Source organism: Silene latifolia, chromosome 9, assembly GCF_048544455.1.
Source record: "Silene latifolia isolate original U9 population chromosome 9, ASM4854445v1, whole genome shotgun sequence".
NCBI classification, from domain to species: Eukaryota; Viridiplantae; Streptophyta; class Magnoliopsida; order Caryophyllales; family Caryophyllaceae; genus Silene; species Silene latifolia.
The window spans coordinates 4,865,867-5,010,045 of record NC_133534.1 but is presented as its reverse complement, the minus strand read 5'-3'; the positions used below and the strand labels follow the sequence as shown (position 1 = coordinate 5,010,045).

Below are 144,179 nucleotides of genomic sequence, written 5' to 3'. Positions count from 1 at the left end.
TAACTTTAATTTCGGGAAAGAAAAATAAAATAATGGAGGAACACATTTAGCGTATATTTTTATTTTATGCGAATTGATGTCATTTTCCTTTACATAATAAGGCAATTTCTAAATGAAAAAGTCAAACAAATAACCAGAAACCCTCCGTAACTGATAATAACGAAAGCAGTACAGGATATATATTAGTAGACCGTAAATTTTAAATATGAGGCCTTAACATCAGTATAAAGCAATATGAGAAAAATTGGTTACCCATAAATTTTAGGTTTAGGTTCGCCCCTGTGTGCATATTGTTTTCGTCCCGGACTCTCCGCCAGGGTAATACTCTGTACATTTAGACCCTACATGGCTACATGCGAGATTTCGAAGTACTGTATTTGCTAAATTATTACACATTGCATGTCAAAACTGCAATTTAACAGGAAAACACTCGCAAGTTCAAAAGAAGAAAACACTACAACCGTATGTATTTGCATCCCCTGCATCAACGATGTAAAGCCAAGACCCTTTAATCCCCAAGACATATATCAAATATTCGAGTTTTCTGTTACCAAAACACCCGATAACACTACCATGTTCTTAGCTAAATCTGTTGCCAACGATGGACACTGTTAGGCCCAAAATATGGATATGGGCTGACTTGGGGCAGCAGGCCTGGGAGTGTTACGGGATGCAGGATATCAGGGAGCCAGGATGCCAGCGTCAGCAATCAGCGCAGGATATGGGCCAAAGGTCCACGCGGGAGAAGCTTATGAGGGTCCAACATCTTGCGAGATCTGAAGGAGGACAGTCCTACCTAATGTCAAATTAGGAATAACTTGGAGGAGAAGGAAGAAACCCTAGCTCCTCGACCTCCCCTATATAAGGAGCATCAATGCAAAGAAGAACGATCATCGAAAGATACAAGAATTACACTTTAGCATTCATAGCAAGCATAAGAACTGTATTTCCTCTCGAATTATAGTGAAAATATTGGTGGGATTCCGTCTCCCCCCGCGGTTGTTTCCCACATTGGGTTTTCCGCGTCACCAAAATTGCTTGTGTTCATTGCATTCATCGTTCAAACAGGACAACATACGACGTTCACATAAATCGCAGTATTGACCTAACGCTAAGACCACTTTAACCCTAATTTGGTAGAAATTTACCAAAACAGTTTGGCGCCCACCGTGGGGCATAGTGGTCGTCTCCGTTAGTCAATCCACTCAACAGTCAAAATATGTCCGGACATAAAGAAGCAACCTCAGGCAACCCCGTGCGGGTACCAAAGAACACAGCGCCGCCCCTTCCGCAAAGAACACGGGCACCATCTCCCTCGGCGGCGAGTGCGGCAGACGTACTTGCCGGTCCAGGACCACCGCTGCTACCCGGATACCAAGACCCAAGCGAGTCGAATTCCCGGTGCGCGGCAAAGTCCATCTTCGGGTAGGGCTCAGACTAGAGATCCAGGAGTCGCTCAGGGACAGCAGGGAGCCATACAGACAGAAAAAGCGCAGCCCCGGCAACAAATTCAGGCTCCTCCAAGTCCCACCAGCATCATGATAAGCGGGTTGGACACTTTAGCCAGAACCATTAAGACTATGCAAAACGAGAATAGAAGCATGAGATCCCAGATGGAGGAGGACAACAACCTCCTCCGAGCACAGATCAACGAATTAAGGAACCAGGCCGCTAGTCCAGCCCCTGGGAGGCAAGAAGACAGATTTGAAAGGCCATCAGCAGAAAGTAGGGATCGAAGGCAGACACGGGTATTACCACGCGAAGTAGCACTCAGGCTGGATATGGAAGGAACACCACAGCCACGAGGAGGCCTGGTCCCAACAGGACTAGGGGCACTAACACCAGATGAGGAACCAGTGCACCAGGAACCTACACCCACGTCAGGCGCGGCGGGACCGCAGAAAAGCAGGGCCACAACTGCAGTCCCAATAACCAGGATGCTAGCTACGAATCAAGGCGAATATACAGGGAAGACACTCCGTGGCGGCAACATCGCAGCACGTCAAACAGAAATCCTGGAACGACGGAACTTCGTACAAGGAGCGGACACCACCACAGGAGCATCGGCGACCCTCCGGAAGAGAGGCATACATAGAAAGCCAGATGCCGGGAACTACGAAGCCTCCTCGGGAGGGTCCCCGTATGCCTCGCCTATGGAGATAGGCTGCACCGAGAAAGCTACGCCGATTCACCGTTTCGACGATATAGCCACAAAGGGGCCTTACCAAAAGGATTTAGCGTCCCAACAATGACTCTCTTTGATGGAACCACGGACCCTGCGATCACATCAGGTCAATTCAAGTGAAGATGATGGTCACTACGACCACGGGAGCCTCAAAAGAGGCATGTATGTGTAAGGGATTTGGTTCAACCCTAACCGAAGCGAAAGATTACAATGGTTCGTCGGTCTACCTAATGGAACCATATCATCATTCGGCCGACTTGGTCAACGCTTTCAACCAACGTTCTCCGGCGGCGCAGAAACACCCAAGCGACCCAAGTGACTGTACAGGATCGTTCAGGAGATAGGGGAATCAATCAAGGACTACGTCACTAGGTTCAACGCAGAAAAAGTCTCAATATGAGGTGCGATATGTCCACCGCTATCAACGCCTTCGGGCGGGGCACTGGATAAGAGTCAAACCTCTACAAAGAATTAACTATGTATCCTTGTGAGAGATTCGAGGAAGTTCAACAGAGAGCTACTCTTGCGGCGTTAAGATTGGAAGAAGATATACGGGCTAGAAAGGGTACAAAGAGGCTTCGACAAGACAAGTAGGAAATTCGCACCGAAAAGAAGGATGATGAATTAAAGCCGTAAAGAGGCCCAATATAAGCGAGGGTAGCGAGAAAAGCTCGGCAAATTGACGATTCTCCGCACCCTCCTAAGCTTTATGAATACGGATTCAACACGGGAATGGAAGGGTTGTTGAAAGCACTCAGAAACCTGGGTGACCAGGTGAGATGGCCAAAGCCACCCACTCAGGATAGGCCAAACGACGACAGAGACAAAGAGAAGAGGTGTGAATGGCACCAAGACATAGGGCATAGGACCGATGATTGCTACAAATTGCGGAGGGAGGTGAAGTTCCCGTGCACGCAAAGGAAACTTGGACCACCTGTTATCACGTGGGGGCAAGCAGGACAGAAGAGAAGCAGCAAATCAGGTACTTCCTTCTGCTCCACCCGTATGCACGAAGATTATTAACGTGATAATAGGCGGATCCGAGCTAGCAGGATTGACATATTCCGCCGCAAAGAGGAAAGCCACCGGGAGTAAAGGGGGTCATCCAGAAACCTCGTACAGAGTAAGCGAGCAATTTACCCCCAAACTTTCGATGAAACCGACATGGAAAGCGGCGCGAAACGGCATGACGATGCCTTGACCATAACATTATCCATTGGCAATTGCACTGTACGGAAAGCATTGGTAGATACAGGGAGCTCTGTGAACCTTATCATGCTCGAAACCCTCAAAACCATGGGTTTCGATAAAGAGAACCTGGTAAAGAAATCTGTGCCACTGGTGGGATTTAGTGGAGAGACTGCGCATTCAGTAGGTGAGATAACCATCCCAACATATATTGAAGGAGTTAACAAATGAGTAAGATACCTAATCATCGAAGGTCCAACCACCTACAACGTGATACTGGGAAGACCGTGGTTGCATCAGATGAAGGCAGTACCTTCAACATATCATCGGTGTCTCAAGTTCCCAACCCCACGGGGCACGATTCACGGTAAAAGGAGATCAAGAGGAATCCGAACTGAACCTATACCCAAGCCCTCAAAGCCACAACCAAGCTCCCCTCATAGCAATTACGGACCGGGGCACCTCGACGAGAATCAAGAGCCTCCCTCGGAAGAGTTGGACCGAGATACACCGGACGAGGAGCACCGGATAGAAAAGTGTTGATTGGGGCCACTGCAGGTGAAGAACTGCGCAACCAACTGATTCAATTTCTCAAGAGCAACATGGATTGCTTCGCCTGGTCCCACAATGATATGGTGGGCATCGACCCATCCGTTATTTCACATAAATTAGCGTAAACCCAAGCCGCACCCCATGCAATGAGAAGAGAAAGAAAATTCGCGAGAAAAGAAATGAAGTCATCAATAAAGAAGTGGACGATCTCTTGGCAAAAAGATAAAATTAGAGAAGTCAGTTACCCTGAGTGGCTCTCTAACGTAGTAGTGGTACCCAAAAAGAACGGTAAGTGGAGGGTATGCGTAGACTTCACAGATCTAAACAAAGCTTGTCCCAAGGATCCCTTCCCACTACCGCATATCGACGCAATGGTGGACGCTATTGCGGGACATGAGGTACTCACTTTCCTCGATGCCTGGAGCGGTTACAATCAAATCAAGATGCATCCACAAGATCAGGAGAAGACAGCATTCATGTCGGAGAGGGGCATATATTGTTACAAGGTCATGCCCTTTGTAGACACCTCGTTTCTGCACCTCTCGCAAACCACCCGGTGATGATTGGGCCGCATGTTTGATTCGCGGAACGATTAGTGACAGTTCGTAAGATTATCGTCAAGTGATTGCTCAAATATTAATGTCAACCTCTTAGTTGTCATCTACGTGCCGATACGGTCGTTTTGGCAGTAATTAGAGTACATTCGGAGTCCGGGTCAAAAACCGTCTCCACTTTCGATAGTTGTTAAATCCCGAGTCGAATGTTCGAATGTTCCTTGGATATTTCTATTCCATATTTCTCAAATTTTATCTTTTGGCAAATAATATCCCGTAATATTCATCTAAAATATTTAAAGATAAATCGAATTATTTCCGTCCTACCATAACTTAAACACGGAAATCTTTCTTAAGCGAGGAAAACCTCACGGGAATAGACGCAAGAAGTCTGCGCCTCTTCCAAGAGACGCAGTGGCTGCTGCGCCTCTTCCCAGGCCCTTCTTTGCATGATTCACGTATCTTTTTTATATCTTTCCGAGATTCACTTCCAAAGAGTCTCCGAAACCCTATTCCGTCGCGTGATTAGTATAAATAGGAGCTTTCGTTCCTCATATTTCTCACGCGAGTGTCCGCCCTTCTCTTCTCCCTTTGCATTCTAGACTTTGTTCTTACTAATTGGCGCCTACGTGCTTGGACTTCCGACCACGTAAGCTCGGATCTTCCCAAGGTACCGGCCTCTCCGTTGCATGACCGACCAATTTGACCACTACACTCAATCAATCTAATTAATCAATCTGTTTAAATCGTTTTCCTCTTACGAGGGCACTCTTTCCTTGCATTCGCGTCGAGCATTCACTAATCGATCTTCTTAGTTCTTCTCGTTAAAATCACATGTAAGTCCGAGGGTGTATAATTCCTTTTATTTATTGTATTTTATTATTGTATAACAATTGTAAGGTTTATGTCGAATACACCATTAAAATCGATTTCTAAAACCGTCTTTAAAACCTGTTTTGCGAAATTCCGATGAAGCAGACGTCGAGAAAAGACGCAAAGAATCGCTGCGCCTCTTGAAGGAGCGCAGCGCTGCTGCGCCTCTTCGTGAGGGGCTGCCAGCTTCTGCTTCTTTTCTTCTTCCTCGTCCTCTGTAATTCGCTTCTTTTTTATTTGTTATTTGGTCGTCTGTTAATTCTTTGATATAATCGTCACTGATAATTCACATGTATATTGTATCATATTAATCATCATCATTAACTTGTTTTAATCATCATAAGTCCGACTTAAATCCCTTATAATCCAATATTTGCGGGTTTTCGTCATTAAATTCAATTCCGGGTTGTAGAGATCCAATTCATCAATATTGGGTTTCTGGAATTCGTCTTTGATATAGTTTTCATCCGTTTATTCACATGTTCATTGCATATTCGTCCTTAATCCATCATATCTAACCTAATCAATTGAATTAATTTGTTCATTCATTAATATTTTTCATTCATGTAAATTAATTCGTTTAATTCCGTCTCATCCGTGTTTTATCGCTTTTATGACCATCATTCACATGTAATTAACCTGTTAATCACTTTCATCCGAGTAAATATTATCAATCAATCATTAAAATAACCCACGAACATTAACGGTTTTGCGATTAAAACTACGGCCCGAAATTCACCCTTGGAACAGACGCAGCGTCTGCTGCGCCTCTTCCAGAGGGCGCAGTCCTGCTGCGCCTGTTCCAGGATGAGTTCTGTCCCTGAACTCCTTTTCTGCCTTGACGTAGTTTAATTAGTTTACGTATTAATTAACTAATATCCATATTATCACGCTAATTCCTGTTCGTTTATTTTCTTTTATTCTTTTATTTCTTTTTCTCAAATTATCCGTTTTAGCGGTATTTTCGACATAAATCGCCTATTCCATTGTAATTAATGTAATTTTCATTATTGTAATTTTATTATTATTATTTCATTGTTTGTATGTTTTCACATGTAAATCAACATTAAATCCAACTTCGACCCAATTGTATGCTAAATTATATGTCAACCGACTTAGTGTTAATTCTCATATGCTAGGATTAAAACTTGGATGTTGCATTGCATGCATATAGCCGACGATATATCGAGTATGAATAATTTCCCTAATCATTAGTAGAGGCCGCTATCGAGGCGGGCGGGATTAGGTGTTCGATCAAAAGAGCTTCCTAATACGTACCCTCACCCCTTACTCCAGATCTCCGTGAGCACCCGTGTTCATTAGCATCCACGAGAGTCATTCTAGACATAGAATGCTAAGGGTAACGATTGCTTAGTGTTCATGTCACTACTTTGTGTCTTGACATGACACGAGGTATTCGAACGGTTCCAATTTCCCATAAAAATTGGTGGCGACTCCATACAAAATGCAAACGCTTGTTCCCGTTTCTCACCAAAGCGCCCCGTGGGCGGCCCGCTGTCCACGATTTGGCGACTCATGGGGATAATACACTTACGTGTAGCAAGGGTGAAACTTGAACAAGGTTAGGGAATAGTTTGTACAAGACAATTGTCGGTTTTCATAACTCGGTCTTCCTAGACCGTTTTATTCGGCCTTCCTAGGCCCAACCCAACCCATTCGACCAATCGTCCCGTCTAAACGGTCCTAATTCTTATTTGGGCCTAAGGATGGATAGCGATTGACGTCATCCATACCATGATGCTTACTCTTGTTTGTATCAAGGGCCTTCACTACTTGAGGAAATGGACTAGGAATCGGCCTTACTCTTGTTTGGCACGAGCCTCTCCACAGACTTCGGGTTTGATGGTTCGGTATGGCAACCCACCCTTTAAACCAAAACCCTTTTAAATGCACTCAGCATCCCGTTATAATGCTTGTATATATGTTTGTACCTTACGTGATCACCATTTCTAAACCATGACGATATTTTTCAAAAATCAAAACCCCTTTTCTTAATCAAAATTTCGAAATAGCGCAAAATCCGGTCAAAACTCTGTCCGTTTGTCGTGTCAAACTTCGGGCCTAAAACCCATTTCAAAACCAAATAAAAAAAAACGTTTTTTTTAAAAAAAAAAAAAAAAAAAAAAAAACGAAAAAAACAAAAACGTAAAAACAAAAAAGAAACCAAAAAAAAACAAATCCGAAAAAAAAAAACAAAATATTTTCCAACATATAAATGTAAATGTGTAAATTCAATTGGGCCAAGTTAGAGTCAAAATTCAAAACGACTATGTCCTAGTCGGAACTCTGTCGAGTCATAAACTCGTCTTCCTTTACATTTTGGGTCTTTTCAACGTTCAAGTCAAGTCCTAAGGCGTCACGCCATTATTTTGGACCCCCTACCCCAATTCAGTTAGGATCTAAACACTCGAGTCACACGTTCCAAAGCTCAATACACGAGTCTCAATGGGCCTCATATTTGAGTCTAAACTACAACAGTCTTCTTAACACCTATAAGCAAACCTCGAATTAGAATCAACACGTGTCTTCAATCCCGTCAATAAGGTCAACTGTATAAATGTCACTCCGTCGAAATTATAGTCAAGCACCGTGAATTCAAGCACGAGAAGTCGCTCACGACATTTCACGAATCCACAAGTCAACTCTAGATTTGTCATCTTGTCCCTTCCTTTATTTGTTGCCTTAGTATGCGTAATCCCATGTCGAACCGAGTGTAATGCGCGTCATTTCTGTCGAGTAGGAATCCAAAGTTACTCAATCGAGCAAGGTAACGGCGGATCAAGCCACAATCACCATGTCTCTTCAAGACATTTATGCCATGGTCCTACGAGTTCAAGCTACAGTGGAAAATTTGAGCATTCGCGTCCTCACCCTTGAAAATGGGATGGTGGAAAAGAACATGCCAACTAGGGAAACCTCTAGTCTAGGTCATCCAAAACTTACCTCTTGCAATAACCATCGTCCTAGAAAGCCGAAAACAGTTGAAAGGAAACCTGGGAGGCATCAAAGGGTGCTTACCGATTTAGGCATGTCTTATGCCGATGCTTTGAAGAGACTTTCTGCCCAAGGCATGTTACATCCAATAGGGCCGACTCCGGATCCACCTTTGGAGAAACAGATGAACCTCTGGAAGGGCAACAAATATTGCCTATATCACCAAGGTAGAGGCCATGATATTGAAGAGTGTTTTCTCTTGAAACACACCATCGAAGATATGATCGAAGAGGGCAAGCTTCCTAAGCCACCTTCCGCCAAGAAATCCAAGAAGATCGACCCTCTTGGGTCTAATATCATCAAACATGATGAAGAATCATTCCTGGATTGCCATCATCTCCTCAATCATCATGATGACGAAGAGATCAATGTTCTTGAAGACGAAGATATCCAAAACGGAATGCTCATGCTTTCCATGGCCTTCAACAATAAATTCTCCAAAATAGAAGGAGCCATTGATATCCTAAACTCTCGACTTTCCAACATAGAGAACCAGTTTGCTGAAATGGGTAAGAAGCTTGATGCCCAACCTCTCAAGATGAAAAGTTTCCAGACAAACCCTCAACCTAATAATCCTAAAGCAAAAATTGAGCAATGTATCTTTAGTTCTTCTAGTCCAAGCATCAAAATCAACAAAGTCAACCTCATGGAGCCTTTGTCAAAGAACTCTCCCAGGTCGTTCACAAGTCTAGGCATACCGTATGCCCTAGCCTTAAACAAATTATCCTCTCTAGGTCTTCTTGAACCAATAGGGCCTACCCCAGATCCGGAAAGGAAGTCTAAGTTTTGGGATGGCAATTCGTACTGCAAATACCATAGAGGCAAAGGGCATGATACGGAGAAATGCTACAAATTAAAACATGTGATACAAGATATGATTGAAAGTGGGAAGTTGTCCCTCTCAACTTTTAACCTACAAGGTAGCTTAGGCAATCCTCATGGATATACCACTTATCAAGAAACTCTTCTTGACTGTTATCCTTCCAAAGTTCCCAATGATGAGGATAAGGTGCTCAAATGGGTGAATGCTCAAAGCCGGATGTCGAAGCCAGTTGCTGGAAGAGAAAATGTTCAAGCATGGGCCGATGATTACGAGTCTAGGTCTAAGATCGCGTCAAAGTCCGGGTCCGAGTCCGAGTCTTAGACTTTATATCTCATATTTGTTCTAGTATCTTTCTCCATTTTCATTCCTAGTGACAACCTGGGGGCTGTCCCATGAGTCACATGTCTTCTCGAGTCTATGTTAATACATTCATTATTCATTTCAATAAAAGCACACTTTTCAATCCATATATTCTATCCCGTCTCTTCCTTTATCCTTTTCCCGTGACAACAAGAATTGGTTTGAGACATTTTAAATAAATAACAACAACAACACGTTCCAAGTCGATGTGAGTACACTTAGATGATGTTCCATTCCAAGTTGTAGAGGACCTGAAACTCCGTGTTCTTTTCTTACCTATTCCATGTCTGGCAACAGAAACCACAATATGACCCTAGTCTAGGACGAGCATATCTCAAGAGATTCTAGGACGAATCCAGACCATATCCCTTGTTGACAATCCATGACGGAAGGCAAGCCCATTCCCCACAATAAACAACCCGTGTTACTAAAAAAAGACCAACCCGTTTCACACCAAAGGTGCTAGTCTGACCCAAATCCATTGTAACAAGCAAATCCAAGACGATACGAGCCATGATCAAAGACAAAAGGCTCAATCATGAGAAATACCCAAGATCGATATCCGAAGCCGTAGTTATGCCTATAGCCCAAGACAAAAGAGACAAAAGAAGAAGGCTCAATCAATCAGCCTATGTCTATATCTCCAGACGAAATTATCCTCAAAAAAACCCGAATAAAAAAATCTGAGCAAAAGCCAAGATAAGTTCTAGACCAAGAATCCAAATCTGAATCAAGAACAAGCCTGGAATCAAATGCTATATAGAATACTGCCGAAGTCTATATAGAATCAAGACACCAATCAAGATAGTCATCTAGCATCCTCACTTAGCCTTTCACACATTAACACACCCTAAGTCCTTCTCGAGACCGTTACCAGGGAGATAGTTAGGAATTTTGAGAATCCTCTCAAGCTCGTCAAATATACCCATCCTTTAGGGCCAAGACATGGAAACTTGAACCCACGTCATTTAACCTACCATTTATGTGCTCAGGCTACATCAAGCCAAGAGACTCCATTTCCAACCCACATTACAAGCCATAACCCCATTAAGCCTTAACTCCACAAAATCAAGCTTCAGAGATTTGTTTCATCGAAGCCTCTTATTTCCGAGCTCCACATTCCAAATATCCAATCCAGTTTCACCTTGACCCATACACGGAGTTTTCAAATACTTTGCTACCAGAACGGGACATACCCATATTCATCCTTAGGGTCCACTTTTAGGTGTGCTCACACGACAAGGAAATTTTTACAAAATTAGTTATACCTCTTTGGTCTATGATCAAAGGGAGTTATCTCAAATCGATTCTTCGAGTCACCAAAGGAATATTACCCTTGTGACCCATGCACTTTAAGCTCCTAACAACATAGCTTAGGCACACACCTGAACTACGATCTGGTTTGATTTCACCTATTCAGGTGGATACGTAGGCAGTCCTTTCTTACACAAGAAGGATACAACCACAACACCCAAACAAATTTAACCAAACCTCAGAACTACGATCTGGTTTGATTTCACCTCACGTGAATACGTAGGCAGTCCTCAAGGACACAACCATCCCCACTTCCAACTTTCAACCTCAAATCATCAACCATCCCAATTTTCAACTTCCAGGCCTCAATCAACATCCCTTCCACAACCAACATCTTTATACTGGGGGCTCCTTATTGTCGCCCAACCTCTTTTTTTCACCAAAGTCCAGAGTCATCTTCTCATCCTGGGGGCTTCTCTTCCGAGATGCCACCCTTCCTTTATTCCTCTCTTATTTTAAGTCTAGCTTTTACTCGGTCCGGACAATGATAAAGGTCTTAGATCGATTCTCCAAGTCATCGTGCCTCAGAGAGGGGTCTCTTTTACAGCAAACGGTGGTCAAACGATGTCCAAGTAGACAGTTGATCCATGGCTCATGCCTTGCCTTTATATGACTTCATCATTCTTGTAATTCTTATACCTTTGAAACTGATACGCATTGTCACCCACACTCGGCTAGGGGTTGCGCATACTTAAGAAAAGTCTGTCAAAGTCATCCCTGTGTCGCGTCAAATCTAAGTTAGTGTCGCGTCAGTCCGACCTAAGTCTACATTTCGCGTCGCGTCCTAGTAGATCTGTGTCATGACAAGTCCTATGTCTAAAGCCCATTTGAATATGCATATACGCATTACAAACGAAAATTTCTTTGAACAAGTTTTAAACGACTTTTAGAAAGAAACGACTTGTGCAAAACCTATGTGTCTCCTCATTCGATGTCCATGTGATAATTGCTTACGTGCATGTATTAGATTGCATTCTTGTGTGGCTACTAACCATGCATGTAAGTATCAGAAGCAGTATTTTGCAGTATTGCTCAAAATCCTTTTATCCAGCGCAGCAGTATTTTGCAGTATTGCTCACTCAAGATTTCTTCCATGACGATCAAGATGTTCCTAGTCGTCAGAATATTTGTCCCAGTAACAGTGATATTTTTGCGATTGCTCACTCAAGATTTCTTCCATGGCGATCAAGATGTTCCTAGTCGTCAATATATTCCCCAAAGAAGAGTTCGCTTGAGACCGACGCAAGCGATTCAACCTCAAGTTTTTGCCGAGTTCGTTCGCAGACCGACGCAAGCGATTCCCCAGCAGTTTCTACCGACGTCCTGCTACCCTCAATATTATTGTTTCCTCATAGAGTTCGGCAAAGGTGTCATTCTCCAGAAGTTCCCACACCAGAGCCTCCTTCCTTAGGTTCATAAACCCAAAGTTAGGATTCTTACCCCTAGATTCTTAGATCCCAAAATGGCTTCCTTTAGGTTCATAAACCTTTAAGCTCCCACACGAACGTCCTTAGGTTCATAAACCCATAAATCCTTTTGGAGTTCTCATACCTCAGAAAGCTTAAACGCACGCGTTTAAAACAAGAATTAGTAACCCAGTAGTTCCTAAACTTAACCCTAGGATCCCAATTCCTCTTAGGTTCATAAGCCTTTAAGTTCCCATACCAGCCGTCCTTTTAGGTTCGTATACCCAGGTTCGCACACCTAGCTTCTTTTAAGTTCCCAAACTCCCTAGAGTTCATACACTTCTACCCTTAGGATCATATTCCTTAGGATCACCTTATACCTTTTAGGATCATATTCCTTAGGATCACCTTATACCTTTTAGGATCATATTCCTTTAGGATCACCTTTTCCTTTTAGGATCATATTCCTTTAGGATCACCCTCCTTAGAGTTCCTACACCCAAACCTTGGTTACCTCTTAAGTTGAACTTATATTTGGCCTCCTTCCCGTCGATGCTTTCCTTTAGGGTCCCTATACCCTAGCACAATCCTTATATGTCCTTTAGGTCTTACCCTTAGCTCCTACGCTCAACCTTAGCTCCTACGCAACTCCGGAAGCATCTCGAGAAAGAAGTCTCAGGTATGGTCTCATCTTATGGCTGGCGAGCTTCCTTACGTAGTCTAATGGACTTTAAACGACCCTCCCCGATAGTCGACAGAATCTAAAATGTTCCCGACGACAGGTCCTTGGTTCAGACCCCTTGAACCACCTCGCGTCGCCATAGTCGTCAGGTTGTAATCTTCGATTGACCTGATGGCTATACTTTGACTTTCGCCTTGTCCAAGCCTCGGTCAAAGTGGGGGCTCTGTAGACACCTCGTTTACGCACCTCTCGCAAACCACCCGATGATGATTGGGCCGCATGTTTGATTCGCGGAACGATTAGTGACAATTCGTAAGATTATCGTCAAGTGATTGCTCAAATATTAATGTCAACCTCTTAGTTGTCATCTACGTGCCGATCTGATCGTTTTGGCGATAATTAGAGTACATTCGAGTCCCGGGTCAAAAACCGTCTCCACTTTTCGATAGTTTTGTTAAATCCCGAGTCGAATGTTCGGAAATGTTCCGGATATTTCTATTCCATATTTCTCAAATTTTATCTTTTGGCAAATAATATCCCGTAATATTCATCTAAAATATTTAAAGATAAATCGAATTATTTCCGTCCTACCATAACTTAAACACGGAAATCTTTCTTAAGCGGAGGAAACCTCCACGGGAATAGACGCAAGTCTTTGCGCCTCTTCCAAGAGACGCAGATGGGCGCTGCGCCTCTTCCCGAGCCCTTCTTTGCATGATTCACGTATCTTTTTTATATCTTTCCGAGATTCACTTCCAAAGAGTCTCCGAAACCCTATTCCGTCGCGTGATTAGTATAAATAGGAGCTTTCGTTCCTCATATTTCTCACGCGAGTGTCCGCCCTTCTCTTCTCCCTTTGCATTCTAGACTTTGTTCTTACTAATTGGCGCCTACGTGCTTGGACTTCCGACCACGTAAGCTCGGATCTTCCGGTACCAAACCTCTCCGTTGCATGACCGACCAATTTGACCACTACACTCAATCAATCTAATTAATCAATCTGTTTAAATCGTTTTCCTCTTACGAGGGCACTCTTTCCTTGCATTCGCGTCGAGCATTCACTAATCGATCTTCTTAGTTCTTCTCGTTAAAATCAACATGTAAGTCTGAGGGTGTATAATTCCTTTTATTTATTGTATTTTATTATTGTATAACAATTGTAAGGTTTATGTCGAATACACCATTAAAATCGATTTCTAAAACCGTCTTTAAAACCTGTTTTGCGAAATTCCAGTAGACAGACGTCGAGAAAAGACGCAAGAATCGCTGCGCCTCTTGAAGGAGCGCGGCGCTGCGCCTCTTCGTGAGGCCGCCGCAGCTTCCTCGCTTCTTTTCTTCTTCCTCGCCCTCTCGTAATTCGCTTCTTTTTTATTTGTTATTTGGTCGTCATTAATTCTTTGATATAATCGTCCGATAATTCACATGTATATTGTATCATATTAATCATCATCATTAACTTGTTTTAATCATCATAAGTCCGACTTAAATCCCTTATAATCCAATATTTGCGGGTTTTCGTCATTAAATTCAATTCCGGGTTGTAGAGATCCAATTCATCAATATTGGGTTTCTGGAATTCGTCTTTGATATAGTTTTCATCCGTTTATTCACATGTTCATTGCATATTCGTCCTTAATCCATCATATCTAACCTAATCAATTGAATTAATTTGTTCATTCATTAATATTTTTCATTCATGTAAATTAATTCGTTTAATTCCGTCTCATCCGTGTTTTATCGCTTTTATGACCATCATTCACATGTAATTAACCTGTTAATCACTTTCATCCGAGTAAATATTATCAATCAATCATTAAAATAACCCACGAACATTAACGGTTTGCAGTTCCGGCTTCACAGCCAGAATTCACCCTTGGAACAGACGCAGCGTCTGCTGCGCCTCTTCCAGAGGGCGCAGTCCTGCTGCGCCTGTTCCAGGATGAGTTCTGTCCCTGAACTCCTTTTCTGCCTTGACGTAGTTTAATTAGTTTACGTATTAATTAACTAATATCCATATTATCACGCTAATTCCTGTTCGTTTATTTTCTTTTATTCTTTTATTTCTTTTTCTCAAATTATCCGTTTTAGCGGTATTTTCGACATAAATCGCCTATTCCATTGTAATTAATGTAATTTTCATTATTGTAATTTTATTATTATTATTTCATTGTTTGTATGTTTTCACATGTAAATCAACATTAAATCCAACTTCGACCCAATTGTATGCTAAATTATATGTCAACCGACTTAGTGTTAATTCTCATATGCTAGGATTAAAACTTGGATGTTGCATTGCATGCATATAGCCGACGATATATCGAGTATGAATAATTTCCCTAATCATTAGTAGAGGCCGCTATCGAGGCGGGCGGGATTAGGTGTTCGATCAAAAGAGCTTCCTAATACGTACCCTCACCCCTTACTCCAGATCTCCGTGAGCACCCGTGTTCATTGGCATCCACGAGAGTCATTCTAGACATAGAATGCTAAGGGTAACGATTGCTTAGTGTTCATGTCACTACTTTGTGTCTTGACATGACACGAGGTATTCGAACGGTTCCAATTTCCCATAAAAATTGGTGGCGACTCCATACAAAATGAAAACGCTTGTTCCCCGTTTCTCACCAAGCGCCCCCGTGGGCTGCCCGCTGTCCACACCCTTCGGCCTAAAGAACGCCGGGTCCACCTATCAACGGTTGGTAAATAAAATGTTCAAGCAGCAAATAGGAAAGACCATGGAAGTATACATTGACGACATGGTGGTAAAATCTAAAAAAGCGGAAATGCACGTGGAGCACTTGGCGGATACCTTCCAGACATTGAGGGAATTTAAAATGAAACTTAATCCATCCAAATGCTCGTTTGGGGTATCCTCGGGAAAATTCCTAGGGTATATGGTAACACAGAGGGGAATTGAGGCAAGCAAGGAGCGATAAGAGCAATACTCCAACCGGAATCACCCTGAAGCCAAAAGATGTGCGAGGCTAGCGGCGGAAAGGTGGCGGCCCTAAATAGGTTCATATCAAGGGCCTCGGATAGGTGCAAACTATTCTATGATATATTGAGGAAGAGTCAAAAATTCGAATGGACTAAAGAGCATGAAAAAGCATTCGCCGAACTCAAAAGCTACCTAAGCACGCCACCATTACTCGCGAAGCCCGAGCAAGGGGAACCACTATTTTTGTATCTATCGATCACGGAAAGCGGTAGTAAGCGCGATTACGGTTAAAGAACAAGAAGGAGTGCAAAGATCCCATATATTATATCGAAGTCTCGCTCCCTGCAGACCAGGTACACTTCTTTTGAAAAATTAGCACGGCTTTGTTCGCCTCTTATAAACTACGGTCGTACTTTGAATCTCACACCATCCACGTCATAACCAATTACCCGCTAAAGACTATTATGAGGAAGCCTGAACTTTCGGGTAGAATGACTAAGTGGTCGGTGCATCTTAGTGGCTATGACTTACATTTGAACCCCGAACGGCGATAAAATCCCAAGCCCTAGCAGATTTCGTCTCGACTTCGCCCTACAACTCGTGGGAAGCGAGAAGAAGGAATGCGACGATGATGGGAAGCCGGGATGGTGAGGTGTGGACCTGTATATTGACGGAGCCTCAAATGCTAGAGGGGCTGTGTGGGTTTAATCTGCGATCTCCTAAAGGGGATATGATAGTGCAAGCCATTAGGTGCGAATTCAAGGCGACCAATAACGAGGCCGAGTATGAAGCTCTTATACTTGGGATGCAGATGGCGTCAGGGCTCAAGGTAAGGAACCTGAGGGTATATAGTGACTCCTTACTTGTGGTAAATCATGTGAACAACGAATATGTGGCACGAGATTCAAAGATGATAGCCTACCTAAAGATAGCCACAGAGAGAAATCAAAGTTTAGAACATTCAAGATAACTCGGGTGCCACGAGATCGAACGTGGAAGGCGATGCCCCGGCTACTGGGGGCAACCTTCCACCACGAGTCACAAACATACCGATTACTCACGTGTTGACCCCGACCATCCGGAAAAGAGCCGGACCGGGATTCCACAAAGAAAGGATGTACACATGCGGTGTGAACAGGGAACCGAATCTTTGGTTTCCCCGGTGGGACAAAGAGGGATGCAGATTGGAGGATTCCATACCTAAATTGGCTAAGGGATGGGACACTCCCGAAGACGAAAGGAAGCACAAAGTTTCGAAATAAAAGCTTCCGGGTATATCATGATCGATAACATTCTCTTCAGAAATCATTGGCGGGACCATGCCTCGGTGCTTAAGCAAGAAGGAAGCGAGAAACAATCTTTTGCAAGACATGCACAATGGAGAATGTGGGAACCACGCCGGAGGACGAAGCACAGTCAAACAAAATCTTAAGGCGGGGATATTTACGGCCCACGATGCGCGCAGACGCCATAAACCATGCCAAACGTTGTGAATCATGTCAAAAGGCGGCTCCAAATGATTCACCAACCAAATGAGAACCAATGCATCCAATTATCTCTCCATGGCCATTCATGATGTGGGGCATGGACATAATGGGAAAGCTGCCCGGGGCTCCGGGAAACAGTATACATGCTAGTTATGACCGACTACTTCTCAAAGTGGATTGAAGCGAAGCCATGACGAGGTAAAAGAACAACAGGTGATCTCTTTCATCAAGCGCAACATCATAAGCAGATTTGGGATACCATCCGAGATCATATGCGACAACGGGTCCCGATTCATATCGAGATAACATCAAGGCTTCGTGCACGATGGAACATAACACCGAGAAAGTCACTTTGGTATCCACAAACCAACGGCCAAGTCGAGTCCAAAGAATAAAATTATTGTGGAAAACCTCGGGAAGAGGTGGAAGAATTAGGGGAAAATGGGCGGATGAACTACCACCGGTACTGGTCGGACGAACAACGCCGAAGATGGCAACGGGGCAAACTCCGTTTAGCCTGGTATACGGAGCGGAGCGGTGATACCTCGAAGTCCTGGTACCCACACACAGAGATCTATCAAACGGCGGAGCGAACCAAGTCGAAATGACTAGAAGCCTGGATACGATTGATGAGTCATGCGAGAAAGTGCTTACATACGTATGGCATCATATAAGCAATCCGTAGCAAGGACGTATAACAAGAATGTCAGAATCAGGACCCTCGAAGTAGGGGACCTGGTACTAAGAAGGGTATTTGAAAATACCAAGAACCACAAGGCAGGCAAATTCGCCTATAAATGGGAAGGGCCATATCAGGTCGAAAGCATTATTAAGAATGGGGCATACAGGTTGATGACCATGCACGGTCAAATCCTGGATAAACCCTGGAACATCCGTCACTTGAAACGGTACTTTGTCTGACAAAGTACCAAGACTTTAGTGTACAAAGGACCTTTCGAAAGTCCGTGAAGCAAAAACAAAAAATTTCCAAAAAAAAAAAGGGGGGGTGGGGGTTAGTATGTCCTTTAGGTATTAGTGTGTTTCATAAAAGGTTTTTTCCTTTAGTTTTTCTTTTTTTTCAGAAAGAGTCGTTTTAAAACCGAGTGGTACCGGCTGTGGCTTCCTGGATCCAGGTGTTGCCCTGGAACACCATGAGACAAAGACACCGAGATGAGGCACACTTTGAGGTCCGGTCCCCCGCCATGTGAGGCCGCGAGACGTTTATCTAAAGTCAAGCCACATGGAGAGCATACGCCGAGGTAGCGCGCAGGGTTCGGCATATTAAGACCACCCATACCTTAACGTTAACTCGGAATTCCTTAGCTAGCTATGTCAGATCAATGGGTGCACGCACGGATTTCAAACGTCTGGAACCACAAGGAGCGCAACACTCCTTGTTAATCAGAAGTATTCAATGAAGGTGAGCTCTAAGTCAGCCAACCCTAGTGATAAGGTATTTCACGTCATGGGTGAAATACGTTATCAACAATCTGTCATGGGAAACAAAAATGCACCACGGGCCAGTCGGCTTCCGGGTATATCTATTTGGAATCAAAACTCCGAAAATTGGTGGAAAAAAACACAAGTATAACAAAAGTAGGGCTGGATTCACGGGCCCAAAGCTACTTTTAAAATAAGGCACCTGCTACCTTTAGCGAGCACCGTCAAAAGTTCAACGCTGCACACCGGGCCACAAAACGGACCAAAACAAGAAAGAAAATAGTTTTTTACAAAACTTACGCCACACAGGGCCAAGTCCCCAGATAAATTGAAATAAAATTTAAGAGAGGTCAATCCTCTCAATAGCTGCTTCCTGACTGTTGCTCTGCTCCCCATGCTCTATTTGCTTCTCCATTGCGAGTGGGACAGACGACCTCGGGAGTTGCGTAGCACCATTGCCCGACCTCCTCGGCCAGATCTCCTCTACGGTCCCGAGAGATGGCTCCTAAATATCCATAGTTGTGTATTCGGGCTCCTGGTTGCGGCCGACCGGGAGGGAACAGGGCACTCGGGTCCATGCCATTGGGAAATGCACGAGCAAACTCGGCCCGACTCCTCTTTCGGGTTCCGGGATGTGTGCCTCCCCTCGGTATAAGCACGGATGCGGTCAATCCGCCCCTCAAAAGCATATAGGCTCCCACATTCTTGGCGATTCACCCTCTCTTCAAGACGGGCCTCGCCTTTGTTAACCCGGAAGTAAGAACGCAGTTGGCCTCCCGGTCCTCGCCACCGATCTTGATTGGTCGCCTCCTTCTCCGGAAAGCCGTGTGGAGCGCTCCTCAACTTGGCACGGTGGTCGTGAGCTCCTTGTTCTTCCCCACGAAGCCGGACATTCAACCTTAGCCCTCTGCAAAGATCTTGCGAAGGTAGAGAGAAGATTGGAGCGCCTGAAGTAAAAGAAAAGAGCACGTTAGTCGTGGAATCACAAGGGCAAAGGGAGAGGAGAAGCGAGAAAGGAGGCTCACCGGGAAGCGATGCTCTGCGGCCAAGTCGGTCATCTCCTGGGGGCGATCGAGTCAAACGCCTTTGAGCAAGTCAGGGTCGAAGCCTTTCTAGTGCGGGCCGATGGTTGGCCCGATCGGCGTCCCAAACTCGGCGAGGAGGCGTAGAAGCGGTTCATCGAATGAATGGGGGACCCGGGAGCGCGCGATATTGGGGTAGCTTCACCGAGCTCGGAGCGTGCCTAGAAGAGGATCTTCTTCTTGAGGAGGCGGGAGTGTGAGGGAGTCGGCGATCCTCTTCTGGCATGGCGCATCAAGATCTCGGAGGCGAGATGGTTTGGCACTTCCTGCGGGGAGCACGGGGACGCAGGGGATCGAGTAAAGAATCAAAGGAGACGGGGAATTCCAAGGGATTGAGGGGTGTTTACCGAAGACATGGTTTCCTCGCAGCGATTCGTCTAAACCAAAGAAGGGGAGGGGAATGATCTACGATCTTCAGGGATGGAAAAGAGCTTGGCAACAGAAGTATCCTCGTCCTCGGATTTCTCAGGGTTCTTGAGTTCTGCGTCAAATCAAAGAGTAAGAATAGTAAGCGACGGGGGCAATTATAAATGAACATGCAAATACACTTACTCTTGGCGAAAACCCAGTGTTCAAACAGGTAGTCGGCACGAATGGGAAGAGACTCGAGCTTGACGTAGAAGAAATCCTCATACCACCCATCGTCCTTCCCTTTTGCCGCCGAGAGGAGGAAGTTCTCGGTCTTCTCCACAGACCTAAAAGTATATTGGCCGTGCCCCAGTGATCGGCACTCGAACCTATGGGCCAGATCTGATAAACCAATCTCGGCGCCCATGCTATTGTTCAGAGCAACGGTGGACAGGAGGATCCTCCACGCATAAGGAGCAATTTGGGCCATAGGGAGAGAGTTCAGGCGGATGAACTCTTGGATCATTGGGGGGAAGGGAAATTTGAGACCAAGGACAAAGGGGTAGGTGTACAAGCAGATCCACCCCGAACGAAAAGCGTCTGCTTTCTGGCCAGGTTTGGGGATGTGGATCACCACATCGTCACCTAGCCCCAGAGAGCTTTGATTACTCGGGTATATCCTCCTGGGTAAGGTGGGAGTCACCGGAATGTGGTCTTTTGAGGACTCCCTGTGTGGGGAAGTCGTCGTTTTCAAGGTCGATGGTGGTGGAGGAGGATGAAGTTAAGGGAGTCTTAGCCATAATAAACGAGGAGGGAGAAATGGAAGTACCGAGAGGACGGATGAAGGCGGGCGGTGAAAGGGTGTTGACAAAGAAGGAATTTGGGGAGACGGAAGTTTGAGAGGTTTGAGGAGATGAAATGATGATGAAAGAGAAAATGGTGGGCGGATGAGATTAAATAGAAAAGGGTAGTTGGGGTTTCGAAAATGTGAATTGAAATGGAGTATGCGAGAAGTCACTCAACGATACACTGCAATTTCCCGCTCAAGTAATTAGGGTTGCACTTTTCGCAGAAAATTGGGGGCAAACTGTTAGGCCCAAAATATGGATATGGGGCGACTTGGGGCGACAGGCACAGGGAGTGTTACGGGATGCGGGATATCGGGGAGCCAGGATGCCGCCGTCGAATCGGCGCGATATGGGCCAAAGGTCCACGCGGGAGAAGCTTATGAGGGTCCAACATCTTGCGAGATCTGAAGGAGGACAGTCCTACCTAATGTCAAATTAGGAATAACTTGGAGGAGAAGGAAGAAACCCTAGCTCCTCGACCTCCCCTATATAAGGAGCCTCAATGCAAAGAAGAACGATCATCGAAAGATACAAGAATTACACTTTAGCATTCATAGCAAGCATAAGAACTGTATTTCCTCTCGAATTATAGTGAAAATATTGGTGGGATTCCGTCTCCCCCCGCGGTTGTTTCCCACATTGGGTTTTCCGCGTCACCAAAATTGCTTGTGTTCATTGCATTCATCGTTCAAACAGGACAACATACGACGTTCACATAAATCGCAGTATTGACCTAACGCTAAGACCACTTTAACCCTAATTTGGTAGAAATTTACCAAAACAGACACCCTCCGAAACTCTTACGCAATAAGTATGGACGAAAGATTAACGGCAACACCACAAACAGTTTCACCCTTAAACACGTTTATGGTCTTAACCCGTTTCTTCGAGCTCAATTACCCGAGTTCAACTTTCCTATGCCCCAACAATATTCTACACCACCCTTGGTGGTTGGTACTTGGTATTGTCCCTTCATGTTCATCATGGAAGGGTCTGAAAAAGAAAGGGTTAAAAACTCGGTTTTCTATGAAATGACTCTTGAGCAAAGATGGGAGCGGGTTTATAGTGTCGACAATAATAATGGGTATGGTGATGAAAAGACGGTTACGGTCGATGTTGTTGTTCAAACTGAAGTTGTTAGAATTGGTGGAGAAGCGGCTGTCAGAGCATATGGGAGTTTGGATAAAGAGGTTGTGTGGTTTAAGAGTAGAGATAAAGAGGTGGGATTGAGTAAGTTAATTATGGATAGAATTATATGGGAAGAAGAAAGAGTTGGATGGGTTAGAGGTAATCAATCAAGAGAAGGAATTGAGAGTGGTTAAGGAAGAAGTGTATGAAGGAGTTAATGGTTGGAGGAGTTTTGGATGTTATGTTTTGGTTGAGAGTTTTGTTTTGAAGAGGAATGATGGAAGTGTTGTGATGACTTGTGATTTCATGCATACTCATCAACTAAGAAGCAAGTGGGAGTAGAGTGGTCATCTCATCTATTGAATCTGATTTATTCGACTTGTAAAAAAAATATGTTATCAGTAATGCATTTTTAGAAATGTTTATAAAGTTTTGTTACGCAGACAACTTATATTGTTACCAAGGTTAGTCTAGGCTGAAATATATTATAATTTTGAGCTTGTGTATATTCAACTTGTATCATTAATGCATTTTTAAAAATGTTTACGAAGTTTTGTTATGTAGATAATATATATTGTTACATATAAATCTTGTATGGGGTTAAAAAAAATTATACTCGGGGCGAGTTTGGGCTCAAATATATCCAGCTTTACCCGACCTGTATAGCCCATCGTCCAGCCAGATGGGCCGGTTAGGGCTGAGGAGCTTGGCCCGCCTCGTGTCCCGGTCTACTAGCTAAGTTGGTTATTGGAAGTAGAGCTGGCCATCAGCACGGGCTGATCCGGCCCGTCTTGAACCGTTATTTTATGCAACTTGGCCTGGTCCGGCCCGGCCTGGTCTTAGCCCGGCGTTAACCCTGGCCTGGCCGGGTCCTGAAATTCCAGCCTGGCCCGCCATTTTAGCAAAAATAAAAAATAAAAAAATTAAATGGTAAGGCCTGCCAGCCCAGCCCGCCACTGTCCCGGGTTAAGCATATCACAGCCCGGCCCGGGCCCGGCCAAGCCCGCCCCTTGACCTGGCCCGGGTATGATCAGGAGAGCCCGGCCCGCTCCCTGGTCAGCCCGGCCCGAGTACAGGTCTAATTGGAAGTTACGTTGTAATATTGCCAAATACGGAGTAACGTAGAAAGTGATGGGTTTAGTTCGATTATTTCGTATGAATATAGAGTTGGATTAAATAACGTCCAAAATACCTCAAAACTAGAGGTGATCAAATGGCCCAAGCCCATTGGCCCGACCCAGCCCGCTTTTTTGAAGGGCTTGGGCCATTTATTTTGGCCCAAAAAAGCCCATGAGCCGGCCCAAAAAAGCCTAATGTACTTTTAGGCCGGGTTTGGGCCAAGCGTTTGGCCCAAATTTTGGCCCGGCCCGGCCCATATTTATTAATTAAGGAATATTTTTCTTATAAAATTTGTTTAAGTAGCATAAATTTTATATATAATTCCTTATAAACTCATGTATATATTTATTGAGATTTAAAAGCGATGTTCACGTAACATAAATCATATCTACTAGATATGATTAAGCATTATAATGTGTCGATGATTGTCTTTTATTCTATTTTTGGAGATTAATTCATATGTATTTCATCATACTTTGTACGGTTTTTTATACTAAGTGCACATTTAAAGTACAAGTTGAAGGTATTATACTATTTATCTCGTTCGGTAAGTCGTAAATTTTAGGGCCCGAAAAGCCCATATAGGCCCAAAAGCCCGATTTAGGCCATAAGGGCCGGGCTTGGGCTCGCTAAATATGCCCTCTCATTTGGCCCGGTCCAGCCCAACCCGCACATGTGGGCCATTTTTATCATCCCGGCCCGGCCCAAGCCCGCATAGGCCCGACCCATGATCAATTCTACTCAAAACACGTTTCTCATAATGTGCCGCCTGGTCTTCGAAAGACGGCGTGGTGGGTTCAAATCCCACTTCTGACATAATGTTCTGCCATATCTCCGTCGAGAAGGTTATGAAAATAACAAATGTTGGTCAAGCACGCAAAGTTACTAATAAACAACGTTCGAGAAATCTAATGGATTAAGGAACCACGAATTTGATAAAACAGTTGACCATGATAAGCTTCTTATGACTCAAAATACTTGTCAAAGTCAAACCACCATCTTCTTGGAAATTTCGTCCAATTATTTCTGAAACGTATATATTGGACTTTTATTAATCCATTATCCATACACGTTCTCATAACACAACATAAGCAACCAAAAAAATAAAAATCTTGCATCTTGCTAAAAATGTATACAGCTAGGTCATTAACTTACTACCGGAACGCGCCGGGGACTTTGTCGCAACCACCGGAAGGTCCAAATTCCGGATATTTAGTGATCCAAGACGAGGAGTCGACGGGTACCCGTTTCTTTGGATTATTAAAGGACCCAGAGATTAAGGATCTACCATTTCCTCAAAACAAACTCCTGATTGTACTACACAGTTCAGGAACTGTTGAACATCGACATGTTAGCCATGATGAAGTCTATTTGATTCCTGTTATTAATCAACCATTGTCTTCTAATCTCTATTACGCCATTAAACCTGATGGAAAACATAAAGGGTATGAATTTTTAGTATCTTTGCTCTTTCACAAATTCTCATTATAGACGGACACTATCCGTCTATACGTATAGACGGATATCATTTCCCCTCACAAAATACCCATTTGCCATAAAATGGGAAGCACATAGGGGTACCCCACCTTGTCCCCCTACCCATTTTATTAGAGGTCTATACCCGTCTGTTCGTCCACCCGTCTATACCAAGACCTATTGTTACTCTTTATTGATAGTCCAACCAACTATTATATTTATTCTACTCTTATTCTTATTACGCCCCCTCACTCGAGTGTCCATTGGGCTCTTCGAGTGGTTAGTGCACAGGCCCCCTCACTTTCGTGAGTTATTGGAGACTTCCAGGATTTGAACCCGTGACTTCTTGGTCACACTGGCTCTGATACCATTATCAATGAACCATTTCAACTAAAACCTTATTGGAGGCTGCCAGAATTTGAACCCGTGACTTCTTGGTCATTCTGGCTCTGATACTATTATCGATGAACCATTTCAACTAAAACCTTAAGGTGATGGTTGAGGCCCAACAATTATATTTATTTTTATTATGTTCTTTTCGGCTGAGAAGAGTTGAGCTGAACTAAACTAAACTAAACTGAATGGAGTTAAGCTGCCGAAAGCTATGTTTGATGATTGTTTAAGTTAAGAGTTTAATTTAATGTAATCAATAACAGGGAAACATATGCAAGTTCAAAAGAAGAAGACGTGACTATACTCTGTTGTGGCATCCGAAGCATTAAAGATGCAAAACCAAGTTCATTTGATTCCCAAGACATCTATCAACAATTCCGTTTTTCTACACCTACACCAACATGGCGCGACCCGTCCACGCTCTTAGCCAAATCTTTTGCTCCAAATGGACACCCTCCACATTTCTTACGTCGGAAAGCTTGGACACTTTGTGGTAAAACCCCACGTAATTTCACTCTTCGTGAAGTTTCTGGCCTTAACCCGTCTCTTCGAGCTCATTTACCCGACTTCAACTTCCCATTTTCCCAACAATGTTGTACACCACCCTTGGTGGTTGGTTCTTGGTATTGTCCCTTCATGTTCATCATTGAGGGGACGGAAAAAGAGCGGGTTAAAAACTCGGTTTTTTATGAGATGACACTTGAGCAAAGATGGGAGCGAGTTTTTAGTGTCGATAATAATGATTATGGTCATGCAAATAAGGTTACAGTCGATATTGTTGTTCCGACTGAGGTGGCTAGAATTGGAGGACAAGAGGAAGCATTAGCCTATATGAACAATGATAATAAAGTGGTGTGGTTTAAGACTAGAGATAGAGAGGTGGGATTAAGCAAGTTAATTGTGGATAGAATTATGTGGGAAGAAGAAAGAGTTGGATGGGTTAAACTTATAGAGGATAAGCAAGTGAGGGTGGTTAAGGAAGAAGTGTATGAAGGATTAGTGAATAGTTGGAGGAGCTTTGGTTGTTATGTTTTGGTTGAGAGTTTTGTTTTGAAGAGGAATGATGGGAGTATTGTGATGACTTATGATTTCATGCATACTCATCAATTAAGAAGTAAATGGGAGTAACAATAATGTATACTAGATTGTCATGTAAATATTAAGTAGGGTGGTTATTCTCTTAGTTGTTTAAATTATGTCTTATAAATGTATTTAAGGATCATGCATGTATGTTGTATATGAAATCTTTTTTACTTTGTTTATTGATGTAAAATTAATGTACCTTTATTTAGATATAAGTAACTTATTATAATTTTGTTGAATTGGTAAATGTGATGGTTTAAGTTTATTTTATACAGAGTATAGTGATCGAGAATGATGATACTTACCATGATTCACGATTAGTAGGATAAGCGCCCGACCTAGTCCAGATAAAAAAAGAGAAAATATAGGCTCTTCCCTATGCAATATTGCTTTTTAGTTTGCAACAACCCAGCCATCTAGGAATTGATTGATTCGAGATCCCTGTTCCTCGGTAGTTATGAATCTCCTCGTTTAGGAAGCTTTCCTATTCAAGACATACTACCAATTTATTTGCGAGTTTGTCTTTCTTTACTTTTGTCTCTCTCCGTCTCCAAACTTGTTCCCCCTTTATTCCTTTTTACCATGACAAGTCTTTGTGAAATAACTTCTTTTTATGTAAGTGTGAGGTTTTATCCCACATATTAAATTTGAAAGTCCATGCCTTAGCATCGGTAGAATGCTACCTTCAATTCCCAATATGTTCAGAACGTAAACTTGACCAATTCTTTGTAAATCTGAAACTACCCTCTCCTTCGACCTAAACCTGACCCGACACTCCGACAGACTCGTTTACAAGTCTAGTTCAAAAACATTTTTTTTTTGAGGGGAAAAGCTCGAAGGCCTTACTTCATTAAGAGAGAATCAAACATTAGAGCATCATTCGCAATCGGTGGTAAAGCATCCGACCACACTACTCTACCAACTACCCTAGGCATAACGTGAGCTAACGCATGTACCACGCTATTGTTTACACGATTCGTATACGACCATAAAACCGAAATAAAAGAAGAACAAGAATGTAAAATCAATAGGTCTTGGTATAGACGGGTGGGGCGTATAAACGGGTAAAGACCTCTCATAAAATGGATAGGGGGGACATGGTGGGGCACCCCCATGTGCTTCCCACTTTATGGCAAATGGATATTTTGTGAAGGAAAATGGTATCCATCTATACGTATAGACGGATAATGTCCGTCTATAATGAGAATTTGTGATGTAAAATATCCTCTACCACTAATGAAAAAACACTAATGAAAAGACATTTATTGAAAAATGAGCAATCATGTGGCTGGTCAAAGTCTCCCAATGTCTATATGTCCCTTTCTCAAGATAAGCTCTCCATGACTCAACAAACCAACCTTGGACAACGCAACAAGAAGCTAAGCCTTAAGAAATTTCGTGCTATCATTTGTTAAACATATACTCCCTCCATTCAACTCCACTTTACAAGTATTCTATTTCCGTCCATTCAACTCCACTTTACAGGTTTCCTTATTTGGACATGTAAAAGACCTTTCTATCCTTATTGAAAATCTATATTTACAAAAAATGTCATTCATACCCCACACAAATCCACCATAAAACTCACCTTTATATTTTTTTAATATCTTTAACCCCACCATTCTCTTTCCCTATGTACTTTTAATAAATTTTTTAATCCGTTTTTTAATACCCGCGCAAAAAGCATAGTTGCAAAGTGGAGTTGAATGGAGGGAGTAACAAACAGCTAGACTAATCAATCTATCCATGTTCTTATATATCAAGAAATAGGAAATTAAAACAAAGACAAGAAAATATTATCTTTGAGCTAAAAATGTATACATCCAGATCATTGACTTATTACAAGAACTCCCCGGAGACCTTGTCGCAACCACCAGACGGTCCAAATTCCGGTTATTTAGTAATCCAAGACGATGAGTCAACGCCGACTTGTTGTTTTGGATTATGCAAGAATCCAGCGATCAAGGATCTACCATTTCCTCAGAATAAACTCCTGACTGTAGAATACCATGTTCAAAGTGGCGAAACACAGTATCATAGCTATGATGATGTCTATTTGATTCCTGTCATTAATCAGCCATTGTCTTCTAATCTATATTACGCCATTAAAGCTGATGGAAGGCGTAAAGGGTACGTAATTTCATTTTCTTATTAATAAGTTACCTCGTTGATTTTGAATAGTAAACTCGATTTGGTTGAGATGGTTCATCTATCCTGGTATCAGAGCCTTTTGGTTGAGATGATTCATCTATCAATAATAAGTACCCGATTTGAATTATGTGAAATAATAGTGATGAGAATTCGCAGTACCGTGATAATTGAGGCCTAATTATTATAATTATTTCTATTACGTTCCCTCACTCAGATATTGGCTTGAAGAGTGGTTAGTGCACAGGTTCCCCGTACCGTGTGTTGAGGTTGCCAAGATTCGAACCCGTGACCTTTGATCACGCTGACTCTGATACCCTGATAACCAAAAACACATGGTTTGGAGAAGTTTGTGCACTAACCACTCTTCAAGCCGTCCAATGGGCATTCGAGTGAGGGCGTAATAAGAATCTATATATATATATATAAAAGAGAGTTTTTTCGAGCGATCTGAGAGCGTCCACATCATCAAAAATCAATTTAGGAAAGTATAATTTTTGATGTAAAAAATAAAGTGGAAAATCTTTTAATTATTATAATATGTATATTTCCTAAATTATATTCAAGTGATATTTCCAATTTTTATATCAAACTTTTACATTTTTCTTTTGGCGAAAAAATATCGTTAAAAAAATTATGAAAATAATATAATTAGCTTTGTGTTAAAAAATGCTATCATTAGAGTATAAATTTCATATTATTTGCACATGTTAAAGATGTTATACTTCTTAATACGTAAAATTGTATAATTTTTAGTATGTTTTGTCCCACATTGGAAAATAAGTAGGTGTGGTGAATATACTACATATAAATAGTAGAATTGTCCCACATCGAAAGATTAGTATAAGGTGATGTGATCTTATGATTATAAATAGGATGCATATTTGGAACTTATGTATTCACCAAAAATTTTTGAGTCTCATAAATATTGTTTTAAAGAGCTCTTAAGATTTTCTATCATTAGCTACGATATGATATAAAAATAAAGTGGAAATCGTTGGGAATTACTCGGGAAAGAATTAAGAATATGAACAAGAAAATCAAAAAATAACTAAAGGTTGAACAAGAAAATCAAAAAATAAAAGGTTTTACTAATGGTAGTCTCCTGACACAATACAAAACTAAAGATTTTACTAATGGTTGTCTTCTGAATGCAGTAATAGAGCTTTAATGAGTCGTTATATGTACGATGTAGAGATCCATATCTAATGATCGAGACTAAGTGGTTTTTACCTTCAAAGAAAAATGATATGTATACAATAGTAGTTTTTTAAGAAGAGACATGTATTTCTTGGTATGTTATATCTTTCACATTGAAAAATAATGTAGGCATTATGAACATACTACGTCTAAATAATTAAATTATGTATCTCACATTGAAATAATAGTATACGGTAGGGTGATTCTATAAATATAAATAGGAGGCATCCTTGAAACTTAGGTATTAATCCAAAAATTTTTTGATATAAAAGATATAGACTTTTTAGTATGTTATATGTCTCACATTGAAAAATAATGTAGGTGTTGTGAATATATTATGTATAAATAATAGAAATGTCCCATATATATATATATACATTTTCTATATTATATTAAAGTGATGTTTATTATTTTGATATAAAACCTTTATATTTCATTTGAAAAAAAATATCGTATGAAAATTATATAATTAGATTGTGACAAAAAAATGCTATCATTAGAGTGTATATTGTATTTTATTGTATTTTCTCATTATTAAATCGGGTTGATCTCAAATTAGGTACAAAAAAATGGTGTACTTAGTAGTTAGTATGTTATTTGTCCTACATTGAAAAGTAACGTAAGTGTGGTGAATATACTATATATAAATATTAAAATTATCCCACATTGGAAGATTACCGTAAGGCATGGTGATCTTATGATTATAAATAGAAGTCATAACGCAAAATCTTTTGATTCCCTTAAGTATTGTCAGAGATAACTCTTAAAAGAGTTTATATTACTGTTTCTACAATAATGATTTCTAACCTAAGTTAATGTTTGGAAAATCTTTTAGTTATTATAATATATACTATGTATTTCTTATTTTATATTCAAGTGATGTTTCTGTTCCGGGTATGAATTCCGAAGTAGGTTTGTTTACCACGCTAGCTTTGTCGAATAATGCCTGTTCTAGCCTTGACTGCTCTCCTCGGCTTCTCCTGCAACAATGAGCAAACTGAGGGCTTGGCTTTGTGCCAAGCGTACTCACTCCGACGCTCAAGTCAGTGAACTTATTGTGATTAAGTAGAATGTTGCTTGATGACGTGTATTGTAGAGAGATGAGAGAGATAATACCAATTTAAGTGGTTCTTAGGTTAGATTTTTGGATCCCTTCCTCAATGAGGATTGAGGAGTATTTATAGACTTTCACCTTTTGTCACGTAGTGGCCAAGTGGGCCAAGTGGCGTAGCAGGTGGAAAGACTGATCTGCCCTCGGCCGAGGGACCTATGGCGGCGGCGAGCCTGTTGACTCCATGCCGAGGGTTCTTGGATATGAGTACGCGGGTATGTGCCCCGGTGGTAGGTTGCCATCCGAGACCAGTACGCGGGCCGAAAGGCTGCATCGGCTGGGATGTCTAAGTCATTGGCTTGCTGTGGATATCTTTGACCTCGTTCAATATGTTGACTTGGTCAGCGGGCACAGAATATGCCCCATCAGTTTCTAATTTTCATATAAAAACTTTTAAATTTCATTTGACAAAATAATGTCGGTAAAAAAATTATGAAAATAATATTATTAGATTCATGGTAAGAAATGTTATCATTAGAGTATATATAGATTTCATATAATTTGCATATATTAAAAATGGTGTATTTCATAGTATGTTATATCTCCCACATTGAAAAAGAATATAGGTGTGATAAATATACTACATATAAAAAATAGAATTTTCCCAGATCAAAATATAGCATAAGGTGTGTGATTCTATGAGCATCCTTGGAACTTAGGCATCAACCCAAAATCTTTTGAGTCGCTTAAGTATTGTCTTGGAGAGTTTTTAAAAGTTTATATCATTATATTTTCTACCTATAGAATTTATATGTTCCATATTGAAAAATAATGTAGGTGTGGTAAATCCGTAAATATACAATGTTTAAATAACATAATTAGAATTGTGTTAAAAAATATTCTATCATTAGAGTATAGGTTCTTATCATTTGCACATATTTTAATTATGATAAAAAAAATAGAAAACAAACGTCTATGGTAGCATGTGTAATCTATCAAAGTTCAAGGTTACCATGAGAAATTTCCAATATTATAATGATATAGTTAATTAAATTTGCATTTAAAAGATAGATATCCGTACCAATAAAACAATAAAGGGGGTATTATTGTTTAATTGTTATTTTATTGCCACGCCATCAAACTTAACGTCCATTTAACAGCCTTTACATTAGAGGGTACCATGGGCAAAAAATTGGAACCTCAAGGGTACCATGGACAGATTTTTAAAAGTAGGGGTAACATGGAAAATCTAACAAAACTAAGGGGTAATATGGGAAATTTCCGTATCTCAATTATTTTATTTTTTATTTTTTTGAAGAAAAACAACGTACACATATTAATGTAGAGTACTTGATCATATTATTAAATTTAAATATAACTATTAGATATAATGAGTAACAATTGTCTGTATTCGGTATTCGAGATCTGGTTGGATGTCGAACTAAGTGCAAAAAAGATGGTATAATTCTGAGTATGTTATTTGACCCACATTGAAAAATAATGCAAGTTTGATAAATATATACTCCCTCCAATTCGCTATAATGTTCCCTATTTCCCAAAACGGATTATTCAAGTAATGTTCCTCTTTCCTTTTTTGGTAACTTTTTCTCTTATTTTATTCATTTCTCTCTCCTATAATCAAACCCCACACAACTCTTTTACTCCTATTTTATTACTTTTCTTAATGTTTTGGCCCCACAACTCCTTATTTAACTCCTATTAATTCATCTCTCTCTCCTAACACCAACCCCACATTTGTCCTTTATTATTTTATAATCATCTTTCTTAAGTATTGTGCCATATTGATATGGGAACATTATGATGAATTGGAGGGAGTATATATATATTACGTATAAATATTACTTATATTAGAATTGTCCCACATCAGAAAAAAATCCATTTTTTGTGAATATATTACTTATAAATAGTAGAATTGTCCCAAATCGAAAGATTAATATAAGGTAGGGTGATTATATAATATAAATAAGAGTTAACCCACGTATATATTAATCTTTTTTTTTTTAAAAGAGATATTTTAATAATTTGTAAACAAATCATTAGACATATAATGTAAACATTAAACGCTTATAACGTTTTTTTTGCATTATAAATAAGTTAATTGCCCCGTTGCAACGCACGGGCATTCAAACTAGTAAGTATGATAGTTGGATCTCAACCATTACCTCAAAGTTTTGGTTTAAATAGTTCATATCTATTAAATATGATTATGGTAACGTTTTAACAATTTTCACCTAGATAAGACTGCGTACATTTAATCCCCATACCTATTTTCCTCTGCGATATCACGGTTGTTGTTTTCATGCTGGTAAAAATATATATACACTAGTTGGCTTGTTATTACTTACATTTCAGAATTCCATATTGTAATTAACAGGGAAGCATATGCAAGTTCAAAAGAAGAAGACAAGATTACATGTTGTTTTTGCATCCCCTGCATAAAAGATACAAAACCAAGACCCTTTGATCCCCAAGACATCTATCAACAATTCCAATTTTCGATTACCAAAACATGTTTTAACTCGAACATGCTCGTAGCCAAATCTGTTGCAGACGATGGACACCCTCCTTATTTCTTACGTAGGACGGGTTGGAAGATTAATGGCAAAACCCCACGTAATTTCACCCTTAATGAAGTTTCCGGCCTTAACCCGTCTCTACGAGCTCATTTACCCGACTTCAACTTCCCAATTTCACAACAATGGTCTAACCCTTTGGTAGTTGGTACTTGGTATTGTCCCTTCATGTTCATCATTGAAGGGACGGAAAAGGAGAGGATCAAAAACTCTGTTTTCTATGAAATGACTCTTGAGCAAAGATGGGAGCGGATTTTTGGTGTCGACAATAATGGTTATGGTCATGAAAAGAAGGTTACAGTCGATGCTGTTGTTCAGATTGAGGTGGTTAGAATTGGTGGAGAAGCGGCCGAGGAGGCGTATAGGAATAATGATAATGAGGTGGTGTGGTTTAAGAATAGAGATGGAGATGTGGGATTAAGTAAGTTGATTGTGGATAGAATGATGTGGGAAGAAGAAAGAGTTGGATGGGTTAAAGGTAAAGAAGGTAAACAAGTAAGAGTGGTTAAAGATGAAGAGTATGGAGGAGTAATTAGTTGGAGAAGCTTTGGATTGTATGTTTTGGTTGAAAGTTTTGTTTTGAAGAGGAATGATGGGAGTATTGTGATGACTTATGATTTCATGCATACTCATCAATTAAGAAGCAAATGGGAGTAATAACTACTATGTATCCAAACTATTGTGCCTTTGAATCAACATTGTAATGCCTTTGAACCAACATTGTGATAATATGCATCATTTCTATTTGTATAGGATATTGGATTATTTTAAATATGTAATTATTTAAAATTATTGTTATTTTGGATGGTAAACAATCAATAAAGTTCACTTTTGTTTTTATTGTAACAGCTTTATTTTGAGATGATACAAATGTTTTATTAGATTTAGGGACTTGCTAAATCCCGCACACCAATTCACTCAATACCGCACATTTTTTCCTTTATTCCGAATATACCCCTCTCATTTCCCACCCACCAAGAAAGAAACAAGAGAGAATGAAAAACTCAAAAATGAGAAACGCCAATTTAGTGAATCATTCATCGCCTCCCAATCACAACTTTTACTGATTATAATACAATCAAACAACGACAATCATGATTAGACCTTTCTCCTTCTCCTATGAAACTATCACACAACCTTCAACGAACAGCCAGGAAAAAAAATTAAAGGATGAATCCTCTAGATGTTCATTAATTAATTATCTTATCGAAAGATGGGTATCAATCGTCGCTGCTCCATTTACCGCAACCTCCAAAGGTCCAATTACACCTGCTGTAAAAGCCACCGAGAAAGTGATCGCCGTCGTCGGAAGAGGGAGGAGGAGATCGGCGGCGACGTTTGAGGAGGGCGACGACCGAAGGCAACGTAGCGGGATTAGATGTTACAGATACAGTGTTGAACTCATGATTTAGGGTTTTTTTGTGGGAGAAATGAGAGGGGCAAAGTTTGAAAATCTGGAAATTTTGTGTAGGATTAAGTAAAAATGTGTGTAGGAAATAGCAATTACGTAGATTGATGACGTTTTTTCAAAAGTGATTGATTATGATTTTAAGCCGTTTAGGATGTAGGTTGGTACACTACATTGCACATAATGGAAAATGACCATTGTCTATAATTACCTTAAATTATTATTACAATGTCATTCTTGCGAGGCACAATGTCTAAAAGCTCATATGATTTGTGATCCTAGTGTGAAATTAAACATTTCTATTGCGTTAAATACTTTACTCTTTAGCAAGAGTAGGTCTCCACGATTTAGAATAAATCATTGTAAAATTATTTACCATTTTACACTTCAATAAAATCGCATTTTACAATAACACTGTAAAATCGCATAATTTACACCAAATCTATCCTTTAACAAAACACAAAATTACTTCGGTTAAAACCAGATATCCCCGCGCCACCCATATTCTATGCAGTATATATATACTCTCTTCTACATTTGCTGTCGCCTAGAATATTTGCCGGGATATTGCCAGATTTCAAAAAGTACAGTCTTACAAAAACCCTAATTACCGTAAAAATCCCCAAATTTAATTGCTCTCTACTTCGTCACCGTCATCGGTAATCTCTCCTCATTTTTTAATCTCTTCACTATTATCGCATTTTCTTACTTATCAATCGTCTAATTCGCTCAATTTTTTTGCCTATTTAGCGCATCTTATGCTTTGATTTCATCATTTTCGTTGTTGATACACTATAATTATACTTAGTTTAGTGACTTTTTTTTGGATTTTAGTTGAGATTTGATCAAGAGCTTCCGAATTGCTTAAATGCGACACTTGCTGAAGTTTTTGTTAATTGAGTGTTTGATGTGTTTTGTTATTTTGTAGATTTACATTTTGTGTAGTTTTGCTGCCAAATTTTCTATGTTAGACGAGATTTGATATTATAATATGGCGAAAATCGTTGTCGATCACGAACAGCAACGGCTTCTTAGCTGCTTAAATGCTACACTCGCGGAGTTGCTGCCTCTATTTTATTGTTAATTGAGTGTATGACTTGCTGTGATTGTTGTAGTTTTGTTGTTGATTCGCTGTACATGTACTTAAATTCGTGTGGTTTTGATTCCAGTTTTCCGGTCTAAGCTGAGATTTGATGCTATATGATAACAAACATCGTTGCTGAACAGCAACAGCGCCTTTGCTGCTTTACTGAGTTGCTGGCTCTATTTTCTTGTTAACTGAGTTTATAATTTTGAGGTTGATATGCTGTACATAACTTAATTTGTTTAATTTTGCTATCTCCTATCTATTTTAGCGAGAATTTGATACTATATGATGGAGAACATCGGTGTTGATCAAGAACAGCAGTGGCTTGTTAACTGCTTAAATGCTACACTTGATACTAATCAACAAATCCGTTCATTTGCTGAAACTTCTCTTCATCAAGCCTCCCTTCAACATGGTATGGCTTTTGTCTTTCTCTATTTATCGAGTTTGTGTTGTTTTTGCTCTTCATTTGCTGCTTCTTCGTCGATTAGTGTTGCAAGTAGTTCAGTTACAATAAGTTCAGGTTGTGCGACTTAGATTATAAAGGTACATTGGTCCTCATTATGATTTAGGTACACAAAGACTGATTCAACATTTGATAACCAAATTGTTGTGGTTATACATGGGAAGATTACAAGTTTGTAGGCAATTTTTTGTAGACGGAAGGGGAGGTTGTCAAAATGACACTCTTTACATTGTTATAAAAACTCGCTACTTTGTCTTAATAATTGCGTTGATTTATCTTTTATGCGACACTTATTCACCATAACTTTATGATTAGATGCTCTTATCCGAGCTGGTCTATAAGGGTGATCATTTACTTTCACAGCGATTGAAGCTTCGTTTTAGATTGAGGTTGTGTTGGGACTTGAGAAGATTGAGGGTTTTCAATGACAAAAAGATTTTGATAAATTGGCTTCTATTTCCCTGCATAACATAGTGCGGATGTATGATATTATGCTGTATAAAATTAGCCATTGATGATTTTAAAAACTACAGGTTTTGGAACTGCTCTCGCCAAAGTTGCTGCAAATAAGGAGTATTCAGTGGGGTTACGCCAGATATCCTTTCAAACTGATGTTTTCTTTTCTTGATGCTTCTATAGTATTTCCAATGTATTTTATAAACCTATAATTTTTGAAGCTATTCTCATAATTTTGTCTCTTCATTTATAGTGGGGTGCCTGCTTCCTCACCTTCAAATATCAATATAAACATTAGCTCTACTTTTTCCCACATTTCTCAGGGGCCTTTTCTTTTTCCAATGATCTGTCTGCGACTCTTTGACTCGTTTTACCTAGCTGCAGTTCTCTTGAAGCAGTTTATCAAAAAACACTGGAGTGAGGATGATGATAATTTTGAGCAGCCTATTGTTGCATTTGATGAGAAGGTCTCTCAAGAGTAATTTTGACAGCTATTTACTTATAATCGTTATATTCTCCACTATTATGTTTGAATTGTCTTTAAACACTAAAAGTGGTGAGGCTAGTGGTCACTTGTTGTTGCATTCACAGATTTCTACTTCTGAATTGGCCAATTACAGAATGTGAGGATGTAGTATGTTATCCCACATTTATTCCTATGCATATCGTCAAAAAGTATGGTTATTTTTTTTTGCCCCCACTTGATCTGGGTAGTTTAATTGAGTGGTTCTCTCGTTAATTCTATCAATTTTATCTTGATAACCTCTGGATAGAGGCTCGACAGTTGGGAATGCAAATTTGCTTTCAGATCACATGTTTGGGCACTAGCGATTTTTTCGAACTTATCCGACAGAAAAAAATTACATGGTTCAGGTTTTCTGTATGGGAGACTTGAGATATTATTGGGTTGGCCAGTCGGTTCTAGTTCTAGATAGTAAACCTTCTAACCTAATGCATCCACCGGCAATTTTTACCAGCTTCATTTCTCGAACCTCTAGTGGCTGAAGCTGGAGCATTGGAATAAGTTAACGAATGGACTAGACTGTAAACTCCCTGTAAAAGGTCCAGATTATGGTTTTCGAAGATCTGAGTTAGCTTCAGTATAGATCTTTAATGTAAATTTGTATGCAAGATGTCAAGAGTATTCACAATAGTTTGAGAGCCTAATTATCCATCTTTTATTTTGTATATGGGAGTCACCTCAAGATGTCGTTTAATACAGGGATATCACCCCCCTGTCATCCTTCATCTAATATTCTATTGTCAGGAAAAAATTAATATAATGTTCTCCATGACAAATTTTCATGTTGTTTATGGATGCTTTTTGGTTTTCAATTTATATCTACAGGAGGTAATTCGCAGACTACTACTCCTATGCTTGGACGATTCAAACAGTAAAATCTGTACCGCAGTTAGCCTGGCTGTTGCTTCCATTGCTCTTTGTGATTGGCCCGAGGATTGGGCAGACCTATTACCCTTTCTGATGAAGTTGATCAACGATAGAACTAACATGAATGGAGGTAATCACTCTTAACTTATTCATAACACTTGGGATTCTCATTCTTTGATTCATGTATGTGTTTCACGAACTGTTGCATCTGTAGCTATACACCTATACTCATTTGGTGCATCAAAAGAAAATTCCAGATCAGAACCTTCTAGGTAGTGTGTTGTGTAGAGTTATAATGTTCAGTTTTATATAATTTTTTTTCTAGTTTTACTAGGGCTAAGGATTCCCAAGTATCATAATCAGGTCCTACTGAAGTCATCACTTATCACATGAACTGCCATACCTTGAAAAGTCTATTGCTTAAAGAGGCGTAATGATTCAGGAGCCAGAATTTCCTTCTATCTTTTTTCTGTCTTTTGCATATTATAACCCGGACCCTTTAAGGCATTGTGAAAAGTGTGTTTGTGCCTTGACATTCCAAGATTTCATTCACAAGTATTCGGTTTGAGTAAAACTGATTTTTTGCTGCTTGCCATTGTTTGGGAATCTGGCAAGGATATTTTTCTTATGTAAAGAAAATTACGTGACAAGTATTTTCTTGTAAGAGTTTAGTAGCATATGATCTTGTTGTAGGAAGTAGTCTTCATGGAGATTCTGTCTGTCTGATTGTTTTGCCCTGTTTGTGCCAAAGTTAATAGGATCTAGATGGACCCGTGTGAGTAATTTTCACCGCACCTTGAAACTTGAAACCCAAGCCTTCCTGACTTGAGATAACCTGGCTAACATTATCTAAATAAAAATAACAAAAACCAAAATAGTCACTACTTTATTAACTCAGCCCTTTAGCCATTGACTTGAAATTGACCCGCGTCTAAAATGATACAAGAAGCATTCCTGAAACTCACCTGACTTGAAATAACCTGGCTCAAACCTGTCCAAAATGACCCCTTTGTGCTCTCATTATTTGCTTACGCGGCTGTGTGACTCACGAATCATGATGCATTTTCTTACTGTATCTATGTTTTGTCCTGATTGAATTATTTTTAGTAGCGGTTGTAGAGAGCTTGAATGATAGGTTATTTTTGTACAGTGCATGGTGCTTTAAGGTGCTTGGCTCTTCTATCTGCCGATATTCACGACAAAGCAGTACCGTCTATGGTGTCTATTTTGTTCCCATCCTTGCTCTCTATTGTATCCTCTCCTCAGGTCAGGATAATTCATTTAAATTAACATTTTTTTCTCTGACATACCTGAACTGGAACTTTAATCGTCAACCGTACGAATATTCTGGGATTAGTTATGTCGTCGATGTTGAACAAAGACAGCTTTTGTGTACCGTATTTGTTATGAATAATGTTTAGAGTTTTAGACCTGGCACAATAAGCTTTGATTGTCACGTTGACACTGATTTCATAGGTGTATAGTTGAAAAGGTTATCAAGCATTTGTTTCTTACGTCCTATCTGTACTTTAATTGGTGGCGTAACTGGTTTGTGCTTTATTCATGGTGACTTCCTCAGATTTATGACAAATCTCTCCGTGCAAAAGCTCTGTCGATTGTCCACAATTGCACATCAATGCTGGGTACTATGAGTGGTGTATACAAGGTAATTTCTGAAATACATACGTTGATAAGTTCAATACAAATGTGAGTTGTTATTTATAGGCTCCTGGGAACTATAGCATTTAATCAGTATGATACATGTATTGACTAATATTAGTTTGATTCTTAGGCAGAGACAAGTCATCTGATCTCCCCAATGCTGCAACAGTGGATGATGCAGTTTTCTGCTATTCTAAGTCATCCAGTTGAATATGAAGATCCTGATGACTGGAGCATGAGGATGGAGGTAAAATCAATCGTTCATCCCTCTCGATTTTGTCTCGGGGTTGGGGTGGGTCATGAGGCTATGGGGGCTTTGGGCAGAAATACAATTACTAAGGAATTTGTAAAAAAAATACGAGTAGTAATTTTGAAATCTTGGTTTATTATGAAATTTCTAATAATAATTGTCTGACAGTTGTTTTTGTTTTTTTAATTTCAGGTTTTGAAGTGTTTAAATCAATTTGTTCAGCATTTCTCAGTTGCGACTGCTAAGGAATTTTTGGGTGAGTTCTTATAGAACTTCTCAACAACACACTCACCCCCCACCTCCACAACTCCTTTTGTTTCAAGGGAATAAGGAAATAATTCCCATTGGACTTTCATTATATTTTTTGTTCCGTATTTCAAGAGTGTTCGTATTATTTATCTTTGGTCTTTTTTGCTAGTCATTGTGGGGCCTCTATATCAAACATTTGTTACATCATTGAGAATTTACGAGCAAGCAATGATCGAAGGAGCTCTAGATTCTTTTGAAGTAACATATGACTCTAATGGAGAAGAGAAAAGTTTAGAATCCTTTGTCATTCAGGTATTATTACATACCTGCTCCTTTATCACTCTAATTAGTGTTTTGATGCGCTGAAACTAGGCTATAAATATCCTATATAAATAAATGGGATTATGGCTCATTTTACCCTTTTCTTTTATCTCATGTTCTCGCATAGTGTGTGGTTCTGTGCTTGTGACAATTCGTGTTACCTTGTGCAATACTTTTTAAAAAGAAATGTAAACTGCTCATTTTGTCTCATCTATATTACTCGTATATTTTGAGAAACTGTTTTGATAAAATGTCATGACATGATGACAACATTACCAAGGCTCTTGCCGGTTAGGTTTACGCAAACGTATCATCGTGTTTTGGGCCTGTTTCCAGATGTTAAGAATTTCTTCGTGAATCGTTGATTCACAATATAAGAGCAGTAGGGAGTCATTTTGCTTTATTCGGTCGTAATCGTATCCGAAGAATTGAGTATCTGGCTTCGTTGGAGATTGAAATAAGAATCGCATCCATAATTTTATCAAAATGCTCCCTCTAGAAAATTGGTACAGCTACCATGTTATTAGATAATTAAAGGCCGTTTCTTTATTCTTGAAATGTCAAGTGCTCTTTCTGAACATTATCACCAGATAAGAGGAAAGGCTGCTAAATAATCCAGTCTCTCTTTCGAAACTCCATTATGACTCTGGGATGCTTGAACAATGGCAACACAGGTTCATTGTCCACATTTCTATCTGCAATCCTAGTATTTCTTTTTGTTCTGATGCCAGAAGAAATGGACCGCATACTCGTATCTCATATTGATACCTAAAGGAAAAGTACTTTCAACTTTTCAAGTTACTTATTTTTCGTGCAAAATGGTTTACACTTTACAGTGACGTTTTGCTACAATGTATTAATGTGTTACATCTTAGGCCATGTATGTTATCTGGTTCAATTTACGATTTTCTTTTGTGCACTTTTGTGTGTTTTTACTAATACATGACTATTGTACAGTTACTTGAGTTCCTGCTAACCATTGTCGGCAGTGCAAGGTTTAGTAAGGTATGACAACAAACCTCGCTTGTACTTGGAATTGCAAGTTGCAAAGCTTGCAACTGACTTTATTTCCATGTCAATTACTTAACTCCCTGATGTTTATGCACCTGTGCATCATTTGTTCAGGTTGTTGCAAATAATCTGCAGGAGCTGGTTTACTATACCTTCGGCTTCTTGCAGATTACTGAACAGCAGGTATCTCCTTGTTGGTTATCTTGATTTCATTTCCCTTCCGGTTTCCCCTGGTTTTGGGGTATCATCTGTTGTTCTACTTGTCTTTTGAAAATTTATGTAATTTTATATTATAGCATTTTCCCCTTTAGTTTTTGTTTTCGATGGAGCCAAAGATAAATGGAGTGGTATTTTTTGGTGGTGGAATATGATAGAATAAAAACCTTCTTTAAACTGTTTGCGCTCTTTAGATTAAGCTAGGTTACATGATTCACTCAACCCCCCAATGGATTATGATTTGGGTTGGAGAACATTCTATCATGATTCATGGCACTTGGTTAAAATCTATCTCGATGTGGCGTATTCACATTGAAGTAGTAGCCAATCGGTATGATTCTTGACACAATTCTCACTATTGGTCATTTGGAAATAACCTTTGTGTTTTTCAGCATTTGTGTAAGAGTGCATTATTCGACTCTTATCCTGTTACAGACGACACTGATCTAATTTTCTATGGAAAATCAATTTTTTTTTTTTTTTCTCTTCCCTCGTGTCTTATTTTTTCATTTTCGGGAGTTTTTGGAAAGAGAGCAGCCTGTTAACTTGTTTTATGCTTAGAATCCAATCTAGTAACTGTGTTAAGCTTAGGAATGTGCGAGGCTGCAAGCAAACAGCATAATATTCCAACACAAACTTGGATCTGTATCTTTATTTTTCAACCTAAAATTTTCCGCCAGTTAGTTTGTATTTCTAAGTTTTGCCTACTATTCATTTTCTAACTTGGATTTATGTAATTTATGTAGATCCATTCCTGGTCGCTTGATTCAAATCAATATATCTCGGATGAGGAAGAGATTATGTATAACTGCCGTGTTTCTGGTAAGGTCTTAAATGGATATTTGTTTATGCATTCATTTTAGCTCATAGCCGACATAATGACTGGAGTTGGGAGTCAGCATTTGAAAGTTGAAACCATTGGTTAGATCTGAATGTGATGGCCATCTTACTCTCTTTTCTTTCTCTGAGAATAACTTATACTCTTTTTGAGCTTTTCTTCCTCTTTCTCTCAAGTGCAGCAATTTTAGGAAAGTTCGTTTTTGATATTACACTTTGATGTTTCCCTCTTTGATTACAATATATGCTTGGTTTTAAAAAGTGCGCCTTGGATGAGGCACTAGCTAAAACGCCTCGGTGCATTTTAGGTGCGCTTTTTAGATAGCACTTTCCATATTTTTTTTCATCTAGATCGTAAATTGTGTCATTTCTTTTCCCCTTCGTTCCTATTTTTTGTACACTTTACATCTTAGACAACATGAAAACTCCTAAAAGGGTATTTTTGTCCAAAATTTGATTTAGAAAATACAAATTTGTTGCTAAAAATAAGGCGCCTCGACCCTAAAAGGCGCACGCCTTTACCTTGTGCTTTGCGCCTTGTTGCCTTGGCTCCTTAGCGCCTCAGTGTGCCTTGCGCATCTTCAAACTAAGAATATATGTTGATGATGTCCAATTCCATGTGGCATTTTTTCGGTAGCATGATTGTCTCACTCTCAAACTTATTTGTGTTGGGAATATGTGATGCTTGCTTATGCCTGCAGGCGTGCTCCTATTAGAGGAGATCATAAATTCTTGTGGTGAAGAAGGAATCGCTGCCATAGTAGATGCTGCTAGGAGGCGATTTTTGGAGTCTCAACAACAAAAGGCAGTTGGTTCCAAGTTTTGGTGGAGAGTAAGTGTTGCAAAATTTGAAGTTCCATTGCTTGCTGACCTACATATTAACCTCATAGTTTTCTTGTTGCTTGCACATTTTTTTATGGGTCTTTAGCTTGTTATTTTGTCAATAATTGAGTTTCTCAATTGCTGTTCGAGGCCCTTCATAATCAGCTCAGAGGTCGGAAATAGCACAAGTTTCCACTTTTACACTCTTGCCATTCACACTTACAAACAACAACATTACCCAAGTGCCTCAATGGCTCCCTCAAATTGCAGGGTAAGGGGGTGTCGGATGTACGCAGCCTTACCCTTGTGTTAGCAACACAAAGAGGCTGTTTCCAAATCTTTCCATTCACACTTGTCTGTGCTATTTGATTGATCCTCATATGTAAGAATTTTTGGAGTTGTACATATGTTTGACTTGACACTGTACCAGGAGTATTCTGAAATTGTCGGTCATTGTTGAATCTTACACTCAGATACGTACCCTGACAAGCGTACCAGGAGTATTATAGTTTGTAAGCGAGCTGAACCAAGTCACCCATCATCTCACTTAGCCACTACCCATGATAAAAAGTACCTTACTTAAAAAAACTAAAATCTATTCCTAACTCCTTAAAGTGTTTGTATCTACAAAACCTTAGCGTGTAATTGCTTTCCATCGCAATTCAGTACTCTTGAGAAGTACAAACTGCATGCCTGCATGCTAGCCTTGAAACCAATGTGCTGCCACTTGGAGACCAACATAGCCATCTAATGGTTGCCCAAGTGGGCTATCCAACAGTTAAATTTTGAGAATTTGAAGTTCAGTCTGTTGATTTTTCTGTTCCTAGTACTGACTTAATTTGGCCTGTTGATAGTTCCACATGTACTAATTATCAAAGTTAACTAGCAAGTAGCAAGTCTCTTTTTAACTCTTACAAAACCTCTGAATGTTGCTGCATTGTAAATTAGCTCATCATAAGTTGGTAAGTCATGAATGTCTTAAAATTATGGATACAAAATGAACTTTTTGATACCATTGCGGAGCCAAGTTAAATTCCCTTACTATATATTAACAAAGGTAATTGCGTTTGGTATTTGAGTGTAATGCTTTGGCTGAAATTACATAGCTTGTGGGTTGATCGATGATATTGTAAAATAAATCAAATTATGTTTTTACATTCAATGGAGCAACACAACTATAATAGCTGGGCTATTATCAGTGATCTCAACCAGATGAGGGTTGGAGTCCTCGTAGTAGTCTGAGTGGTTATGAGTTGGCCAACGATGTCATTTGCCATTTCTGGATCTAGATAGGGCAACCCTTGATATAAAAAGTGGGAGAACAATAATGGTGTTTTGTTTGACGGCAAGTTAGCCTGGAGGGTTCCGTTATATTTTCAGCTTCATTATGAAAAAGTTTTCTGTCGGGTGCATTTGTCGGTCATAATAAGTTACAATTTTTTCCATTAATAATAAGCTTCGATTTTGAATTTTAACTACTACAGTGATTCTAACTACCATCTTCTTTCCTGCTTTCCTTATTGGGTTTACTGGAGCAATTATATGTTTAGTTACCCATCTATTTTATCATTTGTTTGTTCCATCTTGTTTCCCGTTCTTATGTATATACTTGGCAACTTTCCTGTTACCATCTCTTTGACTTAACAATTGAACTTGGATGATTTGCCATAATGTTTTCTATAAACTAGTTGTATAAAGTATTCACATCTTTCGTTAAACATTATGTCTTGACAGATGAGAGAGGCTATTATATATGCTATGGCTTCATTGTCAGATCAAGTGGAAGAAGCAGAGGTCAAACTGGCCTTCACCTTTCTCTCTCTATTGCTGTCAAATACTTTCTTTTTCGTATAACTGTATCACTTGTAGACTGTAGTATGTGTTCATTATCTGAAAGATGCAGTCCTTAGTCTTGAATATTTTTCCTTATCTTGGGTAGGTCTCTGGAGCGGATGGATTTGATATGAAGAGATTTTTAGAGCAATTAATCACAGAAGATATTGGGACAGGTGTTTAATGATTTTGTAGTTTGTCTTCTTATCACTTATGTTGTTTTGCTGAACATTTCATTTGAACAGGAGCGCATGAATATCCGTTTCTGTATGCTCGTGCGTTTTCATCTGTTCCAAAGTTCTCATCAATGGTAAAGGCAGACTGTAAGTTTCATCTGATTCATTTTTAGTGGACATTATTCTCGATTACAATGGAAAATTCTCATGCAGATAAGCTCCGAGGTGGTTGAGCAATTTCTTAATGCTGCCGTCGCAGCTCTAGGCATGGATGTGTAAGTATCTCTTCTCAACTTCTATTGCAGAGAAAGTTATGCAATGTGTGGTTTAGGTACTGAATGGGGAATGTGATACATTTGCTTCCAGGCCGCCACCTGTAAAAGTTGGTGCTTGTCAAGTTTTGTCGCAGATTTTAACTGAAGTAAACAAAGAAGTCATCCAACCCCATATAATGCAGTTGTTTTCATCACTGATTGATCTCCTTAATCAAGTAATAATTCTGACATTATAACTTAGGGTTCCCACTATTTTTCTTCGGTATCATCTTCAAGTGCTTTGCGTATGGCTCCTGATTCCCCTATTTTCTGCAGGCATCTGGAGAAAGTTTACACCTGGTGCTTGAAACTTTGCAAGCAGCTGTGAAATCAGGTACATCTTAGCATCTCATCTTCTTGTGATGTTATTGCATTGGAAATAAAAGAGAGATTCATTATTGTATAATAGCTTACCTCGCTATAGAGTTCGTTTGATTCATTATCACTATAATCACACAATCTGTTATTCCGCAGGTCATGAAGCGTCATTAACTGTGGAGCCTATTATCTCTCCTGTAATCCTTAACACATGGGTATCTAATGTGGCTGATCCTTTTATAAGTATAGATGCCATTGAAGTCTTAGAGGTAATAGTTCAGTGTCTCCCTGATGCTCTGACTCCTCTGTTGTTTTTTTGCTGATAACAAAATTTGAAAGAAACAAGAGAAGTGACCATAATTAGAGCAGACTATAGGTACCTTCATAAAAAAAATATCATCTATAAAAGCATGTGCCTGAATAAGAAGGTTTCAATTTCACTTATTAAGACTTTCATTGGTTCCTTGGGGTCTACTGATGCTTTTAATTGTACTCCCTCCTTTATGTTATGTTTCTTTTTGTTGAACACACACACACACACAAAAAAAAAAAAAAAAAAAAAAAAAAGAGGTGTGTGTGACTTATGAAAGTTGACTCATTTTTTTTTCAAGTCATGAAAGTTAACTCGATTATAGAACTCTGAATTTTTTCACCAAGGCTTTCAGTTTTCATGTTTAATCCTCAATGTACCAGCTATGAAACTGTGAATGGGGTTTTGATGATAACAACATACGGAGTATAAAGGAATTCAGTTTTTGATGTGCGGAGGTTTATAGAACTTTCTCTTTTCCATGATGGTGTTTATGGTGCAATGTGATCTTGTAAATCAAGTTCTTATAAAAGAAAAATCGAAAGGAGTCATTGGATTATTTTACAATTGCTTACCTAGAAGACATTGTTGGTAGGAGAAAAATGTTTAGAGAAGAAGTCGGGTAAACTAAAAAAAAGGCAGATACCTTTTGAAAAAGAAATATATTTCATTTGATTAGTTTATTGTTTTTTTGTGTGTGTAGAAACTCTAAGCTTGTATTTGTACCAGTAAAAGTCCTTTGTTTTTGGACAATATCATTTGACAGTAGAGTTACTTGAAACTCTGAAAGTCTGTGATTGTTTGCGAACTTGAACTACAATGGCCCTGCTAATGACTGTTACAGTAGGGGTGCTAACGAGCCGAGCCGAGCCCGAGCTTGGCCTTGATCGGCTTGTGCTCAAGAACCAAAACTCGAGCTCGAGCCGATCTCGAGCTTACCCGAGCTTGAAAAAAATGTGCTCGTTATAAAGCTTGCGAGCTTTAACGCGAGCTCGAGCCAAACTCGAGCCCAAATCGAGCCTATATAAAACTGTTTATTTTTCTTCTTTCGATATTTTCAATAACAAGGCTCAAGGGTTATATGTAAATTTATTTGGCAAATCAGCGAGACATTTGATATGTGTGATACAAAAATATAATTATGATAAAATATTTTTATAAAATATCAGTAATATCTTAGGTAATCACACAAATTCGAGCTGCTCGCGAGCTTTTCGAGTCGAGCCAGCCTTTGCTCGGCTTGACTCGTTAAGCTCTCGAGCCGAGTCCGAGCCCGAGCCGAGCTCGCACGAGCCGAGCTTTGACCGAGCCGAACTCGAGTAGCTCGCGAGCTGTCTCGTCTCATTAACACCCCTATGTTACACAATTTTTGATTCTTTGGGGGAGCTTTTATGCCGCTGAAGAATATTACCTAAACATCTGAGGTTGAATGTGGTTTACTAGTTTCTAGTTTTTTTTCTTAATTTCAATGCTTAACGTCTAGTGCAAATGCAGATGACACTTGAGTTATAATTTTTCTTCAACTAGTTTACAGGTTGTTGCTTCTTAAGATCACACTCATTTGTTTATTTATCCTCATCAGGCCATAAAACGTGCTCCAGGCTGCATTCAACCATTAGTTTCCCGGGTTCTACCCTACATTGGGCCCATTCTTAATCAGGTAGTTGTTAGGAACTTAAGCCTTTCTTAGTGAACTTTCAGCTGAGGAACGCATAGTGTATTGATGTAGAATATTTGTTGACATATTTGACATTTCAGCCCAAACAGCAGCCCGATGGATTAGTAGCGGGATCACTTGACTTGGTGACTATGCTGCTAAAGGTTAGTTTTGTTTTTGGCTGGGTGATTAAAAGAGCCTAAATACTCTTGTTTTACACTTTCACCAGTATTGGCTTACATATTTCACTAATTTGTTTTGACAGAATGCTCCAGTTGATGTTATCAAAGCACTATATTTTGTTTGTTTTGATCCAGTGATTAGGATAGTAATTCAAAGTGATGATCATAGTGAGATGCAGGTAGGATTTTGTGTGGTTGTTCTTATATTATAGGCCAATATTATGCATGAAGAAAATAACTAATATTTTTTTTTACACTTCAGAACGCTACAGAATGCTTAGCTACTTTTGTATGTGGAGGTAAAGATGAACTACTTGCATGGGGTGGGGATCCTGGATTTACAATGAGAAGTCTGCTAGATGCTCTTTCAAGGTAATAGTCCTGAATTAGCATTGGAAACATGGGATGAGTAGCCCTAGTGGCTAACTACTAACAACCCCAGTTGAACGTTTATTTAATATGCTCGGATTGGCCGTGGATAATTTTTTGTTAACCTCTTGTTTAGTGAGCTCATGAATAAGAATTGACATGGTCACCCCAAGCTAGAGTCCGTGTCTGTTTTGCCCACCTATCCAGTTGTCCTTATCGTTCTTACCCTTGATCTTCCAAAGAGGATCCCTGTGCAGGGTTGTGTGCTGTACTTGACCTGAAATACCAGAGAGGTTTATTAATTTGTCAAGTTATTGCGAATAATGTCTATTTTCCTGGCTAACATAAATGACAGATTTAGGCATCACTGTATGAAATGAAGCTCCTTAACTTCAAACTTTTGACCCTAGCTTAGAGTCTTAGACTGCAATGATCGGTTATTAAAAAGTGAAAAATGCCGCACTTCTTTTTAGTGGTCTGTAAGCTATGTGAAGTTCAACCTTTCGTTCTCTGTGATATAAGAATAACATATCAAAAGCAACGGAGTTGTTCTAGCTACTAGAGAAGTTAACTGCACAGATTTGTTTAAGTTCAATCTACACATAAGCTGCAATGGTGTATTGTGCTTGAATTCAAAGCGTTTCCGATACATTTTAAGGAACTATTGTCCATGGTTCTTGACTTCTGTCACATGTTCTTGTCCGTATTCCAGATACAGGGTTCTTGGTTTTCTGACTTCTGTATATTGTTCATGCAGGCTCCTAGACCCTGATCTTGAAAGCTCGGGATCCTTCTTTGTTGGAAATTACATCTTACAACTAATCTTGAATCTTCCTTCACAAATGGGGCAGCATATTCAAGACCTAGTTTCTGCTCTTGTGAGACGAATGCAATCATGTCAAATAGCTGGACTGAAGAACTCTTTGCTACTTGTTTTAGCTAGATTGGTATTTTTCCTGAATCCTATAGCATCTTGAATGAAAAATCGTATTACTATTAACTTAATGTGGAAACTCATGTCCAAGTGTAATGTTTTCTCACCTATGATGTTCTGTCATAATTGGGTGTTTTAGCTAGGCATATGAAATAGGAAGCCTTTAATATTAAGGTAATGTTCATGTTGGTAGTGTTTCACAACATAGGAGTATGAAGCTACCCGAGTTGTTAAAATTTCTATATGACGAGGTAGTTCACTACATAGGTCCAGCCTTGTATATTTATTCATCAATCTCACAGTGAATTATCTAATGATTATCCAAACTCACTTGATATATATGCATCATCATGTGTAATACCCCTGTTTGGTGGAGGCAAAGACACTGGAAAACATTATGCTCTTAACTTCTGATGCTTATGGGAGTGTCTATGTATGCATGGATGGGTGTATGTTGCAGTTGGGATGGTAGTAGCATTGTATTCGTGTATATGAAACTACGAATGGATTATTGATTTTGACCTAATTATTAAAGTATTCAGTTGCAACTACTATCTAAAATTTTTTACCTTAAAATTTTCTCAGCAGCAGTGAATATTGTTGTCTGGAGGTCAATATTTTGAGTGATGATTTCATATCTTTATTCTGCCATCTTGACAGGTTCACATGAGTTCCCCAAATGTAAACCAGTTCATTGACTTGTTGGTCAGTATACCTGCTGAGGGAAACCCCAACTCATTTGCTTATCTGACATCTGAATGGGTTAAACAGCAAGGTGAGGAATAACACTAGCATGATATTTTTGAATGGCATCATTCATGGATGTTCAATCAAACTTCAGCATTTATTTCAAAAGTTCGTTGTAACTTTGTGGTTCTCTGTTTTGTTGACAACAATATGAGCTACTACTTGTTACTGCAGTTTTTGTTCTAATTGTAACATTCTGATGACTAACCATCCATACGGGAACTGTGCAGTCATGAAGTATAACATATCATTCTGAACTGTTACATTTAGGGCACTTCTTTTTCTTAACAATATAGCTTACGGATTTATATGATTGATGTTTACCATTTCTCTTGCATTGAATGTAATTTCCTGTAGGTGAAATTCATGGCTCATATCAAATTAAAGTTACTACTACTGCGTTGGCTCTGTTGCTTTCTACGAAGCATTTTGCATTAGCCAATAACTATGTTCAAGGACAACAAATTCAGGTGTGAATCTTTGTTGAAGATCTATAATAGTTGTTATTTAAGGTCCCTTTTTCCTCACCCGAAAACAGTATGCTGTGTTCCGAAACAAAGAATTTTGTTCATTTAGTTCCCCTTTAGTTAATTTGGTTCAGTTTAGCTCAGTTAAAAATAGTATGTCCATATATAATTCACTTCCAATAAAATGAACTCAAGTCAAAGATCAGTTGTTTAGAAGTTTAGAACTGGAATTAAGTTATGACTCCTTCATGTGCAGACTACTGCTGGAATAACAACTCGTTCAAAAGCAAAATCAGCTCCCGAGCAATGGACCATGATACCTCTTAATGCAAAAGTAATGCTTCTCTTCCATGGAATTCAGCAGATGCAGTGTAGCTAATACTATAATGTTCTCCAATGTAACACATATGTCCTGCACTTATACCCAACTCTGTTGTCAAGTGCGTTTGGTCAACTAATGTGGGTTGTTTTGCTTTGGGAAACATATTTTTCGTTGTTTGCTATCGCCTATCATCACTTAAGTTGCTATTAACTCTTAAGAACCTATCTCATATGAGATTTTCTGTAAACTTCGTAGCTCAATCCATTGCATATGCCGAACCAAGCATGTATTAAAAATGTTGTTCACTTACACTAAGGAGGAGGAAGTAATCGTGTCTTTTTTTGTTAAGCAGATACTTTCCTTGCTGGCTGATACACTGCAAGAGATACAGGAACAAGTGATAGGTCATGAGGAGGAGGTATTAGCTATCTACTTATCCTGTCGTTATATGCAGGAAATTAAGAATGACTATATTTGAAGTTGTATTGTTGTCAGGATAGCGACTGGGAGGAAGTTGATGCAGAAGATGCAGACATAGATCAAGATCTAATACAGGCTTCTACTGCTAAATCATCAGCCAAACCAGCATATGACCATCTTGCTGCTATGGCAAAAATATTTGAGGTGTTTATTTCCCTTTTCTATCTCTGGCGACTTGCTCAGTACTTTTTTTTACGCGAGTTTAGTTACTCCTTATGTTTGGCTTTGGAATACATGGATTAAAGCAAAAAAAGGCTGAGCTGCTTAATTTTTGGCGCTAGTTTAGTTACGGGTCATCCTTAACAGCCTTTGTGTGAGAGGTATGGCTGCGCCCATTACTTGCCATGGGCGGGAGTCTTACGGCATTGGAAATGTTGTTTCCTTTTTATTTCTCACTAACACACTTGTCGTCACGCGTGAAGAATGACAAGGATGGAGATGATTTTGTCGACGATGATTTATTGAGCAGCAATGATCCCCTGAATGAGGTTCTTACTTTTCTTCCATTTATGAGGCTTTGCGCATTTCATTGTTTTCAGTTTATATGCAATCGTAAATTTGTTTTAAATATGCTTGCAGATCAATATGGCAAGTTATCTCGTGGACTTCTTGACGAAGTTTTATCAGAGTGACGGCCCATATTTTGACCAGCTTTGTCAGGTTGATTCCACTTGATATTTTGTGCGCCTATGTAGAATGATATTAAATGAGTTGCACAATCCAACTCAGTTATATAGATCTTGAAGGTCACTGCAACCATGGTATTAAATCTGCACCGTGACACCGAATTATAACAATCCAACCAAGAATCCAAGATATGAAGAGTTTGAAGCTTACTGTGACCACATTCTAACAATACGTAATACTGTTACTGCCACCACATTTGAGTTGGTATTGACTGTATTTATAATGCGCCAATAAGATCAGGCGTTGACGACCTTGCCTAGATCGAGACTGAAATTGAGATGTAATACCATGCATAGGAAAATATTTCACAAGATATTGTTTTCTTTAGATTCAATTTGACGTTGTTGCACCTTGGTTTTGCAGAGTTTAACACCATCTCAACGACGTGCAATCCAAATGGTCTTGAATCAATGAGAATTGGAGAGTTTCAATATATTGCTACCAAGTCTTTCACTGCAGTGCACCTAAGCTTTCAGCACATACACATTGAATATATCAACCGTCGAAAGATTTGCATTCTGTGTTAGAGGTATGCGCTTCATTTCTCTCATCAAAACTTTTCTCAGTTACCCTGAAAATTGAATACTACTTGTAGTTTCTAATATTTGATACCTTCAGATCAGTTTTGTTCGTGTTCAGTCATAGAGGCGCTTCGTCTGCATCATGCAAGTCAGAGTGCTGTTGTGTGAAATTGTCCAATGTAAGAACTCCGCAACTATGTCAATTGCTGTACATTTTTACTTTGATCGGTTTACTTAAGCTGTGTATGTCCCCCGGTTAGTTCTTGTTGCTTCATATTATGGATTTTATTTATTGTTAATTTTTGGCTTGTAAATTGATTGTGTTTTCTTCCCTTTGTTCCATTGCTGTCTTAACCCATCCTGCCTTGCTTATTAATTCGGTATATTTCTGAAGGTATTTTCTTTGATTAATGGGAGATTATAAAATGAATTCTTTTTTGACATTTCAATTTATTGTCCGTGTTAGCTTTACCACGTTACAAGACTCCGAACCCGAAACCTAATGAACAAACCACATACTAACGGAGAACATACACAAGTGTCTTTAAGTCGCGTACACTGATACAAACATAGATCTAACATAGTCACAAACATTATTATTCGTTATGAACTGGATTACCCGAGTCATTCAGGTTACGAAAAACTAGATCAATTTCGAAAGAGCCAGCTGGTGGATCCGATTTATTATACAAGTCGTTGACTCGACTTCATCATGAATCTCAAAAAACGAGTATACTGGCTTATCCGGTATCTACGTATAAGCCAATTTGATCATTTCCGCATTTGTAATACTTAGGCGGATTATTGACCGATACCAACTCTTTGATTGGGCCAAATTCCCTAACGCATGTAATACGACCTGCGAAAAACATGGTAACGGAGATTCTTGGGCCGAGTGTGTTCGCCTTTGCTCGGTGCCATAGCCTAGCCCTCATATGTATGTATCATATATGTTAACATCTGTGTCCAACGATGACCAACAAAACAAAATTTTAGATGGTTCCTCGATCCTCAAATAGACAAACACAATAACTCAATAATACGACAAAATCTATGAATTATTTACATTTTAAGGGTAACCAAACGATTAGAATAGAGGGCGTATTTGATACATTAAATGAAAAGAATAAGAATTATTGATCGGGACGGAGGGAGTAGTGCTTATCAATGTGGATGTATGTATCCTTTGACCGCTTAAGATGGAGGACCTGCAAGGCTGCAAACAATTTTTTTTTTTTTGACAGGTGGACAAAGAAAGAAGATAACTATTGGAATGCATGACACAGAAAAAGAACGAAATACCCTTGACGAGACGAAAGCAGGAGTAAAAGGGTTGGCCGACTCCGGAGTTAAAAACGTACCAAAAATGCTCATTCGTCCCCCCAACAAATGTCCAATGATTTCAAAGTTAGCGATGAAGAATTACAAATTCTAGTCATAGATATTGGAAATGTTGATAAAACAGACGGTTAAGAAACGATCAAAGAACAAATATCTCATTGCTTCAGATTAAAATTACGCGTCTGAAACAAGAACAACTGATAAAGTTCTCGACCATCAATCCCACAATTCCATCATTTATCCAATTATTGCAACCCAAAAATACAAAATGAACCTGACATAAAGTTCGCGGATAGGATTAAGTTTGTGACCCATTCATGTAATTGGATTTATACAAACACGACACCAAAATTATACAAATTGGGTTAGGGTAGAGGTCCTTCGACATGAACTGCAATAACCCATTTTTTAAACTCACAATCTCATTGAGTTAACTCAATAATCTAGCCACCTGCTTTAAAAAAAAATTATGATTCAATCTTTTGGGTTAATGAGTTATAAAGCTTTGTCGGGTTAAAACACAATACCACCTAGGCCTGCTTCTTTTTTGGATCAAAACTTATCTCGATCCGAATCGAATCGAACTTATAGGATCTCGAATCGAATCGAATCAACTTATAGGATCTAAACGAACTTATAGGATCTCAATCGAATCAACTTAACTTATAGGACTGAAGTGAATCGAATCGAATCGAACTTATAGGACCAAGTGAACTTAAATTAAGTGAGGTATAGGATCTCGAATCAACTTATAGGATCTCGAATCGAATCGAATCAACTTATAGGATCTCGAATCGAACTTATAGGATCGAATCGAATCGAATCGACTTATAGGATCTGAACTGAACTTATAAGATCTGAACTGAACTGAACTTATAGGATCTGGACTGAACTGAACTTATAGAATATGAACTGAACTTATAGGATCTGAAGTGAACTTACATTAAGTGACTTTAAATCCAAAAGAACAGGGCCTAAGTAGATGAATTCTAGCTATGGAAAGTATTCATTTGGCAGTGTGTCTTGCTTCAGACGGGCCTTTTTAGTCTGAAATAATAAGACGAAATTTTGTAACTATTTTACAGTTAAATGTAACCACTATTAAAAAATCAGTTACCATAAGCTGTAACACTGCCTATACCATTGTGGTTACATTTAACTACAAAAGGGTCACATGTGCCCGTCTGAAAAATAAACAAAAAGTGTCTGTCTGAAACAAGTATTTGTGTTCATTTGGTGATTACCTTGGCCAGTTGGATTCCAAACTTGTGTTCAATTATGAATGATCACAAAAAATGCGCAATTTCTTATTTCAGACGGGCTGTTTTCCCGTCTGAAATAAGACCGATAAAATGTTGTCATTTTTTCAGAAAATGTAACCATTTAATCTACAAAATGTTATCGCTAGAGGTGTCACTTTTTACCTTGAAAATGATGTGAAAAATAATGGTAACATGTTATAAGAAAATAACAATATTTTATTGTAAAATGACAACATGTTGCTCGTCTTATTTCAGACGAGATGCAGCTGTCTGAAGCAAGACGCGCTGCAAAAAATGGTATTGGAATTGATATCCCAATCTTATCACACTAAGACCATCCCCAAGCAAAAGGTCGACTTAATCGGGTCAATCGAAATTTTACTCTTAATCACCTCTTATTAACTTGACTCATTTTCACCCTCCCAAGCAGAAGGTCACGACCTGGGTCAATTAATCCAATCATTTTCCACTTTCCAACATTTTTAATCATTTCCAATCATTTCCCACATTCTCTACCCCACTAAAACCTCTCTCTTACTTTTTCAATTATCCCCTATTTACTAAATGAATAGGCGAAACTCCAACTTTTCCCGCCTAAAAATATTTCCTAGAATAGTGCTTGGTATTTTTAGCATATACTATGTGTGGACATGATAAGTTATAAATGTATATAATCTTTTATATTTAAATATTTATAACATTTAATATTTCATATTCTGCACAAATTTATCTCCGATTTTTTTAGGATAAGGAAATTCTTTTTTTTAAAGAGCTTATTGATAAAAATTTATTGACTTTTTATGATAAGAAATTGCGGCTAAAAAATATGGTATTAGTAAATATTTGTTAAAATTCATTGAATTTTTATGATAAAAATTTGCAACTAAAAAATATGTTATGTTAGTAAATATTTGTAAATTAACATCATTAATTTCTTGGTAAAAAAACAAAAAACAAATTCAAAAAAAATACTCATTTTATTACTTCTTACGATTTAAACTTTTATTATTTCTCTAATCAAAATACATTGAGGAGAAACATGAAAAATAAGTGATAAATAATACACTAAAAAGTAACACTCTATAAATACCGTGTATATATTGCACGAGGTCTATATTAGTAACTTTATAAATACCGCGCATTCATTGCGCGGGATCTAAACTAGTTATTTACTAACTAATTATACACAAGTTTTTATTGTAATTTTTAAAAAATAAAAGTACTCCAATATATTAAACATTAATTTAATGACGTACACTTCGGAAAAAAATTATTAAATAACAAAGTTAAAATTTAATAATCGAAAAGACGATTTCATTGACAATAAAAAAAACCGCATACATAATTAAAAAAGCCGCATACATAATTTGAGCAATTAAAAAAAGCCGCATACATTAAAAAAAAAATCATACATAACTAAAAAAACCGCATACATAATTAAAAAAGCCGCATACATTAAAAAAACCGCATGCTCTTTGTACTTTTAATGTTAATATATGATTTTTTTTATTGGATTTTAAATATTGTAACCAATTACAATTTGACACATGTAAGGTCAATTCTTGGGTCAATTTGAGCAAGTGAAGGTCATCAATTGACCTCTTCTCACCTTTTCAACCCTTGGGTCACCCTAATCTTTTACTTAAATGTGGATTAAGGTGACCTTTCACAAATTGACACCACCCCCCCCCCCCCCCCAATTGACCTTGCTTGGGGGTGATCTAAGGCCCTCTTCTTTTGAAGTTTTAAGAGCCGAATTGAATTTATTGAACTGAACTTAAGGGAGCTAAATTGAACTGAACTTATAAAAGTTAAACCGAACTTATATGAGTTGAAATAAACTTATAAGAGTTAAACTTAACTTATAAAAGCTGAACTAAATTGACTTATAAAAGCTTAATTTTTCTGAACTGAATTTTTAAAAGCTTAATTTTTCTGAACTAGCCAAGTGACTAGTGCACAATCAAACTGAAAAGGGAATGTGAGAATGTCTCATTTATAATGGTAAGTACGGAGTAAAGTAGATGAACTCTAGCTATGGAAATTATTCATTTGGTGATTACCTTGGCCAGCTGGATTCCAAACTTTTGTTCATTTCTGAATGATCGGGGGAAGATGGTAGACTTACACCTAGTGTACAAGGGTCTCATATACCGCCAATCATAGCGCGACATGTGGCGAAAGTAAAGAATCTGATTTTTGTCTTAATTAACTAGATTCCTTCAGTAATTGCTACTCTAATTATTGTTACTCGATAATTACACCTGTCTATTAATTAAAATAACTTCTCTCCTAATTTTTTATTTAACTCTAATATATTATTAATTAATTTATTATTTCCAATATTTATGTATACATTGTATATACTATATTTTGTACGCAGTCATTATACGAATACAGCTTGTATTTCGTACATATGTACATTTCTAGCTTAACCCTTGTATTTCGTATATATATACTTTTATATATAATACATTTATAATTATACGTATAATTATACGCTATGCTTTAATATACGTATACAACTCTAATTCCTATATTTATGTATTATGCGACAGTATTGTGTTTGCGTTTTTTTTAAATAATTTTTTTTAAAAATACAAATTTTCACCTTTAAAAATAATTTAAAATTTGTAATAAATTTAAGTAAATTATTTTCGATGTACTTTAATAATATTTTTTAAATAATTTTATTTTTCATATAATAACTTATGTTTTATTTTAAACACTTTAATTTTAAATGTTCCGGAATTTAAATTTCATTTATTAATTTTATTTTTCATACAATAACTTATGTAATTTTTTTGCCAATTTACAGTAGAGTGTGTCATGTGTTCGATTCTCATTGAGTGTAATTTTTTGCCAATATTTTTTTTGGTATTAATTTGCAGGAGTTAACTATATGCCATCTTAATACTTGAAAACATTGACCATTATTATAGAAAAAGTGTATTAGCCATATTCAGATGAAAATGCATATATGTATACTTATTAGGCTTCCATGATTTACATAACAAAAAAATGTATTACTTCATATTTTAAATCTACAATCTATGACTATGACTATAATGAGTGTGTTGATAATTTGAGTATTGTGTACCACTATAGCCACTCATGAAGGATGAAGCATCACCGTTTGCATGTTGGTACTGGGGTTGGCTCGTATTTGGGGGCAGCGTATTTGTCGTCGGATTATCATCATCATTTGTCTTTTTCCTCCTCCTTTCCTCGTCTTACGATACGTCTTACGCCATTCCCTCGCTTGTCGGGAGGGTCTCTAATGTCACCATCTTCTAGAGATCTTTGCTGCTTTATCGTAGCATTTCTAGGTCGTAGTCTCCTCCGACCCCACATTTTATTAGAACCCCCCCCCCCCCCCCCAAGCTGCAAATGAATCAACATCAGTATCCCAAATGTGAGCCTCCAACTCTTTTATCATTTCGTCGATTAAAGGTATTGTAGATGGCGTTAGACCCTTGACATTGCATAGCCAACCTCTTAACGTAATTGTTTTTCACCGTTATTTCAAGAGATCGTTTAACACGTTCGACTCGTGCAGGTTGTAATAACCAACCCGGATGTTTTCGTACCCTCTAACCAAATCCTTGCGCCCGTCCAAGATGTATTTGTTCGGGATACCTTGTACGTCCAATACGTCAAGGCACTTCATGATATGGCGACATAGGATCCCCCTAAATTCAAACATCTTACAACCACATTTGTACTCACCAGCCATTGTGTCGATGATCACACCGAAACTTCTTCGGTCTTTCTTCCAATATGCTTCCGTCACCTTAGAAGTGGCCGTAAACCTCTTGATGAAACCCAAACTGTTTGGAAGCATTATGACGTTGGTGCTTATACAACCGCATACCTCTGTCTTCACCTCTTCGAACTTACTGTTTGTGTAGACCTTACTGAAGATCTCCTCGAATAGTATCATAGGATCCCATTTAAGTGGTTTCTTAATGTCTCTCGCGTTATTGATTTTCTCGTCCTCCACCTTTTTCTCTATGGCATCCTCGTACTGCTTCATGAACTGCATCAGCCCAGCCTTGGGCCTGGCTCTGCCCCTGCTGTATGACATTATTAATCATTAGCTTAAGGATCTCCTACACCCAGTTCACACAATGCAAACGAAGATGTATAAAAGACGATGAACGAATACGTTTGTCTAGCAATGACATGGTTAACTACGTAAGTCAAGCTTGAAATGAGTATGTAAAGCGGGTTTATTTCGGGAGAAAAAACTATAAACGTAAATAGATAACGATAAAATTAAATTAATCTACTCACAAGTCACATTATTATAACATTATTTTTAAAAGTAACAACTAATTATTTTATAAGTTAATAAAATATATTGTAAAAGACAAATATAAGATTATTATTTAAAAAATTAGTATTTAAGGTAATTATTTTAAACCTCCGAAAAACCAGAAAAATGGAGGAGGGAGATGACTTTTGCAGCCCCAAAAGTTTTGAGATATAATAAAGGTTAGGATAATGACAGCATTGTGTTGGAGTCTCAGTGGTTAAGTTGTTTACTTGTACGGGCTTCTTCCTGCTACGCGAGTTCGAACTGCGCTGGAAGCGTTTTTGTTTTTATGCTGACGTATCCCTTAATTCAATTATGAATGTTTGGCTTCCCTATACGCATTTAATGATTTCACTCTACTTGGTAAAGGTTAATTTTAAAAAAAATTGTTCACGAAGGTTATTTTAGAAATTAAAAATAATGATAAATTTGATTTCATTTTTTACACGTTTAAAAAAAATTAAATCAAAAGTTGAAATAAAATTTAAAAAATATGTAATATATATTGTATCATAATATTAGAATAAGAAATAATGGTTTTGTAAATTTCGTCTTAAAATGTAAGCTTAATTTTTGTCAATTTAATACAAAAGTTATATTTAAATTACATACAATATAAAAATAAAGGATATGCAATGAATATTATAGATAAGTTTAATATTTTAAAAATAAAGGATATTAAAATTTTATGGTTTATGGTTTAGGGTTTCTAGGGTTTAGGGTTTAAAATTTTATGGTTTGTGGTTTAGGGTTTAGGGTTTAGGATTTAGGGTATCATATACTAAACCCTGTAAAGACCGTTCGTCGTTAGTATTATCTATCGAACCTCGTGGATCGGGTCAGTTGCCAAATTATATCATCCTATGATCTGTCGAACCAATTCACTAGGACATATCGAACCTCGTGGATCGGGTCAGTTGCCAAATTATATCATCCTATGATCTGTCGAACCAATTCACTAGGACATATCGAACCTCGTGGATCGGGTCAATTGCCAAATTACATCATCTGTCATTGTAACCTAGAAACCCTAAGACCTAAGGTTAAGATGTCGTCTAGTTGTTTGCGAAGTTGATATCAATCATACGTTGCTATTATATGAAAGTTGTCACGAGGTTAAACGATGATATCAACGGACGACCTTTATATGATCATACATTGCTATAACATTGCTATAAGATAATGTGATTGCAGTAGTTCGGGAAGTTGCTATCGATCATACATTGCTATAACATCACATTTGTCCCGATCAACGAGGTTTTGTTTATGGTCGGAACGTACATTTACATTTAACATCTCTTGTTTTAATTGTCGCTATCGATCGTGCGTTGCTATGATATGTCAATTATGCCGATCAACTAGGTTCGACAAATCTATAAATAATATTAAAAGGCATGTTGATGGCCTAATTAACAAGAATTCCACAATTTCTAGCCAATTATGAAGCCACCTCATCACCAAGTAAAATTACCAAACTAACCTTCCACATTATATATAAATTAATTAAAATTACTTACATAAATGTCATTATATCTATATTAAATTATTTGTGTATATTAAATATTTCATGAGTTAAAAAATCCATGTAAACTCTACAAATCACACCTAGATTTCATATTTTATAATTAACATTGACATTTTAACAAAATTTTTTGTAACTGAACGTGTTAATGAACCAATTAAGGATTTTCATACTAATTTTTACACTATTGCATATGATAAAATTTCAGTTAAAAACGTTATATATTTTTTCATTGATAATTGTTAAACTTAATTTATCAAAATTCGTGCTACTTAAAAATTACACATTCATCTATTTATTTAAAATTTATACAAATAAGTACAAAATATTTAAAAATATTAGTTGTAAACACAAAAAAAAAACTAAATAAATACAAACTCTTTATTTTCCTCTCATAACCTTGGTTATCAATATAATATACCCTATTTATTTACCCCTTAATTTATTTTATTTAATGGGATGGCCTTTTTGTTTTCTCTCAACATTATTATTATAGTTTGTATTTATGTTACCATAATTTATTGATCAAATTAATCATACAAAAATTATCCGACATAGAAAGGTAAACAAATGAATGAGACACTGTAAAATAGAATGAATAAAAAAATGTTCGGGGCGGAGGGAGTAAGGAATAGAATTAGATGTTCACCCTTTAGTTTATTTGCCTTGCTTATAAAATAAGACCAAGATTTTTATAACGCACCAAAACAACAATAAAACATAATATATTAATACTAAAATACCAAAACTAGCCCGTGCATTGCACGGGCACAAAAACTAGTGTGACATAATATGTCAATTGATCAAGTAGATTCGACCGATCATATTGACGAACCGATCACAAATGGCAAAATTCAATCTTGGCCTTTCATCCTATAAGTGACCAATCACTAAGAAGTCCATGGATCACTACTACTTGCTCTCATAAGATTGAATCATAGCCATTCATTTATAAATAAAATATACGAGTAGATATTTTAGAACATTTAAACTTGGGTTAATTTATTTTATTTGTGTGTAATTTAATTAATTGCTCTAATAAATTTAATGTTATGGTACACCAAAGGTCAACAAAACTAATTATAAGTACAACCTAACCATTGGATCTAATCAGTCATTGTCAATTGCTTCTAGTCATCTTCCCTCTAAAAATCTTAAGCATGTCGAGCATTAATAAAGAGAGTCTAATGGCGAGGATCGTCTACCTCGAACAATTTATTCAAGACATGGTTGAACAAGAGTTGAAAGTGATGAGGATTATTGTCCTAGGCGATCGAAACTCGCACCATTTCTTGCGATACGGGTGCTATGGAGATCAAAAAAAGTGGATGATATCATCCTATCCTTGTTAAGTTCTTATGGAAAATGCGTAGATCTTAAAAACGAAGTGAAGGAGGACCTTAAGGACACTAAAGAAGTTCTTAATAATATTAGTTAAGTTTTATTTTGTAATATTATCCAAGTTCTAATTTAAGTTTTGATTTTATGTAATACCCATACACTAAAGAAGTTGCTCTCAAGTAAGTGATGATAAGACCATCCATATTTGCTTGCACATTCGGCATTCCTCTTGCAATACCCAACGCCTAGGGATGGCAATCTCACCCTAACCCGACCAAAACCCGATCCACCCGAAAAATTTAAAAGTATGAAAACCCGAAGTTAACGGGTGAAAGGCGGGTGACGGGTGAGTCGGGTGATGGATCGGGTCGGGTTCGGGTGAGAGAATTATCATCCGTCACCCGACCCATCACCCGATTGAAATAGAAAATCTGGAAATTTCCTTTAATGTTTGGGGGTATATAAAGCAAGTTGTACATACCAAACCTAACATTATCATCATTTTCCGCCGCTTACTCCTCTCTCACATCTCGAATTCTCCTTTTTTATACTTCCTATCATATTTCTTCATCCTTCCCCATTGGCATTCAATGTAAAAGTTCTGCACTAGCTACATCTCAAGTTTAATTTTATAATAATCAATGTTTATCATAGTGCAACTCAGTTTTATCAAATTAACCACAAATTTCGAAGGAACAGCGATTTATTCTGGGATGATGGAGCAATTTCATGAGAAGCTATTAAAGATAAATACTAGATCGTGATTGAGGTTGCTATAGTCTATATTATCTGTTAAAATATTATAGTATGATATAAAGATTATATTCTACAAGTAGTATTTAAATTTCAGATCTATATATATTCCAATGTTTTGTAAATTTTCATAGTATTATTCATATGATTTTTTTGGTTCCATAAACTGTATATACAGCAATTAAGTCAAATTTTTAATCAAAAATAATCTTTGAGTTAATCATCCATTAATCACCCGAACCATCCGATTCACCCGTGGATGACGGGTGGATCGGATTCGGGTGAAAGGTTTCTCGGGTGACGGGTGGAGGCAATGAAGTCGGGTGATGGATTCGGGTGATGCTCCATCCGACCCGAAACCGATCCGTTGCCATTCCTACCAACGCCCTAATATTATATGAAAAATAAATTTATTTAAGAAATATTATTAAAGTACATCGAAAATAATTTACTTAAATTTATTAAAAATTTTAAATTATTTTTAAAGGTGAAAATTTGTACGTACATATATATACGAAATACGTATATATACGAAATTAGTATATACAAGGGGTAATTAGTATACGTATGAAATATGTATATATACGAAATACAAGTCGTATCGTATAATGATCACGTACAAAATATAGTATATACAATGTATACATAAATATTGGAAATAATAAGTGTATTAATAATATATTAGAGTTAAATAAAAAATTAGGATAGAAGTTATTTTAATTAATAGGCTAGGTGTCATTACCGAGTAACAATAATTAGGGGAGCAATTAATGAAGGAATCTAGTTAATTAAGACAAAAATCAGATTCTTTACTTTCGCCACGTGTCGCGCTATGATTGGCGGTGTATGAGACCCCTTGTACACCAGGTGTAAGTCTACCCTTTTCGCGTACAAATCACAAATAGTATTGGAATCACAATGGATATTCCAATCTTATCACACTAATGTGAGTTCACATACAACCACCATATCATTATGTAAATTAAATCAATAATTATATATCCGTTTAAAGTGAAGACGGATTAAATATGCTAAGTGGTGATATTTTTGGGTTTCACCACGCAATTTTTGCTTGTTTATGCTTAAAGTGAGTGAATATTTGGTCCGTCTATAACTATAAACGGATATCTCCCGTCTATAATGAGAATTTCTGTTAAATCAAATGTTCCCCAGAAGAATTTCGTAAAAAACCATTCTATATAATTGAACCCACTGGCGAAGCTAGGAATTGATCTCGTATTGAATTTAGTGGGGGCAAAAAAATTCCACCAAGGGCAAATTATTAGAGCTGGCAAACAATGACACGACACGAATCGGACACAAAATTAACGGGTTTGGGTCGAGGCTTAATGACCCATTTATGTAAGTGGGTCGAGACGAACACGACACGATATTTAATTGGGTTGGGTTGGGTTGCGCTCTCTTAAGACGAACCCGACGCGAATAACTTGTAATCATATTTTTTCTTGATCCTCAATCACATAAATATACTTAAACTTTCTAAATATGCACATGACACGAAAACACGACACGAAATTAATGGGTTAGGGTTGAGGTTTGATGGCCCATTTATGTAAGTGGATCGACACGACACGATATTTAATTGGGCCGGGTTTGGGTTGGAGAGTTTATGACACGTTTACATGTGACATGAATATGAACACGAACCCGACACGACCCGATCTGTTTGTCAGATCTACAAATTAATATGGTAAGGGAAATTCGAAAAAGTTGAAAAAAAATTTAACTAAAAAGGTTCAAATTTCCCTCCACCAGAAAAAGCGAACATCCCTACTAATCCTCCCCTAATTTCACCACTGATTTGGGAAGATGCTACGGTTACACTCGGTGTATAGAATCTTCTATACACCACCAATTAAAAACTAACATGTGGAGGAATCTATTAATAGTTATGGAGGGAATTGTGTAGAAGTTTGGTGGGGAAAATTTTCATCTTTGGAGGGAAAGATGAAAAAAAATGGAGGGAAAATGGTTGAAGCTTTATTAATTTTGGAAACATAAATAATAATTACATTTATTATGGTTAAATATAATATGATATCTTAACAAAATATTTATCAATATCTTTTAAAATTTCTACCCTAAACTTTGAATCATACGTTACTAATTATTAAAAAAAATAAAAAAATAAAATTAAATGACGGTATCATAAAAAAAAATCAGAATCATACGTATCTACCCTAATTTTATAACCTTGTTTTTCCCTCCAATTTTATATTTCACTCAAAAATTTCCCTCCATTTTTTTCATTTTCCCTCCAAAATAGTATAATAAGAGTAAAAAAATGAAAACATAACACTTTAATATCGAATAATTTAGTTACATAATTGTGTAGATCATATAATGTTTTTTTTTTAATCAAGAAACGCAATTGGAAAAAAAATGATGGTCAATGACTCATAGAGGAATCGAACTCAGGTATTAAGGAGAACAATATCAATATTTGTGGCAAGCATTGTAACCAAGTGAGCAAGGGTATCAACACATTCACTAAACTAAATTATAATCTATTTAGCTGTCTTAAACAATTACGTAAATTTTAGTAACGTTGAAATGATTATTCGAATATACGTTCATACGAGCACGATAACTCTTAATTCCCACATACCCGATAATTCTATTATAATTAAATTAAATGCTTGCGTTGCTCATTTAATCTCATAATATAATTACGCTTAATCGATCGCATTTAGTATTAACTTTCATAAAGCGATCATTCTATTAATGTTCCCGTTAAATCTATCACGTTTATCATTAAATCACATAAAATGATTACATTAATATTGTAACGTTCAATCAAGCACATTATCTTTGTACCCCCATAAACCGATAATTTTATTATTAACACGTTATATCGATCCCATTTAGGATTAAATTGCATATAGTGATCATTTTATTACAATTACGTTCAAACTAGTACACTATCCCTTTTAGAATAACATAAAGCGATCATTTCAAACGTTCGCATTTGTCATTACGTTCATTTTCCTATCATAATTACGTTACGTCTTATTTTGCGTAACCCTAAACCCTATTAAACCTAAACCCTGAAACTTTATAAATCCTTATACCCCGAAACCCTAAACCTTAAAAACCCATAACCCTAAGCCTTCGAAACCAATAACCTCTAAAACTCTATAATAATTTTTGAACGCGCCAAATTTTAATGTGAAGTTGAAAACTAACATGAAAATCGTACGAGTAAGATCACAAATGTTCGTATGGTTCGATTAATCATGTCATTGTATGTTTTACTAGCGTCAATTTTTAATTAATAAGATTATATTTGTATAATTCAATTAGTAACACTATTTTATCTTTATTAATTAGCGTCGGTGTTTTTACTAATAATAACGTAAGAATTGTATTGCAGCACAATGATTTGTATGATTCGATTTGGAGCAAGAATGTCCATATGATTCGATCAAAATTGTCAATATTTTTGCTAACGTCAATTTTTAATTAATAACGTAAATATTGTACATTTCGATTAGTAACATTATTTTTTCTCTACTAGGGGTGTTATGAATCCGACCCGAGCCCGAGCTTGGCCTTACTCGGATTGTTCTCATAAAGTAAAACTCGAGCTCGAGCCGATCTCGAACTTACCCGAGCTTGAAAAAAGTGTGCTCGTTATCAAGCTTGCGAGCTCGAGCAAAATTCGAGCTCAACTCGAGCCTATATATAGTTGTTGAATGTTCGTTTTTTTTTCTCTCAAAATTTTCAATAACAAGGCTCAAAAATTTTATATACAAATATTGAAAAATCAACGAGACATTTTTTATATGTGTGATAAAAATATATAATCATGACAAAATATTTTTATAAAATATGAGTAATGTCTTATCTAATTATACAAGTTCGAGCCTGCTCACGAGCTTTTCGAGCCGAGCCAACGTTTGCCCGGCTTGACTCGTTAAGCTCTCAAGTCGAGCCCGACCCGAGTCTGAGCCGAGCTCACACGAGCCGAGTTTTGACCGAGCTGAGCTCGAGTTGCTCGCGAGCTGTCTCGTCTCATTAACAGCCATATTCTCTATTAATGTCAACTTTTTACTAATAATTACGCAAACTTGTATGATTCGATTAATAATGTAAAACTTCGAGCACGGAGATTTGTATGATACGATTTCGAGCACAAATATTTGTTGATTAGATTAATATTGTAAATTTTTTATCAATGACATTACGGAGTATATTTCTAGCATTTGCTTAATAACGCTAATTTTTGAATAATGACGTAAAATTAATAATCGTAGTTTATTTTCGTAGTACGAATTTTACCGATTAAGTACATTACATTTTACCAATTTTGTTCCATTTAATACCCTTACGCCTTAACCTTGCTCACGAACAAGGACCAAAATGAAAGAGTCAACCCCATCTCCGTTCAATTTCGATTTCGATTTCTTAAATTTGTAAACCTAATTACTCAATAACACACAACTTTCTCAACTCAATTAAATTGTTAGATTTCTTAAACTCAATGTTTTATTTCAATTTCTTCATATTTAATCTGATTATCGATCAGATTACTCCTTATTTAAATTTCTTTAGATTTTAATTAGGGGTTGGGTTCTTGGAGGCTGTTTCGTGGTGGCAAAACCGCCGATTCGGCAGAGTTCTTGGCGGCTGACCGGAGGGCGACGTGATCATCGTGTCCAGGCTAGGGTCTTCGGCGTCATAGGTAGCCGGCGCCGGAGATGTTGACGGCAAAGAGGTGTCACGGCAAGCACGGAGATCTTCACGGCAGTGGTTGTACGGAACAAACCCTTTGATGAAACATGACAATGGTGGCCAGAGGGTTCGCCGGCGTGATAATCACCGACGTCGGTAAGTATTTGACGGCGAAGTGGACGGAGTTCAGGCTTGACATAGACGATATTATGAAGTACAATTTTTGTTCTACTGTTACTAATGAACATGAGATAAAGAAAATAAAAAAAGGAAGGAAATAATAAGCAAATAAAAATAATAATATTTACCAAATTTGTTAAAAAATCTCATAATAAATTTTGAAAGTTCAAATTTAAATTGACTCCCAAAATGTATAAAGTTGAAAATGATTCTATCTCAATTTCATGATTCTTGCGTGTCGTCACATGTTATACGCAGTGTATAGAAGATTCTATACACTGAGTGTAACCGTAGCCTTTTCGACTGATTTGGACCTAACACCACACATGTGAAGCAGTGAAGGTCTAACATCAAATTATGCACAATTACAACTATTTTGACTTCTTTAACGGGCCATATTGATTAGAAGAGTTTTTGAGTAATTGGCCGGTGTGACCCATGTATGATTCGATCACAAATTCTCATTTTAAGACGGAGATATCCGTTTTGAAATTAAAACAGGTCAAATATATCTACGTGATATAAATAAGACAAATGCATAATGAATAGAGAAAAACAAAATATTTGTCTCATCTATACAAGTGAATGAATTGATGTATCACTTGACCCGTTTTATACCGATATTTAAACCATGGTCCATGCCATATTTATTAGAAGATTTTTAAAGGTATTGGCCAATAGACACGTACAGGCCAATGTCTAAACCATGGTCCTTGACAAATCGGTCCGGATTCTCTCCATTTCCTCAAAAGAAATGGACATCCATTTTTTATCAACGGTCCGGATCAAATATTGTGATGATCCAACGCTTGTAATCGTTTCATAAAAATAAAGGTTTAATGGATGTAAGAGAAAATATATTAAAATATAGTTGTATTAGAGAGAAAATGGAGAGAAGGTAATGGAAAGGATCTAAATTCCTTGACAAATACCGAACCAAGTGAAGGGAGCCCAAGGGTAATTTGATGCCGACAAAACTTAAATTCAGGTCACAAGTAAAAACTTTTATGACTTTATTTATACATTAAGTTGGCCGACATCTATAGAACGTAGTCAAACCTATATCGTGCCTAGTAGCAGTAACAAAGATCAACACCTATCAAACTTTACAGTTAGTCTTGCTGAAGACGGGTCGGAGCAAGTGACGGGTAATGTCACTCACAAAACGGAAGGGGGGACAAGGTGGGGCACTCCATGTGCTTCCCTCTCTCCTCTATTTGGGTCATTTGTGAGAGGAAATGGTATCCGTCACTCCAAAGTGACGGATACGTGCCGTCACAAATGAGATTTTGTGCAAACTTTATCAAACTTTATCAGCTTAGCTAGCCGACATCTACCAAGGGAATACTTTGCTTGCATCGAAGCCCAAAGACTTTTACGAACCATATAATTATCTATTTGACATTAATTAATTTATGCCTCGCTAATCGCTACTTGTCATATACGAGTAATAATACAATTAAAGTTAAACAAGTCGCTAGTTTTTTTTTTTTTTTTTTTTTTTTTTTGGCAACAGTAATGATCCACAATAATAGAAGGAAAAGGGGTAATAGAACACTTCGTATGACAAATACTCCCTCTGTCCCGGTCATTTCTTATCCTTTTCCATTTTTGGGTGTCTCAGTAATTTGTTGTCCTTTCTATTTTAAGAATGAACTTGATGAGTAATTTGACCATTCTCATTCATTTTGTTCCACTTATCATTTAGTTATTGGTCATCTCCTCTTTCCTTGGTCTTTGTGCCAAAACCAACGGACAACAATTGACCGGGACGGAGGGAATATAAAATGGACATTTGACAATACCAGACTAGCAGCCCTACTGATCAATAATCTCAAAACAGTATGTTTCTCTTATTATGCTTCATCCTTATAACCACCTGTCTAATATTTCTTCTTTCTAAACGCCGGAGGAAGACGTCACCACAATTTCGTCTTCCTCCAGGTCTGAAAGGGCTTCCTCTTATCGGAAACCTACACCAATATGACCCATTAAAACCTCATATATGCTTAGCCAAGCTAGGCAAGATTTACGGACCAATCTTGAGTTTGCGACTGGGAAATGTACCTTGTATTGCGGTTCAGTCAGCAAAGATAGCCAAAGAGATTCTTCAAACACAAGACCTTAACTTTTGTAGTAGACCGTCCATGGTTGGTACTCGGAAACTAAGCTATAACGGCTTGGACATGGCTTGCAACCCATATAATGAGTATTCTAAGGAAATAAGAAAGTTATGTGTTGTTCATCTCTTTAGCTCCAAGAAAGTTGGCTCTTTCTCGCCAATTCGAGAAGATGAAGTGTCGAAGATAATCCGCAAAATCTCCTCGCTTTCTCATGCTTCACAGGTCATTAACTTGAGTGAATTGATGATGAGCTATACCTGCTCTAACATAAGCAGGATCGCTTTCGGCAAGAGGTAAGTGCCGTAAGTCGTCTTATTCAACAGATTCTTTACACTTGCTTTTGGTGCGGATTTTTAGGACCATACATGCATGTGAAAGGTCCTTGTGGTGTTTTAACCATACATATAGACCCAAAAAAGAAAACGTAAACAATCTGTTGAACATGCAGAAAAAGGAAAATGTAAAGAATCTGATGAACGAACGGGAGAGAGTAAATCATATATACCTCTTGCTTGGCTAGTTCAATAGTCAACTAGTAAAAATCCTAGGAGTATATTAGACTAAGGATCACTACAAGAATTAAGGACACGGGCGACTGCAAATGGCGCGCCTATTTTGTTAGTAAATTCCAAGGGTAGATTGCAACCCAAATGATCCAACCCAAACAGAACAAAATCAGAATCCTCAATCTGATCGCCAAATGACACGATTCAAAATGACAATAAAAAGATTAATTTCAAACAGAAACTATAACAGTTATCGATTTGATTAACCCGACCTGAAACCGCTGACCTGAGAACGAACAGACGAATACCAAAAAAAATAAAAAATGGTGCAATCATAATGACCCGAACCCTTAATGACCTGTAGTTAGTTCTACCCTCAATAATGTAAATTCTTGACCCTTCATTTTACAGCTATAAAGACGATGAAGAGTCGGAAAGGAGGAAATTTAATCGGCTCTTAAATGAAGCTCAAGCCTTGTCCATAGCTTTCTTTTTTTCCGATTATTTTCCGTCTATTGGCTGGCTAGACAAGGTAACTGGACAAGCCTCTAGGCTTGAGAAGACATTCAAGGAGTTGGACGGATTTTATGAAGAAATCATACAAGACCATCTTCACCCGAGCAGACCTAAATCTCAGGAAGAGGACCTTGTTGATATTCTACTCCGTCTGATGAAAGAGCGTTCCTTCACATTTGATCTCACACTAGACAACATCAAAGCGGTGCTTATGGTAATCTCAAAAATATCCAACTTATTCTAGGATCGAATTTATCTTACTCTGTAATAGTTAAGAAAACTATTAAGGGGTTGTTCTAGCTTAACTAGAAGTCTCAGGTTCGGGAACCTAGGAATGCAAAGCAGTGTCAAAACTCATGAGGGAGAGCTTTATCGCCCTAATTCCGGAATAAACCGGATGGTATACACCATACACAAAAAGTAAAAAAATACTTGAATGATTATAGTAGCATATACTAAAACTATTCTCTACTTTCCGTAGGACGTTATTGTAGCAGGGACAGACACAAGTGCAGCTTTGGTAGTTTGGGCGATGACAGAGCTTATAAAGAACCCAAATGTTATGAAGAAAGTACAAGAAGAGATAAGGAATGCAGCAAGAAACAAAGGTTATATCACAGAAGACGATCTGATGAACCTCGAGTATTTCAAGGCAGTGGTGAAGGAAACCTTCAGAATCCACCCAGGAGCTCCACTCCTAATTGTCCGAGAAACACAGCAAAAATGTAGTATAGAAGGGTATGATATTCTACCTGGAACGCAGGTATTTGTCAATGTGTGGGCTATTGGACGAGACCCTGAGAGCTGGAGCGATCCAGATACGTTTAAGCCAGAGAGGTTTTTGGGGAGTTCAATCGACTTCAAAGGCCAGGACTTTGAGCTTATTCCTTTCGGGGCTGGTAGAAGAATCTGCCCCGGCATGCTTCTTGGTTTGGCCAATTCTGAGCTTGCTTTAGCTAATATGTTGTTTTCTTTCGACTGGGAATTACCTAATGGGGTTACGAAGGAAGACATTGACACGGATACGCTCCCTGGTGTCACTATGCATAAGAAAAATCCACTCTGCCTAGAAGCACACAAATTCTCCGGAAGTGTTTAAGCTAATCGTTGTTTGGTTTGAGTTTTTTTATGCATGAAAATTACTGCTGAAATAAAAATGTCTAATACAGATGCTTATCAGATAATAGTCATGAACTCTCAAGCATAGTCGTACAAATATAAATCCATGCAGAGCTTAAAAGATCGGAATTTTAGGCTAATAAGTTTGAACTGAAGCTAAAGTACTCGATTCCAGATTATAAACAGGATAGATACACTACTACTACTCAAAAGACGAAGGATACATATGTGCAAAAAGCCAAAAACTATCTTAACACGTGTTAGAGTCATACCTCCATGAGTAGAGAACCCTTTCGTCTGGTACAAAATGTTCCATCAGTAACGAACCAGCGTCATTCAGTCATCGTCAATAACAACAGGGTTATTGCGGGTGCCCACTTGTTTGTCCAGTAACACAGATGGAAAGTCGCCGCGAAGAACCTGAACCTTGAACTTGAGTAATGTATCTTCACATTCCATGAGCTCAAAAACACAAATATCTCCAACCTTAAGTTTGTTATCCACAACAAATACTCTTGATGTGGGGTTTGTCGCACTCCCCCAATCAAATAATTAACTCAACTAGTGTAGTAGGGTAGTCGAGGTCGAACCACAAGGAGCAAAGGTGATTACTAATTGTCTAAATTCTTATGTTTAGCTAAGTCAAGCAATGATTGAAAGATTGATTACATTACCCCTTTTTGGTCGTGTGCCGACTTGGGTTGAGCCCGGGAGGGAGAACCCAAGTGGGGTGCCTTTGTTTTTCGGTTTGAAGTTCACCTTCGGGAGAAGGGTAGGGATGACCGGGAGTTTATCGCGGGCTTAAGCCCTTGATCTTGATGAGAGGTGAGCAGAGTGGGCCCACTTTGGTGAGCCTTGAGTCTTGAGTTGGGGGAAATCGAGTCATGAGCCCGGGAGGGAGTTGATTCGGTATCACTAGTGTTGGTGGGCGAATTAGAGGCGTCTCCACCCAATACACTTTCCCCTTAACAATTAGTTGAAGGAACTCATGATTTATTACGAATGTCGGTGGTTGAGTCGTGCCCTAGGTCCTTAATTTATTGAGTAGAACCGCATTAAATTAGCTTGCTTTTATTCTTTAGCATTTGCATTAGTTATTTCAATTCACTTGTTATTTAGTTTAGTTTAATTAGATAATCAATCTTTCAATCATTGCTTGACTTAGCTAAACATAAGAATTTAGACAATTAGTAATCACCTTTGCTCCTTGTGGTTCGACCTCGACTACCCTACTACATTAGTTGAGTTAATTATTTGATTGGGGGAGTGCGACAAACCCCACATCAAAATGGCGCCGTTGCCGGGGAGCAAAGGCTAGATATTAATTGTTTTGTTCTAGTTTAGACTAAGTCATTGTTGTTTTTGCACACTTGGTGTGCCGTTTGTCTTTTTAAATCTCTCCTTTAAGTGTATAAGCTTTTTGCATGAGAAAATTGAGTTTGAAATCAACAAGTCCATGAAGTTTCCCTCTATGAGTGACTCTTGTTATAGAGTGGATGTGTTGGAGCCTTGGAGGTTGATATGAAAGAAGATTTGAATGAATATGGTTTGAGGGAAAGTGAGTTTGAACCTCAAATTATGAAGGAAATTGAATTGCATTTGAACTCCCCAAAATCATTACTTGATGTTGGGTCTTGGTTAGATGACTCTTCAAATGATTCTTGGGAAGCTCAAGTTGATGCCTTAGAGGTGGCTCTTAATGGAGGTGGAATGGAGTATACCAAGAGTTGTGAGGAAGATGAATTTGGCCCTCCCATATGGGACACTTATGAAGACTCCTTGCAAAATGATAAGTGTGGGGAGGGAAGTTATGAAGGGCTTGATGCCCCTATTTGGGATGTCTATGATAATGAGGAAGACTCCCCAACACTACCTCCTTTCGAAATCTTTGAAGAAGAAGTGCTTGTCAATGACAAGTGTGGAAAAAAAGTTAAGAGTTGGGAAATGGAGGTTGATGAATTCGAACTTGCCATATTGGGAGAGTTGAGGAGCCATGAGAAAAACTACGACCCTTGTAGTTTTGACTCTAACTTGGAAGAAATTGAAGCTCTCATCTTTGGTAGTGATTCGGTTCAATTGAAGAGTCAAGAGAATTTGGATAAAAATGATGATATCATGAACCTCAATGTTGAGAAGTTGACTCCTTCACCTCTTATTGCCCACCCTTCTCCCTACCTTGATTTGCAAGAGGAGGTTTCCTCATTCTATGAGGTCTATGAGATTGCGTCTCTCTCTCTCCTTCTAGCCACTACATTGAAATTGAGGATCCTATACACCAAGAGGATCCTAGAAACAATACCGAGAGGAGCAAGAGGAAGAATGGGAGGAAGCGTTGGAAGAGAGGTCGGGTGCGGTTTGCTATAGCTTGGCACTCCTTGTTTCTAGTTGAAGGTTTTGATAGAGCATTTGACCGTCTTCTCCGTGCCTTGAGTGACATGGATCATGCTAAGTGGAGATTCAAGCAAGACAATTTTGCATGAGAGGTTTGGTGGAGTCCCTCAAGAACCACCAAATTGTATATATTCTCTTCCCTTACTTACTTATACTTTACTTGCATTTTATTTCATTAACCAAAAACCACTAAAAATTTGAAAAAATCAAAAAATCTTCAAAAACATGTATTTTATTTTGAAATTTCCTCCACACATTTATTTCCATTGAAAATATGTAAATAAATAAGTGTGGGGAGGAAATTCCATCATTTAAAAATGAAAAAAATACCAAAAAACATGTTATTTATTTTCAAATATTCAAAAAAAAATCAAAAACATGTTCTTTAATTTTTGAAAATTCAAAAACTAACAACAATATGTTATTTCATTTCAAAAACAAATTTCAAAATCCAAAAATATGTTATTTATTTTCTTATTCTCTCCCTATACTTTGTTCCATTGAGGACAATGTAAATTTCAAGTGTGGGGAGGGAAATATCCACTTTGTGCATATTGTTTATATTTGTATATATTTGCTTGTTAATTTGAGAAAATACAAAATGCCTAAAAATTCAAAAATTCAAAAATTTTAAAAATATTGCATTGTTTATATTATATATATTGCATTTGTCCTAACCATTTTGATAGGCAACACATGAATCATCGGAGAAGACGCTTGGTAAAATTCTTCCAATCATTTCTCCTTTATCCTTCCTTTTCTTTTTTGTATATATAAGCATGGAGGAGGACGGGATATTTGATGTGGGTGTTTCCTTTGGGAACCGTTTTGGATATGCTTGTGTTGTTGGTGTGTTGTTAGGACTAGAAAATGTGTGCATTTAGACTAGAAATGTATATATGTGTTCACTCTTGCATTCACGTAGCTTGTTCATATGTGTAGTTTGCATTCATACACGTTGTATTTCGTGTTTGTAAATATTTGCATAGAGGGTCTTAATGTGGAGGGCATATGTTGCCAATGATGATAATTTGTTTTGCCCGTGCCATTTCCCTCTTGATAACTCGTGCCTTTTGATGACACATGTTAGGGTTTTTGCTTGCAAAAACCCGGAAGTCTAGCTTAACAACCAAGTTGCGACCACCTTGTGAGACTGTATTGGACCCGAGACTTGACCTAGGACCGACATAGCTACTAAAATGTGAGGATAGAGCCTCCATATGGCCGGTCCATCAAACCGGTCCCGTTTAGGTAATGAGAGTAGTCCTCCTTACGTGGTATGTCATGTCAAAACGCATAAGTATGGTGCTCACTCCTTACCGTAGAAGTGTCGGTGTGCATATTGAGACAATTTTGTTCAAATAAAGTAACCTCACAATCCTTGAGTCAATTGTTTCCTTTTGTTAACCCATTTTGAGCCTAAGCCTTATCGTTTTTATTGCCAACAAAATAACTACATCCCATAAACAACTCACCTTGGTTGAGTAGTTCGTCATTGTAGTCCATTTGTGGAAGAGTATTTGGTTTGGAAATTTTGACTTTCCTTGAGGTGTATGATCTCAATGCCACATGAGTGAAATTGTGCTTCAACTTTGGCTACTTTTGTCTAATAAGAGGTGAACAGGTCGTGAAAAATGCAAGAAAGAAAATCAAATAGAAAAGAAAAAAAAATGAAGAAGAAAAACAAATAGAAAAAGAGAAAAATGAAATGAAAAACAAAAAGAAAAGAATGTATATTTCGTGCCAAATAAAGGGTTGATAATTTGCAAATTGAGTTTGTTTTGAAGAAGTATTGAATGATTTTTGGAGATGGCGATCTTGCCATATTTTGTGGAGGAATTCATTTGCATAGGTAGAGTTTAGTGGATTGGTTAGATGTGGCGACTACTCGATCTGATAGCCTCACATGTCATAAAACGGTGCTTGCACCGATCCCTTTTTACCGAACCCAAGCCCCATTACAACCCGGTTGTCTCTCTTGTATGTGCATCATTTAACATTTCTCTTGCGGAAATTGGATATAGTACCATATTAGATTGCGGGCATGCTTCGCAAGTCGAGTTAGGAGAGTGATTTTGGCTACTTTTTGTCACAAAAATCACCCCGTTCTTTCATTTGAGTGACTAGTGAAACCCGTGAGAGTCGGTCTTTGGTCTCCTTTTGTTCAAAGGTTTGATATGGAGTCGAATCTTGCGTGTGTCGTGTCATTCTTGGGAGTATAGCGAAATACTTCCCCTTTCCCGCCTAGAATTTGTTTCTTAATTAGGCACCCGTGTTGTCAACTTTGGTTGCTTGAGCTAGAATTAGGGATTTGACACCTTGGTAAGACCCGGAGATGACCTCCTCCACTATAGATTCTCTTTGTTCGACTTTGAAAACCCCGCTTGATTGAGGCAAGTGTATGCATTTTGATCGGTTCATTTCTATGCATAATTTGGTAGTTAAGTGGCCATTTGAACCAAAATTTTGTAGCAAGACCTTACTTGCCTTGCAATAGGGCACTTCACCTCATAAGTGTCAAATTGTGAGTTGAAAGGGCTACGGGTGTAGCTAAACCCGATTCGGATTTTATAATAAAGCACTTGCTATTTGCTCATTTTATATTACGGGTCTTAATTAATCTAATGAGCTTACTCGAGGACGAGTAAGGTTTAAGTGTGGGGAGGTTTGATAAATAGCATTTTAGTCACTTTTTACCCCGCATTTATATCTTATTACGACTCAATTTTGCGTGCTTAATTGTTTAAATAGCTCATTTATTTACTAATTTATAATAATTAGTCGTCATAGTCATATTTATTAATTAGTCGGATATTTATTTATTATTATTATTAATAATATTACTTTATTATAATAATTTGTAGGTAAGGCGAAATAATAAAGAGGAGATTCGAGTTAGAGCAAATCAAGGCGGAATTGCGATGAGTCAAGACGGAGTCAAAGGATGAAAATGGGAAGTACACAAAGCAAAAGTCCAAGTTGACCCAACACTTGACGAAAACCAAATATTCATACATTCTTCCTGCTCCTTTGCTTCTCTGCAACTTCAAAGACAATGGCATTTATCAACTAATTCACCATGTTTCACCATTGCCAAACTACCAATTGAACAAGCCAAGCTTCATTCATTCATCAAATTCATCACCCGACATCACCATTTTACCATTTCAGTCTCACCATTAACAACCCCCTTCACCTGCTTCCCCATTACACTACCTCAACCAACAACAGCCGCATCAACAATCAACACGGCTGCTCCTTCGTCATCCTCACACCTCCATTTCTCCACCAGTAAACTTCCACCATTTCCATCCCCATCTTCGACCTCCATTCGTCCCACAATCAACACGCAACAAACATGACCACCAACACCTGCAATTCACCATCAACCACGACAACCCCACATTCACCAATCAAACTCCGTCACCACAACAATCAGTCACCAGCGAATTCATCAATTTCGAACTCGGAGTCGAAACTGAGTTATTTGGAAATGGATGCTACTCTCTGCCGGCCAACCGGCAGTCGACTACTCTAACCGGCTGGGAATACGCAAAGAATTGGCTCCATTTTCCAGAGAACTCTGTAAAGAGGATGTCCACAAATGCAAGAAAGAAATCAGAGGAAATCAAAGTGTGCAGAAAAGTACACTACCTCACAATTAATCAAACAATCTAGGACTATCTAGGAAAAGGACTAGTGATGGTAGTTGTCTCAAATGGAATGTTTTTATCCAGTTTAGGCTTTTGTCCAAGGGTCTTTGCCTTTGTTAATTACTACGTATACAACTACCTTGTACTTCTTTTGTGATTTATTCACTCAGAATATCACAATACAATCAATACAACTACATTCATATGCTCTCAAATCTCTTTAATATCTTCTACTTCCTGCTATGGTTATTAATTCAACGTGGTATCAGAGCCTCAGGAATGAGGAGGAGACTGATAACCACATAAGGCGAGCATTGACTCACCTTCACCAACCAGCATTCACTGTTGTTCAACTACCAGGCAAGGATTCCATGCCTATATAAAGAGCCTTGCTCACTGCATCCATACTCAGGAAACAACCAATACTCCTGTCATCACAAAATCAAACACAAACAATCCTCACAAAAAATGACAAATCCAAACAACACTATCTTAACCGACACTACCACAAATACTCCAACTCCCAACACCGCTGTGTTCACCTTAGATCCCACTGATCCTCTCTATCTGCATCCTGCAGAGAGCACCCACCCAGTAGCTGTTGATACCAAACTCACTGGTATTGAGAACTACCTGGAATGGAAAAGGCAAATGGAGATAACCATTTGTTCCAAAAGGAAACTGGGATTCCTTACTGGTGTGGTAACAAGGCCCACAAATGATCACAACAGGGAGGCAGCTTGGGACACTTGCAACTGTCTCCTTATCACATGGATCATGCACAATGTTGATCTGCCAATAAGGAGATCCGTCATGTATACCAGGACAGCAAAAGAGATATGGGATTATCTCCAAGCTCAATTCTCTGTGAGCAATGGTGCAAGGAAGTTCAGGCTCAACAAAGAGCTTGATGACCTTACACAAGGTGACAGATCCATATGTGCGTATTTCACTGAGCTCAGGATCTTGTGGCAGAGCCTTGAAATCATGTCTGATTGGCCACCTGTCACTCAGGTCACCTCTGAGACCAATGCCTGGCTAGATGCTCAACTGAAAGAGCAAGAGGAAAGGAAGTTATTTCAGTTCTTAAATGCCTGGACTCATCCTATGGCAGCATGAGGAGTCATGTGCTCATGATGAGTCCTCTCCCATCTGTGGAGGAAGCTGCAGCAATCTTCCAACAAGAAGAGGCTCAGAGGAAGAACTACAAGAGCTTAGGTGCTGAAAAACTTGAGTCTGATAATTCTGCTTTTTATGCTGCTGATCAACAAGTTCAGGAACCTGTGAATGCCCCAACCTGTCAGGCCTGCAATAAGAAGGGTCACTTCAAAAATCAATGTTGGAGAATTATTGGCTACCCTGCAGATCACCCAGTGTCCATACGATTCCTTGAAAAATCTCAGGCATACAAACAGAAAGCTGGTCATCTTGGCTCTAGCTCAAGAGGGTTTAGGTCAGGAATGAACAAGGGAAAATACAACAACAAATCTGGAAGGATGGCTGCTCATGCTCAGATGGGAGAAGGGCAAACTGATCTTGGTGGTACCATCACTCTAACAACTCAGCAGTTTGAGCAGTTAATGAGCAAGGGAAAGGGACCCAGTCACTACCCAGCAACTACCCAGCAACTGAAGATGAAATGGAAGCTAACTTTGCAGGTATGACTCACTTACACTGCAACTTTGCCTCTGACACACCACATGAGTGGATTATAGACTCTGGGCCTCCAACCATATTATATCTGATCTCAAAGGTTTGGATCAAGTTGAAAAATTGAAGCACTCACCAAAAATTAATCTCCCAAATGGAGAAACTTCCATAGTTTCTCACAGTGGCACATACAAATTCGACAATGGAATAATTTTAAAGAATGTTTTATTTGTTCCAGCATTTAAACACAACCTCTTGTCTGTTCATAAACTAACCAGAGATGAGAAATGTCTTGTGGTGTTTTATGCTAACATGTGTGTGATACAGGACTCTCAAACCAAGGAGATTAAGGGGCTTGGAAGAGAAATTAGGGGTGTTTATTATTTATTAAATAAGGACAGAGAATCCCACCCCCGCACAACTACTGTATCCACTAGGTTAGAAAAACCTAGTTTATGTAATGTAGAATTAGATGGCACTTTTGCTTGTCATGGACAAAAATCAGGTAGCACAGTTTTCAATTCTTGTACTGCTCCTGACGGATTATGTAATGGTTCTCATATCATCAATGACAAAATTAATGATGTGTGGCATCTAAGACTGGGGCATGCTTCTGACAGCAAGTTGAAGTTCATACCAACTATCACTTCCTCATCATTAAATGGTCACAGAATCTGTATTACCTGTTCAATGGCTAAACAAACCAAATTACCATTTCCAAATAGAACTGAGACAGCTGCTAACACCTTTGATCTGGTCCACATAGATGTTTGGGGACCCTATAGAAAGGAAACAAGAGGAAAACATAGGTTCTTCCTGACTCTTGTTGATGATCATTCCAGGGCAACTTGGGTTTACCTTATGACACACAAATCTGAAGTTGCATCTTTACTTATGCAATTTTACAAGTTCATCAAGAAACAATTTGGTAAACCTATCAAAATGCTTAGATCTGACAATGACTTGGAACTCACAGAAGGGGACAGTAAGAAATTCATACTGTCCAAAGGGATATGGCTGGCAACAGACCAGTTGCATTGATAGGGCCTCAACAAAATGGGGTAGTTGAAAGGAAACATAGACATTTGCTTGAAATTAGCAGGGCTATCAGGTTTAGCTCTGGGTTACCATTGTCCTTTTGGGGGGATTGTGTCCTTACAGCTGCTTATATCATCAATAGGCTTCCCACCCCATTGCTAAAGAACAGCACACCATTTGAGGTATTGCTCCACAAGGCACCAGACTACAGCATCATGAAAGTCTTTGGATGTCTGGCCATGGTATATAATCCTAGTAGGGACAAGGATAAATTTCAACCAAGAGGCATTCCATGCATTTTTATTGGCTACCCTCTCTCTCAGAAAGGCTACAGGGTGTATGATATCACCACCAAGACTGTATTTGTATCCAGAGATGTCAAGTTTTATGAAACTGTCTTCCCTTGCAGGGTTCCATAGTTCAGTCAGCATATCTCCTCTCTACAGTTAGGGCATCATCCTCCTTTCTCTGATGTACCTGCTACACCACCAGATACCATACCCTATGAGGAAGCTGACCCCCTGAGGAACATCAACACTGAGGAGACCACTTTTCCTCCAACAGATGACCAAGTCCAAACTCCTGTTCCTGACATTGCAGTCCCTGAGACTTCCACCAGACCTGTGAGAGACAGACGTGCTCCTGCATGGACACAGGATTTTGTTGTCAATAACCCTGTCATGGCACCAGCTACTATTGCCAATGTTGTTCAATTACATCTCAACAAACCCTTTGCTGGCCATGTCAGTGTCACTGGTGTCCCAGATCCTCTCACTTTCCAAGAGGCAGTTCAGGATCCCAAGTGGATAACCGCCATGAATCTGGAACTTCAAGCCTTACATGATAATGGCACTTGGATTCTCACTGACCTTCCCAAGGGCAGACAACCTATAGGGTGTAAATGGATCTATAAAACAAAATATAACTCAGATGGCTCAGTGGACAAATATAAAGCTCGATTGGTGGTTCAGGGCTTTAGGCAAATGCAAGGCATAGACTATGATGAAACTTTTGCCCCAGTGGCCAAGATGTCCACAGTAAGAGCCTTGTTTGCTCTCATAGCCATGAATAATTGGGAAACCTGTCAGATGGATGTGGCCAATGCTTTCTTGCATGGAGAGTTGGTTGAAGATGTCTATATGAAGCTACCCCAAGGCTACTGTGATGGGGTCCTTCAATTCTCTGGCCAGGGGAAGACTCATACTATGGTCAAGGGCAAGGTTTGCAAACTGCTGAAATCACTCTATGGCCTCAAACAAGCCCCCAGGCAATGGTTCACTAAACTGTCAGAGGTCCTCCTCACATGTGGTTTCAAGCAGTCTCATGCTGATCACTCACTTTTTGTCAAACAACAAGATGGGTACACCACTGCTGTTCTTGTCTATGTGGATGACATGGTCATCACAGGTGACAGTCCCTCTGAAATCCAAGCATTGAAACATTGTCTTAATTCCTCTTTTCACATGAAAGACTTGGGAGAACTATCCTACTTTCTTGGTTTGGAGGTTCAGAGAAATAAAGCAGGAGTCTTCATCTCTCAGAAGAAATATACTCTTGACATGCTTCAGACTTTTGGGGTGGACAAGTCCAGGGCAATTCAACTCCCAGTCAGTCCTCTGCTCAAACTTGAACCAGGGAAGGGCACCCCTCTTCCTCATCCTGATATCTACAGAAAATTGGTTGGGAAGTTGATCTACCTCACCATCACTAGACCTGATATTGCGTTTTCAGTTCAACTGTTAAGTCAGTTTCTACAATGTTCCACGTCTGATCACATGCAAGCAGCAAGAAGAGTCTTAAAATATCTCAAGTCAGCTCCTAGCCAAGGGATTCTTTTTGCCAGCAACTCAGCAGCACGTCTCACTGCATATTGTGATTCAGATTGGGCCTCTTGTGCTTACAGTCGCAGGTCAACCACTGGATTCTGCATTCTACTTGGCAATTCGCCCATCTCCTGGAAATCCAAGAAGCAAACAGTGGTGTCCCGCTCTTCTGCTGAGGCTGAGTACAGGGCAATGGCCATGACCACCTGTGAAGTCACTTGGCTTTTTCAACTTTTGCAGGATCTTGGCCTCAAACACTTGGGTCCTGCCCACCTTAAGTGTGACAATCAAGCAGCTTTGGCCATTGCGGCTAACCCAGTCTACCACGAACGCACCAAGCATATTGAAGTAGACTGTCACTTCATCAGGGAGAAAATTCAACAGGGTCTCATGACCACCTCCTATGTCAATACCAAAGAACAGGTCGCTGATATATTCACCAAATCTTGTCCAGTTTACCAGCACAGGTATTTACTCTCCAAGATGGGAGTTTCGTCAGGACTACACTCACATCTTGAGGGGGAGTGTAAAGAGGATGTCCACAAATGCAAGAAAGAAATCAGAGGAAATCAAAGTGTGCAGAAAAGTACACTACCTCACAATTAATCAAACAATCTAGGACTATCTAGGAAAAGGACTAGTGATGGTAGTTGTCTCAAATGGAATGTTTTTATCCAGTTTAGGCTTTTGTCCAAGGGTCTTTGCCTTTGTTAATTACTACGTATACAACTACCTTGTACTTCTTTTGTGATTTATTCACTCAGAATATCACAATACAATCAATACAACTACATTCATATGCTCTCAAATCTCTTTAATGTCTTCTACTTCCTGCTATGGCTATTAATTCAACAAACTCCCTGCCGGCAATCTCACCGACGGCCGGCCAACCGGCTCGCAGCACAAATCGTATCGAAATTGATCTCCTAGCCGGGGAACCGTCTGCCGCCCCATCATCCCGGCTGGGAATACCATCAAAAATCCTCAAGTTTCCAGAGAACTCCCAGCCGGTGCCAGCACCGACGGCCGGTCAACCGGCTGGGCACCCTTTTGGCGTGTTTCAGATTCCGTTTCTTCTTTTTGTTTTGTTTAAACCCGTTTCCCCTTTCTTATTTTGTTTAAGCGTGGATGTATGTTAGGTGGGCATTAGGAAGATTATTATCATTATTATTATTAGATTATTAAGATTATTATTAGTAGTATTATTAGTATTAATAAATAGTCTAGTATAAAAGACTCACCACACCACCCTACATTAGACCACCTTAGAATTAGACTCTCAATTAGATTAGAAATTAGTCCCTCCATTATTTTTCTCTCTTATTATTGTAAGACAAAAACATCTCCAATTAATTTTCCTTTTAATCAAATTTGTAATCTTTACTAAATATTAGTGTAATTGTTCTCTAGCCAATCCAAGTTCTTCTCTTTTCATTAGTTTACAATTAGTAATTTTGGGTTGTATTTGGAGAATTGAAGAATCCTTCCATATTTCAATCCAAGTTTCTTTCTTTGCTATTGAGTTGGTATAATTTCTCTTCCTAATTTCATTTGTTTACATTTGCTTTTCTTTCAAGTTTTATCTTAATTGTTTATGTTAGAATTCCTACCTTTGTTGTTAGATTGTTGTTATTTTCTCTCTTGTTCATCTTTTCTCTACTCACCATTGTTGTTTACAAGATTGAATCTTTGAATTTCTCATGTTAAAGATTGAGTCTTTGAGTTTATTGAGTTAAAGTTTGTGCCTTTAGTTTAATCTTCATTGTCTCTTGAATTAAATTGTCTTTCCTTATAATTTAAGTTGGATTGTTGCATGATTAGTAATAGAATTTGTACTTCCATCATGATTATGCATAAAGACTCCACCTTTATTCATTGTCTTGCCTTAAAAACCATGATTAGTGAGTAGTATCCTTACTAGGGTGCGATTAGACCCTAACATGAGTAATTTATCTAATTGAGTTTCATTAAATTAATTGTTGTGTCTATTTGGGAGTAATTGTCGGTTTTGACCCTTGTCCACCAACGGGAGTTGGTTAGGTTGGGATTGATTACATTACCCCTTTTTGGTCGTGTGCCGACTTGGGTTGAGCCCGGGAGGGAGAACCCAAGTGAGGTGCCTTTGTTTTTCGGTTTGAAGTTCACCTTCGGGAGAAGGGTAGGGATGACCGGGAGTTTATCGCGGGCTTAAGCCCTTGATCTTGATGAGAGGTGAGCGGAGTGGACCCACTTTGGTGAGCCTTGAGTCTTGAGTCAGGGGAAATCGAGTCATGAGCCCGGGAGGGAGTTGATTTGGTATCACTAGTGTCCCACCATGAGCCCGGGAGGGAGTTGGTGGGCGAATTAGAGGCGTCTCCACCCAATACACTTCCCCCTTGACAACTAGTTGAAGGAACTCATGATTTATTACGAATGTCGGTGGTTTAGTCGTTCCCTAGGCTTTAATTAACTTGAGTAAATCGTATTTGATAGCTTGCTTTCTCATTCTATAGTTTAATTAGTTTAATTTATTTCTTGTTATTTAGTTTAATCCTTTATATAATAATTCATCCTTATTTTCTCCGACTTAGCTAAGCATAAGAATTTAGACAATTAATAATCACCCTTGCTCCTTGTGGTTCGACCTCGACTACCCTACTACATTAGTTGAGCAAATTGTTTGATTGGGGGATTGCGACAAATCCTCACTATCAACTCTCCACTTAGTGTCGAATCGTCTGTTGCTGGGATGGTTTCCGTGATAACTCGTTTCCCAACTCCTGCCGCCACGAAGGAGAATCACGGGGATTGTCTTATAAGGAAGCGTCCTCGTGAATTTTGCAGAATCACTCAAGCGTCACCATTAAGTGACAGAAAAGTCAATCAGAACACAATCTTGCTACAAATTTCTCGACTTTGAGAGCTTCTAATCGGAAGAATTCTCTAATAGAAATGGCCAAAAAGTTCACTAGTTCAGTTTCTATAAGAAGTTTCGCTGTATTCCGAGGAGAGAGTAAAAAAGTGTGTGAGTCAATTGTTGTCCTTTCTATTTTAGGATTGCATTTGATGAGCAATTTGATCATCACACTCAATTTGGTCCACTTGTCATCTTATAATTGGCCCTCTTCCCTTTCCTTGGTTTTTGTGCCAAAACCAAAGGACAACAATTGACCAGGACGAAGGGGGTAGCAATTATGAAAAACTTGCTTTCCATAATGCATTGCAATTTTTCAGGAATGCATAGACGATCTTGAAGATAAGGGCACAAGTTTAGACTATTATATAGTGTACCGTGAAGACCTAAACCGATTAAACACAAGAATGGAAAAGTAGAAATTCGTAGAATGCAATACCAGTTGATATTTGACGACTAACGTGTGATTTCAGCATAAGGACATGAAAGAAGGGTTTTCCTGAAAGTGGCTCAATTTCAACATTGTCCATGGATGTCGATACTTGATCTGCTAGTGGCTTCAGTTCACCACTCATATCTGCAACAAGCGGAAGTGTATGAGATCAAAAATGTAGAAATGTATACGTATACTGGAACGTCAAATAAAAGCACCAAAGAAAAAATCATTAAACAAAGTTCAGAGCGATACAAAGAGGCAAAAAAATGAGAATCAACATAGCAGCAAAACAAAATTCTCGTCCGTGAGGATGTTATAGGTTGATGTCATTCAACCTAGTTTCTTTTTCTTATCAAAAAAAAAAACCATAGCTGCAAGTTTGAAGATTGATAATATTATTGAGCATGCTAAAATATAACAACATTCCATGTTTAACATCAATGAAGTTCGTACGATGAATATAACACGGCAGTTTATAGATACATAAAAAAAAGGGCAGCCTGGTGCACGATGGCGTCCCCGCTAGGCGAGGGTCCTACCACAAGGGTGTAATTGGGGCAAGCATTCCCTTGCCATTTTGGCAAGAGGCCGCTCCAAGGACTTGAACCCGTGACCTCCCGTCACAAAGCAACATCTTAACCGGTGCGCCAAGGCAATCAACATATAGAAGAGAGTCAAAGAGCAATCAACATCAGCAGTTGAGCATTCAGAACTATTGTCCAACTCTTTACAGCACAAAACACCAAAGCGCTTAGATTTCTCCAAGTACAAGCCTCGACAACACACATACAATACAAAGGCAATGCAACTACGACAAATGTAGAATGATATGCAGTCGTAATTGTATAATCTACAAATGAATTATGTGTACACAATGTGAAGACGAATCACGGCACAACAGGTATTTTCTTACCGCCATTCAGTGGTTCAGACTTTCAGTTACCCTCACAGCAGTACAGCACAACACAGCACAACAGGTATTTTCCTACCTTACAATCTTACATTGAGAGGCCTTTCACATAAAAGCGAAATTGTAGCCCCTAAGAAAGGGAACACAGTTTATCTAGCAAGGAATTAGAAATTCAAACTCAAGAGCAAGTTACCGGATTCACTCCTATTCCTAGCAATTCAGAAATCGGTTCAAGCATTTTCTATCAGGACTTTTTCTTAAAAATGAAAAAATTATACCACATAATCCCATATCAGATAGTATTGCTGATCAGATGTTTCATATTCATATCGGATCCGGAAACCTTGCTGAAGGGTACAGTTGTAAATTCAAGTCCCCACAAATGAATCTCAATTCTCGATGCAATTTTCATCTTAGGTTATTCGGAAACAAACTCTTTTGCATTGCCAACACAGGGCCACAAGGGTAAAACATTCGACCCCCTTACCTCGCAATTTGTGGAAGTCTGTCATCTACTAGATTGAAATAAGATCAAAACACAAGGACAAGAAACCCTTTTAATACCCAGTTGCTTAAGACGGGTCAAATAATATCACACTACAGTAATAAAGACAAATATTTTTGGCAATTCCTAGGCAACTTGCCATGCGATATATATTTTGACCCGTGTTAAACTCGAATCTGATAGTGTCTGCCTTAAATGCTGTTTCTGTTTACTACCACATGCATAGTACTATTCAAATCAATTTCATCCTAAATTGATCATTTTATCAAATTTGGGTAATTTCTTCATTAATTACCTCAATCAAGAACATCACATAACTTTCGATCAAAAGGGGAAAATAATCTAGATCATAATAATGACAAATGTACACATCTCAATCAAAAACTACAAAAAACTATATGAAAACTGACACTAATCCCGAAAAAAAATGAAAATTTTGAAACTTTTAGAGAAAAATGTCTCATGCATTGGTAATCCGTCCTCTAATTTCTACTCCCGGCTTTACCAATGCAATAATTATTGCGTGAGAGGGTCACACTGCGGTAAAAAAAACTCATTTATTACTAACAAATAATAACAATAAATGTAGTTTTTTTTTTTACCAACATGGACCGTCTCATAGTATAAAACTCACTTCTTCTATAATCTGTATTACCAACATCAAATACTTGTGAATTTTGGGCGGGAATCACAAAATATAATAAGTCTCGTTTGTGATTGTCTTTTAAAAAAGACCTCTCACAATCCATGTCCCACTTGCAGATTGTGAGAGGTCTTTTTGAATGACGAAAAGTGTCCGGCTTCACGGAAATTTTGTGCATGTAAAAAAGTCTAGAGAAGTTGAGAGGGTACCTGAATGAATGTTGAAAAGCAAATTTTGGAGTTTGGACAAAAATATGCAGCAAAAATTGGTACAAGGAAATGTGAGAAACCAATATTTATGGTATGGCTGTATAACTAGGAGTCTAGGATTGAGCAACTGAGCATGCAACTGACTGAAAGGTGGACAATCATGACAAAATCTATAAGAAGTGGTGTGACAAATGACAATATACTTTGCGTGAGGTGTTAGTGTTCAGCATCCGTCTTAATATTAAAATGGAGTCTTTCAGACGGTCTTATGTGACCAGGTTTAAGGTAAATTGTGACCATTTACGAAAAAATGTTGTAACTAGAGTTTTAAGGTAAAATGTTGTTCATGTAACTTTTTGTCAAAAAAATGGTCACATTTGACCGTAAATGGCTCACATATGACCCGTTTGAAGCCTTTAGACAAAAATGAGCGTTTGAAGGAAAACCTTCTTAAACGGGTTAAAGTCATGTTTCTTTTGATCAAACAGATCTGATCTCAATCAACTTATAGGATCCGAATCAACTTATAGATTCGAATCAATCAACTTATAAGATCTCGAATCGAATCAACTTATAGGTTCTCAATCGAACTTGTAAGATCTGAATCAATCAATCAACTTATAGGATCCAAGTGAACTTAAATTAAGGCCTCGTTTTTTGAACTTAATTTCGATTCTAATCGATTCGATTCGATTCGATTACTCATTCGATTCGATTGATTGATTGATTGGGCTCAATTGATTGATTGATTCGATTCGATTGATTCGATTGATTGATTGATTGATTCATTGATTCACTTGATTTTTAGTTTATTTCAACATTACTATTATTATTCTTATTGATATTCTTATAATTATTTTTATATTAATGTATTTACTATTGTTATTATTATTATTATTATTATTATTATTATTATTATTATTATATTATTTTTATATTTATTATATTACTATTATATTTATTAATAATTAATTCGTATTGTTTATATTATTATATTTATATTTAATACATTTATTATTATTATTATATTATATTTATTATTTTATTAATATATTTATTATTATTAATATTATTCATAACATATTTATTATTATTATTATATTTAATATTATTATATTAATAAGTTATTATTTATTATTTATTATTTTATTAATATAATCATTATTAATATTATTAATCACATATTTATTATTATTATTATTATGTTAATAAGTTATTATATTAGACCTATTATTATTATTATTATATTATTTATTTTTTAGTTATTATTATTATTAATATATTATATTATTATTAATAATGTTATCATTTATATTACTAATATATTATTATTATTACTTTATTTATTATTATATTAATATTTTATTTTTTATATATCTTATTAGATTATTATTATTAGATTATATTAATATATTATTATTATTAATGAATAATATTATAATAATATTTATTATTATTATTGGTATTATTTTTATTACAATATTTATTATTATTATTATTATTATTATTATTATTATTATTAATATAATCTTTTTATTATTATTTCGATTTGATTGATTCGATTCGATTCGATTTATTCGATTCGATTCGATTCTCCATTAAGTTCTCGTCGATTCGATTCACTCCATTAAGTTCGATTCGATTCGGGGCTTCGATACAATTTCACCCAAAAGAACAGGGCCTAAGTGAAGAATAGGATCTGAACTGAACTTATGAGATCTGAACTGAACTGAACTTATATGATCTGAAATGATCTTAAATTAAGTGACTTTAAGTTCAAAAGAACAGGGCCCTAATCTGTTTGTGAGGTCTATTTTAAAAAAAAAAAACACGAGGTACAAAAGTTTCGTATCTCCTTCACGTATTTTCGTAGCTGCTTTGTAGAATTTCCCTGCTTTCACCGTTTGTACGATAATATAATTCTTCTTACGCAACTATCAAAACTAGTTTCGGACTGTCTCAATCTTGTTCTCCAGGTGGTTGGTGCGGAAGCTCATGATGTGTCAATTAGTTTCCTCTTAGAGGATATCAAGTCGCAAGTGTCTTTTTTTCATTGTTGCTCTCTTAGCTATCGCCTTAGGGAGTTAGGCCTTTTTTTTGGATCAAACTTATAGGATTCGAATCAAATCAACTTATAAGATCTCGAATCGAATCAACTTAAATTAAGTGACGTATAGGATCCGAATCGAACTTATAGGATTCGAATCGAATCGAACTTATAGGATCTGAAGTTAACTTAAATTAAGTGACTTTAAGTCCAAAAGAACATGGCCTTAATAGGATAGCCCACTCTCTTGCTCAGCGAGCAATGTTGTAGGTTATTCTATGTCCAGCTGTCAAAACACAAAAAAAAAAAAAAAAAAAAAAAAAAAAAAAAAAAAACTAGTTTCGGACAATTATGCCCAGAACATCACCAGAGCCAGACACTAGGCCACAACCTTCAGGGAGTCGACGGATACAACTTCCATAATCCCAATTAGAACCGACATTAATGAAACGATATACTCATTTACTCCATATAAATAAGATGAAGGGAATGTTAAATGTAACACAACAATGAATCCGAAACCTTGTGTTTTACCAGTCGATTACAACTCCTAAATTCTAATTCCAAAACAAAACCCTAATAAGCGAGTACAAAATTGTAAATGGCGAGTCAATGACATTTTAAAGAAGACTACAATCGTCTCACCAAAACAAAACAGAGTACAAAATTTGTTAGAAACCATAAATGTTGTCCAAGCCTTAATGATGGTGTTATTGGGAGTCTCCTTCACCTCCCCAAATCTTCGTTCCACAAAGGACATAACCACCAAATGCACTCATCTGCATGCGTGGATGCGTTCTCGATGGGAGTACCTTCAACATTTTTTGTTACGTTGATTCAGAATTACACGAAAGTACAAAACTTTATAATTACACGTAATAAAATGGCAGAAGTTCCTTCAAGTATTACGGCTCAAACCTGATATTCCCGAAGCCAAGGCTCAGAGATTTGCATCCCGATTGCCATTTTTTCTTTCTGTAGATTGTGCATGCACGTTGCAAGAGGCTGCATCAAGACAGGAGCCAATTCAATTATCATTCAGCAGATAATAGAAACAAAAGTCGTACCAAAACAGCATACAAGGCATATGCTTGAAAAGTGGAAACATCGTACACAACTTAAAAAGCAACAATATATAACTGAGAACGCAAGAGACCTGAAGATATTGGTGATAAATTGCAAAAGAGGCCGAGCATGATAGAAGAGGCATTAGCTTTTGCATTATTGTCCACACATCAATCTCTGGCGCAGCAACTATAAGGCTGCATGATTCCAAAAACATATCCAAGTCATATCATCATTTCAAATCATGGTATCGCTCACGACACCAGATCGTGACAGAGTTAATAAGGTTTCGAAAGCTGCATTTTGAGGCGATATAGGCTTATAGTGTGCCAAGCAATATCAGGGCATTATGACTTATTTCAAGATTAAGTCTCAAACCGAGACTTAATACCATACTTACTCCGTACAATTTAACCAAAAAAAGACATAATATTAGTACCTTGGAAAGCCCTTTTCTTTCCAGGAGTTGATAAGCTCCTCCGACGCTTTCTCTCCTGCTTGAATGGATTTACATGTTCTGTTACTATCAGCAGTCTTATTCTCAGACGTGTTCAATGATATTTCTTTTTCCTCTGAAGCATTGTCTGCCTCCATGCTTTCTTGCTGGTTCACCTCACTTACCTGCAGCTCAAGAGTTAGATGTGTAGCAGTCATACAAATAACAAAAATTACAGGTACAATTGTACAAAGAAGCAAAATTTACCTGTTCTTGAACTTGTTCAGAACTGTCATTTCTATCAGTGCATAAGTTGTTGAGACGACAACGAACAATCCTGAGGAAAAAAAGGTATATAGTGATACGGCTACATATCTTAAGGCTACTAATTCCTTGATGAAACCCTGAACAAATGTGAACAATAGTTGATAAAATTTCAAACGATAGAGATACAATCTGTTTTTCTTATAAATACGGAATAACTTTTAATGACAGCCAATGAGATAATACAGGACAAATTAAAAAAAAAAGCATAGATATACCTTCGAAAGTGAGCAAAAAAAAAAATTCCTCAAATGTTATAAAAAGATGGACCCTTAATCTAAGATGGGAAACTTAACTTTCTAATCCATTTATGTGAGCTAGAACACAATTCCAATGCCACCGAGCAAACAATAAAACTAAAGAAACTCAACCATCATCTAAGACGTGTCTAGTAGATCAAGTCAAACTGTTATAAAACGATTTTAGGATTTGGATATTGGGGGTGTGAAAAATCAACAAATCATAAGTGATAAGTCAATGGCGTATAACAAGCCTATCATGCTAGACAGTTAGAGACGTGTAGTGCTGATTCTTGACTGTAAAACAAAATTTGCTAGTGTTAAGCGTTGAACCCGAGTCTCTTTTTGGAAATTTGAATTGCCAACCACTGAACCAAGACATAGAAGCTGATTCATTGCTCCACTATAATTCTCTTTATTATCTAACTACAGGGGTGCAGATATGCACCGCACCCTCTAAAATCGGGAATAAATTACTGTGATAGAAAATAAAAATCCCAGACTATGGAACACAAATGTTCAAACAAGGGGAAAACAGAACTAATAAAATTACCGTTTGCATATGTCATCATTGAAATTGAAGATCCTTACTATATCCATTGGATGTTGTTTGTCACCCAATATCAAATTGCAAACATTTCCTGTACCTGCCAAAACATTACCCTGGCATGAAAAATATGGACAGAAAGGGTAGGGCTAAAAAAAAAAATTTATCGTAAATATGTGACTTCTTTTCTTCATACAACTTCACATGCAGTGTGTTGATGTCAAAAGAAGTGACTTACGGTCGTCCAGCATGCAAGTCATAATAAGAAGACAAGATAGAAAAAAGCGTCACATAATCTATCATTTATGCAGATGCAACTTACTGGTTAAGTCATGGGGGTATTTATGACCAAGACTTAAGTTTCATTAGCATCAAAACTGGCCTTGTGGTTGTGGGCTTGTAGCTCCTCTCACAACATATAAAAATTACAGGAAAAAAAAGTACACACATCATCTCTACTACTTCAAAAGGCTTATAGGGTATTCAAAAAGACCCTGTAATAACATTTTTAAGCTATGTCAAGCTTCCGAAACATCCCTCTCCCAAACCAAGTCTGATCATTTTTGACTTTTTGACAAATATGAATTACATTGAAGGAAGCTAGTGGCTGACGTGTATCAACACAGGTCATCCACGTTTGAACGTCTTTTAAAATTCACAGCTTTTTAATTTGTTTAAGGAGAACACTAATATATTATTGGACGGACACGCAGTTGATATGCAAAAATGCTCATCCAATAGAGATTTTCAAGAACAAGGAGAAGTGTGTGTCAAATACTCGAATCCAAAAATACCTCCCAAGCGTTCTGCCACAGCACCAGTAACAAGACCACCAACCATATCGACCAGCAGGACATCTGAGTGAGCTGTAATGTTGGCCATTGAAAGTAGCAGGGACAGAGAGTCGGATCGCAGGTAACTGTCAAATTCACAGCAAGTTAATAAAAAAAGACACAAATTTTACATTGCATTACCATACAATAGCAAACAATTGCATAAGAAGACAAGGGAAGTAGGTCACGGGAGCAAAGCAACTACACCAAAGCCTTTGTCATAAACTTTTTAGGTTGGCTAACATAAACCTTTTACAAAAAAACTGTCACTGGGATGAACTTAATGATGCAAAATGGCTCACTAAATTGATCGAGCTTCGTTTTATTGTGAGGTAACAGTCCTTGCAATTCCTCACGTGGTTAAGTAAGTAGTAATAAATAAGGATGAAAAGTTCCAAGTTCACATGCTAAGATGTTTTATAATAATTATGTGGATGTTTCTACTAACAACTAACAAGCAAAACCTTTATTTAAATAATGTCAAACAAAAAGACATGTTCTTAGCTTTTACAATCCTCATTCCTCGAGCAATAATAAGATATCAAAACAAATGGAAGAGGGAAAAAAACAGGACAATTCCAGTAAGTTAAAAGTCTATCAATACAAGTAAAAACGAATAAATATGACAGCTGAGCAGTTTTCAGACCGTTAAAATTCCCATTCTTATGATATATTATAGAGCTTCTTACGCGGTTTCGAGTTTTTTTTTAAGCAAAAAAAAAACAAAGAGAAAAAAAAACTGGATTCACTACAAAATGGGAACAGATATGGTAGCCACATTAGGTCAGAAACAAATGTTTGTTAGATCATCGCTAGTAGAGGAAACTGAAGAGCAACTACACATATATGGGAATATGGCATATGGCAACCTTTATTTAAATAATATCAAGATTAGAATACATTACCCAATTTTTGTAGGATTTTTCTTGAAATATGTGTTGCTTATACTGAAAGCATGAATGGGAACAGAATCAGATCTTGTTAGACTAACAGTAACATACATCATGTATAGCAAAGACAACAAACAAAACTTTGAATTCCAACCTTCGAACAAAAGGGCGCCTGACGAGTACCTTTGGCGCATATTTCTTTTGCTTACGGAGCCTATATTTTTCCTGCAATGACCATATGATTGGCATACATTCCTTGGTAAAGTAAAAGCATTTTGTTTCATAAATGACAAGTGGGAAAAACCTGTGAGAAAGAGGTCTTGTTTGCAAATGTCGCACTATTAGCAATTAACGCTTCAACTATTTGATCACCTGTTGCACCCTGTCTGCAACAAATAATTATGTTATAATCATTCCAGCAAAATCGTTCTTCATTGACCGGACTCTTAGAAATCAAAAGCCACAAATTTTTAGATCAATATGATGTTTTCCCGTACTAAATCTGAAATTTGAACTTAACTAAAAGTGAGTCCTCATGATACTAATGGCTTGCTTGGATAGACACAAATATTTTAAGTGAGGGTGCTTGGTGAAAAAAGAACTATACTCCCATTTGAGGTAGCGCACTAACGCATTACCGTAGAGAATGGTAGGTAATATGACCCTCACTAAAGAGAACTATTACCATCCCTTCCTCACTACAGTCCACCATCACAATACCTATTGTACCCTTTTTATTTACTCCACTAAGTCAACTCCATTACCCCCTTTATGGAATACCCTCACCCCAAGCAAGCCGTAAGAAGTAATAGCCGTCCAATAATCACCCTTTTTCAGACAGATAACAGACAAGGAACTTTGAATTCAAGAAAAACGAGAAGCTGCCTTACCCTCGCAATTCATCTATATCTTCCCCGGTTAGGCTTTGAGCGGTATTGTTGTCAACTAATGCTCTGTTATCTCTTAGTTCCTCACTGGCCGCTTTTTCGGCCTCCTGTACAGTATTGCCTGAAAGCAAACCAAAAAATTATCTTTATCAAGTGAACATAAAAATCGTCAAGCTCAGACTATTGGAGTCTTGAACGAAATTCTCGTGACGTTAAAGCAAACTTCATTACTGGGACTTAGGTAAAACCAAATCAGTACTCAAGCTCAAAGACTTCAAAACATGTGAATTTTAAAAAGGTAATGCAATAGGCAGCCAATAGCTTCGAAAAATAGTGATGAGTAAAGCATCTTAGGAAAAGTCATACATATATCTTTTAATTCCAAATTTGTCGGTGCTGCTACAATAAGTCAAGAATTTTCAATGCAAACATCAATTCAATTCCCATTGATCAGTATAATTCCTTTATTTTACTACCTCATACCAACGCAGCCGTAAGAGGTAACATAGACTCTTAGTATGCAATGGAAAGATCATTTTCACCAAGGATTGTGTGACTTCAGCTTTAGCATATATTCAAATGTTACAGAAACAATGATTCATAATCAAGCCATTCGAATTTACAAGTAACAAAAAGTGATTTTTGTAAATAACCCCCTTTTATGTACAATTTTTTACAAATAACCCCCTTATATGTCCCTTTTTACTAATAACCACCTTAAATCCAACATAATTCAAAATTTTACCCCCTAATATTAGTTACGCAGACGATTTCTGTTAAACCCGTCTATTTACGACATTTCGACTTAAACTTAACTAAGATACCTAAATTACCCTTACTTATTACTTATCCCCACCCTTGTTTTATTTCATAACCCACAAAAAAAAACCCCAAAATCAATTACAATCCTAAAACCCCAAATCAATTATTCTTCTTCAATCAATGCTCCCTCCTTCCTCTACTAACTCCAACTTCCTCAGTCAACTTATATCCATCCAATTTAGCCAAATCACCTGTAACAAATCAGGTGGGTCTTCTTTTTGTGACTTCATGTTCAATGCTCCGGGTATTTCATGTTTTGCTGTCTGTCTCACGGAAAGCTCAATCAAAGGGCTCCCCAGCTAACACCATTCCATACTTTTTGGTCTATGCCGCATTCTTCTTACCAGTTTTTAATGTAACGAGCTTACATGTTGATTAATAGCGGCTGAATACTTGCAGTACAAGTGTATCATAATTGAGTTGCTAGATACTATTTGGTCTGTATAACTAACTTTTGAATCATATCAACCATTCCCAGAAAAACTCTTTACAAGGCAAATAACTCTAGTGTCCGCTTCTCTTCTTAAATCCTCCTGATTGGTAATACCGTGTTGGCCATAATGGAGGAAGGAGGGAGTGAAGAACAACGGATTTGGATTTCAATTGATCTGGGTTTTTTTGTGGGTTATGAATTAAAATAGGGGTAGTTTAGGTATCTTACTTAAGTTTAAGTCGGAATGTTGTAAATAGACGGGTTTAATAGAAATCGTCTCCATAACTAATATTAGGGGGTAAAATTTTGAATTAAGTTGAATTTAAGGGGGTTATTAGTAAAAAAAGACATATAAGGGGGTTATTTGTAAAAATTTGTACATAAAAGGGGGTTATTTACAAATTTCTCTAACAAAAACCAACAAAATGAAGAAAAAAAACTTACTTTCATCATCTGTTGGAAGAACAGGAGACAAAAACATGCCATCTTTGCCGCTTTCGACACTAAACAAGGAACCAAAAGGGCAGCCGATAATGGGTTGAAGAGAACAGTTCTTCTTTCCAACCTTCAATGTCCTACAAATTCAATTAAAATTAAAGCCTAGCATAGAATACGAACTATACACCCACTAAAACTAATGTCCTATGTCCTACACGTTCATATAAATCAAAGCTTAGCATACAATAAAATTATACACAAACCAAATAAAACCCATTAAACTTACATCCTACAAAATGCATATAAATTTAAAGCCTTCCATAGAATAAGAACTATGCACCAACATCAACATCACCCAAGTGCCTCAATGATTCCCAAAAATTTGGGGGGGGGAGTAAGCTGGGGTGTTTGATACTTGGATGTACAAAGTCGAATCACTGTGTTAGCAAGTTAGCAACAGAAAGAAGTTGTTTCTAATAAGAAGTTAAGAACAGCACCCACTAAAATTGACTTTTCTACAAGTTCATATATAAGATTAAACCCTAGCATAAAAAGAAAATTAAGTTGATCATATACTTCAATGGACTGTACAAGCACGTCCTCTGTCATCCCCACCGCGCTTACAGCTCTACACCCCAACCCAACTTCCTCTAGCCCAGATTTTACCCCAAGCTTCCTCTCCCGATGGTCGGGACGTAAACAACCTCGGTAAGCAGACCATGAAAGCATGGGGGACGGTATCCCCTTTTAACTGATAGAAAGAATCTCTCTTTTATCCCTCCTGACCAAACCGGAAGTAAAATTAAGTGAACTACTGAAGCTACCAGTGTGATTAATCAGACAAGTACCGAGGGCTTCTAGTCATATATACAACCAAAATAATATCCCATTCAAATAATCTCCTAAGTTCACATAAATCTAAACCCTACCCCTCAATTAAGAACTATACACCCAGTTGAATCAATGTCCTACAAGCTCGTACGATATTTATATTACTCCGACACTTCACTTTGGTTGTGTGCCACCCAACACCTCCATACTTCACATTAGACCAAAAAGTTCAAAACTTGGCACAAATAACCATACCCAACACCGTATATACAACCAAAATAATATCCCATTAAAATTAATCTCCTATTAGTTCACATAAATCTAAACCCTACCCATCAATTAAGAACTATACACCCAGTTGAATCAATATCCTACAAGCTCGTACGATATTTATATTACTCCGACACTTCACTTTGGTTGGGTGTCACCCAACACCGCCATACTTCACATTAGACCAAAAAGTTGAAAACTTGGCACAAATAACCGTACCCAACATCGTATACACAACCCAAATAATATCCCATTTAAATTAATCTCCTACAAGCTCATATAAAATTCAACCCTACCCATAGATTAAGAACTATACACCCATTAAAATCAAATCAATGTCCTACAAGTTCATATACGATACCTATGCTACTCCGACACTTCACTTCACTTTTGATTGTGTGCCACCCACCAGACACTTCCATACTTCACATTAGACCAAAAAGTTCAAAACTTGACACAAACTAACCATACCCGACACTCCCAACACCGTGTCGTGTCCGACATTATACTAATCAAACAATTAATCCCTATCATCATAGAGTAATAACATTATACTAATCAAACAATTATACAATTAAAATCAATAAGAAAATATAAATTGAAAATAAATAAAAAGACATACGCAGCAGGTGAAAGGCGAGCAAAAACAAGTCTTTCGCCATCATTAATGTCAAGCAAAACACTGCAACCTTCCCATGTTATTCTGCTGCTTTGATTTATACCCTTTGACATTTCTTATACCTATAATTAATAAAAAAAATCAAATATTAGATAAAGTAATTTGCATAGATGAATTAGATAAAGTGCAATAATTGATGAGATTAGGGAAGATAACCTTAATTAATTAAGTTGATTGTACTGAAGTGAAGTGAAGTGAAGCGCAACTTTTTTTTTTTTTACAGCAGTTTGGTTTGCAGAAAGATGAAGTGTAAAGGTTTGAACTTTGAAGTGGTTTATGTTGGGTTTGTGTTTATGGGGTTGGGGACTTGGGGTGTATGATCTCTACCATTTAATTCTTTGATCACGCAAGTCTTCTATAAAACGGTTTCACAACCTCAGTATCATAAAGATGTTGAATTGTTGATGGGTTATTTATTTTGATAAAAAGACCTCGGGAAAGTGTGTGCACACATTCTTGTTTAAGATGGATACACCTAAGCCTGGTAAATGGGTCGGGTTCGGGTCGGTATTTCGGATTTTGGGTTTGATAGTCAGGTCTGTTTAGGTCGGATTATTTCTGGCCAAGTCATTTTTCGGGTCAATGAATAAAAGAGAAAAACTCATTTCAAGTCTTTTCGGTTCAGTTAGAGTTATGTTTTGTCGGGCCATTTTCGAGTTGTGTGGTTTCAAATCGGGTAATTTTCGGGTCGGGTCGGGTTAGTTATGGGTCAAGAAAGCTCAGGTTATGTTCAGGTCGGGTCGAGTCAATTTGGGTTTTGGGTCACATTCGGGTGATATAGTTCGGGTCAACTTTAGGTCTCAGGTTAACCTTTTCGGGTCGGGTTATTTTTGGCGGGTCTATATACACCCATCTTAAACTTATGACAAGTAAAGTATTATGAAAATGACAAAGTAAAACGCATGGAAAAAGGCAATATCTTGTTTGTTCAAGTAATATGATATATTTGACCCGTATATGTACTTTATACTTTTCAGTTAAAAGTAAGAATTCAAAGATATCGTTAATAAACACAGAATCAATGAAAAAAATCTTAAATATAAATTTATTTCGGATTTTAATTGGGATCAATCGATTCAGTTCTTATGAATTCAGATACTTTCAGCTTTAGGTATCATTCGGTTATTATTGAATTCAATTCAATTTCGGTTCAATTTAATTGAGTCTAGTTCCAGGTACTATTCAGTTTACTTATATGTCGTGTTCAACCGATTATCAATTCAGATAATTTTCGAACGATTTTTCAGGTTCAGCTTAAATTTGTCAGGTTTATTTAGACTTATCTAAATTGAACCAACTAAAATTGGTTGGTGTGAGGATAACTCATAAGGGTTTTCATCTTTTAAACATGTAATCACCAGGCATGAGTTCGATCCATGACTCTTGTGGGAACATAAAATTAAAAAAAAAAAAAGATGGGATCTATGGTTTACCTATTAAACTAGTTTTACTCCCGTGCAAAAAAAAAATGCACGGGTCGGTTTTAAATTATAATATACTGACCTTATATGAATATTAATTAGATATAATATTTATTTTATCAACAATCAAATAAAAAAGTTATGAATTGAAATTAAATTAGAGAATTGACATTGAATTAAATTAAAATGTAGTAAAAATAAATTATTCAAACACTTATAGAGAATTTGTTTGAAATTTTAATTAATTGGGTAAAGATCATGGGTAGGCCCCATATTAGAAAATTACTTTTTTACCCCTAAAATTAACGGCCAATCACAATTCTCCAAAAAACCTGGCTTTTATACTATGTAGATTCCCTCCAGTACATCGAAACAGATATCATTTTAAAAAAAATTACCGCGAATAAATCACCTCAACCAACCAATAATCAATACTCTAACATAACTTGAACCAACAATGACCGGATCCAAGATAACCCAATTGGAACCTTCATAACTCATAAGGGAGACTTATTGCTTGTAATAATAGTTGTAATTTGTAGACCACAAGATAGAAGTCACAAGCAACAAGCAACCAGCTACGAGCAACAAGCAACAAGCAACAAGCAACAAACAACAAATCTCTGAGTCTCTGAATGCTCTCATTCTCCATTTTCATTAGCTAGCAGTAAGCTTTCCTTTCCTCTTCTTCATTCTTCACAATTTTACTTTTTCTTTTTTACTTTTCCTGCAAAAATAATGTGGGATAATTTACCTACTGAAATTTGGAGTGACATCTTACACAGATTAGGGGTAAAACCTCTAATTAGATGCACAATTTTGTCCAAATCATTCCTCTCTTTAATCACTAGTCATCATTTTATCTCGACCCACATTGCAAAACACGCCAATCCTCATCTATTACTTCGTTATTTTACCGTTGACAGTAAAAAAAAGAAAAAAAAGTACCATGAAATGTACCATTTTGAACCTGATAATGACACTTTTTCCGGCTTCCAATCTAAAGGACTGCTGCTCCCTTTCCTTAATTATCCTGCTGATAAATGCTTTACTGTCGCGGGTTGCGTAAACGGTGTTCTTTGCTTGGTTAATGATTTTCGCATTGAGGGTACTCTTATTATACTTTGGAATCCGTCTATAAGGAAATTTGTTCATGTTCCGCAGCCTAATATAGTATATGATGAATCTTATGGTTCGTATGAATCTGTTTGTGGATTCGGGTTTGATTCTATTTCGAATGATTACAAAGTGGTTCGAATCGTAAAACTTGATGAGACGACCTTACCGACACAAGTTGAGGTTTTTAGTTTGAAATCTCGGTGTTGGAGGGTTATCGGTGATGGTCCTAGTTACTTAATTAAACGGCACCATTGCGGATATACTCCGTGTTTCAGTAATGGGTCTGTTTATTGGATTGGATATCGTCTTGTGGGTCCAAATAAAAATGTGATCCTCAAATTTGATCTGTCTACGGAAAGTTTTGAGATCATACAATTACCGCGAATTTTAATAGAGAATGAGTCCGCTGGGGTCATGGATTTGTATGTCCAGGAGTATAAGGGAAATCTGAGTTTGATTAAGCGGAACTATGATGATGAGATTACGAGTTGTACTGCCTGGATTATGATGGAAGACGGGGTTGTTAAATCTTGGTCGAAAATGTTTGATTTCGATATTGGTAAGAGTGGCATGCCAAGGGCTTTTGGTTTTAGAAAGAATGGAGAAATTATGATGGTCAAGGGTGGTCAAAATATTTATTCCGGAAATAGAAATGATCAGAATGTAGTCGTTTCAACTGATCTAGTATCACACGGTGTGACAGCATTAAGAGGGATAAAAGGGATAAGCGTAGATCGTTTCTCATTTTACTTGTCTACTTATGTGGAGAGTATGGTATTGTTCAAAGAAGGAATAGGAATCAAAAAACAAACCACGCAGTTGGCTTTGTTCTAAGAAAACAGGATGATTTTATTGTGGTGTTAGGTTCAGTGTTGCGTAGGTCTTCCTCGTCTGGTCAGCTTTTGGCGAGCTAACTTTCTCGAAATATTTTACTACAGTGTTATGGGTCCTAATAGCACTAGATGTTTAATCAAACTATTAAACTTATGCTTTTACTCTACTTTTAATAACTAGGTAAATGTTTGCTTGGAAGTGCATCGAATTCCTGTTACTTCACAATAGAATGAGTGCACTCAGTTAGTTAGCTATTTTATTTCACAAATTCTTATTTCGAACGGGCTGTTTTTCTATCTGAAATAAGACCGACAAAATGTTGTCATTTTTGAAGAGAATGTAATTATTTAATTCACAAAATGTTATCACTAGAGGTGTCATTTTGTACTCTGAAAATGATTGTGAAAAGTAATGGTAACATGTTACCAGAAAATAACAACATTTTATTGTAAAATGACAACATATTACCGATCTTATTTCAGACGAGAAACAGTCGTCTGAAGCAAGACGCGCTGAGTGGGTCGTGGGGGTAGGGTGCTGGGCGCACAACATATCCGAGATAACCCAACTCATAACCGACTCAACAGATTCGATCGACTGCTTGACACAACACTTGTAAATTGTATTAATAGTTGTAAATAATTCTGGCAAAATTGCCCCGACTTGAATAACCCCGCCCCTAATCGACGACACCCAAACTCAATACTCAAGTTTGACCCGAGCCCAAATTGACCCAATCGAATATTTATTTTTGCAAACTGATTAACCCAAATCCAAAATAACCTTGCCAACCCAAATCTTTGCAAACCTGAAATAACCCGACCCGATTAACCCATTTGCGAGGTCTAGTTTTGTAAAACATAAAAATTTCTAGGGATATTCTACGATGTGCCCCTGAGTTTTTCGGTTTTCTATGTTGTACCTCTCCTTTTTTTTAATTCTACAGTGTACCCCTAACCTTCTTACTTATTTCTCCATCATCACCTCCTTTAACTATCCATTAACTTTATCACTATCAAACGACCTTACTTTGACTTTATTCTAACTTTTTTTTTTTTGTGTAAATCATCCGGTTTAATCCGGATTCGAGTTGGGTAGGACCACTAGGGCGGTAAAGCTCTCCCTCATGAGTTTTAACACTGCTGCGTTTCTAGGGCTCGAACACGAGACCTCTGGTTAAGTTAGAACAATCCCTTGCCAGTTGATCTAAGTGCTCATGGGTTCTAACTTATTAATATTGTATCACCATTCTATATGAGAAACACCACAAATCACTTTTAATAAGCACCAACTACTATTAAAAACACCTGTTATTATTCATGACATAATAATGGAGATTTTTTTAACTTTTACTTAGTTTCGTATACTATTTCTTGGGCTATTGAGTAATTCGGCGAATTAATAAGTAAATGAGTAGGTTATCGAGTAATTGGAATGATAAATAAACCATTTAATAGATCATTTAAGAAACTAAGTTAGCAATGATAATAAATAAGGTCATGATATAAATTGATTTATATAGTTTAGAGGTACCCCATAGAATATAAAAAAAAAAAGAGTACAACTTAAAAAATCGAAAACCAGAAAGGTACCCAGTAGAATATCCCAAATTTCTATTTTGCTCGGAAAAAAGACAGAAATTGTTCTCTCTCACCTCACCAGTCACAACTCACAAGCAACAAGGCTCTGAATGCTCTCATTGTCCATTTTCATCAGCTAGCAGTAAGCCAGTAACTCAGTAAGGTCTCATCTTCTTTGTTCTACCCAATTACTTTGTTTATTTTTTCCTGCAAAAATGTTGGATAATTTACCTATTGAAATCAGCACAAACATATTACACAGATTGGGGGTAAAAACCCTAATAAAGTGCACAACTTTGTCCAAATCATTCCTCTCATTAATTACTAGTCAGGATTTTATCTCGACCCACATCGCACAACACACCAATTCCCATTTGTTACTTCGTTATTTTACCCTCGACAGTGAAGAAAAGTACCATTTTGAACCTGATGATGATACTTTTTCCGGCTTCCAAACTCAAGGATTGCTTGTCCCTTTCCTTAATTATCCTGATGACTGTTTTACTGTGGCGGGTTGCGTAAACGGTGTTCTTTGCTTGGTTAATGATTTTCGTATTGACGGTACTCTTATTATACTTTGGAACCCATCTATAAGGAAGTTTGTTCACGTTCCGCAGCCTATAATGGTATTTCAAACTCATGGTGCGTATGAGTCTGTTTGTGGGTTTGGGTTTGATTCTATTTCGGATGATTACAAGGTGGTTCGAGTCGTAGACCTGGATGCTCCACATTGGACGAACCCAGAACTACCAACACAAGTTGAGGTTTTTAGTTTAAAAACTGGGTGTTGGAGGGTTATCGGTGATGGTCCTAACTACATCATTAAATGGCGGAAGTATGGGTATATCACGCGTTTTATTAATGGCTCCGTTTATTGGATTGGTTCTTATATTCAGGATCTAAATAAAATTGTGATCATCAAATTTGATATGTCTACCGAGAGTTTTGAGATCATACAACTGCCAGAAATTTTAATAGAGAATGAGTCAACATCTACCCCAGTCATGAATTTGAAATTGTATGTCCAGGAGTATAAGGGAAATTTGAGTTTGATTATTCGGAACTACAATGATGCGATTAAGATTTGTAGTGTCTGGCTTATGAAAGAAGATGGGGTCTTTAAAACTTGGACGAAGATGTTTGATTTCGATATTGCTAAGTTAGAACCTTGTGCCATGCCAAGGGCTTTTGGTTTTAGAAAGAATGGAGAAGTTATCATTGTGAAGGGTGGTCATAATATATATTCCGGAGGCAGAAACGAGAATGTCGTCACTTCAACTGATGTAGTAACACACGATGAGATACCATTAAGAGAGGTAAGCGTAGATTGTTTCTCATTTTACTTGTCTACTTATGTGGAGAGCATGGTATTATTTAAGGAAGGAAAAGGAATTGGAGAACAAACCACGCAGTTGGATTTGTTCGAACTAAGAAATCAGGATGATTTGATGCAGATAAGAAATCCCAGAGGAAGAATTAGAGGAATGCTTGGCCGTCCTTATGCTGGTTAGCTTTTGGCGAGCTAACTTTCTCGAAATCGTTTACTATGGTCATCTGGGTCGTAATTGCCACCATATGTTTAATCCTTTTTTAAGACTTGAATATAATCAAACTATTAAAGTTATGCTTTTGCTCTACTTTTAACCGCAGTTGTTTGATAATGACTTCTAGTTAAGTTTCTGTTTAAATTCAAGCTCTTAATTATTGCTGTGCTATCATTAGAAGGCAGGATTAATCACGATGGTTGCATGCGACCCCCGTCCAAGCTCGGAAAGACAGCTTCTTTAGACATCGACAGTGATAAATTTGCAGCATTTGATGAACTCTATGTCGAAATCACTGGCGTAGCAAAGAGAACTCAATATATCAGGTAAAATATGGAAACAAATTCTCAATATTAGTTTATATGCACACTGAAGTTCTGTTTCTGTACAAACATTCTCGACGATTATAAGCTGCCCTCTAAGAGCACTAGTGTCGCGGCTCTCCACTGATACAAAGGAAGAACAAGATTATACAGTTCACAAAAATTCACATTTTCGATTTTTCTTCCCTATTCACACATGACACATAATAATACATTTTTTTTTGGTATATTTCTGAGATGTACATAGCCTTGAATAGTTGAATCCAGTGATTCCCAGAGCAGAAGCTGATGAACCTCCCCACAAAATTCGGATAAAAAAACCCGACCCAGACTGCCAGACAGTCCCTACATTGGTTCGACCTGTTTGTCAAAATAACATCATCCGCCTTAACTCCGGTGTCTATCCTTCCGGCTGGTGGCTGCACGGGCTGTAAACCCAACTGTTGTAGGTTGTATGGATCTTTGACGGACCATGTTGCAGTACTCAGGGTCCTCGGTTTTGCCCTCGAGCTGTATCCAAAAGCCAAAATTGTGCAAATGTGCAATGGCAATATCACTGGACATTACAGCCTACCATATGACAAAAATGGAGACTAATTAAGCTGTTATAACTTATGTTTCTGGGAATCGATACAGAGGCTGAATTAAGCTGCCATATCGTCTCTCAAAGTAGTTACTAACATACACCATTGCTCTAGATTAATGGGATTTAGAGTTTTAGACCAAGTATTTGTTGAGAATTAGATTAATTTTGGGATGAAGATGAATGGAGAATTTGATTTTTTTTTTATTTTTTATTTTTTGTATTTAAGGAGCAGCTTAAAAAAGTGGAAAAGTTGTGACAAAAAGTTTATGAAAGAGCAACTTCGAAAATAATTGAGATAAAAATAACCAATTAGTATTCTCTCCATTTTTCCTTCTCCACCCTATTAAACCTTTATTTCCTTGCATAAATCTTGAACCTTTTGATATTAGTAGAATGCAATCGGATCCGTTGATATGAAACTAGTTTAGATCCCGTTTAATATATGCACGGTATTTATAAAATTTTATTTTTTGATGTACTCCGTATTATTTATGGATTTTAAATTGACAATTCACTTATTTTTTATGTTTCTCATTACTATTTTTTTATTTGACCAAAAAAAATAAAATTGTAAAATGTCATGAAATGAGTATTTTAATAAAAGTTTCTTTTTACCGAAAAATTAATGATGTTATTTTTAGAATTTTTTACTGTTAACATCGTTTATGTGCAATTTCTTATCATTACAAGTCAACAAATTTCATCGTACAATTATTTAAAAAAAGTGTACAGTTTTTTTATCATATACGAATGGAGATAAATTTATGCAGAGTGTGAAATATGGAATGTTTTAAATATTAAATTTAAAAAATTGTGTCATTAATCATCTACCATTTTTATAGTATATGCTAAAAATACCAAACTTTGTTTTAGAAAATATGGTTTAGGCGGAAAAAATAATAAGAGTTTCACCTATTCATTTAGGCTCTGTTTGGCAAAACTAGCTGAAAAGGTACCTGAAACCTGAAAAGATACCTGAAATCTGAAAAGGTACCTGAAACTTGATAAGGTAGCTGAAAAGGTAACTGAAAATTAGGAGCTGATAAGGTAGCTGATTTTTATTAAAAGTGTTTGGAAAGTAGAATGAAAAGGTAGGCGATATTTGATCAAATGACGTAAAAGGGCATGGTTATTATTGTTATCATTTATGTTTTTGCTATTATTCTTGTGTTATTATCATTGGCGTTAGACCTGCAAAAGCAACCCGATCCGATTGACCCGACCAAAAATGCTTGACCCGATCCGAAGTGACCCGAACTACATCACCTGAGTGTGAGCCGAAAACCCAAATTGACCCGACCTGACCCAAATATGACCCGAGCTTTCTTGACCCGAAAAAGACCCGATCCGAAACCATCAAACCCGAAAATGACCTGACAAAATATAACTCTAATTGAACCAAAAAGACTTGAAATGATATTTCTCTATTATTCATTGACCCGAAAATGACCTGACCCGAAACAACCCGACCCGCTTGACCCGAAATAGACCCGACCAACAAACCCAAAACAGATCCGAAATCCGAAATGACCCGTCCCGACCCGAATTAACTCGAAATCAACGAGAGACCCGAACTTACCCGACCCGAATTGGCTCGACCCGAACCCGAACCCGGCCCGTTGACCCGTTTTGCCAGGGCTAATTGGTGTTGTTATTAATAAAGTTATAATGTAGTTTTTTCAATGTAGTTGCGCAAGTCCCCAACATGTTTCAAAGAGAATGAGAACAATAATTAACATATCACGATTAGGTAAAAGGAAAAAAAAATTCAAACAATATATCATTGAAAAATGTATCTATGAATACAAAATTAGTTCTCTATTAAACTCATATAAAAAAAACGATTTTTTCCGATGAAGTGTATTGAAGAATTTTATTTAACGGTTGTTTGTGTTATTTGGGAGAAGATATTGAATGAGAGTTTAGTTGACAACATTAAAAAACAAGGGTAAAATCGGTAGACAAAAAAAGAATGAGGTACCTAATTTCTCAAATGCTACATGAGGTAGCATTTCATTTCAGGTACCTTTTTTGGTCAAAAAAGGTAGTTGCCAAACACTCTAAAAAAAATAAGGTACCTGATTTTTTTGACAAAAAAGCTACTTGAGGCAAATCAGATACCTGAAGTGTACTGTCAAACGGAGCCTTAGTAAATAGGGGATGAACTCTCCATCTCTTTTTAGGAAATGGAGAGGATATTGACTAAAAAATAACAGCATATAGAATCAAGCCCAGGACCTCGGTAGACCTTCATAGTTTGTTTGATACTAGGACCATTACCACTGTGCCAAAGGAAGGATTGTTAATAGAACGTTGCACATACTTTAATTATAACTGTTTTCAGATGAGGCCCCTAACTCTTTTGAGCCCCGATTAGGTGAACCGAATTGACAAGGATAAGGCCTGCCCTTGATGAAAATACTAATGACCTAAGTTTGAAATCAACCGAATACATAAATCAAACCCAACTCCAACTCGAACTTTATTGTGAAACACTCAAACACATAATATTTGGACTTACCTAAATTGAATCAACCAAAGTTGGTTGGTGTGAGTAAAGCTTGTCCGAGCAAACCTAACCTAATCCAGTGACGACTCTTAAGCCGACATGACCATATAATCAGTGATCTGAACCCGAACCGATATGAACCAGACAAGGTATTGGCCCGATTAAATTTATATAACCCGAAAATTATTACTCTATATGCCTAATACTAGAGCTGTTCAACGGTGCGGCAAGCTCGGCCCAGCCCGCACCAGTGGGTCGGTTTTTTCTAGCTCAGTCAGCCCGCCCCTACCCAGGCCGGGCCAGTGCCCCAAATTTCCAGCCCAGCTCGGCTTGGCCTGCAAAAAACACTAAAAAACACTATATGGGCCGGGCCTGGGCAAGAATTATGGAGCCCAGCCCGACCCCTTTTTAGTGATGGGCCTGGGCCACAAATGACAGCCCAGCCCGCCCCAGCCCAGTGTACACTTCTACAGTGGCTAATACTGATCAAAAACCCTATTTTTGCTCGGAAGAAAATTAAAAGAAATTGTTCTCTCTCACAAGCAACAAGCCGCAGAAGACCATCTTCATCGTCTAGCAGTAAGCTCTTTTCTCGTCTTCAATCTTCGCAATTTACTTTGTTTATTTTTACTGCTGCAAAAATGTGGGATAATTTACCTACTGAAATTAGCAGTGACATCTTACACAGATTGGGGGTAAAAACCCTAATAAAATGCACAATTTTGTCCAAATCATTCCTCTCTTTAATCACTAGTCGTGATTTTATCTCGACCCACATTGCAAAACACACCAATTCCCAATTGTTACTTCGTTATTTTACCCTCGACAAGAAAGAAATTTACCATTTTGAACCTGATGATGACACTTTTTCCGGTTTTCAATCTCAAGGATTGCTTATCCCTTTCAGTAATCATAATGACTGTTTTACTGTGGCGGGTTGCGTAAACGGTGTTCTTTGCTTGGTTAATGATTTTGGAGGATATGAGGGTACTCTTATTATACTTTGGAACCCATCTATAGGGAAGTTTGTTCACGTTCCGCAGCCTATAATGGTATTTCAAACTCATGGTCCGTATCAGTCTGCTTGTGGGTTTGGGTTTGATTCTATTTTGGATGATTACAAGGTGGTTCGAATCGTAGACCTGGATTCTGCATATTGGAGGAACCCAGAGACGACAGAACCACCAACACAAGTTGAGGTTTTTAGTTTAAAAACTGGGTGCTGGAGGGTTATCGGTGATGGTCCTAGCTACTTGATTAAACGGCATGACTCCGAATATAAGGGATATATCCCGTGTTTCAGTAATGGCTCTGTCTATTGGGTTGGTTATCATCTCTCTGGTCCAAATAAAAATGTGATCCTCAAATTTGATATGTTTACAGAGACTTTTGAGATCATACAAGTGCCGGAAATTTTAATAGAGGAAGAGGATGAGTCAACATTTACCCGGCCCATGGATTTGTATGTCCAGGACTGTAAGGGAAATTTGACTTTGATTAAGCGGAACTACAATAATGCAATTAAGACTTGTAGTGTCTGGCTTATGAAAGAAGATGGGGTTGCTAAATCTTGGACGAAGATGTTTGATTTCGATATTGCTAAGTTATATCCTTGTGACATGCCACGGGCTTTTGGTTTTAGAAAGAATGGAGAAGTTATCATGCTGAGGGGTGGTTTTAATATTCATTCCTATAGAGGAAGTAACAATGTCGTCACTTCAACTGATCTAGTAACACACGATGACACGGCATTAAGAGAGATACGTGTAGATTGTGTCACATTTTACTTGTCTACTTCTTATGTGGAGAGCATGGTATTGTTCAAGGAAGGAAAAGGAATTGGAGAACAAACCACGCAGTTGGTATTACCAGAGTAAGAATTAGAGGAATGCAATTACATTAATACATTGTATACATAGGTTGGCTTTGCATGGCTGTCCTTATGATGGTCAGCTTTTGCCGTCCTAAGTTACTCAAAATCGTTTAGAGTGGTCTTAGGTTCAGTTTTCCGTAGGTCTACCTCGTCTGGTCAGCTTTTGCCGAGCTAAGTTTCTTGAAGTCGTTTACTAGGGTCTTCTGGGTCCTAATTGCCATCATATGTTGAATCTTTTTTGAAGACTTGAATATAATCAAACTATTAGAATTATGCTTTTGCTCTACTTTTAACCACAATTGTTTTATAATGACTTCTAGTTAAGTTTCTGTTTAAATTCAAGTTCTTAATTATTGCTGTGCTATCATTAGAAGGTAGGATTGCTCGCGCTGGTGGTTTAGCCTAACAATTTGACAGGTAAATGTTTGCTTGGAACTGCATCAAGTTACTGTTACTCCACAATAAAATGGCGTGCAATCAGTTTAGTTAGCTATTTTATTTTATTTTATTCTGTCATAGTCAGAAGTATAATTTTTTGGTGAGTCTGCAAGTCCAAGCTTTGGCAACTTCCGGGGCCTCAAGTTTGGAAACTGCTCATTGGTTCGACCTGTTTGTCAAAATAACATCATCCGCCTTTACTCCGGCGTCTTTCCTTCCGGCTGGCGGCTGCACGGGCTGTATACCCAACTGTTGTAGGTCGTATGGATCTTTGACGGACCATGCTGCAGTACTCAGGGTCCTCGGTTTTGCCCTCGAGCCGTATCCATTGAATCATTTCATGGTACATGGGAAGTAACCTCATTTGAAGAGACGAGTAAGTTACATACGGGACTAAAGCCGAGATCACCACGAAAAGTGTCAGGAGCCAGTACTTTAGTGAAGGGGCTAGTGACTCGAGAAATACCAAATATGCTGTTGTTGATCTACTGGAGTCAACTGAGCCATAAACCAGGAGGAAAAAGTACCATAGAGCAATTCCACCCCAACAGTGATGGTCACGGCCATGTCAGCTGGTTTCCCGTTGTTACTCGAGAATATTTCCATGTCACCAGGTTTCCCGTTGTTACTGAACGCCTGATATGATAGGGCTTTCTTGCAGAAGTGATAATTCCGCTGCACATTCCGTTGACCATCCAGCCGAAGTGGACGTTTTGGACACCTTCTTGATATAGCAAGGGAAACTGCCGGGACACAACACACAACAGACAACAGTGATGGTCACTGACGTGTACATACAATTGGGGTAGTCCCTAACTTAGACCTAGAAAACGGATCTAGCCCAAACCATTGTCCCGAAAATGACCTAAACCAAAACTGCCTAAATGACCCATTAACAGCGCACTAACTCGGCCTGAGCTCTCAATGATCTGATCCGACACAGATGACCCTTTGACAGGTCTAAACTAACTTAAAGAAATTCAGATTGTCAGAAACCTCCTAAGAAATTCAGATTGTTTACACTAGCACAATTTTTTCAAATATTTATGTTTTTGGTGATTGTATAGTCTCAATTTAAGCTCAATAACTTCATAAAATAGCTCAATAACTTGTAAAATAGCTCAACAACTTTGTGTAACAGCTCAACAATTTTGTGACGGTTGTATAATGCCACTATACAACTGGTTAGTATTTGTGATAACATATGAGACATTAAAATTTGTCTTATATGATAGAACATAGGGCCACAAATCACATTTTAAAATTGAATGGAGAGAAAGAACAAGATAAAATTAATGTACGGAATACAAAACTAGTTATTATGTTAAAAGATTGACACTTATCATAAATTATTTGTATGCACTCGCAATCATTCTAGTGGAATAATATAATTTGAACCTTTTTTTTTATAACGAGGGGGTTGAATTCCCCCCGACTCATGCATTCCCGCACCACCACATGGACCATGTAAGCCACCCTTTCGGGGGTTGCAGTGACTAAGTGATCATCGCCCCAACTGGTAGTCGAATCCGAGACCTCTCAACTCCTGCATTTCTGCAAGCTTCAAGGTTTAACGCGACTACCACTGGACTAATACCACTCGTTTAAAACAGATATATGACTTATGATTACCTTGACATGAAACTAATGACCTAAGTTTGAAATCAACCGAATATAAATCAAACCCGACTCCAACTCGTACTTTATTGTGAAACACATAACATTTAGACTTACCTAAATTGAACCAACCAAAATTGGTTGGTATGGTAGAGCTGCCAAGTTTGGTCCAACCCGTATCCGAGCAAACCCAATTCGACCCGGTGATGACCCGTAACCTGACATGACCCGATAATCAGTGATTTGAACCCGAACCAAAACCTAACCGATATGAACCCGATTAAATTGATGACTCGTCAATTATTAAGCCTAAAATTGATGAAAATAAAAGCAATTTAGTGTTTAGTTTCATCGATCATGATGCCCCTTCTTTCTTGGGCCCTTGGTTGCTTGAACGTGTGATGCAGTAACTTAATCAAATAATGGTCGAAAAACTAATTTTAATGGTAAAAATTGAAGTAATGCGATTGAATAAATTGACTATATAATAATCCAACTCAAACCTGACCCGGCCTGATCCCATATTTTGAAATGACCGACACGACAAGAAAGGATAGCTTACCCAACATACCGACCCGGCCTGACCCAACTCGAACCCCGACTTTTCTGAGCCGATTGACATCTCTACGGGCTCTAGGAATGAGTGGCAGGCCCGTCTTTGAGGGTGTGCGGCCCGAGCGCTCGCACAGGCCCCCAAAAATTTTGGCCCAAAACTGGTCTTGGAAGCCTGCCGGATATTAGATAAGAAAGTTTTGACAATGGGTTTTTAACATACAATGTAAATGCAGTCTAGTGGTTCTAATTGTGCTGTTAAGTGTTTGATGTAGTATGGCATCCCAGGTTTGACTACCATTGCTGTAATTTTTTTTTTTGACAAACTTACATTTTGAACCTAAATATTTGAGCTAAGTTAAATATAGTTTAATCCCGACCGTCTTTCTACTTTAATATAATTTTATGCCACCTTAATTTAATATAAATTTAATAAAATTTATAAAGATTGTCTCATCTTTATGCCATCTTAATTTAATAGGGCTCAAATACCTTAGTAGTCGGGATTAAATTTATACTTTAAGTTGAAAAATACAATATAGGGCATTAGGGCCCCGAATTAAGATTTCGCACAGGGCCTGAAATCTCAGAGACGGCCCTGATGAGTGGTAATTGGTAAGGGTTCTCATCTCTTAAACATGTAATCACTCAACATGAGTTCGATCCATGACTCTTGCGAATTAAAAAAAAAACACGAGGGTCTAAGGTCTACCCATTAAGAGAACGCCTCGGTAAGCGATACTCCAACAAAACTTAAAACCGGCTTGATCTGAGATAACTCGGCTTAGAATCGATTCATCTGGTCCGATTGACACTTTGACAGTACCACGCTTGTAATAAGACCTGACAAAGTTGGCCTTACCCGAATAACCCGAAACCAAAATTGTCCCGAAAAGTGTGACCCGAACTGTCCGACTTGAAAGTGACCTAAGAGCATGTACAATAGAGAGGATTACCCCTCCTCTTAGCACTCTCTCTCATCTAAGAGGAGGTCCTCTCTATTGTGGACATACTAGTATGCATCCTCTTGGTAAGAGGAAGATGCCTTCTTCCTCTAATTTTAGAGGAAAACTAATCTTGGCCCTTGTGCCCATTAACCAATCCTTGTTTGCTATGTGCCTAATAATTTATTTATTTATTAAATTTGTGGATTATTTAAAGTAAGAATAATAATTTTAGAGGATCCTCTCTATTGTAGTAAAAAATAAGAAAAGATTTAAGGAAGAGGATGGTGAAAATGAAAAATAAAGTAAATGAAAAACAAATTGAGGTGTCATAAAAATAGTGGGGGAATGAAAAAATAAGAGGATCATTTCATACTCTCTATTGTACATGCTCTAAGAGCATGTACAATAGAGAGGATCACCTCTCCTCTTAGCATTCTATCTCCTCTAAGAGGAGATCCTCTCTATTGTGGGTTCTCTAGTATCCATCCTCTTAACAAGAGGAAGATAGCTTCTTCCTCTAATTTTAGAGGAAAGCTCATCTTGGCCCTTGTGACTATCTTTTTTATTTTTTATATTTTATAAAAATTAAAATAATAAGAAAAATAATGTAAGAGGATCCTCTCTATTATAGGAGAAAAATTAAAGAATAGAAGAGGAAGAAGATATAGATAGTGGAAAATGCAGTGGAGGAAAGAGATGACGAGGTGTCAAAACATTAGAGGAAGAGATAAGAAATAAGAGGATGAAACTCTTCTCTTTATAGTACATGTTCTAAGCCAAAAGTGACCCAAATCGACCTAATAAACCCTAAGTGAACAAAATAACTTATTTTAAACGAATTCTAACCCAAACAATCCGATCCAAAATGATCCAGCTCGACCTAAAAATAACCCAGCCTTATAAACAATTAAACATTAACTCGAAAATAACCTAGCTTAATTGTTCTCTCTCACCTTGCAATTCGTTGCTCTGAGCCTCTTCTCTTCTAGCAGTAAGGTCTCTTCTCGTCTTCAATCTTCGCAATTTACTTTGTTTATTTTTACTGCTGCAAAAATGTGGGATAATTTACCGACTGAAATTAGCACTGACATCTTACACAGATTGGGGGTAAAAACCCTAATAAAATGCACAATTTTGTCCAAATCATTCCTCTCTTTAATCGCTAGTCCTGATTTTATCTCGACCCACATTGCACAACACACCAATTCCCAGTTGTTACTTCGTTATTTTACCCTCGACAATAAAGAAATTTACCATTTTGAACCTGATGATGACACTTTTTCCGGTTTTCGATCTCAAGGATTGCTTATCCCTTTCCATAATAACTGCTTTACTGTGGCGGGTTGCGTAAACGGTGTACTTTGCTTGGTTGATGATTTTGGAGGACATGAGGGCACTCTTATTATACTTTGGAACCCATCTATAAGGAAGTTTGTTCACGTTCCGCGGCCTATAATGGTATTTAAAACTCATGGTCCATATCAATCTGCTTGTGGGTTTGGGTTTGATTCTATTTCGGATGATTACAAGGTGGTTCGAGTCGTAGACCTGGATACTGTACATTGGAAGAACCCACAGACGACAAGACCACCAACACAAGTTGAGGTTTTTAGTTTAAAAACTGGGTGCTGGAGGGTTATCGGTGATGGTCCTAGCTACTTAATTAAACGGCATGACTCCGAATATAGGGGATATATCCCGTGTTTCAGTAATGGTTCTGTTTATTGGGTTGGCTATCATCATAAATATGTGATCCTCAAATTTCATATGTCTACGGAGACTTTCGAGATCTTACAGGTGCCGGAAATTTTAACAGAGAATGAGTCAACATTTACCCGGGACATGGATTTGTATGTCGAGGAGTGTAAGGGGAATTTGACTTTGATTCAGCGGAATTACAATGATGCAATTAAGACTTGTAATGTCTGGCTTATGAAAGAAGATGGGGTTGCTAAATCTTGGACGAAGATGTTTGATTTCGATATTGCTAAGTTACATCCTTGTGCCATGCCACGGGCTTTTGGTTTTAGAAAGAATGGAGAAGTTATCATTGTGAAGGGTGGTCATAATATTTATTCCGGAGGCAGAAACGAGAATGTCGTCACTTCAACTGATGTAGTAACACACGAAGACACGGCATTAAAAGAGATAAGCGTAGATTGTTTCTCACTTTACTTGTCTACTTATGTGGAGAGCATGGTATTGTTTAAGGAAGGAAAAGGAATTGGAGAACAAACCACGCAGTTGGATTTGTTCTAACTAAGAAAACATGATGATTTGGTGCGGAAAAGAAATCCCAGAGGAAGAAATTAGAGGATCACTTTGCATGGCTGTCCTTATGATGGTCAGCTTTTGGCGTCCTAAGTTACTCAAAATCGTTTAGAGTGGTCTTAGGTTCAGTTTTCCGTAGGTCTTACTCGTCTGGTCAGCTTTTGGCGAGTTAACTTTCTTGAAATCGTTTACTAGGGTCTTCTGGGTCCTAATTGCCATCATATGTTTAATCTTTTTTGAAGACTTGAATATAATCAAACTATTAAACTTATGCTTTGCTCTACTTTTAACCCAGCTGTTACTGGAATTGTCAACGCAATTGTTTGATAATCACTTCTATTTAAGTTTCCGTTTAAATTCAAGTTCTTAATTATTGCTGTCATGTTGTGCTATCATTAGAAGGCAGGATTGCTCGCGCTGGTGGTTTAGCCTAACAATTTGACAGGTAAATGTTTGCTTGGAACGACATCGATAAACTGTCACTTCACAATAAAATGAAGTGCAATCAGTTTAGTTAGCTATTTTATTTTATTTTGTCATAGTCAAAACTATAGTTTTCTGGTGAGTAACTTTGAATTGGTCGTCAGGGCGGAGTGTGCCGTGGGTATAGGGTGGCTAGGGCGGTTTTTCATAGTTTCTTCTTTGGGTGATGACATTGATGTTAGAAGAGTCCGAAAAGACAAGAGTGCAGTTCATTTTCATTGCTTGTTTGTTTGTGAGCTCGACTCGACAGTGATAAATTTGCAGCATTTGATGAACTCTGTGGAAATCACTGGCGTAGCAAAGACAACTCAATATATCAGTTAAAACAGGGAAACAAAATCCCAATATTTGTTATATGCACACTGAAGTTCTGTTTCTGTACAAACATTCTCGACGATTATAAGCTACTCTCTACGAGCAATCGAGCACTAGTGTCGCCACTCTCCACTGATACAAAGGAAGAACGAGAATGTACAGTTCACAAAAATTCACATTTTCCTGCCCTATTCACACTGACACATATAATACATTTTTTCGGTATACTTCTGATCTGTACATAGCCTCGAATCCAGTGAGACCCTGAGCAGGAGCTGATGAACCTCCCCACAAAATTCGGATAAAAAAACCCGACCCAGACAGCCCCTACATTGGTTCGACCTGTTTGTCAAAATAACATCATCCGCCTTTACTCCGGCGTCTTTCCTTCCGACTGGCGGCTGCACGGGCTGTATACCCAACTGTTGTAGGTCGTATGGATCTTTGACGGACCATGCTGCAGTACTCAGGGTCCTCCGTTTTGCCCTCAAGCCGTATCCATTGAATCATTTCATGGTACATGGGAAGGAACCTCATTTGAAGAGACGAGTAAGTGACATACGGGACTAAAGCGGAGACCACCACGAAAAGTGTCAGGAGCCAGTACTTTAGTGACGGGGCTAGTGACTCGAGAAATACCAAATATGCTGTTGTTGATCTACTGGAGTCAACTGAGCCATAAACCAGGAGGAAAAAGTACCATAGAGCAATTCCACCCCAAATGACGATATGTTGGATTAAGGTGAAGTAGCTAATGAAGAGCGCCATCTGACAGTTAACCACCCAAACGACACACGTGTACACTGTTGCTCCGAATATTTCCATGTCAGCTGGTTTTCCGTTGTTACTGAACGCCTGATATGATAGGGCTTTCTTGCAGAAGAAGAAAGTGATAATTCCGCTGCACATTCCGTTGACCATCCAGCCGAGTATTCTGAGCCAACTGAAGAGGACGTTTTGGACACCTTCTTGATATAGTAAGGGAAACTGCCAGACACAGCACACAACTGTGACGTGAATATATACGATTGGGGGAGTATACTTAGACCTGAAAAACTGATCCCGCCCAAACCACTATCCCGAAAATGACCTAAACCAAAACTGCCGAAATGACCCATTAATAGTTAGGGCTGAGCAAAACCGGGTTATCCCGATCTGGATTTCAAAACCGGATCGGATATCCGAATTTAAAATTATCATTTTTCCTGATCCACATCCGATCCGAAAATTCGGAGATATGATTGTTTATTTTCAGAAACCTTCAAAGAAATTAAAATTATCATTTTTTTCGGATTTCGGATCGGATTCAGAAAAAAAAATCGGATCGAATATTTTTTGCTCAGCCGTAAGTGCACTCACTCAACCTGAGCTCCCAGTGATCTGATTCGACATAGATGACCCCATCGTCCCCCTATGACAGGTCTAAACTAACTCACTACCACGGTACCACCTGCTCTTACCGACTTGTGAGTTATGATTTTTTATTTTCAGAAACCTTCAAAGAAATTCAGAATTTTGCGGTTTCCTTTTAAAAAGAGTTTCAGAAAGTTAAATTTAAAAATATTAACATAAAAAATGTCTACAACCAAGTAAAAATACGCGTCAGTAATGAGTTGTGTACCTTGAGACAGTAACGTGCAGAGACATCCTGATCAAACACTCCCAAAGCAACCGCAGGCAGTGAAGTAAACACGACATTATAGAGTGTCAAAAACCAATCATTATATGCCGGTTGTCCAGAAAAGGATGCGTATCCTTCGAACAAGAAAACTGTCACTCCAAAAACAATGTTCTTGTAGAAGAAATAGCAGATCTGCCAAGACATCAGATGACCCTCCAAATATTAGTTTTTACTCTAAAATATTCAGTTACAGTTACTCTAGTGGATTTTTTTCGAGAAGAGATGGTACCATTGAGCTTATCCGTCTGTAGCACCAGTGTCCATGTACAAGCAACAAACGCTCCAAAAACCGAAATTGTGCAATAGCAATATCACTGGACATTACAGCCTGCCATATGACAAAAACTGAGATTAATTGAGCTGTCATAACTTAAATTACGAGGAACCAATACGTACAGAGGCTGAATTGCATACCTGCATTCCTTCAACACCACTAATTCCGATGCCAATATCAGCTTCTTGAAGCATTCCCACGTCATTAGCTCCGTCACCTATTGCTAATGTTGTTCTATTTGTCCCGTTTTTCACCAGTCTGGTGACCTATATAGTTCCGCCAAAATGATAATTAGAAAACATGTCGGAAAAACATAGTCCCTCTTTTTCTCGTGACCTATTTCTTTGTTGGAAAATTACATTTTATGCAAATTACATTTTTTTTCTCTCAAAATATTTTTGTTGTTTTTCTTAAATCATTTGCCGTTTTTATTTTGGAGAAGAATAAAAGTAACAGAAAGTGTAGAATATAAATTTATAATACAGAATAGCACTTGGAATTTATAATGGTCGCGGAAACAGTCAGTAATCATACCAATGCTTTCTGTATAGGAGATGAACGGCAACAGATAACTGAAGCGCAATTGATTGCAAGCCTGAGGAATAAGTTCTTCATATCATCTTCTAGAGCATATGCAAGAGATTTCCCATCCATGATTAAAGCATGTGCCTCGGAACCTGCTTCTGATGAAATAATTTGCGCCATTGCATCATTAAGCTGCTTGAGCACACATGCCTTTGATGCCTACAATATGTAAAAAGTAGAACATCAGTAACTTTGATATATCTATTCACTTTCACTGCCGCTTTGATAATATAGTGAAAAAAAAAAAAATCAAACATGGCTAATTGACTAAAACGGAGGGAGTAATATTCAGTAGAAATGAGGGTCAAGACAGTTTGACCTGACTTGACCGAATTCTCATCTCCATTGTGCCGTTTGTGCGCAACTCACCCTAGTGATGGCATACTTGTCACCCATTTTCTCCAATGCTCTGATTTCTGGTGTCTCTAAGTTGATGATTATTTGCCTCATTCCCTGTCTCAACAAACTACAAGCAAACCTGCAGTTCACCAAGCGACGTTTATCATGTAATAATGTTATGAGCTATAGTGAAAAATAAAGACCGCTACACGAAGGAAACATACCCTATATTGATAGCTGTCTCCATCTTATCTCCGGTCAAGACCCATATCTTTATTCCCGCTTGTGCAAGCTTATCAATGCATTCTGGCACCTATATATAAAACCCTCTCACAAATTAGATATTTTCCAGCACTCTGCAAGCTGATGATCTCGAGAAAAAAAAAAACCTTACCCCGCGTTGGAGTTTATCCTCAACTGCTGTGGCACCAAGAAGAACCAAATCTTTTTCAATTGTTTCTGCGACTTGCTCAATTAGTGTTTCCCGGTCTGTGCTGATGGCATTTCTAGCAGTATTAAATTTCTCTTCGAACTCTCTATATTCTTCCTCACTTATTTCACGATAGGCGAGTATCAAAGTCCTCAGTCCAGCATCAGCATACTCATGTATATGGTCTTTTGTCTTCTTCTCGAAGTTGTTACCAGAAGTGGCTAGCCGTGGAAACATGACACTGAACGAAAATAGATACAACAGGGAGTTCATTTTTAGAAACTGTCGTGTTTATGTTAAAATTAGGGAAAAGAAACATGAGTTATATTGCTTTAATTTAGACCTGTCAGCACCCTTGGAAAGTAGAAATATTCTCTTATCTTCCGTCTGAACAATTACCGACATCCTTTTCCTCGTGCTATTGAACTCCAAGATACTTAGGATTCTGTATTCCCTGTACACAGGAATCAAATCGTTAGAACGTATCACAAGCATCACATTGTGTTTCACTGGTAACAACATTGCTCCAGTGCCATGAAGGTGCCTGCTTTGCTAGAATAGACACCGTGTTGGTGTTGGTACATAAATTTATCGTCTTTTTTTATTTGGCATTGCCACAACTCAAGCCAAGTTTTATATGTCAGGGTTATAGAATGAATAATCTAACCTGTCAATGTTCTGGCCAGAAACGGGATCCAATTCGTGCAATAAGACTGTAGTTTGAGTTCTTTTATAGAACTCAAACCCAAGTTCTCTAGCTGCAATCACAAAAGCCGCTTCATCTGGTGACTCGGCCTCATAAGAAACCTTTCCGGTTTCTTCATCTACTTCAGGAATCACCGTGTGACATACAGCTAACAACTGAAAGAACAATTGAATAACTTCTGATTGTGGCTCATCAACCCAACTGCCATTCATAATCCTTTCATCCGTAAAGTTAAACCCTTTGATCCCAGAATTTACCTTGCCAAAAGACTTGGCCTCCGCCTCACTCTGACCATCAACCGGTCCCACTGATAACCGTGAACCACTAGACAGACGACTTAATAAAGGTGACCCTTTTCTCTTAGCCATAGCCCTCTCAACCTCAGTAATACCACGGCCATAAGCAATTCCTGCAATAGAACACTTGATAAACTCCATGGAGTTACAGGTCAATGTACCCGTCTTATCAGAAAGTATTGTATCTACTTGACCTAGTTCCTCGTTAAGATTTGAGGTACGGGCATTGGCTGGCTTATCAGTCTCCTCATAGTACATATGTATATCCCGGTTGATGAAAACGCTTTGTAGGACTTTTACAATCTCTATAGACACATACAAGGAAATAGGGATCAAATTACTGTACAGCATGAGTGCAGTCAGCAAGTGAAAAAACGTTGCAAGTGAAGTCCGTTTAGGATCAAAGTAAACTCGCGCGTTATCAGGTCTGAGGTACCATCGTTTCATCTCACCATTATCGAGGTCTTCCTTTGTAGTAACACCAAAAACAACCGATCCAACAAACGCCATTAAAAACAGTACAAGAAACATAAAATAGATAATTTTATCCATCTTTTTTTCAAGACTACTTCTCTTAGAAGGTGGTTCAGTAGCATTTTGCATAACCTTCGTGTCTTGACCCGTGAAAATCACCGTACCATATATGTAATCGGTATTCCTGAGTTTCGAGGCCCTAAGCAGAAGCTGTTGTGGGCTGAGTGGATACTGTTGCCCCTCAAAATCCATACTTCCTATGAAGGTATATAAACTGGCATTAGGGTCTTCACATCTTATGGTAGCACGGAAATCGTTCAAGCTTGAGTCATCAAGCAATGATGATGTCACTTCTAATGCTTGTTTCAGCTTCAAATTAGTCTCTCCATCAAGATTCGTAGTTTCCACATAGCATACCGCGTCCTCAAAACTAGATGCAAGTAAAACAATATCCGCTGGAAAGAACTCGTCTTTCTCAACCTTAACTACATCTCCTACTTTGAGATACCTCCATTCCGATACTTCAAACACTCCATTTCCTTTATGTATTTTCACTTTTCTGTTGTTCACCTCTATATCCTGGAAAATTCATCACTTCAACGATCATGAACTGCGCCTACAAATTAATTAATTTCTCATGATAAACTAATTTGCTCAAGTTTAATCTCATCAGTTTTAACCTACTTATACTGCAGAAACTTCACAGTACAGACGATCACTGGCGGATGCACATTTCAGAATCCGGGTCCACAGACACCAGAAAATTGAAAACTTTTTTGTGCCACTTTGCCACTTTTTTCTGATTGACAATCTAAAACTTCTAATTTTCGTATTAATAATTTCTGTGTCCGCCACTGCAAATAACATAAACTGTCATACATACTGCAGAAACTTCACAGTACAGACGATCACTGGCGGATGCACATTTCAGAATCCGGGTCAACAGACACCAGAAAATTGAAAACTTTTTTGTGCCATTTGGCCAGTTTTTCTGATTGACAGTCTAAAACTTCTAATTTCCGTATTAATAATTTCTGTGTCCGCCACTGCAAATAACATAAACTGTCATACATACTGCAGAAACTTCACAGTACAGGCGATCACTGGCGGATGCACATTTCAGAATCCGGGTCCACAGACACCAGAAAATTGAAAACTTTTTTGTGCCATTTGGCCACTTTTTTCTGATTGACAGTCTAAAACTTCTAATTTTCGTATTAATAATTTCTGTGTCCGCCACTGCAAATAACAGAAACGGTCATACATGCATCGCCACGAAAGTGTAAAGGGCCAGCATATAAAATAACAAACAGAAACCTCAACAGGAAACACAAGAAACAGGCAAGACAGATTATACAAACCTGTTGTTTTCGCCGCCAATCTTCAATAGCCTCCTTCAACATACTCACCCCAATAACAAAAATCAAAGGAACAATAGCACTGACCGCGCTATACGGTGCCAAAGGAGTGAAGGCTAAAATCCCAGTAACAAGAAAATAGAAATTTGCCACCCTTCTAAATTGCTCAAACAAACTTTTAGGAATAAAAGTTGCAAGAGTATATTTAGTAGTACTAACATAATTACCAGGGTAAATTCTTACTGGGGTTTCAAAATTATTAGGCTCATTACAGAAAACAACCCTAGAAAATCCAGGTCCTCCAATTTGTGACTGTTCTTCCTCAGGAAATGATGCTCTTCCACAATGAAATGAATAGATCTTACTAAACCTTAATTTCTTCCTCCTTTTACCAGTATTAACCATTTTTCTTAATTAATTAACTAATTAAATTAATTAAACTAAGCTCCAAGAAAACTATGAAGAAATCCAAGAACTAAAAACAGTAAACAATTTCTTCAAGAAGTCACAATTTCCAATAAAAATTGCAACTTTTTTTAAATTTTTTGCCTCCTACCAAAATGTATTTACTTGGGATTAAATAATATAATACAATCCACTAAATTACAATTAGAAACCCAAGAAATTCCTGATTTCATAAGCTCAAAACCCCAGTAAACAATGTTTGAAAACAGCTTCAACTGGTCGCACCATACGACGGTCTTATAGTATAATTTGCGTATGTTAAGTGATTAATGGGTAATTCAGCTGGAGTAAGGTAAGAAATTACAAAACTAATGATTACCCAAATCATAAAAACACAAAAAGTTCAAAACTTTGGAGAAAAATCTACAATAACTAAAGTGATTAGTATTATTTTAGCTGGATTAAGGTATACTAATAATTACCCAACTCATAAAAACACCAAAAGTTTAAAACTTTGGAGTAAAAACTAAAAATTTACAACTCTTTTTACAAACTATAAATTTTACAAATACAAAGAACAAAGAAAATTAATTTATACAAACATTTAACTAAAAAAAATATGAAAAATGATAATGAAGAAGTGTATACATTGAAGAAGGGTGATAAAATATGGAGAAAAGTGAAAAAGAAGATAAATTTATGAGTGATTGAAGTTTCACTTTCTCCAAAATGTTGTTCTTTGAAATTTTAAATGAAGAGTTGAAGATCATACCTTAATGTTTGACTTTGTACCCTTATAATCCAACAAAATTCAACAAAAACACCCACCAAAATATAATATTGAAATAATAGTTGTGATTAAAAAATTAATTAGAATCTCCAACTATGATCAAGAATCAACAACCCCACCAATGGAGGGAAAATTTTTGAAGAAGGGATTTAAAGCTTGAAAGAATTTATGACAAAGTAATAATTAGAATATTCCAAAAGGTAATAATTGTTTTTTTAATAAATTTAAATTGGAAATATAATAAGACAAATTGAGATGAAATTGAAGATTTTTTATTTTGATTTGGGAGCTACAATAAGAGAAGAATTCAACAATTGATGTCTAAAAATATGACCCTAATTTATTATTGTTGATATAATTATTTATTTATTTTTTCTAGGGATTGTTTTTTGGTGATTGCCTTTACTTTACCCCTTTTTTTATCCTCATTTGTTTACTTTTGTATCAATCTTCTTTTTCTCCAAAGCTAGATGAATAAAAATGAGCCATACATATAAATTAAAGTACTCAACCATGTGTCACAAAAATCACTATGTTGGATTAAGAGAAAAAGGAATTGAGTGAGTAACATTAATAGAGAATTAAAAAGAATTTTATTTTAACGTATTTTTTTATGGACATAATACGGCGTAATATTATAAAATAGAAAGTTTTTCGATTGAGATATGTTATTTTGATGTTCTTTTACATTTGGAGCTAAAGGTGGCATACCATATATTTAGATGAATTTAGTTTCAATGAAGTTTTTTGAATTGATATGGACATATATTGTTGGGTCAACTAGATATAAAAAAATTCTTGCTTATACACCACTAACAAATTTTTCTCTACATCAGTAATCAATGGCTTGGATTTTACCTTAGACAAATTATTATATCTTCATTTACTCTTTCCTCAATCTACTTCATTCCAAAATATATTATTTGGTAACGTAAAATTCATTTCCTCGAAAAAAAATGAAAATAATTCTGATTCATACAATTCTGAATCACCTACCTCAGATTCTCGTTTACATGTCACATCTTATGTACATGTCTCACTAAGTCTTCATCTAACGAACGTACATCAATCATCAAAAAGCATTAATTATTCAAAATAATAAGGTAAATCTCGTTAACTTTTTGTTGGAAGATAAATTAGAAGAGATATTGTCGATTAACATTTGGAAAATACCGACAGAATAACAATTCCGTCGGTAAAGTAATTTGTTGATTTGATTGCGGTCGGTGAAGTTTTTCAGTCTAATAAAAAGTAGTGGGAGATAAAATAGGACATAAACAGTGATGTAATTGATCTTATCTCAATTCATTGATTATTATTTATTTATTTATTCACATGGATATCAATTAAAAGAGGTTATACAATATCATTTCATTTTGTGAAAAATGAAGTGTGAGAAATGAAGAATGAAGAGAAGATAAATAGGATAAGGATGATTATAATTTTAACAAAAAAATGTTTACAAAATAATTCGTATTTTAAACTTTTTAAAATAAATTTGGAATATTGGGCGAGTATTACATGTCGAGTCTAGTATCACCTTATCCTGGGATACATCTACCACTAATTGAAATGATCTCACATTTGTGACTAACCTATATATTAAACCATAAAATTAAATAAATAATACAAGTACCTAACTAAAGTTATTAAATTATTTTCAAATATAAGACGTTTGATACAGTTTTTTAAAGGGAAAAAAATAGGAAAAGTTTAAGATTATTAAAAACGTTGACTAAATGTCACCCGTTGCACTAGCCTGGCTTATAGTATGGCTGCCACGACAACAAATTATGTGATAATCAACATTAAATTAAATTAAAATTAGAGGATAGTAATCACCTTGTTAGTTAAACCACTTTTGTCTCTTACGAATGAGTGAATAGAAAACAGTCACAACTAGAATATTTGTGGAAGTGACATGTAGAGCAGCTACTCATAGCATCAAACAATAATGTTGAAGTACAGTCTTTAGTAGGATGGTTATATCCGTATTACATGTAAACAGGTTAAATATTAATTTATAAATAATTTTTTTCTTGTTCAATTTATTTGTTTTTCTTTTATATTCTTTGTATAAGGGAACAAATGATTGAGATAAATGCAGAGACGAAGCTAGGCACAAGCTGATCAGGTCATGACCCGGGCGATTACTATTTTTTTTTTTTTGAAAAAAAAGTAACTACAATTCGAAATACAGAAAAGATTAATGTTTCGGCCCTATATAAAATGGGTTTTTCTAACATGTGCCCTTAGGGCACATGTTAATAAGCTAATTAAATAAACTTTGTTGAGAATAAATTATGAAAAATAGATTTACAAACTCACATTTAACATAATTAGTGAAATATTCTCATCATATTTTCTATAATTAACTTATTAACATGTGCCCAAAGGGCACATATTAGAAAATCCGATATAAAATTTAAACCTAACTTCGTCCCTGGTCATAAAACTGTAAATATTTACGACTGTATGAAGGCCAAAATATCTAATTAATGTTTTATGGCTAACGCTTACTTGCTAAGTCATCATTAACCACTCATGCATAATGACATAAACAAGAATCCAGATTCAAATTACACCTCCATCATAGGTCATAGCTCAAATATCTCTGTGATATTTTAAACCATCATGTAATATTTCAATTAGTCAAACACCATTTACTTTGGAATAAGGTGGATATATTTAAACGATCGATTTAATAATCTAATAAGATGATGATTAGGATTACAGAGATGTAGTAAGATTTGTTTAGGTTACTTTTGATTTAAATTTACAAATATTAATATTAATTTTTTTGTATACTGGAGTATTAATGTAAACATACCAATATAACTATGTAAGCATGCAACATGTTCATATTTCAAATTTCATGCTAATTTACTCATATACATATCGTTCTCTAAATTAATTAAATTAAAACCGAAATCAACCGATATTAATATATATACGCAATAAAATCGAGTAAAACCCTATCCTAGATTGTCCAACTATAAGAAGGTAGGATATCCAAGAGCTTGACAAAAATGTGATAAATGACTAAATATGCAGGCTGCAGTCGTCGACTTTAGTAGAGTACTTGTAAGAGTACGTGACTATATCTAGGTGTAATAATAGCATAAATTTCAGAGACGAGAGGATCTAAATGGTGACGTGTGTTATAGCTGGGCCCTACCATTGAATATTTTAGTATCTTTTGTTTACCTAGTCGATTTTCCTACAAAATGTGATTCACTACGTGAGCAATGACCAATTGTTGTACAGTATAGCTAGAGTAAACATAATTTTTATTTAAGATAACTTTTTTTTCATTTTATAGTTAAAATGGGTTAAATATTACTCATTTAGATATAAAGACAAAAGTTAAAGCAAATTAATAACCTAGATAATAACACAAAATTGTCCTTGTATCTAAAGATGATAATATTTGACCTGTTTTAACTATAAAACGAATGTACTTAAGGAGGACTAAATGTCGGTAACTGTGACAAATAATAAGAAAAAGTCTATATACTGTAGTAAAATGCATTACATTATTACAAGATGTTTTTGTTGAGCGTGACTGACGGATTTTACATGAAATCCTGAAAATTGCAAGGAGTACATGTTGTCGAAAGGAATATTAACAACTCATGCATGACACTTTATTAAGAGTTAAAATTGTACTAGTATGATATGTTTTTTTTTTTTTTTTTTGACAACAACAAATAGCATAGTTTACAAAAGAGCTTCTTGAGCAAGATTATGAGCTATTTTATTCACCCCTATGACAGAAACTAAGAAAGCAACAATGAAAATGAGACGCAATAGACTTTAAAAGTATGATATGTAAAATCGCTCCTTTCAGCATAAAATATCAAGAATTCGACATTTTTTAATAGTTATATTGTGGTTAACCTATGAAATAAAGGGAGTACCTAACTTTATGACTAACTTTTTTTTTTGAAATTACTTTATGACTAAGTTAGAGCCGTGAAAAATGCATAAACATAGCCAAACAAATGCATGCATATAGGAAGAGACATATGCAATGTATCTTTGTAAACAAAATTTGATGTATTAAGCATATCAAAACTCCAATTCGGAAAGAAGTGTATGTCTTGCCAAGTCACTAAATAGAACTATCGAGATATGAGAAGGTTGTTACATGTCATAATCGTGTGTTAATTATTAGAAATGGCTAAACCAAATTTAAAGCTATCATTTAATGCATCCATAAACATTTGTTTAGTTTTCTAAAAAAAAAAAAGGGAAAAAACGTTGATTGTGCTCAACAAAAGTGCAATATAACATCTTTCCAATTTCTATGCTTACAACATTAAAATAGAATATTCCCTAAAAAAAAATATTAAAATAGAATATAATTTGCTACCTTTAAGGCTTTAATTTATAACAAGTGAACCAGAGTTGAAATCACCTGTCCCACTTTTGTGTCCCATCTCCTATCCCATTACCTTAATCTTGCGACACATCATCATTTACATGATAAAATTGATAGCAAATTCTCTTAAACTAATGATGTGTTACAAGGTGAATATAGTGGTACATAAAATGAAACACAAAATGGGACAGAGAATCACAAGATTAATACTGATATTAGATAATTGACTTGTGAAAGATAAAAAAATGATAACAATGTTCATGTCTTTAAAACTCCGTAAAACACTTTAATAATTGTTTTCCTCTACTATGTATTCAAAAGTGAATCTTTTAAGATATAATAATAAAAATAAAATCACAAGGTCATTTATCATCATTTGAACTCATTATCGATAAATGGTTGCATTTCAATTAAATTACATGATTTAGCCAAGGTATGACTTATTACCTCCGTTCCGGTCATTTGTTTATCTTTAATTTCGGCAGAGAGACTCATGAAAGAAGAATGGGCCAATTATAGAATGACAAATGGACAAAATTAAATTGTGAATAATCAAATTGTCTATCAAAGACATTCCCAAAATAAAAAGGTAAACAATTAATTGAGACATTCAAAATGAAATAGATAAATAAATAATCAGGACGAAAGGAGTATGTCAGTGTGCAATAAAGATCTTCTGTCCCACTTTTATATCCCATTGTGTGTGCCACTCCACTCACCTTTTGACAAATCACTTGTTGCAAAATAAAATATTGCAATAATTATATTAATTTGTCGATGTGTTAGAAGGTGATTGGAGTGACACACACATTGAGACACCAAATGGGACAGAGGATTCCCACTCATCAGTATGAGTTTTTTTTTTTTTTTTTTTTTTTTTTTTAAAAAAAAAAAAAATCAAAATCATCTTTGAGTCACTATCTTAATATCTTTCAAAGCAAATTATATCATGCTCTAAATTTAACGTGCATTGGTACATGTCATAGTTTCTTTTTCTTTATTTCCTAACTTTAACCCTAGAAACCTAGAATAGTGCTATGCCTTCTTTACTTTTTAACATGCACAAACATATTTCTTCCATTTTAAGACTAACATTGTAGCAACGTAAACTAATATTTGTGGATGACAAATCAAATCTATGTATACTTTAAATTAGTGGAGGTAGTTCGCATGCTGAAATATGCACGTACCAAAATCATGGACGTGGATAAAAGTAATGCTTTTATATGTCTACATAGTCATTTACTCCGTATTTATTAGCTAGTCTTTCGGAAGTCGGGTATTTGTCTTAATAATAAAACGAGTTAAATAATATCTCACATGGATATATAAGAGTTTAGGAGAATAAGACAAATCTTTTGTATTATGCTTTTGTTTAATTTCTCTTACAAAAATATATATAACCTGTCTTAAGTTTAAAACAGATATATTTGCCTTTATATATACGACTCGTTAGATAGTATAGGCCACAATATCCCTTAAATGATGTCACCTAACTTTTCCATCTTACACTTTATAATCATTATTGTGGCGATATAGACCTATAGTTGTTGAAAATATGTTGCTTAGTTTTTTTTTGGTACAAAAGAGGGGCAAAGCCCCGATAAAAACTACTAGACTAAATAGCAACTAAACGAGGGAGAGCAACTCCCAAAATGTCTTCACTAAGAATAGTGCGAAGTCCCTCCGGAGGAGCATCAACTGTAGTTTTGGTCACTGAAGAATGCACTCCCGCATTGGCTAACCAATCCGCAGCTCTATTTGCTTCTCGAAACACATGCTCTACTCGCACCGTCCATCCTGCTAATCCGATAAGATCTTTGCACCTTCGAACCAGTGGACCGAGGCTATTACTTAATAATTGATTCTGTCGGATGAAGTCAACACAATTTTTATTGTCCATGTGGACAAGCACCTTGGTGAGACCCATCGTTCTAGCCATCTCCAGACCCGTAAACAAAGCTCTCATTTCCGCCCTCATGGAAGTGCAAATTCCCGAGGAAAAAAGAAATCCTGTAATGAAATTTCCCGTTTCATCCCGTATTAATCCACCACAACCCGCTAAACCCGGGTTTCCCTTAGATGCCCCATCCGTATTAAGAAGAGCCCATCCATGAGGTGGAGCGTTCCAACGAATGTATCGTTCCTCCATTGAAGTACCAGGGCTCGGGATAAAAATAGAGTGTGGATCGAAAGCTGCTTTTGACATATCAAACTGATGATTCAAAAAACGAATAGGATCGATAGGGTTCTCATCAGCTCTGCCAAATACTTCGTTATTGCGCCATTTCCAAATCCACCAGCAAGTGATTGCGAATTTCATAGACCAATTCGGGGAAGATAAAGATGGAGTGTTGCTTGCGTTTTTTGAAATCCAAACAGGGTAAGGCTCTGTATAGAAGGACTCATAATCTGCATAATCACCCAGTTGCATCCATAATTCCTCAGACTTGGGACAACGACGGAGGAGATGATCAGGGGTCTCGTCCTCCGTATAGCACCTTGGACAAAACGGGTCATCAGCGAGTCCTCGTCTCACCCGGTTATAATTGGTCATTAATCGCCCATGTGCCGCAAGCCAAATGAACATACGGATTCTTTGTTGAACCGGTAATTTCCATATGAGATGCCATGTTATGGGATTATTTTCAGTTGGAGTTTCGGCTCCTTTAATGATAGCAAGGGCGGATTGAATTGAGAATTTGCCATGGGATGTACCGTTCCAATAGAGGGAGTCTTCCATATCAGGTTCAGGCGATATGGAATAAGCAGCGATTTTTTTTAATTCTTCCTGAGGCAAATAGTTAGAGAATTCGTCCCATTTCCAATCGCCATTCGCATCCCACATTTCACTTACAGTGGCTCCAAGTATGGTGTCCGGAATGGGAGCTATTACTTTATCCGCTAAGCATCCTTCCTCCACCCAAGAGTGATCCCAAAACAGAGTCCGTCTGCCATTACCTATCGCAATTGAGGTACCCTTGTAGATGAACTGCGATTGGGCCGTAATACCCGCCCAAACATTGGACATATTTGGTTTGGGTTGAAGCATATCAATATCGCATCGTCCGTTGCAATACTTAGCCCTCAAAACTCTAGCCCAAAGACTAGAAGGCTCGGATAACACTCGCCACCCGAGTTTAGTAAGAAAAGCCGCATTGGATTGACGTGACGATCTCAATCCGAGCCCTCCCATGGATTTTGGTTTTTGCACCGTTTCCCAATTTATAAGATGAAATTTCTTCTTTTCTTCATTCCCTCCCCATAAGAAGCGACGGGTTTTTTTATCAATATTATCACAGACCGTCAGCGGTATTTTCGCCGTTTGCATGCTATAGTTAGCGAGAGTCGACAAGGTTGATTGCACCAAAGTAGTTCTTCCGGCCAACGATAGATGTTTCGTTTGCCAACCCGATAATCTCTTGTTGAATTTCTCCTCTAAATGAGCGAAGGTTGCCTTAGTAACCCGACCATTAATAGTCGGCATCCCAAGATATATTCCCAGATCATTTGTTGACTCAAACCCAAGAATGTTTATAATCTCTTCCCTGTTTAACATTGAAGTATTTGGCGAAAAGAAGATTTTGGACTTGGTTATACTCACCTTTTCACCTGAAGCTTTACAGAAATTATCTAATACATATTTGATCACCATAGCTTGATCTGCTCGAGCCTCCGCAAAAAGGACCATATCATCAGCAAAAAATAAATTCGAAATCTTAGGACCCCCTTTGCAAATAGGAATAGGTAGCCAGTCCGTGTAACGGACTCTTTCATCTATTGCTTGTTGAAGTTTTTCCAAACACATGACAAATAAGTAGGAGGATAAAGGATCGCCTTGACGCACCCCTCTTGTCGGAACGAATTTTTCAGTGGTCTCTCCATTCCATAGAATTTGCATTGAAGTTGTGGAAACACACTCCATGATTGTATTAATAAATAAAATAGGCAAATTCATATCCGTAAGGGTATGTTCAATAAAATCCCATCGTAGCCTATCGTAAGCTTTTTCTAAGTCAATTTTAATGGCCATGTACCCCTTATTCCCTTTCTTCTTACGCATAGTATGAATGGCTTCCTGAAACACAACTATATTATCCGTTATTTGTCGGTCGGGAACAAAGCCACTCTGATTTTCAGAAATAAGAAAAGGGAGGACTTTCTTAATTCTATTAGCCAACACTTTACTAACAATTTTATAGGCTACGTTGCAGAGGCTTATGGGCCGAAACTGTGAAATATGCTCAGGAGACACTACTTTAGGTATGAGAACGAGATGTGTTTCATTCATACCTGCAGGAAAACCCTTGCCTTCTAAAGCCCTCATAGCCATTGCACATACATCCCGCTTGATAACGGACCAATTTTTTTGATAGAATAAGGCTTGAAATCCATCCGGACCTGGAGCTTTAAGAGAGCCCATGTCAAAAACTACTTTCTCAATTTCAGCCGGAGAAAAATATCGTGTGAGTCCATCCCACTGTTCATTACTAAATTCTTGGAAGTTGTCAATAGGAATATTAGCTTCATCAAAAGTTGGAGCATCTTCAGTGTATAAACGTTTATAATATTCAACTACCAAGTCTTTCACAGCTTCTTTTTCCTCAATCCATATTCCTTCATCGTTTTTCAGAGAAGTTATACGATTACGCCACCTACGCACAAGAGTACTAACATGAAAGTAGGACGTATTTCGGTCACCATCCTTTATGAATTCGACTCGTGATTTCTGGTACCACAGTAACTCTTCCCTTTCTAGAACTTCGTCCAACTCTTTTCTTAGTTTTGCTTCTAAAATTATCAAGTGCCCATGACGTTTTAAAGAGAGCTCTCTTTGGCAGCCTGTTATTCTTGCTTTTAACTTACGTTTCATGCGAAAAATATTCCCAAAAACTTCTTCGTTCCATACTTGGAGTTTATTTGAAAGATTGGACAACTGAGAAACAAGATCTCCCTCCCTCGTCCAACTGTCCTTAACAAAGTCAGAAAAGTCTTCATGAGTCATCCACGCAGCTTGAAACCTGAACGGTCTGTTTATTGAAGATAAAGGAGCGAACCCATTAGGACTTATCAATAGGGGACAATGATCCGACTGAATAGCTGGCAGGTGTTTAACGCTAGCATCCCCAAACATAGAACCCCATTCACTATTACATAAGGCCCTATCTAGTCTAGCGCTTTGACGGGTTTCCACTGATTTCCCTCTGGCCCAAGTATGAGATGGACCCGAGAATTCAAGCTCTAAAAGTTCACAGTCCTCAACCCAATTGTTAAACAATTCGCATCTTCGAACCATATTCTGATCTCCTCCATGGCGTTCTGCAAGAGAACGGGTTTCATTAAAGTCTCCTGCAAGAAGCCACGGACAATTGTTCTGATGAGCATATTGTTCAAGTTCCTTCCATAAATCGTGTCGGTTATGCGGATTCGGGCTAGCATATACTGCAGTAAAGAACCACGGCAAATCTCCACTTCGAGTTACTTCGACCGTGATAAATTGGGAATGATCTTTGACCAAAGTGACACTTACAATATCAGGGCGCCAATACAGCCAAATGCCTCCACTAAACCCGACTGCATCGACCCGACAGTGACCATTATAACCCAGGATCTTACCAATTTTTTCAGCATGATCCCCATCTTTATGAGTTTCTAAGAGAGCTATGACTGACGGCTTAAAATTTTTAACTACTTCTTTAAGAGCGCTTATTTTATTTCTACTTCCTACCCCCGAATATTCCACACCATAAATGTGATAGGGGGTAAATTGTGAGACAAATGCGGGATTCTGTCTGACATAGGAAAAGGTACGTAGTTTAAGAATGATAGATAGGCTCGACTTACGAAAGAGAGCAATTGATTAATGTTCCATGGTATCGACATCTCCACTTGGAGACTCGATTGGTCCTTCTTGATTGACTGAAACGTTATGTCCATCACCGGACTCTCCTGTACCATCACCCCCATAAAGGGAACGAGCATCTCCAGCTTGAGAGCTAATGTGATAGTACGAGATGGTGGTATCATCTCCAGTTGGAGAGGCTCCGGTAAGCATTTGAGTTGGGGTAGTGGAGGGTGGAATACAGATATGTGTGGATTCATATTGCTGAACTTCTGGGTTTTTGGGAGTTTCAGTAATATTATTCAACGGTTGGAAACTAGGGGGATGAGTAATGGAATCAGTCTCGGATGAAATGGTGTTATTTGTCTCTTTTAGAATGTGGGGTTGATCATTTGTGATGGTAGTAGGGGTTGTAGATTTTTTTGTGAATTTACTGGAATTTTTAGGAAATTTGGTGTTTGAACGGTATTGTGCTCTGTTTTGGTTGATTATAGTATTATTTTTTGTATGAAAAGATGAGATATGTTTACCGTTATTACCAAAAGAATAATTTGGTATGCGGGGAACACTATTATTATTATTGGGAGTAGTGATAGTGGAAGATTGAGGGATTGATTTAAAAATAATATTTTCCTTGTTTAACGCAGAAAATCTGGAGCCTTGGCTATTATTAAAATTCTTACCATAATTGAAAATTCCTTTGTTAGCCTCTGTCTGGGTCATATTCGGGTTCGGGTTGTCCGTCTTTGTGTTCTGTTTTCTTCTCGGAGGCTTCTTGACAAGCATCCATTCGCCAAAGTTGGATTCCGTTTCATTAGAACTCCCAGTAGTGCTATGCTCTGGATTTGCTATATGTGTAAGCTCTTCAGTTGTCTTCTCCACATCTCTACCAGATTCATCATCTGGTTTTTCTACTACATTGACAGTGCAATTTTCTTTTAGATGACCAAGTCTACCACATTCGAAACATATCATCCTCAAACCCTCATATTGAATGTGATAAACCTTCTTGTTTAATCTAAACTTTGATAATAAAGGTTTATCAATATCAACTTCAATACTCATTCGAGTAAATTGACCCCGCTCCGCCATTTCCGTATTCTTATCAATTCGGACAACATTTCCTATCTTATCTCCTATTTTTGATAGGAATTCTTTATTGAAATATTCTACTGGAAGGTTGGGAATACGGACCCATGTAGTTAGGCGACGTATCTTATCCTCTGAAGGGACAAAATTTGGAGCCCATTTCCTAATGGTGAGGTAATGGTCATCAATCATCCATGGTCCTTGCAATAGGACATGCTCAAGATCTTCTCTTGCTGTGAACCGCGCAACATAGTAAGAGCACCCTAAATCCGTCAATGTAAGTTTGCCTTTGATTGACCATTTTGCTTGAAGTTTCCTCATGAGGGAGAGGTATCCTATCTGTTTGTCAAACATTTTAATGATCAGTGATCTTCTCCATGGTTTTCTGAGCACAGATTTTTCATCTTTGGAAAGAGTGATTATGGGACAATTGGAATCCTCTTCCTCTACAATATCCTCGTCTTCTGAATCTATGGCCATATCTTCGATATCGAAAACATCATCATTCTCCGATTCTCTGGAGATACCTTGGACCATACTGCTATATGAAGTACCGGCACCGTTCCTCACGGGTGGAGGAATATGCTGCGAAGGGTTTGACACTAAGGACTCTGTATCCAAGGCGTTGAAATCGCTAATATGCATCGTTTTTCTCTTGGTATTTTTGGTATTAGACCCAGTCATGCCGGTCTCTGGAGGGAGACCCGAGGGCGGGCTCTGCATTTGAAATGCAGTTTTCAGATGGAGAGTTTTAGAGAGATTTCAGAGGGAATTTTTTGCTTTTTTTTTGGAATTTATAATATAATGATCGATAAAATATGTTGCTTAGTTAACGTATGATGATATAATCATTTCTTATATTATAATTGGTGCATGATTTGTGGTCGCACAACGTACGCCACAAGGGTACATGATACAAATGCACTCTTACAAAAAAAAAAAATGCAGGCTAGCTGGTGATAATGAGTTCATATGGGATTCGTGGGACTCCATTTTCTTTTAACGGTTTAGATTACATACATTCTGGTATTATCTAGTGTTGTTAAATATATGCATAGAAATAAAGGATGAAGTATTATTAAATGAGTTTATGAGAGGATCCTCATGACTCTCCATTTCCGAAATGATCCTAATACGGTGATAATATACTTTGATCGTTACATAATTCTTACCCGTCATATATCCATAGTAATATTTACCTATGTATTTATCACATTTACCAAAATGTACTGCCAGTATTATATAAAAACTTACACACCAATGTATTTACAGTAGAGTACCTTAGAAAAAAATGTTATGGCATGAACTAACCTTGTGGGCATATATAATTTAATTACAGGTATTTAACTAAAAATAACGTATTAAATCATCTTTTTTAATTTGTTATATACGATAAGGGATCATTTAATTTATTTAAGTAAGTTAAAGATGAGAAATATCAAATTGTGCCAATAATAATAAAATAAAATAAAAATAAAAAAACATTTCACAAGTGTTAATTGATAGTCTGATCGGTCACATATATATAGTACATTATAAAACATCGTACGGAGTAATTTAGAATGATAATTGTGTTATACAAATACTGAAATACATAATTATGGAATTAAGTACTAGATTTTGTCAACACGATCATGCAAAGCACGCCATTAAAAATTAAAATGGTGTCCATCAAATTGGACAAGATGATGTTATGGTTTGAACATACCTGCTTGTCTCTTAGGTTCGGATATCTTATCCCATATATAATACTCTTATTACAAACAAGCGACAAAATGCATTTTCTCTTTAACGTTATCATTTTCCTTCTTTCACCAACTTTGATAAAATTAATATTTATAGTCCATTTGGAACCTAAATTTGACACATTGTATATCGAAAAAGCATTTAGATCAACTGGTAAGGAATTATTCTATCAGATAACCCTAAAAATGCAATATTGTTGAAACTCATGAAGGACAGTTTTTCGTGTTAAACCGATTGGAATACACAAAAAGAAAGAAAACTCCGATCAATCATTGTACATTTGTACGATTAAATTAGTACACAAGGCTTCTTAAGCTGACAAGGAAGTTGCCCTAGATCAAGATTCAAGACTCTACAAGATAAGAGTAGTAAATCATAAGATATAAAATTCCTACTAAAGTGCAAGGTGTTATGGTAGTATATTCTTGTCATATCTCAAGAATTTTGGCGCTACTTCTTTGTCTATTACTCTTATGCAGTATAGCCGTATAGGTGTCGATAATAAAAGGATTAAATCGAGGAACCGGGATCAAAAATTCAGAATAGACGACTGAATTGGAGAACATCGATCCTTATTTAAAACGATCTTAACTTAAGACAAGTCAGGAGAGGAAAATTCAACAATTACTCTTCAGCTCTTCTTTGTGAAACTTCATGTGGACCGTTTTATGTAATTATGTTACTAGTATAAAACGAATCTACTAACAAAAAAAGTATAACTATATATTAGATTAAATGAATAAATCAAAATGTGAAAAACGATTAATTTTTTTTTTTGGGGCATAAACTCCTGTAAAGGCAATCTTATATAACAACCTGACCCACCACCATTATAATATACCCCACTTCAGATAAGATGTATATCTTTGGGCCGTTTTGTTCTTACTTAAGCCTAAACATACAAGGTCTTGTTACTAAAGTTGTGACTGGAATCTTTTATAAACTTCGCATAAATTTCTCAATTTCTCGATGTGAAACAACTTAACCTTCGTATCTCGTGGGTGTTAGTATATTGTTGTCATATCTCGTTGAAGTTAAATGTTAAGAGTTGTTTGAGTACACATCCAAAAGTTTGGGGAAATTGGGATGCCCAAATCAAGCAATTGCCGAGCCAAATGTGATTGGGCCTTGGTCCAAAAGAGTGAGACTTTTACAATTGTTAAAGGGCCGAATTCAAATTCTCACTATGCCAAAATGAGTGTAATGCTGGATTACATTTAAGCCCAATTTTTAGATGCGGTAATGCATATTCAATATTTGGATCGGTGGATTTGGAGAGAGGATGATTTTGAGAAGATTTTAGAGTAATGTCATTGTGAAACATTTTTTTTTTTTTTTTTTTTTTGGGTCTAAACCATCCGATAATCCGAATCACATTGGCCGACTAATCCGGATTTCAGGGCGTGTCCAAAGATTACGGTATTTAAACCCCTCCCAATCACAGTTGTGGGGGATCGATCCGCAGACCTCCCTACCAAGCACAGCCCCATGCTACCAGTGCGCCAACCAACGATTGGTAACTATTTATTAGTAATACACAAAGGGTTTTTCTAAAATGTGCCCTAAGGACACATACTAATAACCTTAATAGTTAATATGATAGGATTAACAATATATTATCACTAATTATGGTAACAATGAGTTTATACTTAAATATCTAATGAGAATATATTGTTAATCTTACCATATTAATGTTATTAACATATGCCCTTATGGCACATTTTAGAAAAACCCATACACATTGTTAGGAAGGACCATCTTATCGTTTGTTTCTTAAAAGCATGCACCAGCAACTAATTAGCCTTGAGATCACAGCAACATTATTATACGGTAATCACTCCCATTAGTTATAACTATGACTAATACATATACCATAATGTCAAGCCATTTCAACTGACATTAAATATCGTCCGATACGAGTTATATGACTGAAATCACCCACCACGGCCACCAGTAGGTCATAATACGCAATTCAGGTCAGGACTGATACGGCCATATCAACCAAGACAAGTAAAATTGTAAGGAACGTGTTCAAAAAGCAAACGTCTCACAAAACCGATAAGAGTTATACGACTGATATCAGCCATCAGTAGCTCACACGCTATTCAGAACCATGATTTCATTCCCATATCAACCAAGACGAGCGAGAGTTTTAAATAACACAAGTTTAGAAAGTAAACTTGTCAAATAATCATTAACAGGCTAAATCACTTGATGAGATGTACCAACCATTAGATGTTTACCTCTCCCCTTCATTCACCAAACACCCTTTCATTTCTTAAGAAATACCTTATTCCTCCTATCTTTATAAATCACCTTTATCCTTTGACGTATCGGCTCACTATAGAACCGACAAAATGGCAAGTATGCAATGGATTTGCATGTTTTTCGGCTTTTTACTTGTCGTAGCAATTGCTAAAGAACAAGCACCAGCTATATCGCCTGTCAATGTATCACCGGCACCACCCTTACCTCCTTCAAACACGCCAACTGTGGTCCCTACTCCACCCGCCTCACCCACTCCGACAGCAGCACCAGTTGCATCACCGCCTCAAAGTTCAGTGGCTCCACCCGCACAAACACCAGCAGCACCACCACCAACGCCAGTGACCCCACCACCAGCCCTACCACCAGCACCAGTGTCTCCTCCACCAGCTGTATCACCGTCTCCCGCTACTGCCCCACCAGTCCCTGCACCGGTACCAGTAACACCACCGTCAAAACCACCATCTCCAGTACCAGTACCAGCACCGGTAAAAGCACCAAGTGTAGCACCAGTTAGTGGGCCCTCACCAGCGCCAGCACCCTCAAAAGGAAAGAAGAAAAGGAAGCATAAGCACAAGCATCATCATCATCATCCACCTGCACCAGCCCCAACACCACCAAGCCCACCGGCACCTCCCGCTGTCCCAGTTACCTCTGATGATACATCACCAGCACCATCTCCTGCGGATTTGGTAAACTACTAACAAGACTTCCTTTATTCTTATCACTTTCACTTCATTAAGCTATGTTCCTTGGATTTTGATACAGGGTATCAGACATGAATACATGATACATATTAAGTGTCAAATTCGGCACGACTTTAAAATCTTCGGACATGGGGACTCGGTCCGAAAATAAAGATACAGGTGCCGAGACATGCTTCTAAAACACTAAAAAAATTTGAAAAATTTGTAGTTAAAAAAGTAAAATAGATACAGAGAACGGGGTGTATGATAGATAAATCAGGCTTAAAATTACTCAATATCCGTCAAATTGCAAGGGTCGAATAAGGAATTCATACCCTTATCCTTTAGTGTCATGTCAAATACGGGGTCTAAGAGTGCGGCATCACAAGGGAAGAGCCCAAGGAATATAATCTTTAGGTACCAAGTCTATTGTAAGACATGCTAATCGATACAGTATAATCTCCTCTTCTGATTAAGTTGTGTTGTGGAACAGAATGGAGGACTATCATTTTATCAGCAAGGATACTCATGGAGGTCGATGGCTGGACTCGTAGCCACTGTTCTAGTTGTTGCATTGTAATTACAATTCACAACCTTGGAAAGTATTTTTGAGAATCAATGTATTATTTTTTTTTATTCAATTTATGGACTGTTGTGTCACGACTCACGAGTGAATGAGAACAGTTAAGAGTATTATTGAGAATTGTACTCCATACAACTTAATTATACCAACACCACATTAGGATTTTCTCAGATTTAAAATGAAAAAGAAGAGACTACACACACAACTTATAATTTGGCGGTCCGAGGGAAAGCTACCAATATAGTTCAAAGGAGATGATCAAAGCTAAGAAAGAGTAAATATATTGATAAAAGTCTGAACATTTTGATACTACCTTGTACCCAAAGCACTCACCAAAAAGAGACGCGCGTATCATCTCAACGTTGACAGAATTCTCTAGTCTATGCATTTCAATCTTCATTGGCTTCGTTCCGGAAGTCATATTCAACTACCAGACCCAAGTTGTCAACTAATTTGTGATGCTGAAGACACCCCGAGCACTGACAAAAACACATTTAAAGGTTATGGATAAAATATTATCATAACAATCAATCAATCTGATACATAGAATAGAAAATAAGGAACCAAAGGCGCTGATCAATGAATGAAATTGCAAAAGAACCTCGTCGCCAAGTTACTTTAAGCCTATGTTTTGGTCAGATGATTGGAGAGAAAGCGAGGGGGGGGGGGGGGAGGGGGGGAGAGGGGGGGAAAGTGATCATAGAAATACAGACACTAAACATTAAACACAAGGACAATCATCAATCTGCAATGGATATTCAGGAAAAGGAACTCACACATACAAAGTGACACAAACTAGACCGTATGAAAACAGTGAAGTCCAATCAAGACTATAGTTCATGGATACCTGAACAAATACAGTTCCTCGTTCATAGGCTAATCTGTTTACCATCCTCTTTGTTCTTTCACCACAAACATTACATGTAAACTGCACGAGCATGCTTCTCCGTGGGAGTTTTATGTTTATGCTTGATTCCTGAAGAAGTTAATTAGAAACTGAAACTGATTATTTACTAAGAAAAAAAATAGTTCACCCCTTGAAGGAGAGAGGGAAGGTGGGGGAAGGTTTAGAGCAATGATGATACACATCTACAGTTAGAAACAACAATGTATTTTCTGAATCAATACTTGGTACTAACATAAATCCATTAATCGAATACATAGAGCTTAATTTGGCAGTTTTCCCTACGCGTCAAAAGGGTTACATCATTGAAAATGGTATGTCTTCATTCCTCAATAGAGAATCAATGTGCAAAATGTTCAGTCCAAACAAACCCACAGTTCTCGTCTAAAGCTGAGTATCACTAACTAATTAAACAAACCGCCATTTCTCATCTCCACCCATAGTACTCACTAACCAATCAAACAAACCACATCTCTCGTCACCAGCTACGAGAATCAATGTGCAAAATGTTCAGTCCAAACAAACCCACAATTCTCGTCTCAAGCTGAGTATCACTAACTAATTAAACAAACCGCCATTTCTCATCTCGACCCACAATACTCACTAACCAATCAAACAAATCACATCTCTCGTCACGAGCTACTCAATAACCAATTAAACAAACTTCGAATCCGTCCAACCTCCCATTCTCATAAATCCGCATTGACATAACAAAACAGTTGAATCAAATTCGCAAACACAAATTACAGAATAAGACCGTCTTACAGCGTATACAACGGAATAATTCCTAACCTGGGAAGAATCATCAGAGGTTTCTGGGCTAATTCCAGTACTACAGCAAAATTGCACAGGTACCCATGACCGTTGCTTCAAAAAAACAGGGGCATTATGGGAAATCTGCAACCTGAAAACACAACAAACAAATTTTCCAAAATTAACCATGAGAAATAGAAATACTGTAAAATTTAGGGTTTATCAAGATAACAATGAGGGTAAAATAAAAAAGGAGAAAAGGAGACCTGGGGATTAAATTAGGGTTGTAATTAGATGGGGTTAAAGTAAGGGGTGAAGAGGGTAACTGATTGTGGCGTTTAGGAAGGTTGAAGTGGGTAAAAATGGCGGGTGAAGAAGTTGTCGCCATTGACATTTTGGTGCAACAATTAAGGTTTTCGGGTGAATTTTTCCGTGCCGATTGATTGTGCAACGGACTCAAGTAAGATGGATATATCCGTCTCTAAAACAGACTAGTTATTTTATGTTATACTCCCGTATACGGTTTTGAGTTTACACGGGCCTTATTTATTAAATAGTCTGTCTAAATTGATTATTTACGAAAATAAGATGTTCGTTACAAGTTACGACTCGTTCTTCCACTTCTCTTTCCGCTCTTTGAGTCTCTTTAGGGTACGGTGATTATTGAATTTTTGAAAAAAGGAATTTTAACCGAGCAATTTCCTTCCGGTAAATAGGGAAAACAGGCCTATCACCGCGCCATTCACCGCCACGCCAACCATCGAAACCAAAACTTTATTTGAAATAAAAGAGATAATTATTCAATTGATTTTTGCCGCAACAAATTTTAT

General features: G+C 37.5%; 15 protein-coding genes across 16 annotated transcripts; 10 read left to right on the top strand and 5 right to left on the bottom strand.

The window, feature by feature from the left end:
- Positions 1-24,407: 24,407 nt before the first annotated feature.
- Positions 24,408-26,473, top strand: LOC141602364 (uncharacterized). Its single transcript, XM_074422661.1, has 2 exons — positions 24,408-24,787; positions 25,475-26,473. The coding sequence occupies exons 1-2, from the start codon at positions 24,471-24,473 to the stop codon at positions 26,337-26,339; spliced, it is 1,182 nt and encodes a 393-aa protein (XP_074278762.1). The 5' UTR covers positions 24,408-24,470; the 3' UTR covers positions 26,340-26,473.
- A 1,543-nt stretch (positions 26,474-28,016) lies between these two features.
- On the top strand, positions 28,017-34,127 carry LOC141598825 (uncharacterized). Its single transcript, XM_074418618.1, has 2 exons — positions 28,017-28,424; positions 33,089-34,127. Exons 1-2 carry the CDS (start codon positions 28,108-28,110, stop codon positions 33,942-33,944), a joined length of 1,173 nt encoding a protein of 390 aa, XP_074274719.1. The 5' UTR covers positions 28,017-28,107; the 3' UTR covers positions 33,945-34,127.
- An 893-nt stretch (positions 34,128-35,020) lies between these two features.
- On the top strand, positions 35,021-53,206 carry LOC141598823 (uncharacterized). 2 transcript variants are annotated; one of them, XM_074418616.1, is made up of 35 exons: positions 35,021-35,354; positions 36,051-36,197; positions 36,782-36,843; positions 37,079-37,171; positions 38,053-38,224; positions 39,245-39,360; positions 39,674-39,760; positions 39,887-40,003; positions 40,199-40,262; positions 40,425-40,567; positions 41,534-41,581; positions 41,702-41,770; positions 42,550-42,625; positions 43,342-43,472; positions 45,197-45,256; positions 45,402-45,471; positions 45,541-45,605; positions 45,685-45,746; positions 45,838-45,961; positions 46,062-46,119; positions 46,260-46,372; positions 47,996-48,073; positions 48,172-48,234; positions 48,336-48,431; positions 48,515-48,624; positions 49,379-49,568; positions 50,216-50,330; positions 50,660-50,772; positions 51,026-51,103; positions 51,444-51,509; positions 51,587-51,715; positions 51,994-52,059; positions 52,151-52,231; positions 52,622-52,787; positions 52,877-53,206. In XM_074418616.1, exons 2-34 carry the CDS (start codon positions 36,068-36,070, stop codon positions 52,670-52,672), a joined length of 3,096 nt encoding a protein of 1,031 aa, XP_074274717.1. In that variant the 5' UTR covers positions 35,021-35,354; positions 36,051-36,067; the 3' UTR covers positions 52,673-52,787; positions 52,877-53,206. The 2 variants fall into 2 exon arrangements, with proteins under 2 accessions (XP_074274717.1, XP_074274718.1); XM_074418617.1 differs by having other exon boundaries at positions 35,163-35,354; positions 52,882-53,206.
- A 5,696-nt stretch (positions 53,207-58,902) lies between these two features.
- LOC141600330 (protein FAR1-RELATED SEQUENCE 6-like) lies at positions 58,903-59,469 on the bottom strand. The gene has a single exon (XM_074420552.1). The coding sequence runs from the start codon at positions 59,467-59,469 to the stop codon at positions 58,903-58,905; it is 567 nt and encodes a 188-aa protein (XP_074276653.1).
- A 10,509-nt stretch (positions 59,470-69,978) lies between these two features.
- On the top strand, positions 69,979-72,520 carry LOC141598822 (cytochrome P450 83B1-like). Its single transcript, XM_074418615.1, has 3 exons — positions 69,979-70,607; positions 71,232-71,550; positions 71,818-72,520. Exons 1-3 carry the CDS (start codon positions 70,036-70,038, stop codon positions 72,433-72,435), a joined length of 1,509 nt encoding a protein of 502 aa, XP_074274716.1. The 5' UTR covers positions 69,979-70,035; the 3' UTR covers positions 72,436-72,520.
- Positions 72,521-78,967: 6,447 nt separating this feature from the next.
- LOC141600328 (uncharacterized) lies at positions 78,968-79,618 on the top strand. Its single transcript, XM_074420550.1, has one exon. The coding sequence runs from the start codon at positions 78,968-78,970 to the stop codon at positions 79,616-79,618; it is 651 nt and encodes a 216-aa protein (XP_074276651.1).
- An 11,476-nt stretch (positions 79,619-91,094) lies between these two features.
- On the bottom strand, positions 91,095-99,641 carry LOC141598821 (uncharacterized). The gene is made up of 14 exons (XM_074418614.1): positions 99,504-99,641; positions 99,291-99,409; positions 97,574-97,704; positions 95,878-95,995; positions 95,292-95,373; positions 95,142-95,212; positions 95,003-95,044; positions 94,059-94,183; positions 93,271-93,364; positions 92,422-92,491; positions 92,158-92,339; positions 91,810-91,915; positions 91,572-91,658; positions 91,095-91,465 (listed from the first exon to the last, which is right to left on the bottom strand). The coding sequence occupies exons 2-14, from the start codon at positions 99,398-99,400 to the stop codon at positions 91,364-91,366; spliced, it is 1,320 nt and encodes a 439-aa protein (XP_074274715.1). The 5' UTR covers positions 99,401-99,409; positions 99,504-99,641; the 3' UTR covers positions 91,095-91,363.
- A 1,522-nt stretch (positions 99,642-101,163) lies between these two features.
- Positions 101,164-102,721, top strand: LOC141600318 (F-box protein CPR1-like). Its single transcript, XM_074420530.1, has one exon. It carries the CDS (start codon positions 101,507-101,509, stop codon positions 102,719-102,721), a length of 1,215 nt encoding a protein of 404 aa, XP_074276631.1. The 5' UTR covers positions 101,164-101,506.
- A 1,631-nt stretch (positions 102,722-104,352) lies between these two features.
- On the top strand, positions 104,353-111,429 carry LOC141598820 (F-box protein CPR1-like). Its single transcript, XM_074418613.1, has 2 exons — positions 104,353-106,171; positions 110,647-111,429. The coding sequence occupies exon 1, from the start codon at positions 104,517-104,519 to the stop codon at positions 105,810-105,812; it is 1,296 nt and encodes a 431-aa protein (XP_074274714.1). The 5' UTR covers positions 104,353-104,516; the 3' UTR covers positions 105,813-106,171; positions 110,647-111,429.
- LOC141600303 (F-box protein CPR1-like) lies at positions 109,695-111,140 on the top strand. Its single transcript, XM_074420511.1, has one exon. It carries the CDS (start codon positions 109,695-109,697, stop codon positions 111,138-111,140), a length of 1,446 nt encoding a protein of 481 aa, XP_074276612.1.
- A 4,314-nt stretch (positions 111,430-115,743) lies between the features above and the next one.
- On the top strand, positions 115,744-116,949 carry LOC141600292 (F-box protein CPR1-like). Its single transcript, XM_074420489.1, has one exon. It carries the CDS (start codon positions 115,744-115,746, stop codon positions 116,947-116,949), a length of 1,206 nt encoding a protein of 401 aa, XP_074276590.1.
- An 811-nt stretch (positions 116,950-117,760) lies between these two features.
- On the bottom strand, positions 117,761-125,870 carry LOC141598819 (putative phospholipid-transporting ATPase 9). The gene is made up of 11 exons (XM_074418612.1): positions 123,906-125,870; positions 121,736-123,123; positions 121,412-121,522; positions 121,033-121,309; positions 120,863-120,951; positions 120,669-120,777; positions 120,249-120,458; positions 119,855-119,980; positions 119,670-119,768; positions 119,381-119,572; positions 117,761-118,746 (listed from the first exon to the last, which is right to left on the bottom strand). Exons 1-11 carry the CDS (start codon positions 124,305-124,307, stop codon positions 118,120-118,122), a joined length of 3,630 nt encoding a protein of 1,209 aa, XP_074274713.1. The 5' UTR covers positions 124,308-125,870; the 3' UTR covers positions 117,761-118,119.
- Positions 125,871-131,099: 5,229 nt separating this feature from the next.
- Positions 131,100-137,057, bottom strand: LOC141600286 (uncharacterized). Its single transcript, XM_074420483.1, has 2 exons — positions 135,379-137,057; positions 131,100-135,273 (listed from the first exon to the last, which is right to left on the bottom strand). The coding sequence occupies exons 1-2, from the start codon at positions 137,055-137,057 to the stop codon at positions 131,100-131,102; spliced, it is 5,853 nt and encodes a 1,950-aa protein (XP_074276584.1).
- A 3,441-nt stretch (positions 137,058-140,498) lies between these two features.
- LOC141598817 (uncharacterized) lies at positions 140,499-141,878 on the top strand. Its single transcript, XM_074418610.1, has 2 exons — positions 140,499-141,115; positions 141,603-141,878. The coding sequence occupies exons 1-2, from the start codon at positions 140,516-140,518 to the stop codon at positions 141,687-141,689; spliced, it is 687 nt and encodes a 228-aa protein (XP_074274711.1). The 5' UTR covers positions 140,499-140,515; the 3' UTR covers positions 141,690-141,878.
- LOC141598818 (uncharacterized) lies at positions 141,781-143,823 on the bottom strand. The gene is made up of 4 exons (XM_074418611.1): positions 143,616-143,823; positions 143,389-143,500; positions 142,540-142,668; positions 141,781-142,171 (listed from the first exon to the last, which is right to left on the bottom strand). Exons 1-4 carry the CDS (start codon positions 143,741-143,743, stop codon positions 142,082-142,084), a joined length of 459 nt encoding a protein of 152 aa, XP_074274712.1. The 5' UTR covers positions 143,744-143,823; the 3' UTR covers positions 141,781-142,081.
- Positions 143,824-144,179: the final 356 nt, after the last annotated feature.

Bases quoted from the DNA above. Each gene is read 5' to 3' on its own strand.
- LOC141602364 (XM_074422661.1), top strand. From the start codon at position 24,471: ATGTATACAGCTAGGTCATTAACTTACTACCGGAACGCGCCGGGGACT. The intron at 24,788-25,474 runs GTATGAATTTTT...AATCAATAACAG, and splicing joins CCTGATGGAAAACATAAAGG to GGAAACATATGCAAGTTCAA.
- LOC141598825 (XM_074418618.1), top strand. From the start codon at position 28,108: ATGTATACATCCAGATCATTGACTTATTACAAGAACTCCCCGGAGACC. The intron at 28,425-33,088 runs GTACGTAATTTC...TGTAATTAACAG, and splicing joins GCTGATGGAAGGCGTAAAGG to GGAAGCATATGCAAGTTCAA.
- LOC141598823 (XM_074418616.1), top strand. From the start codon at position 36,068: ATGATGGAGAACATCGGTGTTGATCAAGAACAGCAGTGGCTTGTTAAC. The intron at 37,172-38,052 runs GTCTCTCAAGAG...TTATATCTACAG, and splicing joins TTGTTGCATTTGATGAGAAG to GAGGTAATTCGCAGACTACT. The intron at 48,625-49,378 runs GTAATAGTCCTG...TTGTTCATGCAG, and splicing joins CTGCTAGATGCTCTTTCAAG to GCTCCTAGACCCTGATCTTG.
- LOC141600330 (XM_074420552.1), bottom strand. From the start codon at position 59,469: ATGTCATACAGCAGGGGCAGAGCCAGGCCCAAGGCTGGGCTGATGCAG.
- LOC141598822 (XM_074418615.1), top strand. From the start codon at position 70,036: ATGTTTCTCTTATTATGCTTCATCCTTATAACCACCTGTCTAATATTT. The intron at 70,608-71,231 runs GTAAGTGCCGTA...TTCATTTTACAG, and splicing joins AGGATCGCTTTCGGCAAGAG to CTATAAAGACGATGAAGAGT. The intron at 71,551-71,817 runs GTAATCTCAAAA...TACTTTCCGTAG, and splicing joins ACATCAAAGCGGTGCTTATG to GACGTTATTGTAGCAGGGAC.
- LOC141600328 (XM_074420550.1), top strand. From the start codon at position 78,968: ATGACAAATCCAAACAACACTATCTTAACCGACACTACCACAAATACT.
- LOC141598821 (XM_074418614.1), bottom strand. From the start codon at position 99,400: ATGTCAAAGGGTATAAATCAAAGCAGCAGAATAACATGGGAAGGTTGC. The intron at 95,374-95,877 runs GTAAGGCAGCTT...TATTTGTTGCAG, and splicing joins GATATAGATGAATTGCGAGG to ACAGGGTGCAACAGGTGATC. The intron at 93,365-94,058 runs GTATTTTTGGAT...ATGTTTTGGCAG, and splicing joins TGTGGCAGAACGCTTGGGAG to GTACAGGAAATGTTTGCAAT.
- LOC141600318 (XM_074420530.1), top strand. From the start codon at position 101,507: ATGTGGGATAATTTACCTACTGAAATTTGGAGTGACATCTTACACAGA.
- LOC141598820 (XM_074418613.1), top strand. From the start codon at position 104,517: ATGTTGGATAATTTACCTATTGAAATCAGCACAAACATATTACACAGA.
- LOC141600303 (XM_074420511.1), top strand. From the start codon at position 109,695: ATGACAGCCCAGCCCGCCCCAGCCCAGTGTACACTTCTACAGTGGCTA.
- LOC141600292 (XM_074420489.1), top strand. From the start codon at position 115,744: ATGTGGGATAATTTACCGACTGAAATTAGCACTGACATCTTACACAGA.
- LOC141598819 (XM_074418612.1), bottom strand. From the start codon at position 124,307: ATGGTTAATACTGGTAAAAGGAGGAAGAAATTAAGGTTTAGTAAGATC. The intron at 120,778-120,862 runs GTATGTTTCCTT...GGTGAACTGCAG, and splicing joins GAGACAGCTATCAATATAGG to GTTTGCTTGTAGTTTGTTGA. The intron at 118,747-119,380 runs GTACACAACTCA...TGTGTCTGGCAG, and splicing joins CTGCACGTTACTGTCTCAAG to TTTCCCTTACTATATCAAGA.
- LOC141600286 (XM_074420483.1), bottom strand. From the start codon at position 137,057: ATGCATATTAGCGATTTCAACGCCTTGGATACAGAGTCCTTAGTGTCA. The intron at 135,274-135,378 runs GTCTCCAAGTGG...TTCCTATGTCAG, and splicing joins AATCAAGAAGGACCAATCGA to ACAGAATCCCGCATTTGTCT.
- LOC141598817 (XM_074418610.1), top strand. From the start codon at position 140,516: ATGGCAAGTATGCAATGGATTTGCATGTTTTTCGGCTTTTTACTTGTC. The intron at 141,116-141,602 runs GTAAACTACTAA...GTTGTGGAACAG, and splicing joins CACCATCTCCTGCGGATTTG to AATGGAGGACTATCATTTTA.
- LOC141598818 (XM_074418611.1), bottom strand. From the start codon at position 143,743: ATGTCAATGGCGACAACTTCTTCACCCGCCATTTTTACCCACTTCAAC. The intron at 143,501-143,615 runs GTCTCCTTTTCT...TTGTGTTTTCAG, and splicing joins AACCCTAATTTAATCCCCAG to GTTGCAGATTTCCCATAATG. The intron at 142,172-142,539 runs GTATCCATGAAC...TGTTTTTGTCAG, and splicing joins GAGGAACTGTATTTGTTCAG to TGCTCGGGGTGTCTTCAGCA.